The sequence below is a fragment of the Triturus cristatus genome, chromosome 10 (assembly GCF_964204655.1).
Source record: "Triturus cristatus chromosome 10, aTriCri1.1, whole genome shotgun sequence".
Lineage (NCBI taxonomy): Eukaryota > Metazoa > Chordata > Amphibia > Caudata > Salamandridae > Triturus > Triturus cristatus.
Genome location: NC_140593.1, coordinates 1,170,511,653 through 1,170,637,853, shown reverse-complemented (window position 1 = coordinate 1,170,637,853; position 126,201 = coordinate 1,170,511,653). Strand labels below are relative to the sequence as shown.

The following is a 126,201-nucleotide window of genomic DNA, read 5'->3' as shown; positions in this document are numbered from 1 at the left end:
GTCACTCCTTCACAAGGTAATGTAGGCTGGCGCTTTCTCCACGTGAACTATGCCTGTAGCATCATGTGTGGGGGTGGTGTCTAACAGGTTTGGGGACCTTGCCTGTGCCCTGTCCAGTTCAGTACATGTGGGTTCCATGTCAGTTGGCACTGATGCTGAGTCCAGACATGGGTGTTAGTCTTGCAAGTGTCAGGCTTTACAGCGCGCATGTCCTATGTTGTGGCCTGTGACATGATGTGCATGAGTGTGCGATACACATAGTGCAGGGATGGTGGCGTGTGTTGCAGTCATTCCCATTCAGGACCATGGAGTTGTGTGGCCACTGCTGTCCCCTGGGGCATATGTTCATAGGTGTCATGTGTGTCATCACAAAACGTGGACACTCTCAGTGTCTACAGCATAGGTTGTGCTCTGTGCCATTGTCCCCTGGCACCATGTATATTGACGTGAAATGTAGTACAAGTGTCCACTGTACAGCCTGACCTGATTTTCCTTGTTCATAGTCACAGTGGCCAGTGCCTGTGTGTCTTGTTACAATCATCTGATGATGACCATTTGTACATGATTATTTGGACAGGCGCACCTTGGGAATTTGGCGTCCAATCTTGCATTTATGCAGCCCCTGTGTATTTCAGCCAGACTAAGAGATGTAAGTGCCACCTGTGTCTCAACAAATTGTCTCATGTAGGGGGTGGTTGGTGCGGGCCAAGCCTACATGTCAAAAACAGAATTCTCCTCGCTAGGTCTGGCCAGTGTGTGATGTTTGTCTGGACATACACTCAAGGTGCAGTGAGCCAGTCATGGTGGGCATGTTTTCAGTATTACCTATGCAGCATGTGCCTCAAGTTCATGGATATGGTCCCTCCTCATCCCTATTTTCGCCAACGCTGTGTGGTGCAGATGCAGTGCTGGATTGTCCCCAGGGCCTGGCTCCTATGTCAAACTCCATTTCATGTCATTTGCTATTGTGTCATGCTCTCCATGGATTTTCATTGGCATGGTGGGTCAACCAACTGTGTGTTGCATGCCCTACATCTGTACCTTGTTTTGTAGATGTTACTGATCTTTCTTTTCAGGCTATGCACTGTAACCTATGTAGATTGGACTCATGTGACATATGTATACAGGTGTGTGATTAATTGCTGTCTCTTCACCTTGCCCACAGCATCGTCGGGGGACACGGAGGGATTCATGAGCACAGACGGAGCGGAGGGACCGAGCACCAGTGCCAGCGTTGACATCGTGGCTGGCACATTGAGTGGTACTGAGGCGGAGGAGAGTGAGGCCGAGGACCTGTCCACTGGCACGACAGAATATGAGGCTGACGGGTCCGAGGATGATCTCTCCGAGTGGGCGGAGGCTGCACCAGCAGCTGACAGCGGCACAACATCGCACCCTGCCCCCTCCATTGCCATCAGCCGCCTCCCACTTGCTCATGTCCCTTCCCAGCGTGCCCGGTCACCACATGTCTCCTTCCTGCCAGGCTCCGCACCCCCTGCCCCTGTCTCCACTGCTGCCGCCAATGCCGAGTCTGTGGACATCCAGCGGCAGTTGCAGGTTGGTCAGGCTGCGATCCTTAATGTCCTCCATGGCCACAGCCAAGTGCTGCACAACATGGAGGCATACTTGGAGGGCATTTTTTCATCGCAGGCTGACCAACGGCAGTTGCTGAGGTCCATCGACTTGACACTGACTGCAGCAGTGGGTCTCCTGCAGCGCTATGTCCCACCCCCTACCCCTGCCCCATCCACACTTCCCACTCCCATGCCTGTCCCACATACACCCAGACATCAGCATGCACCCACCACAACAGACACAGGCACCACACCAGCAGGAAAGGTCATACGCACTCCTCCTGGCACGCACACACAGGGTGAAGTAGGCACACCCACTGGGTCGGGGGGCAAACGTAAGTCATGCAGCCAGAGTGGGAGTCCGCATTCCACCCAATCCACTCCCTCCAAATCCCCTCCCCTCAGCTCTCCTGGCCACATATCCGGCAAGGACTCCTTCATGGCCGCTCTGTCCCTGAGCCCCACTGTGACACCACCCCGCAAGCGGTCAAGGGAGTCCCCGGTCAGGGTGGTTGAGTCCTCCCCCCTGTCTGCACCCTCCCCCAGTGGTGCTGCGACCCATCCCTCCACCCCCCCTCTCCTTGGGGCCTGTGGTTCCTTCGGGTGCAGGGGAGACACTGGAGGACCTTGCTAAGGTGTGCAGCGAAATCCTGGCCTCCGCCTTTGGCCCTGCCCCACCCCCTGTGGTGGAGTCCTCCATCCCTGCACCCACGACGCCTACCCTTCGCCCACATGTCCATGCGGTGCCTGGTCCTTCCCCCCCACATGATGCCCTCCCCGCTGTGGAAGACGAAGGAGTCTGATTGTGCAGGCAAGCTAGGGGACACGCGTCCCACTGTGTCCCCCATCCAGCTGTGACTCATGGACTGCCCTATGGGCTTTGTAAATATTGAACTTGATCCACACACACGTTATTTGGAAATGCTGAATAAGGCCTTTTTTTTCCCTTAGAACACTACTGCTTTTGTGGTGTTGCTGTTGGTGGGGCTGCTACGTGATTTTGGGTGATGATCATGTTTTGGGTGTGTGGGAAATGTAGTAGTGTGCTGGTCATAAGGGGGACCCTGGTATCTGTGTGCCATCAAAAGGTGTTAGCTAGGTTTCTCTGTTCATGTAAGCAGTTACTGCATGGTGAAATTGTCCCAAGGTGTATTCCTTCCTCTGTGTACCCTGACATCTTCCCTGCAGGGAGTTCCCAATTTTGAGTGCTGAGCTGTGTGTACATTAGCTGGGTGTGTGACGGACCCCTTCAACTTTGGCCATGCATGCAGAGCGATGTCTTCACCTGCAACATTCGTGGCATCCTTGGTGATCAGTGTACTTGTGTATGTAGTCTGTTGACATGACTTCATGTGGACATGTTCCCTTTTAGGCTGTATGCATGTGTGTACTCCCAGCCTCGCACACATGTGTTACATGTACTGCAGGGTCTTTGTGCACCTGACTGACAATTGTGGCAATTGGATCTGTGGGTACTCCACCCTTATTTTTTTCCATGGGCAATGCTGGTGGCCTCTGCACCCACCCCTCCTGTGTCTGGGCACTGCTGGGAGGACTCTGCACCCACCCCTCCTGTGTCTGGGCACTGCTGGGAGGACTCTGCACCCACCCCTCCTGTGTCTGGGCACTGCTGGGAGGACTCTGCACCCACCCCTCCTGTCTCTGGGCACTGCTGGGAGGACTCTGCACACACCCCTTCTGTCTCTGGGCACTGCTGGGAGGACTCTGCACCCACCCCTCCTGTCTCTGGGCACTGCTGGGAGGATCTGCACCCACCCCTCCTGTGTCTGGGCACTGCTGGGAGGACTCTGCACCCACCCCTCCTGTCTCTGGGCACTGCTGGGAGGACTCTGCACACACCCCTCCTGTGTCTGGGCACTGCTGGGAGTGATAGGCACACACCCCTCCTGTCTCTGGGCACTGCTGGGAGTGATAGGCACACACCCCTCCTGTCTCTGGGCACTGCTGGGAGGACTCTGCACCCACCCCTCCTGTGTCTGGGCACTGCTGGGAGGACTCTGCACCCACCCCTCCTGTCTCTTGGCACTGCTGGGAGTGATAGGCACACACCCCTCCTGTCTCTGGGCACTGCTGGGAGGACTCTGCACCCACCCCTCCTGTGTCTGGGCACTGCTGGGAGGACTCTGCACCCACCCCTCCTGTGTCTGGGCACTGCTGGGAGGACTCTGCACCCACCCCTTCTGTGTCTGGGCACTGCTGGGAGGACTCTGCACCCACCACTCCTGTCTCTGGGCACTGCTGGGAGGACTCTGCACACACCCCTCCTGTCTCTGGGCACTGCTGGGAGGACTCTGCACCCACCCCTCCTGTGTCTGGGCACTGCTTGGAGTGATAGGCACACACCCCTCCTGTCTCTGGGCACTGCTGGGAGTGATAGGCACACACCCCTCCTGTCTCTGGGCACTGCTGGGAGGACTCTGCACCCACCCCTCCTGTGTCTGGGCACTGCTGGGAGGACTCTGCACCCACCCCTCCTGTCTCTGGGCACTGCTGGGAGGACTCTGCACACACCCCTCCTGTCTCTGGGCACTGCTGGGAGTGATAGGCACACACCCCTCCTGTCTCTGGGCACTGCTGGGAGGACTCTGCACCCACCCCTCCTGTGTCTGGGCACTGCTGGGAGGACTCTGCACACACCCCTCCTTTGTCTGGGCACTGCTGGGAGTGATAGGCACCCACCCCTCCTGTCTCTGGGCACTGCTGGGAGGACTCTGCACCCACCCCTCCTGTGTCTGGGCACTGCTGGGAGGACTCTGCACCCACCCCTCCTATTTCACGATATGTACGCTTAGAACATACACGTGTGTGGGTTCGCTCCATGCATACGAGGTGGGGGTACGTGTCGTACATACACGGTTGGGGTGGGGGTACGCTCCATACGTACGCGGGTGAGGGTACGGGTCGTACTTACACTGTTGGGGTGGGGGTACGCTCCATACGTACGCGGGTGAGGGTACGTGTCGTACATACACGGTTGGGGTGGGGGTACGCTCCATACGTCCGCGGGTGAGGGTACAGGTCGTACTTACACTGTTGGGGTGGGGGTACGCTCCATACGTCCGCAGGTGAGGGTACGGGTCGTACTTACACTGTTTGGGTGGGGGTGCGCTCCATACGTACGCGGGTGAGGGTACATGTCGTACTTACACTGTTGGGGTGGGGGTACGCTCCATACGTCCGCGGGTGAGGGTACGGGTCGTACTTAGACTGTTGGGGTGGGGGTCCGCTCCATACGTACGTGGGTGAGGGTACGTGTCGTACATACACGGTTAGGGTGGGGGTACGCTCCATACGTATGCGGGTGAGGGTACGGGTCATACTTACACTGTTGGGGTGGGGGTATGCTCCATACGTACGCGGGTGAGGGTACGTGTCGTACATACACGGTTGGGGTGGGGGTACGCTCCATACTTACGCGGGTGAGGGTACGGGTCGTACTTACACTGTTGGGGTGGGGGTACGCTCCATATGTACGCGGGTGAGGGTACGGGTCGTACTTAGACTGTTGGGGTGGGGGTACGCTTCATACGTCCGCGGGTGTGGGTACGGGTCGTACTAACACTGTTGGGGTGGGGGTACGCTCCATACATACGCGGGTGAGGGTACGGGTCGTACTTACACTGTTGGGGTGGGGGTACACTCCATACGTCCGCGGGTGTGGGTACGGGTCGTACTTACACTGTTGGGGTGGGGGTACGCTCCATACGTCCGCGGGTGAGGGTACGGGTCGTACTTTCACTGTTGGGGTGGGGGTACGCTCCATACGTCCGCGGGTGAGGGTACGGGTCGTACTTACACTGTTGGGGTGGGGGTACGCTCCATACGTACGCGGGTGAGGGTACGGGTCGTACTTACACTGTTGGGGTGGGGGTACGCTCCATATGTCCGCGGGTGAGGGTACGGGTCATACTTACAATGTTGGGGTGTGGGTACGCTCCATACATACGCGGGTGAGGGTACGGGTCGTACTTACACTGTTGGGGTGGGGGTACGCTCCATGCAAACGGGGGGTGGGGGTGCGGTCCGTACATATGCGTCCCCACGCTATGTGATGCTTGTGCGGGCCATACCCAGGCCTTTGCCACGTGGGTACAGCCGTCCCGCCATAGTTGGGATGACGTAGGTGTGGGCGTGGTACGACTCGTACCCACGCTCTTAAGGCGTGGGTACGGGACGTACCTGTATTGTTGTGTTGCCGGTTCGCGTCGTCAAGCACTTCCGTTGTGGCGGTCGCTGGCTTTGCTGGACACGCCCCCACCCCCTCGTAGTGACCAGAGCCTGGGGGTCAGGTATGTCCAGGGCATGTGTGCTGTGTGACTTTGGTGGGGGTTTTGTGGCCTGCCCCTGGTCCTGCCCCCCCCCTTTCCCCCCTCCCTTTGTTGTTCTGACCTTCTGCGGCGTCTGCGTCCGGACCTGTAGAGGAGGTCGACTGCTATGAGGGCCGGGATGACACGTAGGTTCGGGTCCATGTCTGTCCGTCGCGTACAGGTACTCCTTGTTCGCGTCGTACTGATTTCCCGGCAGTTTTTGGCAGCCGGAAAATATTCACCGTGCGGGATGACGTCGGTGCGAATCGTGATTCCTGGTTCGTGAGTGGCAGGCTGCGTGTGTCCCGACGTCACGTTGGCGCTTTCCCGGATCGCATTTGTATGTTTATTTTCGTCGGTCGGGGTTTTGTACGATTCGTACGGAAATGGTGTTTCCGTGCGAATCGTAATTCCATGTTTGGATATTTTGACGGCCGGGTACGCGTCGGACGGAGAATATGCTCCGTCCGACGGTTCGTACCCGGTTTTTACCGGATCGTGATTGGCACCCAAATGGTTAGGACTTAAAAATTCCAACTTTCTAAAAGTGGAATTTTCTGAATTGTGACTTAAATCCTATTTTACCATTAAAGGGGGTTCTAATTAACAATTTCCTAGACACCAAACTTTACATTCCTTTCTGCTCCCAATTGAAAGATATCACTTATTAAAGGTAATAAGGGAACTCAATGTTATTCTTTGGGAGAGGTAGATCTCACAGTAGTGAAAAAAGAATTTAGGGGTTTTTCATAACCCGGACATGTAAAACTTAAAATAAATGTCCAACTTCTTAAATACACTGCACCACACCCCCTGGGTTTTGTAGGGTCTATCCTAAGGGTGACATATGCATTAACAAGGGAGGTTTGGACCTTGCAAGAGTATTATTTTGCCAGGTCGACATGGGAGTTTAAAACTGCACACATAAGCTGCAATATAGGCTTGTGACATGTTTAAAAGGCTTATTATATAGGTGAACAATTAGTGCTGTAGTCCTACTAGTAGCATTTGATTTACAGGCCCTATGTACACGTAGTACTTCTTCACTGGGGACAAACAATTAACCTAAATGTTCCATTTGGGTGTAAGCCAATTTTACCATGTTTAAAGATGAGAGAACAAGCACTTTTGCACTGGTTAGCAGTGGTAAGGTGCCCAGAGTCCACAAAATCAACAAAAACTGGTTCAGAAAACAGAGGGGTGAAGGCTGCAAGTTTCGGGATTACCCTGCAGACACCGCCAGGAGGCATATTTTTGTATGCAGATGATGTTCTATTGCTTGTTGAAGACAAACCCCCTGGTACCAGTGTCTTTCGGAGTTTTTTTTAAGCTTGGATTATACTCCATAGTTAGCATCAACTGGGCCACATCCTCCTGTTCCCAGTTCCCAATGGTCACTAGGGCCACTTACTGAATACCAGCTTAACAAACAAGAGGTGAACATTCATCATCCGAAACCTAGTAGTTACTGCAGTGCATATAATCTTAATATACTGTAAATTCAAGAATTATGTTGCTTTCCTGGGGAATCTGTTCCTCTCCTTCAAAAGCAGAAGCATGCTGCTTAAAAAGAAATAACTACTGTGTTTTTGTAGGTTTGGTAGAATATATCTGACTGAATAACGTAAACAGTTTAATAACACTATTTTGAAAATCTGCCTTTAAGACTCAAAGACCAGCACATTTCTATGACAACAATGCACTATCTGGTACTCAAGGGAAGCACCCCCTTCTATTTCTGCAAGATTCTTATTGGGTGTCTTATTCAGTAGTTGTAAATCAATGGGCATATTCCCCATTGGGCAAAAAAAGCCTTCTGTCAAACTACAAAGTTTGGCAATAGGTAATAAAACATGCTTGCTTTATGGAGGTAATAACACAGGTATTCTTCCTCAGGTGTCATGAACAGTTGTAGTCAAAGCACAGGACACAATGAGAACATTTGTACGGTGGAAACATAAGATGTGACGGAAACTTGACTATGGGTCTGGAATGCTCTTAGGGAAGTCATATGAAACCAAGAGGAGTTAGGACATGGAATCTGTTTGGTTCTTCACATCTGAAGGACATATGAGAGAGCCATGGGATGACAACCTTTACTGAATTACAGGTGAAATTAAATTTGCACAAAGCGAATAATTTCACTATCTACAGGTCTATGTAGCAGTGGACTAAATTGGCAATGTTGGACCCTAATGTTGTTAGAGGACCTAAGGAAAGGGGGTCTCCAGAACCTATAGGGCTCTCATGTGCTTTATGCCAAATAGTCCACAGAGATTTCTCATGCCATAGGATAGTAGCTATACAATCTAAATTTTAATTTATTCAGCTTAAAATACTACATAGAGTACATTTTTACAGAATCCAACTCTGTGATGGGTCAATTTGATAATGCTCTACGCATGCATTTTAAAGGTGGTGACCATCAAACACACGGCATAGGAATACACCACAATATGATGTTCCCTGGGAGAGTATATGCAGTCTTGGAAGTGGTCACGTCTAAACAAAACTACACAGATCCCACACATGTGTTTCATGGGGATGAAGGTAGGGTTTGTCTGGCTGAAATATAAATTAACCCGCTACATACTAGTCCTGCTGTTTGCCCATAGGACACAGCTTGCTGAGATGGATGGACCAGTTCATGTCAACAGAAAAATCATTGTATGAGGGACACTGCTTCCCTGTAAATTGGGACAAATGTAAAAAATCCACACAGCAGGTGGCTGAGTATTAATTGTGCCTGTAACGGAAACACGCGGTAATTGCTGTTCATGGAAGTGCCAATTTTCTCCTGGCAGAACCCAGTCATTAAAAGGAAGAGGGACGAACTGTTAAATGAAGAGTGGACCTTCAAGGGATGAGAACAGGTGGTCAATTAAAATCTATTTTTCAGATTTCAGAGGGTTCTGGGGAGTGAGCAATGGTATAAAAGAGGTCATCCTATGGATGTATTTTTTGCACTAGTGGATGTTACACAGTCTCCTTGGCAGAGACACATATTTCATGTATTAATAATATGGTAAGCCTTTCATTGACTCATTTTTATTACTCCCACCTATGAATCTTGATGAAAATAGATGTGTCCTGCAGCATCTGACAAATTATTTGACGGCTGAAAAATTCCTAAGGTGAGCAATGTTTGGTATTTTTAGGCATGATGTATAAACACTAGGCATGCCAGAGAACTGAACAGATATATATTGCCAAAGACAGCAGATGAGGAGCTAAGAGTAGTAAATCCATACTTCCCTATGTATACTAACCATGACAATATTATGGCATTTGACAGTCTGTAGTCAATATTTTTTGCAGGTCGATGCAGTTGAGCACCTCAGCGTTTTAAGACAACTAGGATCAGGACTCAGGTGTTACTGTGCTGGCCAATTGTAAACATGCCTGTGAACAGATCTCTGGTGTTTCTTTGACCACCATCATAGGCACATCACCACCATCAAACAGTCCATATTTTAGCACCTCAAAAGCATCTTATCTCGATGAAAGCCATACAAATGCATAAAAACATTACATTAGCGGATTTATAGTAACTTCATTTTGTGCTGCTGGAGTTCTTGTTCTATTTATATATTTATAATATATCTAAACAAGAGATGCTTCAAATCTAAGTCTGGATGGTGAACTCCGCTCCGCGACTTTGCAGAGTTTTACGCACTCCGCGTTATGTGGAGCTCGCGGTGATCCGAAAAACTCCGCTCTGCATAGTGGAGCAGAGTTTTTTTCCTCGCTTGCGTTCGTCAACGTTAAGTTGGCGAGCATGAGTGAGAAAAATCCACCTCCCAACAAGATTTTTCCACACTTGGGATTGTCAACATTGCGAGCGCGACAGAGAAAAATCAGCCTCCCGGCGAGATTTTCTCAACTCGGGGAGTCAGATTTTTCATTGCGAGTGGTCGCATATGCTCGCGACCGCTCGGGTTGAGAAACCGTCCATTCGCATTGAGAAAGCTGCAGCTCAAGTAAAAATCTACTCAAGTGGCAGAAAGGAAGCTGCGCCCACTTGCCCTGTGCATGGTGCCGTTCTCGATGATTACACAGTGTGGACAAGCACCTGACACTGAAATTCAACGCGAACAGCATTTATCTAAGGAACTCTGCCCAGGCTTATTCATATCACTCTGCCTAATTCTGAACTCTGCCAACCAAAAATTGCAGATTACGAAATAAATGTGAAGGCAGAACTTGGGCACCCCTCCCAAAGACTCCAGCATACAATTTGTAATGGAATATACTGTGAGTATCTTTAACTGTCGCTTACAGTTTTAGCTTTCAACAATTTGAGTATGGGCAGCGATGGGGCTTGTGTAGCTTTGCATGTGAGCACTTGTGCGCTAGATCATCGAAATGCAGGTGGGTGCAGCACAGATGCATTTTAATGAAATAGTAAATTGTCTGTGTGATTGACTTGAGGATGGCCATCCAATCATGAAGTGTATCTCCTAAATTCCTATGTAGTGCTGCTATCAGTAACACTGAACTAAGCCCTGGTGGAACAATAAGACATAGATCCCTCTAAAACCCTGTATTTCCTGTGTAGGATCCTCAAGATTGTCAAAAAATGTAAAGGTTATTTTGTTACTCTTTACCAATTTCCCATGGTGATGTACCATTTGGAAGAAGGTCAATCCTTCTCCACACACAATGTTGCCCTGCTCCCTGAAACATCAAGCTCAGGTTCTAGCAAGGGCCCTGTACAGTGTGTTTGATATGTCTGTAGATCCCTGCTGTGCCTTGTTACCAAAAATGACCCATTATGCTATGAATTTGATTTGAGGGATCTACTGTACTGATCTCTTTTTTGGCATTACTCATTTCTGTGGCGCCCTCAAATCCAACTGCACTTAGCAAACATGTGTGTGTTAGGAAACTACGCAGATTGCCTTTTCACTGTGATGTAGAGTCAGGATTCAACCCACCACTATTTTTAAGGTAAGCCCTTCTGTGGCATCAAGACTGTCCCCTCTATTCAGCCATGCCTGTCTGGAGTAATGGCAGCATCCTGCCAGCCATTGTCAGCTAATGGGGTAACCCAAGGTACGCCACAGGACCTGGGTAATGTATGGTACATGCAACTATGTGGTCCACTGGCAAATTATTTACAAATAAATATACGATATTGACTAATGTATTATTATCATGGCATGAGAGAAAAAGAAGAGAAAGGAGACACGTGAGATTTCAAATTCAAATTCAAATTTGCTTTATTCGATTTTCATATTAGATTAAAAACCATAAAAGCATAATACATAGTTATAAAATTTATAAATTTTTGCATTCCAATTAATTTCTCTCAGGATAATTCAGAACACCATAATTATATTAATAAAAATTTACCCAGTAGAAACATTTTTCCATAAAATACTCAATTTATTAAAGCAGTTTTCTAAGTAAATAACAATAACATTAAAATTTACTGTTTTTTCCTAAATTTAATTACTGCTTTTAAAAATAGCGCAATATTTCTAGCATAAGATTCATTTTCCAATAATTGCAGTGCCATATAAGCAGGGCGGCATTGCCTCAAACCCCAATTTTTTTAAATTGGAAGGATCCATCTTTTTCTATAATCCCTGTAGTATTTACAAAATAAAATAATGTGAAGTGTTGATTGAGGCACAACCCCGTCACATATGCAAGCTATTACGTTTTTTGACCAATTATTTATTATAGGGAATGATACTAAGTTATAAAAAATGCCTAATCTAAAGCGTGTGAGTACGAATCTTTCGTACCCAGTTCCGTGATAGGTCAAATAGGGTTGCATTTCAGTAGAAGGACAAATAATCTGATTTGACTGAACTGTTGGTTTATGGGCTTCACTAGCGTATCTGAGTTCTTCCAGATGTGACATACATTGTTTTTTAAAATCTTTTCTGGAGATATTAATCATCTTCGCTGGACTGTGGAAAAATTCGGGCCGTCCCAAGTCCCCCATAAAGTCTTTGATATATTTTAGCCATCTGATGGCTAGGGCCTGGTCCAGGTTTAAGGAATCTTTTATGACCCTTTGATTAAATGTTGTCTTTGTTGAGGTCCAGATTCGATGCCATAATAAAACTGTCTGGGCCCTTATTTTATCCGTAATGTATTGTATCCCCAGTTCAGTGTGACAAACAAAAGTTGTGGTCGAACGTGGGACAGCCAATAAATAGCGAATAAAGGCATTTTCCACTTTCTGTATGTCCGCTACGTTACTGTATCCCCAGATCCCAGCCCCATACAGTACTACACTGACACACTTTGCTTGATAGATTTTAATCAATTCTAATGTGGCCTTTTGCCTAATTTCTGTGCAGAATTTACGAGGGCTGTAGTTGTTTTCATAAATATCAGTCTTTTTGCTCTTATGGCCTGCTTCCAAGTGCCCTTATTGTCCATTAAAATACCTAAATAGGGATACGTTTTTGTGTATTCGAGTTTATTGTTCCCAATGAAAATTGATCTTTCTTTCTTACTGACTTTCCCACAGCTCATTATATAAGTTTTAGTGACATTAATTTTTAGATCAAGGCTTTCCATATACTCATTATATTTATTTAAAGCCCGCTGAAGCTCTAGTAGGGTTTGAGCCATTATCACAGCGTCATCGGCGTAGAGTAGGGTGGGTATAGGTCGATTTTGTACTTTTGGTAGGTCCTGGCACCCCTCGAGCATCACCCGTTCTAAACCATTAGTATACAGGGTGAACAGGAAGGGAGCCAGGACACAAACCCTGTCTAACCCCCCTCTCTACTGCAAATGAGGCTGTGTATTCCCCATTTGGTCCATACCGTACCCTAGCTTTCGCATCAGAATACAGCTCTCTTAATACTTGAATAAAGGGAAGTTCAACTCCCGTCGCTTCGAGGATCTTCCATAATTTGCTGTGAGATACAGAATCGAATGCGGTGGAAAGGTCCACGAAAGCTAGGTATAGTTTCCCTTTTTTTGCCTTAACATATTTTTCCATCAGAATTGTTAGATTTAGACCCTGTTCTATAGTTCCTAGACCTTCCCTAAATCCAAACTGCAAATCTGTTAAAATATTATTATCTTCAGCCCATTCCTGGAGACAGTTTAAAATGATGCAACCTAAGACCTTTCCCACCGAATCTAGTAGGGAAATTGGCCGGCAGCATATTGGGCTTTGTCTGTCACCTTTCTTAAAAATTGGAACCATTAGAGACTCAGACCAGGTTCTTAAGAGTCCTACTTTGCAAGCTGCTTCAAGGACTTGTTTTATTAATGGGCCCCATAACTCAGTGTTTTGTTTAAATATATCTACGGGTACCCCGTCTGGTCCCGGTGCCTTTCCACCCTTACTAGCTTTCAAAGCCAGTTGGACCTCGTCTAAGGTAAAATCTATGTTAATTGGAAAGGGCTCTTTTATAGGACTAGGAAATATAGGGCATACGGTTCCAGAACTAAGTTCCATTTTCTTTGCGTACATTTTGGAAAAGTGGTCTACCCACTGGCCTTCATCAATTGCTACTTCTAGTCTTGGAGTTAACTCTGGTCTCAGAAAAGGTAAGTTGAGCACGCGCCAAAATGTAACACTATCGCCCTCTATACAGGCCTTATGTAAATCGGTCCAGGCATTCATTTTTATTTCCCTCTTTCATGTTTTTAATGCTAGATAATATGCGTTTCTGCATCGCGCTATTTCTGCTCTGTCCAGTTCCTTTTTATGCAGAGCATGCTTTAAAGTGGGATATGCCCTTGTACAGTTATCGTCAAACCAACCAACTTTCTTTCCTTTCCCATTTTTCACTTCCCTTTTCAATGTGTTCCTTATAGTGTCTGTTATACAAATGTATTACTTTAATATATCTTCGTGCGATGTAGTCTCGTCTAAACAATTCAGAATATCTTTCAGACTATTTTCCACCTCTAGTTTCGTAATTGCCGATGGTTCTACCTGGGCCCATTTTAATGAGTATCCAGTTATTTTATTTATTTCCAAACCCTGTAGTTGTTGAATTCTTTCAGGGTGTGTTCTCATTATTTTTGATGTAATTGTTAACTTCAAACTTTGGGGAAAAGGAGCACTGAGAACGTTTTTATGGGTTTTAAAATTTAAGACCCTGGTAGCAAACCTATTCGGAATTATTTCCAAACTTAATTCAATTTATATTTTTTATACGTTTTTTAATTCATACGTACATATGTTCAAGAAATTCTCATCACGGTTGTTCCAAAAGGTGCATAGAAAAAGTGATCATAGGAGTGCTTTTAGTGCATTTTAGGCTTGTTACAGCTGTTCTAAGCAGGCCTGCCGAAGCTCTTGTGGCATTGAGTCAGACCCTTCATGCGACCACTCTCTAATTTACTGGCACCAGAAGCATTCAACAAGAAACAATTTAAGCTAAAATTTAGAGGCTGACTCTGCCCAATCCCCTGTCACCACCCAGTGGCCAGTGCGTGCCTCATCATAAAAATATCACAGGTAGGGTTGTCCTCACCTTTCCCAGAGAAACATACCGGCCATCTGTTCACATGATAAGATTCTGCAAAGGCTCAGACATGCTTCCTAAGTGCAATTGACATTTCATCGTCTGTGTTCATTTTTACCCTAGCCTTTGGGTCTTTGCTTACTGTAATTAGCAGTCGGAGTCATTAGGTGTTTTTCCTAAACATTTGCTGTTTAATACCGGTCTTGCAAGTTGTAGGGACCCTCATCACAAGAGCAGGCCAGCTTGTGTGGTATGTCAGTTCATTCTGCGGGTCCTTTGCAATTAAGGGCTGAAGGAAACCTCCATGTGCTAAGTCCGCTGACAGTAACGTGTCTCATACATGAAAAAAAAACATGCTAACTGGAAACACGGTAACGGAGCACTTGTGACAACGTAGGTGGTAACAGTGGTTCTGGAGCACGCAGCACACAGCCCTTCTTGGCGGCTGTGAGTACCAGTGGGAGTGCAGATGCACATGGGTAGCACTGGCCTGTGGCGTGTTGGGTTTGAAGTGTAGGAAAGAAGTAGAAGAGAGCGGGTGCAAAAGTTGGACTGCACAATGTGCACTCCCTGCGCCACTGGTACATGGGAGAACAGGAAAGGTGGAGGAGTTTCCCTGCCCGCTCAGGCGTCAGGCCCACTGACAGTGGCGCCGTACAGTAGAGTGAAATACAGACGGTGATATTTACAAGCCCCTTGCGCCACCGGAGCATCAATTTTTTTGATGTTACATTGGTGTTGTGTGCTGGCCCATATTTACAAGGCCTCGCAGAGCCACCCTGCATGGCTTTTCATGACTGTGTAAATATGGCCCCTTTCATGCATTGCTCTCCGTGAAAGTGGCATTTTACAGGTATTGCTGTGGGTGTTCACACGCAACACCCATGGATTCTGATGCAGTCCCAAATCTAAAAGATTTCATAAACCTGGGAATGCATCTGATTCTAATGCCTCCCCAGGGGAGGCATAAAAGTGTTCTACCAAGGAGAAACATCCTATTTCTATATGTGTAAAGTTCTGCAGCACACATAGCTAGAGGAAAACACCATCAATGACTGTTTTTGTGCAGGAAGGTGTCTCTTACTGCACATAAACAATCATCTCTGCAATGCAGGCACCCTTGCACCAGCGAGCAGGGTGCCTGCATTGGCACTAGGCTGCCTACTGTGCGCCAGGATTGTTTTATGTACTTTTAACGCCCCTGTGGTTTTAAATTGCGAGTTTTAATTAACTGTACAATAAATTACTTACTTACTTACTTGCTATTGTATGCCAGTGCAGTGGAAAGCACAGGGACGCATCGTATTGGTGTAAATACGGCGCATCCCTGCACTTTCTCAATGCCGTAGGTCGGCACAGCTAGATGGCTTGCAGTGCCGCGATGCATCATTATCTTATTATTATGCCCGAAAGTCTGAGGCAGGCTTTCCACATACCCGCGGCCGGGTCACTGGAGGATGGGGACAGAGAAGGGGCAGGATTCATGAGGTACAATGCTGAAGGTTGAGTGGACGGATTGTTTCTAAGCAGCGGTTGGCCGTATCTCTGAAGTCAATGTGCCACAGTGCTGGGGGACAACACAGCACACATGGCATTGGTCTTTCACTTGAAGATCACTTGAACCAGCTTTACCTCTTCCCAGCAGTCGATTTAGTATAACACCAACATGAATTTGACAATAATGGGCTGTTTGTTGTTGAGGTGAAAGCCAAAAGGAAGGTAAAATTAAACTGTTTGTAATATACTTCTACAAATTCTGCAACTATTTGACGTGTATATTACAAACGATATTTCCAGACGACTGCCACACCTATTTATCCGTCTACTGTAATGAAATTATAACCAACCATTTTCTATGTACCTGTTTTCAGTGATTGTCTGGAATATTGAATAGATTGCTCTTGCTCTTCATGCATGATTCGTTGTATTGTGTTTTATATATAAGGCTTGTGGGCCTGTTGTGCTATCCCTTTATAAAGAGCAGTCTCTAATTTCTTCATAATCTTTCAAAAGAAGGTGGAAGGTGCACTCGTAGCCAAGTTAGACACGTGAGCGATAGTTCTAAAAAGTGCTTCTTTTATTAAGTCAATCCATAAAAACCGGCACACAGCCAACGCGTTTCGTTCCCAGTAGTGCCAAGAAGGGAACTTCGTCAGGGCTCTTAAGTGTATAACCGATCGGTGTAGATAAATTAGATGCTTGAGCGGATAACGTCCTAAAGAGCACAGTACGCCTTTTGAAAATACAAGCAAACGGCAACAAAGAATAATATCCTTGGACAAACTTCTTCATAATCTGTAAAAAGAAAACATACCCGAATTCGACTATTATAAGTTTATTACAGTTGAGTTCTGACATCACAAAGCTTGCTGCCAGTAGCCAAGGTGAAAGACAGGTCAGGTCATGGAACATAATTAATTAAAGCAGCTTCTTAAAGGGGCAAACAGAACACTGCTTTTCTTTTTTCTAATCTCTTTAACTAGTTTACTATAACAAGCAGAGGAATTCATTTATTTTTTGCAATCCTTAGATACTGAAAAGTTAGAATCTTTCTGCATGTTTCCACACCTTCTGAGCTACTGCAGCTTTTTTTTTTATAACTGACTTGTATTGAACTGTGTCTAATATCTGCTTGCAACAGTGTTTTGATGTGTTTTTATTTTTAATGTTTGCAAACATGCTTGCTCTTTCATATAAAAGAACTACGCACCAAGGTTTTAAGTGATATGTGGGAAAGGTGATGGTGTGATGGTGTTTAATTAATAAATAAGATATATGCTCCTCTCAGGAGCATGCCTTGTCGCAAGTGAATGAGCGGCAAAGGCGCAGCATGACTGGACCCTCATGCTTCACTAGGCACAGGAACAGTAAACGCACGCTCAGTGAAAAGAAACAAAGCACATGATTGGATGACTGCATAGGAAGAAAACAGGAATTGACATTGACCTATTGAGGTCTTGGCGATGCAAGAGCTATTGGCTTTGTCAATATGTTTTAGCCATGTTGTACATCAGTGTGGCTGCTGTTAAGCATGGCTAAAAGTTAGTGGCGTAGGGGAGAGTGATGTGGAGTGAGGTAGAGTGAAATGGCGAAGAGTGGAGTAGAGTGTCATAGAGTGGAGTGCCACAGATTGTTGTGTATTGGAGTGGTATAAAATGCAGTCACGCAGCGTGTGTACAGAGGAGTAGAGTAGAGTGGACTGATGTAGAGGTGTACAATGCGGCATCAGAGAATGCAGTAGAGTGTTGCATAGTAGAGTGCTTTGGTGTAGAGTTGTACATTGGTAGAGTATAGTGACATAGAGAAGAGTGGCAGAGTGCAGTGGCGTAGAGTGGTGCAGAGTAGAGTGGAATGGAGTGTAGTGTCGTAAAGTTGTGCAGAGTATAGTGGAGTAGACTGCAGTGACGTAGCGTGGCGCAGCGTAGAGTATAGTAGAATAGAGTGGAGTTGCGTTGAGTACAATGACGTAGAATGGAGTGCTGCAGAGTGCAGCATTGTAGAGTGCAGTAGTGCAATGTAAAGTGGTGTAGAGTGCAGTGGCATAGAGTGCAGTTGTGCAGAGCAGATTAGAGTGGCATACAGTGGATTGGCATAGAGAGCAGGGGGTAGACAGGAGTGGTACAGAGTACAGTGCATTGGCTTAGAGTGAATTGGCATAGAGTACAGAGGCACAGAGTGAACTGTTGCAGAGTGGCATAGATTTGAGTGGCGTAGAGTGGAGCTGTGCATGGTTGAGTGGAGTGGCCTAGACTAGAGTGGTGTAGAGTGCAGTGGCGTAGAGTGCAGTGGCATAGAATAGAATGACATAGAGTGCATTGGCATAAAGTAGAGTGGTGCAGAGTAGAATAGAGAGGTGTACAGTGAAGTGGTGTAGTGTGCAGTGGCATAGAGTGGAGTAGTGCAGCATGGAGTAGAGTGCAGTGGTGCAGAGTGCAGTGGCATGGTGTAAAGTGTAGTGATGCAGAGTATAGTTCAGTGGTGTAGAGTGGAGTTGTGCAGAGTAGAGTGGAGTGGCAAAGAGTGGAGTATTTATGGTGTGGTTGCACAATTTCTTTACAGACAACACATCTTCAATTGAAATTACCATTACATTTGCAGACATCTAGATTCACTGGCAAAAGTATACAGTGCACAAATGATAATGTGTGGAAATGTCACCTTCTAGTGTATTGATTTGTTTTTAGCATTTTAAAATATGTGTTTCCTCCATACTTCAGAATTAACCAAAAACGTGCTTCACTCTATCTTTTATCATTCTGAAATATCTTCACAGTTCAATTCAATTCTTTCTTTATTCGGTTATTAAAACAGAGTAACCATAAAAGTACATACCAATATCACAATTAATTTCATCTGGTACACCAGAATTAAATCATCATAGTTCAGGATACAATTGGTTTACATGATTTAAAAACACTTTTTAAAAATGAAGGAATATATATATATACATATATATATATAAAATATTGTCCAATTTTTGTACAGCCCAAAAGGCAGGGCGACAGCGATTAAATTCCATGATCTTCAGTAAGGGAACAACCCACCGTCGTCTCGGCATTGTGTAAAATTTACAGAAAAATAGTATATGTATATCTGATTGATCTGATATATCATCACAGGGACACTTAATCAAACTTTTAGACCAATCATTCATAACAGGAAAACTGAATAACCTATACAATAGATTAAATCTAAATCGGGTTAATAAGAACTTCTCATGATCACTCATTTGTAATTTAACATATGGCTGCATTTTTCTAGAAATCACTATTTGTTCATGGGCCACCACCGTTGTTTTCTTCATTTCGATTGATGTTCTGCGAACATGTAGGTAAGTCATACACTTTTCCTTCATGAACTTTCTTGAAATGTTACAGAGAGAAGATGGTTCAGAGAAATAATTCCCCATACCCAGGTCCGTGAGGAATTTCCTCACGTAACACAACCATCTTATTTTTCCACTCTTTTCTAGCCCAATCACGTTATTCATAATCAAGCGATTTAACCCACATTCATCAGTCGTCCAGACTCTGTGCCATAGTAGTACTGGAGCAGTCTTTATAATATCTTCCAGATATGGTTCCCCAAGCTCTACATGGCAGACATATGTGGATACACGTTTTGGGATGGCTAGAAGATATTTCATAAAGAGGTTTTCCTCCACCTGCAAAGATGACACATTCGCATGGCCCCACAAACCCGAACCATATGTTACAATTGCTACACTAGTAGCTTTATACACAGTTAACATTTCCCCGATTGGTTTCCTGCCTACTTTATGGCTAAAATTTTTGAATGCCATAATTGATTTACAATACAATAATTTCCTAGTATTAATTGTGGTATTCCATAAACCTGTACGATCGAATAAAACCCCTAAATAGGAAAAGGTTGAAGTAAAATCAACTGGAGATGGACCAATCAAAACCATCTTTCCCTTTTTATGTACGCCCAAACCACAGTTCATGGTGAAAGTTTTTGAACAGTTAATACTCAGATCTGGCCCTGCCATAAAATTTGCAAAGGAGGACACTAACCTCTGCATAGCCTGGGGGGTTCTGGCCATCAGGACAGCGATATCGGCGTACAGCAAAGTTGGGATTGGTCTATCCCCCACCATTGGCATATCCCTGCACTCGTTCGATAAGATGTTCTCAACATCATTAATATATAGAGTAAAAAGAAACGGGGCAAGGACACAGCCTTGACGTACTCCCCTTGCAATTTTAAAAGTTTCTGTACATTCGCCATTTCTCCCATATCTGACTCTGGCTGATGCACCCAAATAGAGTTCCTGAAGGAAATTAATAATTGTAGGATCTACTCCCATTTTGTCCATAGCCAGCCAAAGTTTACTATGTGAAACACAGTCGAATGCAGAAGTTAAATCTATAAAAGTTAAAAACATTCGACCCTCCTTTGCTTTTGTGTATTTCTCTATTAGAAGGTGCAAATTCAAACATTGGCCAATCGTGCCAAGCCCTTTTCTAAAACCATACTGCAAGTCACTAAGTTTCATATTCTCCTCTGCCCAGGTTTGAAGTCTATTTAAGATTACCCGACCAAAAACCTTAATGGTTGAATCCAAAAGGGATATTGGGCGATAGCATTGACAGCTCGCTCTATCACCCTCTTTAAATATGGGAACTATCAATGATTCACACCAAGAAGGAAGAGGGCCATTTTGAAATGTAACATTAAAAAGTCTCTATTATTTTTATATAAGTCCACCGGAACCCCATCAGGGCCCGGTGCCTTGCCCCCCAGACTTGCATCAATACATGCATTTACTTCTGCTACAATAATGTCAGGGACTAAATTATTCTTCATTTAAAGACATTTACATTTTGTTGTGTGTTAGAAAAAAATAACATTGTTCAGCCTTCCTCAAGCACTTCTTCAGCACCAACATGATTATCAAATAATTCCTCTCACTTTGAAGTCAGAGAAAGATTGGTAAACATCAAGCTCACTGGAAGAGAGAGCCTGACAGTTGACCTTGTTTTTAAATGAAAAGCAAACAAGACAAGATAATAAGATTTAAAGGCCTGTTTACAGAAATGGAGCACTGGTGGATGCATACAGTAAATAGGATTTGGGCAATGGAAGGGAGGAACTCAACTTTGAGAGCATAAAACAAATAAAGCAAGCAAATTTGTTTTACAAAGCCAATGGTAAACAAACGGCGGAATGCATTCCCAGGGAAGCTTTCGGAATGTCTCCAAGATGTTGTTAGCTTTGACCTAAACATGCATAAAAAACTAAACTTGTGCTGTGGATTCCCATTGAGATGACCCTGTGTTGCAGCAGGGGCCCAATGTTAGAAAGCAGTTAGATCGGGGAAGTGATTAAATTCCAAACATGAAGTGTTTTCACTTGCCAGGAGATAGTGTTAGAATTGACAGCTTTAGGGTGTTCATCCCCCAACTATCTGCTTTCCTCCTCCACTCTGTTGACCTAATTTTGTTGGCATTAGGACTCTGTGCACTTTACCACTGCTAAACAGAGCTAACGTGCTGGTGCCCTCTCCCCTAAACATGGTAATATTGGTTGATCACCACTAGTCATATTTAATTTATTTTTAAGTCCCTTGTAAACTATTAATACATGTACCCAGGGCCTGTAAATTAAATGTTACAAGTGGGCCTGCTGCACTGACTGTACCAACTACTTAAGTAGCCCTTTAACCATGTCTCAGGTCTGCCATTGCAGAGCCTGTGTGTGCAGTATGCACTGCCATGTCGACCGAGCAAAAGCTAACTAATTGTTTTGCCAGGGATAACCTTCCCGTTTTTCACCTATAGGTCACCCTATGGTAGGCCCTGGACAACTAAGAGGGCAGGGATCAATGTATTTAAAAGGCAGGACATGTACTTTTAGGTTTTACATGTCCTTGTAGTGAAAAACTCACAAATTCATCTTTCACTACTGCAAGGCTTATCTTTCCCATAGGATAACATTTAGATTAATGTATTACATTTTATTGGTGCAATTTCGAAATGTGAAGAGACAAACCCATCAAGTCTGGTGTCTCTGGAATCAAAATTTAAAATCCAAACTTTCAGTGAAATCGGGATTTAAATTTCAATTCTGGAAATGCCACTTTTAGAGAGTTGGCATTTTCTTGTTTTGGCCATTTGGTGCCTGACTCTGATCACACGACTGGGTGTAGTTGGCAGTTGGGCTTTGTGTATTCCTCTTAGGTAGCCACATACAATTGGAGCTTATGTGTGTCTCAATGGGTCATCTCTGGCAAGATGGGAAGGAAGAGCTGGGCACAGACTCACTTACACCAGTCTTGTAGTAGTCTGGAGCCAAGACAGGAAGAGAGGACATCTGTGCACTTCAAAGGCATGTCTTTTAGTTATTCAGGAGTCTTGCGAGTTGCTTTGACTCTACTTTTATCACAAAAATTCCAATTTGACAGAAGCAATCCATTCAGCCCAGACAACGTGTTTCGTCCCAGTGGGACTTCATCAGGGCTTGATCAATATCCCAATGTTGGCATCCACCCAGCTCCTGTTGTTATCTCATAAATCCTCATAGATACAATTATGTACCACTAGATGGTGTGTTGCTCTTCCATTTTATCTTCATCCTTTCTATTTCCTGGTTCGAATGTCCTATGTGTTCATGCCTTTTTGAATAAAAGTGGATACAAAGCAACTTGCAAGATTCCTGAATAACTTTTATTCGTCACATCATGACTACTTGATCTATTGCTGGAGAACAGTTTAACCATCTGTTGATTTTGGAACAGATAATCCAGTATAGAATTAAATGCTGCTTTTCAGTTGTTACAAGTTACAAATAGCCATATTAAAAAATGGAGGAGAAAAAGATGTTACTGGCTCATGAACTGAATCTGAAAGAGCTAGACATCAAAGCCAGACAGGCAGAGTCCAGAAGTGATGGTGGCAGTACACTCACAATGCCTGAATGTGATAAAAGAGTTTGCATACCCAGGATCTGATGCCCAGTTATGTGGGGGGATATGGCATAGACAAATGATTTTCTGCCTGTGAGTTAGCACTAAGGATCCACATGGTCCTAGAAGAGCAATGGGTAGGGGGGTTGGCCTGTGGAAACACATGCCTACCGTGGGGTGGGGCACACTTATAACTTTAGAGGTTTGGGGCCAAACCAGGTACACTACCATGAAGACCATTTTACTTGCAAAGTTTAGGCAGACCCCTGAAAAATACAGCCAAAGGTTCAGAGACAACCAGAAGTTCCCAACCAGTTCTGGGTAGATTTTGTTGATTACTCTAGCAAGACACTGAATGGCTGGGTGCGGGGAAGCAAAGTCAGTGATTTAAATGGGTTATATCATTTGATCATGAGAGAGCACATGCTCAGTATCTGTTTTACAGAGTTATGCCAGCACCAAATAGACAGTAAGCAGACTGAACCTAGGAAGCTTCCTGAGCAGGCTGACCTCTGAGCCAGTACCAGAGTGGCCAAAAAGGTATCTTTGGGAGACTCACAATAAAGTGGGCAAGGTTCCTACCAGAAGGAAGAGGGGGAGAAAAGCTTAAAATGAAGTAAGTCTATAAAGGCCCCCAAAATAATTCCCACTGGAGTAGTGCCAGTCTGAACAGAAGAAGAAGTGGTTCCTTGAAATTAAGGCAGGGAGGTTTGTACTCCAATGCAGTGAATGCCACAAGTATGATCACTCCAAGGGCAACTCCAAATGTCCCAAAAGGGCACAGCCCCCCACCCTCCACTGGTGGTAAGACATCTGGGCTGGCGGGTGTAGCACGGGAGGAGATAGTCTCAGTTATCTTTTGGGAACAGATAGAGGTAACCCTAGAATCCTTGGGGAATAAAGAGATGGTACCAAATGTCCATATGCCTGCCAATACTCCCAAGTAAAGGCAGTGGGTCACCATCAATTGGCAACGGGTGAAGGCTCTGAGAGACATAGGAGCCAGAATGAATACTGTGAAGTGTCAGCTGGTGTCCTCAGAACAGATCCTTCTGAACACATTCCACCAACCCATAGATGCCAACAATCGTGAGCGCTATCTGTTGATGGCTGTGGCTCCCTTTGAAGGGGGTGTGTCTCAGGTTATCTGAAAGTAGTGTGAGCTGCCATGCCTGTAGATTGTGTGTTAGACAATGACATGGGAAACACTACCTGAAGGAAGGTAGAACTTAGGTCACACCTGGAATTGTTTGGATTGCTCAAATGGGTTTGTATGACCACACCGTCTATGGCTGTTTGAGGGGGGAGCAAAAGGTGTCTGGCACCTGGAACAATGACCAGAGAGCTGCCAAGAAAGAGAAGGGCAAAGGCATGGGAAACCAGCCCCTGAAGATTCCACAGTCGAGGTTGATGGGGCACCTGAGGAAGAGACCTCCGAGCCAACAGGAGAATATATTTCCACCATGGCTGACCTGCCTGAGCTTGCTGGTTGGCAAGTTGAGGGTGGGACCACTAGGGAGGAATTCTGCAAGATACAGAAAGAAATCCCCATTCCAGAGGGGCTGAGGTAGCAAGCTGAAGCCCAGGCTGCTGGTGAAACTTCTGATCACCTGATCTATTTGGAGAATTACCTCCTTTATAGTGAGCTTAAGTCTCCTGGTTATGGAGCAGCCCATGTGCAGGTAGCCCCCGCGTGTAACAGGACCTTCCTCCTGGGTTTGGTTAATGACATACCCCTGGCAGGACATCTAGGGCAAGACACAAACTGTGCCAGGTGTGTTGCCCACTTTTATTGGCCCTGTATAAAGACAGACTCAGATGCTTTCTGTAGATCCTGTCCCACCTGCCAGGTCAGTGGGAAGTCAGGAAAAAAGCACAAAGCTCCACTTACCCCATTACCTGTAATTGGTACTCCCTTTGAAAGGGTGGGCATCAACATCATTGGACCCTTGGATCCCAAGACAGCCTTAGATTTGCCCTGGTCTTGGTAGACAATGCCATCATCTTCCCAGAGGTCAACCCTCTGAAGTCAGTGACTGCACCTATGGTGACCAGAACTCTGATGGGGATTTTTACCTGTGTGGGGTTCCCCAAGGAAGCAGTGTCTGACCGAGGCACTAACATTACATCATCTTACATGAAGGCCATGTGTGATGAGTGTGAGGTAACCTATAAGTACACCACATTCTATGACTCTCAAACCAATAGTCTTGTGGAGAGATTGAACAAGGCCTTTCAAGGCTTGATAATGAGCCTACCTAAGCCCATGAGGCATAAATGGAACATCCTCCATCCATGCCTTCCCTTTGCCTAAAGAGAGGTGACACCAAAAGGAGAAGTGTTTAGGGCTCTTTGATCTCCTCTATGGCTACATTGTTGCCTGGACGTTTGAGCCGTGTGAGGGAGGGGTGGGAGCAAATTCACAGGGAACCTCCCTAGGATGGGTCAACTACATGCTGGCCCTCCACAGCCAGATGCAACACTTCTAGAAAAAGGCAAATAGCAATACTGAGGCCAGCCAAGAGGTTATGAAGCTCTGATAAGATCAGAAAGACACTCTGTTGAAGTTTCAACCTGGCCAAAAGTGTGGGTCATGGAGCCTGTTGAGCGTAGAGCTTTCCAGGATCGCTGGACGGGCCCATACAAGGTGAAAGAATGAAAGGGGGAGTCCACCTTCCTGGTGAATTTCCAGACCCCTAGCAACCGCTTAAGGATGCTCCACATGAATTGCCTCAAATCTCACTTCAAGAGGTCCCAAGTGGGCATGCTCCTGGTGACAGATGAGGGAGTAAAAGAGGAGAGAGTGCCTCTCCCGGACCTCCTATCTTCCCAGGGACACAATGGGTCAGTAGAATGTGTCAACCTCTCTTCTACCCTGACCTCATGGCAGCAGAGCAACTATTACCAGTTTCTAGGGCAGTTTGTCTCTCTGTTCCCCCACACCCCTAGACTCACACACCTGTGCATCCACGACGTGGACACTGGTAACAGCCTGCCTGTGAAGAGCAGAATTTACAGCATGTCGGATAATGTGAGGGTCAGTTTCAAGGAGGAGGTCTTCAAGATGCTGGTGGGAGGGGTGATTGAGCCCTCCAACAGTCCCTGGTTTAGCCCTGTTGTGGTGTACTGAAGGTTGTGCCACTCCAGTACTAAGGTTCAGTGTGGCCTGCCAGGGTCTCCATGCATTCTCTATTCAATTATCAGTACTGACGTACACCCCATCCACTGATCTGATAAGCTCATCAACATGCAAAGTTCCTCGGTACTTTTATTTTGACATCAGCATCAGCATACTGGCAGGTCACTACTGGCAGGTCACTCTGACTGAGGGGGCAAAAGTGAGGTCAGCATTCTCAACTGCAGAGGGCCACTTCCAATTTTGGATGCTGCCCTTTGGCTGGAAGGAGGCCCCTGCCACCATGGCTAACAGGGTCCTTGCTGGAATGGAGGTGTTCTGTGTAGCCTTTGTCTACAGCTCCAGCTGGCAGGAACACCTGCACCAATTCCAGGAAGGGAAGGGTTCCGTGGTGTATCTGGGCTTCTTTGTGGGTGGGGACAAGGTGCAACTCCTCCAGTCCAAGAGTGAGACTATTATGGCCTGGCAATCACCTAAAACTCAGACTGATGTGAGAGCTTTCCTGGGCCTCCCAGGATACTCCGAGAGGTTTTTTAAGGGATGTGACACTATTGTTTCCCCATTAACAGAGCTGACTTCCAAGAATCAGCCTAGATTGGAGATCTGGACAGAGGCCTGTCAGAAAGCATTTGATTACCTCAAGGGGGTCATGTGTACAGCACTGGTTTACAAGGCTCCTGACTTCTCCAAAGTATTCATAGTGCAGACAGATACTTCAGAGCACGGCATCGGGCTGTTTTAGCACAGTTGAATGAAGAGGGCCTGGACTAACCGGTAGCCTTCATTAGCAGCAGGTTAATTTCATGGGAACAGAAGTGGGGTGCAAATTGAAAGAGAAGCTTTTGGGGTGGTCTGGGCGCTGAAGATGTGAGACCATACCTGTTTGGGGCTCACTTCCTGCCTCTCACAGACAACAGGCTCCTCAGATGGCTCATGCAGATGAGGGATGAGCATCCCAAACTGTTGGGGTGGTCAACCTCTCTAGAGGTAATGGACTTATGGTAGAATACCATCCGGGGTTCAACCAACCCAGTGCTGATGGTCTCTCTGGGTTCTTCAGCGTTAGTGAAGAGAACTCCCAAGGGGTTGGGTAGCTCTCCCCACTTTCAGCCGGGGGGACATATGTTAGACCTGACAGCCTTATGGTGGCCTTCGCTCAAGTTTTGTGCCTTATTCCTCTACTAATCTAACCTCATTTTTGCTGGTATTAGGACTCCACACACTTTAACACAACTAACCAGTGCTAAAGTGCTTGTTCGCTCTCATGGTACTATGGATTAATTCTCAATTGGCACGTTTAATGTACTTATAAGTCCCTAGTTAAGTGGTAATACATGTACTCAGGGAAACGACCTTTACATCGCAGTCATTACACCGCGATGCCATTACGACCGCGTTACCACGCAATTCCATTACTATGCAAGTCATTACATCGACTTGCAGTAGATGGCGTGCTATCAATAGGAATAGTATAGTTTACTATTCCAACACCTTCCATACTGTTGCGTAGGCTGGAGTTGGAATAGTAAATGATATATTTCTAATTTCAGCGTGCCATCTACTGCAAGTCGATGTAATAACTTGCGTAGTAATGGCATTGCGTGGTAACAACGCGGTCGTTGTAATGCCACGCAATTTTTTGACTTGCATAGTAACGAGTCATATTCATGTACTTAGGGCCTGTAAATTAAGTTATACTACTGGCCCTGCAGCACTGATTGTGCCACCTCCTTAAGTAGCCCTTTAACCATGTCTCAGTCCTGCTGTTGCTGACACTGTTGGTGCAGTTTACACTGCCTGGTTGACCTGGCAAAATAAACCTTTTGCCAGGCCCAAGCCTTCCCATTTTATACATATCAGTCACTCCTAAAGTAGTCCTGGACAACCCAGAAGGCAGGGTGACATGTATTTAAAATGCAGGAAATGTATTTTTACATTTTACATGCCGTGGTGGTGAATAACTCAAAGTCATTTTTCACTACTGCAAGGCCTATCTCTCCAAAACAAAAACATTTGGATTACCTTATTAGATTTTATAAGTGTAATTTCCAATTTGGAGGGGATGAACCCTTCAAGTCTAGTGTCTCTGGAATCACAATTTAAAATCGAAACTTATGGTGATGTCCGATTTAAAATTCAATTCTGAAAATGTAACTTTTAGAGAGTTGCCATTTTCTTGCTTTAGTATTTGGTGCTTGGAGACTTCCTCTGATCACATGACTGAGTGTAGTTGGCAGTTAGGTGTTGTGTATTCCTCCTAGGCAGCCAAACACAATGGGAACGTAGGTGTGTCTTAATGGGCCGTATCTGGCAGGATGAGAGGGAGTAGCTGGGCACAGCCTCACTTACACCTGAATAAGCTGTATCATGTCCAGACTCCACACACAAAGGGCTACATACCCCACTACAGTGAGTCTAGAGCCATGGCAGGAATACCCAACATCTGTGAACTTCAAAGGCATGTCTTTGAAGTGAAGTCTCCCCCACTTCAAAGGCACCACTTGGTATAAGTACTGGACCTCAGACACCACCACTTCAGTACAGTTCTGGACCTGTGATTACTCTGCCAGTAATATGGACAGTTGTGCTGCTGAAGGACTGCCACTCTCCTGGGCTGCACTCTGTTGGACTACTGCTTTGCTGCACTGATCTGCTGCCTGCTGCCCTCTTGCCTGGTTGAGAAGGAGTGGACTTGCATCTCATGACCCCAGAACCCAGAGTGACTCCAAGGGCTAGTTGGCTGGCCTCCTGATCTGTAGTCTCAGGAACATAACAGGCTTCCAACAACCTTGCATCTGCACCTAAATTCTGCCATCTGTCAGTCTACCCTGCAAAGTTGTTGCATCCCAGTCTTGCACCCTTGAAATTGGGCCCGAAGTGCTCTGCCAGCCTTTGTGGATTCAGTGGAACTGATGCATTTACTCTGCTACACGATGCAACCTTTTGCAGAACTGACACATCTACTAGCAGTTAATTCTTTTTTTGTTTCTCCAGAAACCATCAACATATACAAGAAAACAATTGAAATACATAGGTAACATATGGATACAATTCCTGTTCATGAAAACAGTTTCTGTTGTAGTTACAAAATTAAACCACTCATATTAAACAAGCTCCCCAGGAATAAAATCATCGTAGTATATCAATATTAATTCAAAATGCAGTATATAAAAGATACTCTAGTGGAGGGGGTGCAATTCTGCATAGGATGATGAGCAATATTCTAAAGTGCAAAATTCCTATCTCATTCAGAGCTCCTTAGAATTTTAAATAAAAAAAATGCTTTACATGTGTATCCATGGTATTTGTGCATGCTAAGACTCAAGTAGAAATTTGCAAAAGAATCTTACTATGTTTATACCAAACATTAGCTAAGAAGGGCTAACTGCAAACACAATTAGATGAGAGGTGTCACTTTTCAATATTCTCTAGGTAACAAGATATGTGGTTACCCACAGTTTCAGCCAAATCTGGTGCATCCATTTTCTACAGAAGCCTAGATAACCTGAGCAAAAAACAAAACATACACCTCAGTATCTGGATTGAGACCACAGGTTGGGCACAGGCTTAAGGCCAGTTCTTTTCTCTTTTTCCTAGTAAAAGATCTCAGTGGGAGAATACCCAGCTGAAAGTGCATATACAAGCTCTTGGTTAAAGGCGAGTTGATTTTGTCCAGAAATGGCTCTAACTAAGGGGTAATCTTGAATTCCAGGTATGTATTTACCAGGAGGCCCTTGTCCCCATTGACTACATAGTGATTCTGGATATAAGCCCAAAAGCAGGTCTTCACAATGCCCAAGTCATCTTTGCGTATACATTCCGGATCATCCCACAATCTTGCCAAACCCAGTTTATAGAACCAATCATGAACAGATTATAACCAGGGTACCTGCATACCAGTGTCTTGTAGTTCCTATAACCCTATATAGGATCTGAGCGTTTAGACAACATAGACTGTGGGATTGGTGTCCAGACTGATTCCAGACACTCCCACCAGTTATGTTTGCCTGTATATCAGCTAGCTCACAGTGCCACTAGAATAGTTCTTGGTAACTGTCGAACATGACAACTCTGACCGATTACGATGTTTCTGAACACCGTTCGGTCAGACTCCCATTGACTTCAATAGGAGCCTGTGTTCCGACCGACAACACAGGCTCCCATTGAAAAATGGGTGGTTGCGGAAAACCTTGCACCCTGTCGCAGGCACACATGGTCTATGCCACACTGTGCATGGTTGGAAAGAGGGGTCCCGTGGGTACACCCACAGGCCCCAACCAGAGGCCTCCGGGCGAATAAAGGCCTGCTACGGGCCCCCAAAGTCAGCTTTCGACAGTCGTTTCATGTCGGACAGAATGATTCGGATAGGCTGTCTGAATCTGACATCAGAAACACGGTCCATAGACCTGTACGATTTGGCAACGTCGGACTCGGAGTCTCTGAATGCCGGTCGGAAAGCCCGAACGGTTACCTTCTATCGTAATCGGTCAGTCGGAAATGTTTCCGAGTCGGTCGGAAGCATGGGTTCTGACATGGGTTAGGAAAATCCCAATGCTGTTCGGAGCCTTTGTGAAAGACATCGCAATCAGCCCCAAAGTTGGATTTTAAGTCACCATTCTGAAAATGCCACTTTTAGAAAGTTGTAATTTTCTTGCAATAACCATTTGGTGCCTGCAGCATGTTCCTGGGTCACATGACTAGGTATAGTTCGCAGCTGGCCTTTGTGTATTCCTCACAGTCAGCATCAAAATAGAGGAAGTGGGTGTTGGCAGGATAGGTCATCCTGGCTTAATGAGTGGGTAGAGCTCTCACCTACCAAACTTGCACTTCAAAGGCACTGGCCCAACTCACACACATATGACTTCACACTAGCTTCTTGTGCCCCCAAGAAGACTGGGACCAGGGTAGGTGAAGGCAAAAAACTCCAGACCCCTCTTTAGGGGAAACTTTAGAAGCTTTTCCAACTTCAAAGTGGGCATCAGGTATAAAAAGGGGACCCTAAGACCCACTTTTCACCAGTATACTCCTGTGTATACTGAAGAAGGATGCACTGCTGCTTGAGGTCTGCCCTGTCTGCTGAGAAGGAAGACTGGAGCTTTCACCCTTAATCCTAGGCTGAACTAACTCCAAGGGTCATCTGACTGACCTCCTGTTCTGCGCTACAGTTGACACACCAAGCTCCAGAGGGCTCCCTGCAACTGCCCAGCTGACCTGCTGCAATGGACCTGCCTGGACCGGCAACTGGGCCTATTTGAGCCCTGTGTGATCTACTGGAGTGAGTTCCATATCCTCAAGAGGTGCCCCTCAGGCAGGGGAACATCTAGACCCGAACTTCAGGGGGAAGCTATCACTCCCAGCTGGGGCTCATAGTACACTCACACTCATTTCTGTGATCTGCATGGTACACAATCTTTGTAGCAGGCACATTAATACTCTGCACTGTGTGGGTGGCAGGAGTGCCCATGTGAGTGCACGGTGAGCGATGTAACAGTTTGAGAGTCGGGTAAGAGAAGTGATTGCAGGTTGAATGAGGTGACCATGCGGTGTGGATGTAAGTTCAGAGTGGGATGAATGAACGCATGGTTAGTGATGGGCTTGTTTGTGTGAGATTGCAGATTGATCAGTGACGGGAACAGGTGTGTTCATGTGACTACAAGGTGAGGTACAGGGTGAATAGCGTAAGTGCATTGTGAGTGCAGAGTGATCGTTGTGAGTGCCGGGTGAGCGGGTGAATGGTGTGAATGCATGGTGATCAGTGTAAGTGCATTGTGATTGCTGTCTGTGCAGGGTGAGCATGAAAGTGAAGGGTGAGAATGAGGAGTGAGTTTTATGAATTCAGGGTGCATTCCCAGACAATTGAACTAACTCAGCATGCTATTGATGGCAGCATAGAGTTTCAGATATAAGTTAAACGATTGCTATTATGCAGGGCTTTAAGTGGGATGAAGAAACTGGGGAGTGAAGGAAGATGGGTTTCTGTTGCAGTAACCACCCCACTTTTTGCTAGATTTCTAATGCACTTTGACTTGATGTGCCCTTGGTCCCTGCCAATCAGCTTCCCAGGGCCTGTGTTCTTTCTCAAAACTGTACATTTGTACCCCCAATTGGCACCTCTCTGGCCATATGTAAGTCCCTTGTAAAAGGTACCATGGGAACCAAGTGCACTGTGACAAGGGAAGGCCTCTAAGGGCTGCAGCAGATATTGTGTCACCCTTAGAGGTCCTGTACCTTAACTAAGGGTGGGCGACAATTTCTGTTCCGCTCGCGGAAATTGCGAAATTTTGACATTTTCGCGTTCCACGATCCGCGGCGGAACGGAAATATGCAGGGCAGGATTCATTCTAGCACGATGCTCCTGTCATTTTAAACCTCAACAGGAAGCACTTACAGATTTAAATAAAGCAGGTGCCCGAGTTGAAGGTCAAATTCAGTAACGCATTAATCAGCACAAAAGATTCGTGAGACCGGTGGAGGCTAGGCAGGTGTGCTTTCTCCCCATATCTACTGTCAACAATTTGCTGTAATCCTTGATGGAGGTCTGTGCATCCATGAGTTTCTCGAATGCAATCATTGTGTATTTCCTGACACCAGGAGGTTCTGTCTCCTCATCTTCTGCTCTGGTCGGTCTCTGACCCTTTATAAACAAGAGGCATGTGAACTGCATAGAAACCCCGCCGTTTGGCACCAGCCCACACACCAGTAGTGTGCAACGTCTTCCCGCCCTTTCCCCACTATGATGGACAGCTCACTCAAGGGACCCCGGCGCACATCGGCATGGTGGCAAAAGTTACAGACACACATGGTCGCTGGAGACAACTCTTCTGGCCCTTTACGCAGCTGTACTGTAGGAAAAGCACTATACATTTACCCACCGAGGTAGCACTTACTGATTAGCCAGTAGAACGTACTCCAGTTGAGTAGAGGCATTGCACAAAACTGTGGTATCTTCTTGGATAAATATGCAGGGCAGGATTCCTTCTGGCACGATGCTCCTGTCACAAAAATTAAACCTCAACAGAAAGCATTTACAGATATAAATAAAGCAGGTGCCCGAGTAGAAGGTCAAATTCAGTAACGCATTAATCAGCCCAAAATCTCTGCGAGCATGCAAAATTTCACATGTTTGCGGAGATTTTTTGCCGTTTCGCGGAATGCACTTTCGCAAATTCCGCCCACCCTTAACCTTAACACACACACACTGCCATTGGAGGCTGCATGTTTTGGTGCAGAGAAAAGTGAAGAGTTGAAATGGCACACATTTTTCATTCCTGTGTGCCATGCCTGCAACCCACTGCCTATGGTATTGGTAAGACACCCCTCTAGCTGGGTGCACAATACCACTGGTGAGGGTACAGTTGCATGAGCACTGACCCGCTACAATGTCTAAGTCAATTGTTAGACATTGTTATGTTATGTTAATGAAATTTGTAGCGCACACAGCTACTCAAAAGAGTGTCTTGGTGCGAACCTGGTGGGGAAAAAGTGGAAAGGACTACTAGATAAAAAGAAACGTCTTTGGTCACTTCCTGAAGAGCTTGGGGTCCTGAATGCTGCGGAGAGCCAAGGGAAGCAGATTCCATGCTGAATCCGCCTTAAAGCAAGAGAGTTCCCTCCAACTCTCTTAAGGCAAAATCTCGGGATTTGGGCAAGAAGCTGCGTGGCTGAACGCAGCGTCTGGAAGGAGCATTAAACCTGAAGCGCTTTCTTAGGTAGGCAGGACCGTGTCAGTATAGAGCTGAGTGTGCCAGGACAAGGGATTTAAACGTAATACTTTCTGTCACAGGTAGCCAGTGGAGATCTCGCAAGTGTTACATGAGGTACGTGGACTTTATAGGGATATTAAGAAGAGTCCTGGCAGCGGCATTCTGGACTACCTGATAGCCTGGCAGGCACACGTACATGGCATTAGCATAATCAATGTGTGATGAAAGCAGAGCACCGGTAACCGTTTCCCTTGCTGACCTAGGGAGAAAAGGTAGGAACTTTCTAAGGGATTTTAGCGTACCGAAGCACTGATCTGTAAGTTTCTTGATCTGAGTGGAGAAGTTCAACTTCTCGTCAAACCATATCCCTAGGTTTTTGGTGGGATGACCTTCGGACGTAGGCATGGGATACTCATCAAGCCAAAATGATTTCTTCATTGCACTTTAAGTGTGCCAAGGAGAACAATTGAAAGACAGCCGTCAGACAGGATTTAACTAGATGAATCATTTTTCTTCCATGTGAAGAGGAGATGGGTGTCATCTGCATAGGCTCCATCTGTATCAGGGGAGTAACATATATATTAAAAAGAAGGGGGGCTCAGAGTAGACCCCTGAGGCACTCCCATGGTCACAGTCCAGGGGAAGGAAGAGAGAGGGGGATCCCGACTTGTTGCGTTCTCCCCTACAGGAAGGACTTTAACCATCTCCAGGCACACCCAGAAATTCAAATTTCCAGGAGACGGTCCAGAAGCAAGGAATGTGGCACAGTGTTGAATTCCGCTGAGAGGTCCAACAGAATCAAGGCAGCATTATCGACCGAGTCCAGAGTTTCCTGATTGGCTTCAGCAACTTCGACAAGAGCTGTCTCAATGCTGTACGTGGCTCTGAAGCCCGATTGAGCTGGGTTGAGCAGGCTGTGAAGTTCGACATAGTTGGACAGTTGTTTGTGTACCACTTTTTCACATACATTTGTCACACCAGGAAGAAGAGAAAAAGCGCGATATCTGGAAGGGATAGAGGGGTCCAGAGTAGGTTTTTTCAATAGTTGCATGATTTTGGCCTGTTTCCAAGCTATAGGCACAGTGACTTCCAAGAGAGACAGGTTGTTTAGTCTATTTACCACGGTGTTGACCATCTCTGCGACCAAGGACAACAATCTTGCCAGACACGGGTCTGTTGGTGATCCCAATTTAAGAGGCTTGTAAGTGCAGTAAAGCCATAAACAGTATATAGTCTGGGAGTTTGTCATTACGGACTCCATAGCACCATAATGCCATTACTGAATTCTGGGAAGGTTGGTAGCGAACGTCTCAGCATAATAAACCCACACGAATGCCAGTGTGGGATTTATTATATAATGCACTCAGAGGGCATTTTAGAGATGCCCCCTGAAAAACGACCAGCCTCTGGTGGGTTCCCAGACTGGTACACACCAGCCTGCCACCACAAAATATGTTTCTGGACCCTTGGGTGGGAGCCTTCGCTCCCTGAGCCCAGAAACAAAGCTTTTCCAGGGTGGAGGTGGTCACAGCCAGGAAGAGCCATCTGTGGCAGGGGAGTTTCAAAGGCCTTGCGACCTTGGCAATGCAACCCCTTACCTCTCCTGTTATCAGGAGCAGGCCCCCTTCCTGTCTCCCCTCCTTTTCAGTGTGAAGACAATCAGGTAACATTAGCAAAGCCCAGAAGCGGTGCCCACCTCTGCCAATCCCACCCCTCCGGTGGAGGAGGCGAGGTGAAGCCCACTCTTCAGTGCTCACCATCTTGCAGATGGCAGGCACTCTCCAAGCAAGATTAGGGATTGTGCCCACTCCCACAAGTGGGGTGAACACACCAAGGGTGTAGTCACCCTAAGATTAGTAGCTCATTGGGTACTGACCTCGAGACCCCTGAATCGTACCCTAAATTCATTATTTAGGGGGCAGCACTGAACCAAGAAGACAGATTTGTGCAACCTAAGAAGAAGCAGGACGAAAGAAGATGCCCAGCGGAGGAGACTGCAGAGAAGAGCTGACTTGTCTCCAGCCCTGTCCTGCGTCAAAAGTCACCTTGTCCTGCAGCCAGTTACCTCCAGAACCCTTGGGAGGACTGACTGCCTTCAGCAAAGACCGGATCTCCTGTGAACAGCAGCTCTGTTCAAATGAAACTCCCTAGACAGACTCTGAGCCTGCTGAGGACAAAGAAACCTGACGCCTGGAACCACCACTGCACCCAACTCTTACGGCCCGAATCTGGGTGGCCCACTGGTCCTAGCGAGGTCCCCCTGTGCTCCAGAGTCTGAGTCCACTGTGGTTGGACCCCTCCAGGACTCCCTGTCTTCGCCTGCAGCCTCTGCACGGAGACCTCCCCAACCGTGAGTGGCCCAGTAAGGAGAAATCTGACCTCAAAGACACCCCTGCATCCAGCTGCCCTGCGCCCTGGAGAAGAGAACAGGAGGTGCACCTACATCCCCGAGCCCTCCAACTTAGCTGTCCAGCTGTTGGTTCCCCCCAAAAGTCTTCCTGGACCGAGCCTGCAGCCAAAAAACAAAACCGGTAGTCCCAATTGAAAAAAACAGGGCACCTGATGCCAAAACAACACCCTGCACACGGCCGCCCCTGTGCTGCTGTGGGTGCACCTTGTATGTTAACTTGGACCCCCCTTTGCCTTGAGCGTAACACCAGGAGCTTTGCTCCCACAACCTTGTGGCCTGCTTGTTAGCAGCCACCTACCGGAGCCCCTATCCCCCATTGGATAATATTGGGCTTCAGCACTCTTCACCCAGCCGCCCTAGGTGCCGCTGAGGGTGTTCTGAGAGTGCATCCTCGACCCTGGGGGAACCCTGGGGGAACCCTGGGGGAACCCTGGTTCTAACTCCAGAATACCAACTCCCACAAACCAGTACTTAACTGCAAACCGATAACTTCATTTCCTTCTATAGGATTGCATTGACTGCTTTTCCTTGAAAATTCTTCAAAGTGTGGAGTTGTTTTGTATGAAGCATTGCATAACTGCATATGTATAAAAACTGAGGGGCATATTATCAAGCACGGCGTTAAAATTATCGCTGCTTTAGCGGCAGAAAGCTGCCGCTAAAGCGGCGATAATAGGCTTGATAATATGCCCTTGAGAATTACCATAGAAGCCCATGTTCTGGTGTCAACATGGGCTTCTATTGGAATTCTCTGCGGCATATTATCAAGCCCATTATCGCCGCTTTAGCGGCAGTTTTCTGCCGCTAAAGCGGCGATAATTTTAACGCCGTGCTTGATAATATGCCCCTGAAATACTTACCTTTTGTCTAGGAAGTGTGATATCCAGCATATCACACTGATTAGCAAAAGTAACTTAAAAAGTAATCTAAAAAGTAACATGCACAGTAATCTGTAAAGTACGTGAAAAGTAATTTCAAACTGTTTACTTACCTGTAAAACAACCAACGGCATTTGAACCTGCATTCAACTGTAAATCACTGGGGAACAACCTTTACAACGCAACTTTTACAACGCACTACACTTACAACGCAATTTTTACAACGCAACATCCACTACAACGCATTCCATTACATCGCATGACACTACAACGCATTTTTAAAAACTACCTTTACAACGCATTCCATTACATCCCATACTAACTTTACAACGCATACCATTAAAACGCATAATATTACACTACACTATCCAACACTTACCCTACTGTTGCACCCCCTGGAGTTATAATAGTAATTTTTATCCCTATACTATCCAACACTTACCCTACTGTTGCACCCCCTGGAGTTAGAATAGTAATTTTTACCCCTATACTATCCAACACTTACCCTACTGTTGCACCCCCTGGAGTAAGAATAGTAATTTTTACCCCTATACTATCCAACATTTACCCTACTGTTGCACCCCCTGCAGTTAGAATAGTAATTTTTACCCCTATACTATCCAACACTTACCCTACTGTTGCACCCCCTGGAGTTAGAATAGTAATTTTTACCCCTATACTATCCAACACTTACCCTACTGTTGCACCCCCTGGAGTTAGAATAGTAATTTTTACCCCTATACTATCCAACACTTACCCTACTGTTGCACCCCCTGGAGTAAGAATAGTAATTTTTACCCCTATACTATCCAACATTTACCCTACTGTTGCACCCCCTGCAGTTAGAATAGTAATTTTTACCCCTATACTATCCAACACTTACCCTACTGTTGCACCCCCTGGAGTTAGAATAGTAATTTTTACCCCTATACTATCCAACACTTACCCTACTGTTGCACCCCCTGGAGTTAGAATAGTAATTTTTACCCCTATACTATCCAATACTTACCTTAAATGCAATGTAATATTATGCGTTGTAATGGTATGCGTTGTAAAGGTAGTATGCAATGTAATGGAATGCGTTGTAAAGGTAGTTTTTAAAAATGCGTTGTAGTGTCATGCGATGTAATGGAATGCGTTGTAGTGGATGTTGCGTTGTAAAAATTGCGTTGTAAGGGCATGCGTTGTAAAAGTATGCGTTGTAACGTCATACATCCTAAATAACTGCATAAGATTTTGCAAAGTATTATTTCACTTATCTGCACCAGGTCTGGCTTGGTTTTAGAAATAAAATAACTAAATAATATTTTTGTACAAACAAATTGGTCTGAGTTCAGTCTTTGAGTGTGTGACATCATTTCTTGCCTGAGCGTGTACAATAAATACCCTCTGATAAAACCTTCCTGCTCGCCCACACTACCACAAATAGAGAGTAAGGTGCTATCTACTTTTACCTCTGCCCACCTTTGGGGTACCTCATTTTGGTACAGTATATACAGAGCCAGCTTCCTAAAGGGGGTCTCTCAAAGGGGCGATATAATTAAGGCATGGCTTAAAATATTTATGCTAAAAATCTGTGCTCGGCATAATGTGACGCCCGACTGGTATATCTCTACTTCTGTTCTTGCCTCCAAATAATTAACATTACACTTACAACACGCCAGGACTATCACCTTTTTCAAAGGTTGTTAATTGCATAAGATAAATATAGTACATGCATACATACAACTATGGCTTTGTTGTATATAATATTAAAAATGCTTTAGTTCTTGTGCAAGAGGTTGTGTTGCAATGGCTATAGCTGCCAACTTTGGAGCTGAGGAAGCAGGTTTGAGTTTTAGCATCGGCTCAGTATCCTGTGTTTCGGGGCAAATCGCTTAAACGTCCGTGTCTACCAAAAAATAAATGAAGATGTCCTTGTTGGTGCTCCTGTAAAGCACTTAAATTTTAGGTATACAGAACAGTAAAAACATTTAAGTTACATCAAGACAGTGAACTGCTGCAGAGTTTAGATTTTTTTCCAGTCTGAGGGTGAGGGTGAAAATGGAGAGACCCTATAGAGACCCTTCTCGGCACCTGCTTTTACGAACTGCTGGTGCTGAGCAACGCGATACCAAAGGGGATGATGGATGGAGCGTTTGAGCAAATCAAAAACACACCCTCAGTCAACTGATCTGGGTTTAATCCATCATCATTCTTTAGCTCACTCCACCACCCCAGTTCAGACATGGCCATATGCAAAACAGTCTGACCCTGTGCCTCATGGGAACAGTCCAACCCGAACTGCCAAGCCATGTCTTCCCTGGACCGGAAACAAGCATCCTGGGACCGGTTTCGGGTTCATAACCCTCATCAGCCAGGCTATCTTGAATCCAGTCGCATAGTGAGCAAGGGACCCCCGTCTGGGCATACCCTGCCAACTTACGGCGAACAAAGCGATACCAAAGGGGATGATGGACAGAGCGTTTGAGCAAATCAAACACTCACCCCCAGTCAACTGACCTGGGTTTAATCCATCATCATTCTTTAGCTCACCCCACCACCCCAGTTTAGACATGGCCATATGCAAATCAGTCTGACCCTGTGCCTCATGGGAACAGTCCATCATCCCCTTTGGTGCTGAGCAACGCAGGACACGGCCCACTTAAAGCCCTGCTATTATGGAATTAATCAGGGATCGAGGGTGGAGGAAATAAATAATGTTCTGATCCTGCAACAAACTTCCAGTTTTATGATTAAGGTTGCCAGATTATAATTTTGATGTCCCAGACGTTACAAAAATAAGCAGTCACCTAAAGTCATATGTTCAGGACTTATCTGTGCATGCTTCGAACAGCAAAAATAAATAGAAAGCACTTTTAATTGTGTTGTAGGGCTGCTTGAATGATCCATTACTTATAATTAAAGGGAACAAAGACAGAGAAGTCACATTACAAATGAATACATTCTTTTTTATTTATAACCCTATTTAGTGTCAAGACGAGGTCTTTGCAGGCTCTTTAAACAACACATGGCTGGCATTTTTCTTTTGTCAACCCTACTTTGTATCCCTTTTTCATGAAATGCATTCTCACACTACGGCAGTAAATGTAAAATACAATGTAAGGAATGGGCAGAGTGGGGGCCCAGAGGGTACTGGAACCTGAAAAAAACAAAGCCTTGGTGTAGGAGAGTAGGATCTGCCTCTTATGTTGCCACCACTTGTTTTCTGATGTTTACACTGGTTTCTGGCTATAGTCTGGCTGGGACCCTGCTAATCAGGATCCAAGCCTCTCTGTTCTGTCTAAACAACCTGGAATGCATATTAGGTGCACTAGTGATTGGCTACTATGGTGCCTTATGAGTTCCTAGTATATGGTACATTAGGTACCAAGGGCACAGGTACTTCACAGGCCTACCAGGGGCTGAAGCATGTATTATGCCACCCCTGGAAAGCAGACTAAATCTGACACCACAGGCCTGCTACTGCAGCCTGGGTGAGGTGGTGCTAGCACTCCTCATTGAGATATAGGTTCACTTTATCTCTCCTGCACACACATTTAAACCTATCAGTCACCCCTAAGGCAGGCCCTATCAATCTTGAGGGCAGGGTGCTTGGTTTCCATGTGAGGGGGTGCCTCTGCCTGAGCAAGGCCCCTCTGCAGCTCTCAGAGTCCATTCTCTGGGGCTGTTTGTGAATGCGGTCAAACTATATACTCTTAAGTGCATTATAACCTCGCGGTAAATGCTAACTTTGGAATGGCTGCATCAAAACATGTCGTGTTTGGTGTCAAACGCTTTGGAATCATACCCCCACACCAGTAACTGGTGTGGGAGTATGATCCCACCCTTCTAGAGGGATAGACATGTACCTACTGTGGAAACACGGTAGAAACATGAAGAGCCCTGGCATCACAAAATGGATGCCACCAGTCACAAACACTGGGCTGCTCTCCTGCTGATGACCGAAACTCGCAGTGGAGGAAGCCCAACAATACGTATCCTGTCCCAGGGAGGTGTGACAACCTCCCAGACAGGGTTTAGTGTATTGGGACTGGGTGGGTGCACTCCTAGAGTGCTTTGAAATCCTGCACTGGAAGAGCAGTAGGCTCCTCTGTGCATACACCAGTTCAAACCGGCTCAGGGGCTACCTGCCCCTGCTCTGGCACGAAACTGGGAAAAGGGAAGTGGGTGTAGCCACCCACTCCCCTGACCCTCCCACAGGTGGGGTCATAGAGCTAGTTCCTCCCTTCCTTTCAGTATAAGTTAGGGAACCCTTGCCATTGCAAACTATATACCCCTGGACAATGCCCTGAAGACGAATCCCGGACCTTCGACGTTCCACTACCTCTGGAAGACGGAAGAATCTCCCTTGGAGTCAAGGAGTGACTCTCCTGCTTGGCAGGCACCAAAAACTACAAACTGCGATCACAAACTCCATTGCTCCCGCCGGAGCCTGAAGTCCCTGCAGCCCAGGAAGAGGATTTCCTGACTTCTCCAAGGCCATCGTGTGTCCCCAGTGACGCTGAGGCAAGTGAACCCCACGAGTGAAGAGGAACCACAATCCCTGGGTACCGTGCACTATTTTCGAGTGCACCCCCTTCACGATGTTCTATGAACCTGTGCATTGGGCCACGTGTGGTCCAAGCCTCTAGCAGGGATCCCTCCAAAGATCAGAGGCCTACCCCATCCCGAGTGACCGTGGGCCCCTGTTGAGTGGATCCTCCTGAGGCATCTTTGCGATCCCTTGCCGGTTGGCTTGTGGGACCCCTGAAGACTTTTCTACAGTTCCAAAGGGCTCCCCTGGTTGCTCCAGGCCTGTCATGACTTATCCTTGCTGGGTGAGTCTCCCAGATCTTGCTGGTCTGCACCGCTGACTTTTTGTCCTTTCCACGAGACTTGCTGTTACCAAGGCTTGTTGGCTCCAATCTGGTCACCAACACCACAGTAAGCTGCAGACTTTGTGGCACACACCAAATCCAGCTCCTGGTCATCGTTGACGCCTCCTGGACCTCGTGGCTGAAGAGTCAAGACACCTGTGAATCACCTGAAATCACCTGACGACTGTGGGCATCCGTCTTCCTTGCCCCGGGTCACTGCCAAGTGACTTTGAAAACTGTCCCCTCTGCTTTCAGGTCTTCCTTCTTCTGAATCCAGGCTTGGATTCCACCGGACACTTCTTCTGTCTTCACAAGCAGCAAGTCTTCATGTGCTCCCATTGAAAACGACGCCGCGACCCGACACCAAAAGACACCTATGCACCCGGCTTCCCTGGTTGAGTTAACTCCAGCACTCCAGCACTCCGGTGCTTCTGTGGGTGTTGGCTCTAGAACTACTTATCCTGTAAGTGGCTTGCTTGTAGACTCTCCCGAAGTATCCTTAAACTCTTAATTTCCAATCGCGACTTGCTCCATTGAAGTCAATAGGGATTCGCGGCTGTGTTAACACACTGCACGCGTCCATCATGGGTCCTTTACTTACCTGCCTTGGGTGGTTTCGTGAGGACCCAACGCTTCTAAAGGCCCTAGGCCTTGTCCCTTTGCAAGTCGTTATCTCTAAGTCTCTTTTTTAGTATATGGTCTGGTACGCCCCTAGGGCCCCAGCCATATTTGTGCTTAATTTATTGTGAAACGTTGATTTGTGCATATGTTCCTGCCTTCTAATCTCATAAAGAGATTAGTAGAGAGTTGTTTAGTAATAAATACATATATATTTGATATATATACTGTGTGGTGTCTTTTCATTTGGTAATTCAAGAGATTATAAGGTAAAACAAGCTGCTTTACACTCCTCTAAAGACTTAGCCTGAAGGCTGCTCTCCACAGCTACCACTAGGATAGCTTTCTTTAAAGGTTGTCTTAAACCTACTACCATAAGAGTCGAATTGTACTGGTGCAAGGTGTCCACTTTAACTAGTGAACAGCATATACCAGGCCAACTTCAAACACTTGGTAACCAGTTTGCAAAATATGCAAATGGTCTTTAAAGACCTGTGAAAAACTTGGGCGTGCCGGAGATAAGACTCCACACACTGCCCAGCCAAGCCCACAGATGCAGCAACCCGGGCTGAGACACAAGGGGTGGCTGAAGCCCATCCAGCCCAATGGGCGTTCGGCGCCTGCCCTCAGGTCATGGACCCTTGGTATGGCATAAGTTGGACTCTTCTCTGAACAAAATGAAGAGAGTCTGAAGTTTTGGGTTCTTTGAAATAACGAGCACGCAAATTTGTGCCAAGGTGTTGCATTCTGTTCCAACTACCAATGCGAAGCTCCGGTGCAGCTAACTCTTTGCGCTACAACGACCACCGGCCACAACCAGCAATGTGAGATCTGCACTTCCCACTACAGCATTGACAACCCATGGTGACCGTCAACTCAAATCTCCAGCAACAACTATCCGCAACACCTGACAGAATGTTTGCACTACAGCGAAGCCTGCCTGCAATGCCCGGCCTGCATTACACACCACAGTGATGACCATCTGCAACCCTTTCCAACTTTAAAACTGTTCAATCTGAAGTATAAAACAATTTCGATTAATGAAAAAAGTGACTGTGGTCTGTGTGCTGTGTTGTTAATATTACACAAAGGAACCAAGAGACTCATCTTCTGCATCAAAAACTTTAAGATGAGTGGAAAAACATTTTTCAGTCATTTAGAAATAGACATTGGCTTGTTGTTGAGCATAGAGCCTTTTAGAACATATTTGTAGAAAATAATGTTCAAATTGAGAATTTTGAGGTTTTTACCTAAGGTGAAGGTAACGCTATGTCTCATATGTCTAGGTAAAGATTCAGGCTCCAAGAGTATTCTTTTGAAATGACATACGTGCCAGCATTAAAAAATGTCAAGGCTGACTGTGTTTCACATTTGCCATTAATGCCTACAGCAGATTGTGAGAAGATGACAGGGCTGTGGCCAATGTACAATTGTCTTTGGAAGAAACTATTGTGGAGGGGGAGTAGAAGACAAGCCTGAATGTTGGTGAGGAGTTAAAGAAGAAAAACAGAGCAGAAGGCTGGGAAAAGAGATGGCAAGTGATGTTTTGCTTGGAAAATATAAAGTAGTTTGGGCAAAGTTTTCTGTGGTGAATGATGTGATTTATAGAGGTGTGTTAGAAATTGGGTTTCTAGTTGGCAGAGGAATGTACCCTCTCCAAACAGGGACCACAATCCTAATCAGGATAAATCCGAATCACACAATACATTAACCTTTGCTCTCCCCTGGTAGCCGGGAAAGAGAAGTCAGGCTTAACTTAAGAGGCAATGTGTAAAGTTCTTGTGCAACACTTCAAACAGTAAAACATGGAAAACACCACACAAAAAGATACCACGTCTGGTTATAAAAATAGAACTTACTTTAATAAATAAACCAAGACCAAAATAAGAAGTAGAAGTCGAGATATGAATTGTTAAAGATTAAATGCAAAAGTAGCGTTTAGAACTTGTACAAAGTCAAGAGTTCCGACTGATCATGATGGAGTGCTGGCCAGAGACAGTGGATGTTCTCTTGATACAGTCCAGGTCTCCCTGTTTATGCTCCATCTGAGAGCAATCCAATCACTCGGGCTGGGAATAGGGTCCTCTGGGTCTATGCCTATCATAACCTTCCCTCCTATTCTTAGAAGGGACATGGGACCCCTTTCTCCTACTACTATCCTGGGACCTGTTTGGGTCACTGAGTACCTCTCGCTCACTCTGATGGGGAAAGCCTGAGCCACCCTCCTTAGGATCACTCCCCAATGCCTTTTCAGACGCTCTGGTACTCACCGAGGGGTCGTCCTCCTTTGCTAGCTCCCTGAGGTCAGTAAACCTGCAATTAACCAGGTGTTGGATTAGCTCTGGAAAACAGTGATTAAACATGTGCTCTCCAGTAATCAAATTGTATAGCTCCTCAAAAGTGTTTACCTTCACCCAACCATCTAGTGCCTTGCCAAAGTAAGCCACAAAATCCCCCCCGGACTGGTGAGACAGTTTCTAACTAGTCCTGAATCTCAACACTCACTCTTCTGGGGCAAATCCATAACTCCTGACATGGGTCTCCTTAATGATGGAATATGTCGGCCTGTCCCACTTCTCTAGAGCCAGTAGGGCATCCCTACCATCACCAGGTATATGCCATCTTTTCCCAATTGGAAATTACACTTTTAAGATGTAATAAGGTAATCTCAATGTTAACATTTGGGAGAGATAAGCCTTGCAGTAGTGAAAAACGAATTTAAGATTTTTTCACTACCAGGGCATGTAAAAGTTAAAAATACATGTCCTATTTTTGAAACACATTGCACCCTGTCTTTTGGCTGCCCAGGGCCTACCTTGGGGTGACTTATATGCATTGGAAAGAAGGGTTGAGTCTAGAAAAAGGGTTAACTTGTCAGGTCGACATGGCAGTTTAAAACTGTATGCACAGGCTCTGCAGTGGCAGACCTAATACATGTTTAAAGGTCTACTGAAGCGGGTGGCACAATCAGTGCTGCAGGCCCACTAGTAGCATTTAATTTACAGGCCCTGGGCACATGTAGTGCACTTTAATAGGGACTTAAAAATAAATTAAATATGCACTTTAGCACTGGTTTGCAGTGTTAAAGTGCCCAGAGTCCTAAATCCAACAAAAACAAGTTCAGCTAAAAGGGGAGGAGGAAGGCAAAAGGTTTGGGGGTGACCCTACAGAAAGGACCTTTTCCAACAAGGTGAATCCCCTCAAATGAGAATCACAGAATGACTACATGAGGGGCAAGATGGAATAACCACCATTACCTGCAGGATGCCCTTCAATGTCTGTCAGCCAGTTATGGATAGAGATATGGAGAGGACTGTGATGAGCTGCAATAACTGCATGCTTGTTGATAACATATGTGCAGTCAGGGGTGACACAAACATAAATTCCAGAAAATTATGTGACATAAATATCATGTCAAAAATATCAGCACTATAAAAATATTGTGGCATAGTATATCGAGGGAAGAATGTCTTTCTTAATATAAATAATTGTAGGAAATTGGGCAATTAGCTGCCCGGGTAGAAAATCCTACTCAAGGAATGACCACAATCATTTACAGGGTGGACCACAAAATCCATTAAATTAATCTGTGCCTAACCCTCTGGGAGCTTGGCACAAAAGTAGTCAGGCTTAACTTAGAGGTACTCTGCAAAATATTTCAGCAGCACACAAACCTTAATGAAGTAACAACACAACGCAAGAAAAATCCTAAAATAGAGAACATTGTACAAAATAAAATGACGGCAAAATGAATTTAAATCTAATCAGTAGAACCGGTGGTTTGATTTGTTAGTGAAATTCCACAGGTCCAGAATGTACTGGTCTGTTGTTCTTAGGTCCAGTACTTATACCTGGTGCTAGCATTAAGTGGGGAGACCAATGGCTAGTATCAGGTTTTTTGTCTGTACTGGTGGCAAGCCCTTTGAAGTGTAAGTAGGGCAGGTAGCTTCACTCCCAGCCATCCCAGCAGGATGACTCATACTGCCAACACCTAGTCCCCTTTTGTCTCACTGACTGGGAGGAATACACCAAGCCCAACAGCAGAGCCATTCTCAGTCATGTGACCCAGGACACTAGCAGAATGCACAGATGCTTAGGACAAGAAAAGGACAACTTTCTGAAAGTGGCATTTTCAGAATTGTGAGTTACAGGACCAGTTACTTACCTTCGTTAATGCCTTATCTTGTTGAGATATGATCCTTATCTTTGAATTTCCCAGGCACCAGACTGGATCAAGAAGATTTTTCTTCGAGCAAGACACCTGCACGCCAGTAGATGGTGTTGGCCTGCTCCGCGTGACATCATCGGTGTCGTCTGTGCCGTAGTGACATCTGAGCCACCTATATAGGAACCACATCAGTACGCTGACGTCTGCTACTTTTCATTACTTTCCACACCAGAAGCATGGAGCCATGAAGTGCAATGCCATTGGGTTGTTTTGAACAACTAGAGCCCTGAAAGGGATCAGCCCTGACTCTAAAAACCTGTCTGCAGTGCTGGAAGGATGGATGGGTTGGTAAGGAATCTGCAGCTAGATTATGTCTCTACCAGATATGGCGTTGCCAAAGGTAAGTAACTTGACCAACTCATAGAGACATTTAGTCACAGATTAATTAACTTTGAATAAATACCCAAGCAAGACCATCCCCAGGGAAGGGACTGCATACAAGTTTAGACCAGGAAGTCCTACAGGACAGAGCTGCAAAAAAGGCCATCCCTGCAGACTGGATTTAGGAGTTCTGCAAGTCCAGGGCTCAGGAAATTACTTACAACCTGGAGGTTCTATCAGCGTTGGTATCGGCGTTGGTCGACACAGTACCAGGCAGGTCAACGCCATTGAATCCAGCTGTTTCAACACCCTCCGCATCCTATGAAAGACCTTCAAATGGATCCCCCCGAGTCAAGAAAGACAGTCTCCCACGCACTCATAACCAGCAGACTGGACTACAGAAATGCCCTCTATGCCGGCATCAAAAAGTCTCTACTCCGCAAGCTCCAGACGATACAGAACACTGCAGCCAGACTTGTGCTTGGCACCCCAACACATGCACATCAGCCAACACCTATGGAAACTCCACTGGCTCCCCGTCGAGAAGAGAGTCACATTGAAGATACTCACCCACCCCTACAAATGCCTCCATAACACAGGACCTCAATGCCTCAACAAGAGAATCGCCTTCCACGTACCCAAACGAAACCTCTAATCCACCAACCTCTCCCTCACCGAAACCCCATGCATCCACAGAGCCAGAACAGGGGGAAGAGCCTTCTACATCGCGGACAAGACCTGGAACGAGCTCACTATCAACATCAGACGAATCCCCTCCCTGAACACCTTCAGTAAGGTGCTCAGGACCTAGCTTTTCGACTGAACGGAACAGCTGTTTCCACCCCCCAGCACCTTGAGACCCTCAGGGGTGAGTAGTGCGCTTATAATTCCGTGATTGATTGATTGATTGAGTACCGGTTTCGAGTTGCCGGGAATCAGAATAGGGCTGGAACCACTGGGATGCAGCAGAGGAGCCAGGAGCATTGGAGTCAGTGCCAGCACCGGACCGGATCCATTTCTGGAACCATTGGGGAAATCGATGCCAGGGACCAAGCCGAATGCACGGAACCAGATCGAGCCTCCAGTGAGGGACACAAAGGTAAGCCATTAGGGTCAGGCTGACTAAATATGGGGCACATGGCATCATAAAATTCTTTAAGCTGGGCAGGGATTGCGCCAGCTCCTGGAAAGGCAGAGAAGAGTAGAGCTGACCCAGGCACAGGTTCAGCAGAATGAGGAATAGAACACAGAGAATCCTCTTTCGCATCAGCTGATGGACAGGGAGAGGTCGAAGCACGCTTTGTCTTCTTATGTGTCTATGTTTCTTCCCTGACCTACTCGGCGACTTCGACTAGGCGGATGAAGACTTAGGACTCCTGGAGCGGTACCCAGACATTCCCCTTGATAGGGACCATGAACGAGACCTTCGAGTAGAGCAAAACAGTGCTAAGCACCGGGCCGCAAGCAACTTTAGGGACACCTCCCTCAAAGGATTTGGAGCCATGGCCGGGCTGTTGGAGCACGACTTTGAGTTGTGGTCATGCTCAGGGCACCAGAGGCAAACCAGGTGTGGGTCCGTCACTGACATGATAAGGTGACAGGCGCCGCATGGTTTGAAACCAGAAGTCTTCTTAGACACAGTGGAAATAAGCCTACACCCCAAAAAGGGGTTGAGAAAAAAGCCTGTCAAAAAGTAATAGAGGGTAACTCTATTCACGGATCTGCGCTGGCTGAAAGAAAAGAACTGACGTCAAAACGCCGAGGTGGTGCCTACATAGGTGACGTGGATGTCACTACAGCGCAGATGTTGACAACAACGTCATGATGAGCTAACGCCACCAATCAACGCTCCGGAGTATTGCTCGAAGTAAAATATTCTGGGTTCAGCTTGACACCTTGGACATTCAAAGGTAAGGAAACTGTGGCTGGATGTCTCTATCAGATATCCAGCTTTACTACTAAAGTGTATTTTACATTACAACTCATTTGAGCCTGAACAAGAACCGGCTCCGAATTCAATGTTAGCACTTATATGGCAACCCATTATTAGCCAATGGGGGAGATTGGTCTTACAAAAGTAAAATCTGACATTGGAGTTTTTCACGACGAGGACATGTAAAATTTAAACCCATATGTACTATGTTTTAAATACAATGCACCCTGCACTATGGGCTTTCAGGGCCTACTTTAGGGGTGACATATATGTACTAAAAAGGAAGGCTTAGGCATGGCAAAAGGTTTTTCTTGCCAGGTTAACAACAGGCTGAATGATTTATATCTCAAATATCGACTTCACATATATTTTTCAAATTCAACTATTTTTCCCTAAACATGAGCTTATGAGTTTTGAAAATAGACACATATTAACTTGAATAAAAACTTTCCAGTTTTGGTATACATATTTTAACTTAAACAAGCACACACTTGAGACACTGATGCTTTTTATTAGGCCTATGGATGCATCCACTCTTTTTTTTTTTTTTAATATTTTTTATTTGAACAAGAAGGTAGTAAAACAACAATTGTGCATTCAAAACACATGACATCATCAACATTACGCATAATTAATCAGTAATAGCTTTTATCTAATTAATATACTATACTATAACCAAAAATAAAAGCAGAAAAAATAGATATCGAGACTAGAGTGCAATTTTCAGACCAAAAGGATATAGACTAGCATGGCGTGAGTTAATTAGATACAAACAAAGGCTACTTTAAAGCAACAATTCATAATAAAAATATCATATCGAGCTAGCATTAATACCATAAAAGACCTTCAGATAATTAATGGAAGTTCTTAAATAATGTACAAGTACGTGAAGCTTTTTTTAAAAAAAAAATTTAAGATTATTATTGAGTTTTCAAATCAGTGCACCAAAAAAAAAAAAACAATACTACATCCAATATCATCTTATAGAAGACCCAACCATCGATGTACATGTCAGGAGAAATCGGTTCTTCCATGCTTCCTCCCTAGTTCCCCCACCCACCACCCTCTCTACCCCCACCCCCCCCTGTCAGTGTACCCGCGTCAACCTCTCTTCCACTTCTGCATGTAGGGCCCCGTGATCCGAGAAATCCTAACTCAAAACAATCAAAAGAGCACTTTCATTGTTCTCAAGAAACAGGAGGCCCCGCATTGACACCCATCTACGCCCCATGCTCCCACCATGACTACTCGACAGTTCTCAATATAGAGTGCAAACGCTGAGTCCTCCATGAGTGTACCTAAGTGGCCCCGTCCTGTGCGGTCTCCCCAGTAGCCCCAGAGGGCCCCACCCCAGACTCCACACTCCGGTCCATGTTTACAGGGTCCCTATCCCCCTCACTCAACTCCTCCAAAGAACAAAGCCCTTCCACCAGAGCCCCCCACGCCCATGCCGCGTCCAGCGCCTTGTCATTAGATGCTCGCCTGGCCAGCTGTAGACGAAGCGTCCCTTTTTTCCCCGCCCAGGACAAGAAACCCGCTTTCCATCTCCGAAAGCTCGGACTGGCCCTAGCCTTCCAATGCATAGTGAGCTCCCTCTTCGCCATTATCAGACCCAAATCGTAAAACTTGCTCGTAATTTTGGTACTGGGGGTGTGCGGAAACCATAACAAAAGGCAAGTCCCCATCTCCACTTCCAGCTCAGTCACTTGATTCAGACACGCCACCACATCCGCCCAATAAGAACCCAGTCCCAGACAGGACCAAAACATATGACCAAAATCAGCACCTTCCACTCTGCACCGGGGGCACGGCGATTGGGAGCCTCCGAAGTACCGCAAGATTTTGACCGGAGTTAAGTAAGCCCTGTGGAGAGTATAAAATTTGACCAATTGAAATCTAGCGTTGCGCGTGCCCTTTCAGGCCCGCCGTAACAGCTGCGCCCACGTCGTCTCAGGAATAGGCCTACCAAGATCCCCCTCCCATTTACCCCGCAAGGCATCCATAGGTGACAACCGCTCCGTGGACAACCGCCTATATAGACAAGTGATGGCCCTGAATGTACCCGCCGACATAGTGACGTATTGACACCCCAAAGAAGTTGGGGGTTCCGACAGCCCCATCTTCCACTGTTTCTGAATCCCTGACACCAAGGCGGCGTGCAAAAGATAATCCCCCCTCGATAGATCATACGCCCCCTGCAATTCCTGGAATGACAACAAGACGCCATCCCTGTATAAGTCCCCAATCACGTGGACCCCGCACTCTTCCCAGCCAGCCAACGCCGACCAATCCCCGCCATGGGGGAGGGCCGTGCACATGCCCAAAGGAATCTCCGGGGCATACGGGACCACGAAGCCTGCTCGCTTCTGACTACGAATCCAGCACAGCCGGAGTGTGCGCTCCTCGAGGGTAAGCTGGTCCAGCCTGAGCCTCTTCCGAAGCACAATAAATGACAACACATGTCGCAGGATAACCCTACCGTGCGGGCCCTCAGGGCCTCGAAACTCACGCACCATGGCCTGCGTCAGCTACTGCAGCTGTGCCGCCAAGTAGTACCATTCAAAATCTGGGGCCACCAGCCCCCCCTCCTCCCTCGGCCTCATCAGAGTGGACAGCGCCACCCGCAGTCTCCCAGCTCCCCAAATAAACCCTGTCATCAATGTCCGAAGCGTCTTAAAAAAGGTGACCGGGATCCATATCGGCAAAGTACGGAAAAAGTAGAGCAGTCGCGGCAGCGCTATCATCTTCAGCAGTGCTACCCGCCCAGCTACCGACAGAGGAAGAGTGCGCCAGAACGCCATACTACCTTTGAGCCCCCTCAGCGCACCACCCACATTCCCCTCAAAAAGATCAGTGGGGGTGTGAAATATACGGACGCCCAGATACGGCAAGCAGGTAGGCTCCCACCTCAAGTCTGCGAACTCCGAAGGCTGCTGAGCTCCAGGGGACAAAGGAAACAGGCAGGTCTTAGTCCAATTCACCTGTAACCCCGACAATCGACCAAACTCCCTGAGCAGGGTTCTGGCGCCCCGTAGGGAACCCCCCGCATCGGCCAGATACAACAGGTGGTCATCCGCATACAGCGATATGTGATGGAGCTCCCCTCGCAGCCGAACGCCCTCGTAGTACCGCCCTTGCCGGGCATGAGTCGCAAGGGGTTCAATTGCCAGCGCGAACAACAGCGGGGACAGAGAACAACCCTGACGAGTGCCCCTCTCCACCTGGCAAGCCGCTGATATGGTACGTCCCGTACAAACCGTAGCTGTGGCGGAGCTATATAAAGGACTGGTCCAACGCACAAAATTATCACCCAGGCCAAACTCCTTCAGCACCCGGAACAGATACGGCCACTCCACACTATCGAATGCCTTTTCGATGTCCACCGACAGCACCACGGCCTCCGACGTACCTTCCCCTCCCTCCCCCAGTATCCGCACCAACCGCCGAATGCACGTCGCAGTATTCCTAGGTGTACCAGGGAGCGCATGTGACCCAAAAGGAGCGTGGCCAAGATCTTGCTAAGGATCTTATAGTCAACCGAGAGCATGGAGAGCGGCCGGTATGCCGTCCTAGAGGTGGGGACCCCGCCCTTCTTCAGCAACGGCACTATGACTGCCTCTCTCATAGTCCTGCCCAGATCCCACGCCTCTCTATATACTGACTGTAGCTGCGGTGCCAGAACATCCAAATACGCTGCATAGAACTCCACCAGGAGGCCATCAGCCCCCGGAGTCTTTCTCCGGGCCATATGTTTAACCGCTGCCCTGATTTCACCCAGAGAGATAACTGCCCCCAACGCAGAGCCCTGCTCCGGATCCAAGCGGGGTAACCCCGCAGCCTCTAAATAAGCGTCCAGACCGTCGGGCAGGTCCCTCATCCTACTCTGGTACAGCAACGAGTAATAACCCAGGAACTGGTCATTATTCTCCTTTTGCGAGTGAACCGGGCTCCCCGTTGGCGCAGCCAGTGACACCACCGGGATCCCCGAACAGCCGGATTAGCCAGCCAGGCCAAAAGCGACCCCACTTTGTCCCGTTCAGCATGCTCCCGCACCATGTATTCTTTATAGTCATAGCAGCGAAGCCGCTCAACCTGAGAGGCCACCTCCTCTCGCGCCGCCAACAACTCCTCCCGAGCACCCCCAGCCGCGTGGTCGTCTAACTCTGCCTGGCGCAGCCGCGCCTCAGCCCGGTCAATATCCCGTAGCAGCACCTTGCGCGTCCTAGCTTCGGACGAGATGCAAATCCCTCTCACCACCGCTTTAAGCGCGTCCCACTCCAGAGCTCTACTCGTCGCCGTCCCCGAGTTGCCTAGAAAGTAGCGCTCCACGCACTCCCCCAACTCCGCATTAAACACGGGATCCTACAGCGTCACCGGATTCAAACGCCACGTCGGGATCGCTTGCCGTTGCTGCGACCAGAGTATCGTTATCAAGCATGGGTCATGGTCCGTGAGTGTCCTTGCCAGATACTCACTATGGCGCGTAACCTCTAGGGCACCCGGGGTACACAAAAAGCCGTCAAGCCGGACATGTAAGTCATGCGGCACTGAATAAAAGGAGTAGTCCTTGTCTAACGGATGTTGTACCCGCCAGGCATCCATAAGGCCCCAAGCTTCCTGCCAGTCCCGTCTCACCTTGGCCACTCTACGTACCGCTGATTGAGCCAGCGGGGGTGAGAACGGTCCAGCTCCACATCAGTAACAGAATTAAAGTCCCCCCCGCGAGTACTTGAAGCTTAAGTAAAACAGCCAAGAAGTGTCATGGCTCTTATATTTGAAAAATAAAGGGGCATACAATAATCCACAGTGCAAAAATGCTAATAAGAGCAGCTCTTAAACAAGGTATCATAAAAAAGCTAATAAATAGAAGATTTTTAAAGTGCAGGATGGAACATAGCAGCAGTTATCAAATAAAGTGCATAATATTAAAACTAGATTTTAGTCACCTTGCCCCTCTACTATCACCAGCATGATACTAATATAGTTAATCTGACCTGGCGTATTTGGTTGTGGGAAGGTTAGAGACTCTAAAGTACCTTATTTTCTAAAATCTTTCTCCTTCCCTCTCAACCTGTACAGAGTATTCATGCCAGATAGCTCTAAATCTTTTGGTTGCTCCTACCCTTCTCGCATAGGCCTCCTCAAACCTAAAAGTTCTGTTCATTTTATTAAGCCAATGGTCGATCTTGGGTTGTTTATCTGTTTTCCAATGTTGTAGGACTAATGATCTTGCCAGAGCTATGGCAATGAATATAAAATACTGCTGATATTTAGTAAGTCCTTTCACCTCCCCCGAAGTACCAAATAAGACCAGCATAAACGATGGTTGATTGGTCAAAGACAAAGATGATGAGATCTTATCAAAGATCTCATCCCCAAAAAATCATAGCTTAGTACATTCATAAAAAATATGTACCCATCCACCCTCATCCTGAATATTACATCTAAAACATTGGTTTGGGTTTGTTGAGAACATCTTATGCAATTTCAGAGGTGTATAATAGGCGTGCCATCTAGATAAAAAATGTATCCTTTTATAATTAGCCCCTCTAAGTGCTTTTATTGCTAACTCATTAAGTTGTTGCCATTCCCTTATATTAAACTTACAGCCGGTCTCTGAATAAATTTTTTGAAGTTTTGTTATCAGAATCACTTCTGAATGGGCTTTTTGATGCAGTAGCCGATACCAGCCTCCTATCCCCAACATTTTATTCGCCATTTGCCTAACAATTTGCCCTGACATTTTATTCAATGCTGGGAAACAACAAAGTCAGTGTAATGTAAACAGAGCACTGTATATCAAAAGAGCATGGGTCCACAGGTTCAAAACAAACACTTATATTGTTGAGAAAGACGTAGACCTCTACAGGCTAAACCCATTATGTACACAGCCTATTATGTATAAGTAAATAAAGCCCTCACTCACCAACCTGGTTGGTGACATGCTTCATCATCGGGCTCCACTGGGTATGACCGAATGTCATCCCAGTGTGCTACGACGCCAGGTTACTGCGGAGCGGGGTTCAGGTGAGGTGACAGTGAATTTAAAATTGCCAATTAAGTCAAAAAGTAAATTTTATTCGTTTTGCTAATTGGGAAAGTTAAAAAAGGGGAGTGAAGGTCAAAAAATAAAAGACCTGTTTCACACCTTGGCGGTCAACATGTTTCTGCCTCAATGTGTGTTCAACAGGCTTTCATCAGGACCAGAGTGGGAGTGCGGAGTCACGGAGGTATGCACGCGCTAAGGTTCACCCTTCCGATGACTACTGTGTGAAAAATATTTACAGTGAGAAAAATCCGCCAAAAAAAGGTACAATGGTGGAGAGAAACAAGTTTATTCTGTTGTTGGGTAGACAAACAAACAAAAGACAAAACATGGAAGAGTTGTAAGTGTTTGGTAGTCAACTCGTAATTGCATTTCAGTGCTCAAATGAGAAAGTGCCATTAACGTCTACCTCAGGTGCAGAAATAGTGAGAGTAGTGCACCTAGGTTTTATCCTTCTGTCGGTGTAGGATAAGTTCGGATGCTACCTATCCTTGATAACGTGTCTAGAATATAGCGGGACACACGTGGAACTCAGAACTCTGTGTGAGACTCATAGGATGCATATGGGCTGAGGCACGACGAAACTGCCCCTGTGTAAGTCACCTAGGACTTAACATGCAGGAGTAGGTAAGGGAAATCTTACTTAGAGGCAATCCGTTTGAGGCCTCAGGGATCCCGGGAAGGGGGTGGGAGCAATATGGCACACCCTACAGATATTCAATGCTACATAATTAAGTTTGTAACCGAACTGTTTCCCAAGTTATTAATGTCTCATGATTAAAGAAATTTCCAAGCCGATTAAAACCCAATTCTTGCCACTGTTGAAAAAGGCCTCTAGATAGTATGAGACCACCTGCTGCACAGTCCTCCATAGAAGTAAAAGCATGAAATGCTGGGATATCTTGTAATTTGAGAAAGAGCTGCATCCTTTCTACTAATGATGAAATCACTTTATATCTGGTCCTTTTGGGCAATTTTGCCAGTCGTAAAAAATTCGGCAACCTTATAGCACTCTCTTTCAACATCTGTACCAATATAAAATGATCAAATACTGAATTTTCCACAGCCAATTGAGAAAACAAATCTAGTAATGATGCCTGATCATATGTGGAGGAATGTGGTAAAGCTAGACCTCCTGAGGCTACATCCAGTTGTAATGTAGCCAATTTCGCTCGAGGATGTTTGTTATTCCAATCATATTTCCGAATCTTTTGATCTAATTCCTTAAAATAGGAACTCGGAATTTTCAGCGGAAGATTGCTAAAAAGAAACATAACCAATGGAAGTATCGACATCTTAATCATCAAAATTCGTCCTTTTAATGATAAATGAGTCCATTTGTCCAATACATTTTTCACTTTCATAAGCATTCTATTATAATTCAGAGGCAACAACTGACTAAAATCCTGTGTAACGTATATCCCCAAATATCTAATTGGATGCAGTGGTCTTATGACAATAGAAGCGGGAATATCCGCTAGAGTGGAGTTAAAAAGAAGTATTTCAGTTTTTGCATGGTTTACTTTGTAACCCCCCACCTGCGTGAATTTCTGTATTTTATCCAGTGCGTTTTGAACATTAGATCCCCCGGCCTTCAGATATAAAATAATATCATCTGCATAGAGTTTGACTTTTGCCATCCCCTCAATTGGAGGCAAAATCAACAAACTCTTCCGCAGCCTAACAGCCAAAGGTTCAATAAACAAGAAAAACAAAAGGGGGGATAAAGGACAGCCTTGACGTGTGCCTCGCTTAATTTGTACCCTACCGGCCTCTTCTCCATTTATAACAACCTTGGCTTCCGCACAGCTATAGAGTTCCTTTAACGTTCTTTAAAAAAATAACGGAAACCCAAATTTATCCAAAATAAAAAATAAAACACTCCAATCTACCAAATCAAAAGCCTTTTCGGCATCCATCATCATGACCACCGCCTCCAACTTATTGGTGGAAAAGTGATCAATGGCTTGTGTTAAGAAATATGATATTAGCTGCCATCAATCGGCCCGGAATAAAACCATTTTGGTCCTCATGTACCACCTGTTGTACAGATGGGGCAATTCTTTTTGCCCCAATTTTCATAAATATTTTATAATCCGTATTTAATAGGCTTATTGGGCGATAAGAATTGGGATCGCTGGGATCTTTATCTTTTTTAAGAAAAATTACTAGGACAGATTCCTTAAAGCTTTTTGGGATATCCAAACCCTCCTTTATCTGGTTAAAAAATTTTGCCACGAAAGGAAGGATTTCTTCCTGAAATACCTTAAAAACCTCAACAGGGATTCCATCTGCACCGCTCGCCTTAGCATTGGGCATACTTTTTAATACTGCTATAATTTCCGTAATCCCGATTACGCTATTCAATATCTCAGAGCCATGTGAGGGTATCTGAGGTAAATCCCAAAATTCAAAATAACCCGACAAATCTGCTACATCTACCCCCTGCGTTTCCGCATAAATTTGATTAAAATGTGATGGAAACACCTCTGAAATAGCTGTTTTATCGTCAGTTAGTATCCCAGTTGAGGGATTCTTTACCTGGGGAAATATTTGGGTTGCTTTCTGACTTTTTGTGGACCAAGCTAAGAATCTCCCAATCTGTTTAGTTTCTTCATAAAGTTTCTGTTGATAAGCCTTACTCCCAGATATCTCTTCCAATAAAAAAAAATCCTTCAGCTGTTCCTTTACTTTAGGTAATTCATGCTGATGAACTCTAAAAGTGGACTCCGTAGTATTTAAATCGAGATTTTGTCTTGCTTTTTCTACTTCTTTCTGTAATGCTTGAATCTTTTCTTTTCTTTGTTTATTTATTCTAGCCTTATATGATATTGTGTGACCTCTAAAGGTCCCCTTAAATGCTTCCCATATCATGAACATAGATGCAGAATTTTCATTAAACTGAAAAAACTCATTTATAAATACTTTAGTTTCTGTTATCCAGGTAGAATCTTGCGATAAAGATTTATCGAACTGCCACCTGGGCCTGTTTTTCGGAGTAATTTTTAGCCTTAATATAAATGAAACTAAAGAGTGGTCTGAGAAAGAGTTAGAAAGTATTTCTGTAAGCCCATTAGCGACCAATCGATCTACTAAAAAGAAATCCAAACGGGATGCTGATCTAAATCTAGCTGAATAGCAGGTACACTGCTGAAGTCCGGGATGCCCCAGCCTCCAGGGGTCTAATAAAGAAAAATCTTCTGTTAGTCTATTTATTAACTTTGTGGTTTTGGGCTTTAACTGACGTTTCGCCTTATTGGATGTATCCAGTCCCAAATTCTGAATAAGATTAAAATCCCCGCAGATAATTAATATACCTTCCATTTGTGCTATCAACAGATACATTTGCTATAGGGCCGCCGTATCGTCATCTATTGGGCCATAATAATTAATCAAATTCAGGACTATTTCATCCAACTTTAGTTTTACCCAAATCCATCTTCCTTTACCATCCTGCCAATCCTGTGAATTAGAGAACAAAATCCCTACTCCTTACTGCTAAATTGGCAGATGAAAAATAAGCTTGTGTGTATTTCTTAGGTAGGAGTGTCAGACCTGAAATGGGTTTCCTAAAGAAATACAATTTCCGGTGAAAGAGAATTAACCCAATTTACACAGGCTGAGCTTTTGCGTGGATTCAATAATCCATTAACATTACATGTGACAATTTTTATATTCTGCAATTTTGATTCCATTTTTGATTCCCTCCTAGATATCTTCGTAACCCACTAGTGATTTTTACCAGCACAGAATCCATCCTACCAATTATTACATCCTTTATACGGATATCTCCTAAATAATTCTGGTATGACGACAGCCTAGTCCTAATGACTATACTGATTTCTTGTTCATTTTTACCCACCCCACCCTGAACTCCCACCCCAAGACTCGCAGCAAAGGGGGAAATGCTCACCATACCCCCTGCCTGCTCCCAGGAACTAGCATCCAATCTGGGTGCCATGTTGTTGCACTCTGCGTGATCCCAGGCCCAACACCACTCATACTACAGACGTGCCTTGAAAAAAAAAAGGAAAAGAGAAAAATATATATATATCTATATATATAAGAGATATATATAAGAGAGGAACTTATCTAACAGTCTCCTATAATCACAATTTTGCTCACTATTTGTTCACAGTAATTTTTTGTAGAAGTTCCTGAGCTTCATCTAAATTTGCGAACATATGAAATTTGCCTTGCACAAGTACAAGTAATTTAGACTGTTGAGCTATAGACGCCTGAGCTCCTTGTGCTTTAAACAAATAAAGAAGTTTCACAAATTCCTTTAGTCGGCGAGCTGCAGTGGCGGACATATCGGAAAAAATACGGCAGCTAGGAACTTCTGAAGTTGAAATCTGTCGCATTTGTATAGCCTGAGACAGTACCCTCTCCTTAATGCTAAAATCTGCTAAATTGACAAGAATAGTTCTGGGTAATGTCGAGTTCGGGAATGGCTGAGCTGGAACTCTGTGTGCTCTTGAAATAGTTAAGTCACCGGAGAGGCCTGAAAGAACACTGTTTTTAATGAATGACTCCACCCACTTAAGCATTTGTGTCCCCTCGCTGCCTTCTGGCACCCCCACTAGGCGCAGGTTGGAGCGCCGGGAGTGATTCTCCAATTCCTCTATTTTGGTCTCTGGACTAAGTTTTTGCTTTTTTGCCACGTCCGCTTGTTGCTGAATCATCATCATCTGATCCTCAAGCTGGGATATTCTAGACTCAGCCTCCTGCAACCTGCCCGGAAGACTAGCTACAGCTTCTTTAATTTTTGTCAGCCGATGGTGCAGGGCTGCAATCTCATTTGCTTGGGTCGTTTTCATATCGCAAATCTCATCTAAGATGAGATTTAGCATAGATTTTATGTCACATTGGAAACTACCCCCCTTGTCCAAATGCAAGGTCTCAGAAGGTCCCGTACCGGCTGCCTCTGTAGGATCTTGATCTTCTACAATGATGATTTTTTCCAGCAATAGAGTCGAGGGAGGAGACTGACCACTCCTTGGATTCTTTTTTTTGACTGATTTCGCTGGTTAGGTGGTGAGACGGATAATGGGCTTATCACTATTTGAGTATCCAATGTGCTTTCAATTTGTAATCCTGCCGCTGGCTGGGGCTGTGGTGCTTGCTGATGTATTCGCTCTGTTACTGGTTCTTGAAATAATTCATCATGAAGAGTCAGTGCGGGCGCGAGAGTTATGAGAGATATTTTAGTTTTTGAAAAAAGGGGATATTCTTTTGTTGTCATTAAATTGATATTGGTCATTTCATCCCTTGCAGAATCTTGATTTTGACCTAACTCTACCTCGGCCACCTGATTGTCTGCCTGATTAGTAGCCCCTGTTAAGGAGGGAGGGCTTCCCTGTACCAGGTCCACTCCAACAACTGTGGCATTTTCTTTTATTTTGCATGTACTCGTAGTTTCATCTGATTCCAGAGGTATATCCTTATTGATGCCACTCTCAGGCTCGCCCATCTCATCCTCAGAGCTCGATCTTCTGCCTGAGCCCTGACGTGCTCTCAGTAGACGTTCCGCCCTTAATGTTGTAAGAGTTGTTTTACTTTGTGTGGATCGGGTCTTTGCTTTTTGTCCACCAGTTATTTCTGCATGATTTGACCCAATGGGGAACTTCCAATGTTTCCCCATATTGAGGCCCCTTCCTTGGAAAAAACAGGGATTAAACAGGCTTGGCAGCTTCCTCTGTTTGTTAACTTAGTCTGATCAATAAAGAGGTTTGCCAAATAGTGGCCATTTCTGGATGTAATATACTAATCCCCGGTTATATTATAAATCAGTGCACTGGACCTGCTAATTTTGTTCCACTGCCAAAGAAAGAGAAAAAAAAAAAAAGGACCCGAAATGCAGAGTCACCCCTCTCCTTATTCAAATTTCACTCTCCGTTCTTATCCCAGAGCTTTTCTTACATCTCTCAGTACCCTCTCAGTGCCCACGAGTACCTTTATCCCTTGGGAAGCCTCACAGCCTCACAGCCCAGCCACCTCACCACCTCGCGCTTCACTCCTCCGGTTTCAGCCACGTATTCTCACAGAATTCGCGGTTGAAAATGCTCCTGCAGGATCGCGCGTTAATCGCGCTATAATCTCTCCATATCAGGGCTCAGAAAAGAATCACGGAGCTGAACGAAGCTCTGCACACTGCCGCCATTCCTCCCAGCACGCCAACGCCGGCACTGAGTCGTTCCTGAGGGCGGGGCCTGGGTCACTACGGCTACGGAGGTGTGGGAGTCTCCATAGTCCGCCGGTCCGGATGCATCCACTCTGTTGGGTCATTCACTCGTGTACCTCGGCACATTGATGCAAGTAATATTTGGCCACTGATGCCTGCCACAAAGTCTATGATGCATGTACAGTGGGACAATTGATGCTGATTAGTAGGGCAATTATTGTAGTTACTGTGTAGGGAGGGTCAATGGCAATCTTGAGATTCACTTATGCCTCACATAGGGCCACTGTCGGTGCTAGGGGCCACTTACGCATGTACAGTGCGGGGCCACTGACTCTTGTTACTAGCCCATTACCATGCCTATTTATGCATTCATAGTATGGGACTAATGATGCTCATTACTGGGCCCATTGATGCATACGCTTTTGGAGACTATTGGTGCTTGTTACTACACCAATTAGTAGGTGCACTGTGTGGGGCTATTTACTGTGTGGCCATGAACACAGTACTTGCACAGACACATTGTTCTTCCATACCCTATATGACTATTTATTTAATTTAGTTAGTATTTATATAATTCTGACCTAGCCACAGGGCACTTTTCCTAAACTACATCAGGCTAATATAGAAATGTAATAGCATGCTACACACAACAGTATTAGAAAAAGAACATAATGTATGAGTCCATATCTGTCTTGTGTAGAAGCAGATAGTAGTCCTAGTCCGCGAAGTGTAGTTTGAAAACTGTTGTTTTTAGGTCTCGCTGAGCCAGTGCATGCGCTGCCCTGCGAGACATTTAGTGTGTGGGCTTTTAAAAGTCCTACCAAAAGCTGGCTGGCCTAGAGCGTGCGGTTACACGCACAATGACAAGCAGAGGGCCATCTGGCTTTCCTCTCTCATCAAGGTCCGCGAACAGCGCACACCACTCACCAGCCTGCTTTCACTTTTATCATGGCGTGCGTGCGCACCTCTCGCGTCCTTTTTTACGTTTCGCCTTGCTGTGCTTGCTTTTTTCTTTTTGCTTAAGCTTTCCGCGAGATTGAAAGTGTTTTTAGATCTCTCTCATGTGCTTCTCTCCATTCTCTGTGTTGCTCTCTATCGTCCTTCTGCTTTTCTCCACCTGCGTTGCTCTCTTGATTCCTTTTTCTTAAGAATTCCATGAGTGCATGTGGTTCCAGCTTCTCCCTCAATGTTCTTCCGCTCTGTGTTGCTCTCTCTTGACTTTTCACCACCCTATTTTGTGATTGTGTCTGTTGTACCTAGCTTCTGTGAGCCGTCCTCCTCCCTCACTTCAGTGCGCTGCCCCTACTTCACTTGTCAGCTGACTCACCGCCTCACTTCTGTCTGCCGCTTCCCTGCCTTGCTTGTCAGCTGCCCCACTTCTGCGTTTCTGTCAGTTGCCCCCCTATAGCCTCTCTATCTGCTGCTGCTGATGTACTGACTAGTGCTGGCTTCCCTGGTTATTGCTGCTTTTTATATTTGTTTTTTTTATGGGGATGCACTTCGACCCCCACTCCTGTTCCCATCCGGGCCATGGTCCTTTCACGGTGTCCGCATACCCAATAACACAAAGAGAACTACCTATGTAGTGTAATATGCACAGTAATCTGCCATGAACCGTGGCGTATTTCCATCCCCGTTTAGGTATGGGTAGCCATAGTAAAGATTCTACAAATACTGTGGAAACAAAGGGGTCTTTCTAACATGTTTATCAATGCATCCTCTCTATGTGTACCACATAGTTCGAATACAGTCTTTCTTCAGTGTTTGTTGACAAAGGTGCAAGCTGATACAGAAGAATGTAATACTTTTTTGTAGCCATCTCACATGAAGCTGGTGTCTACTGTAAAACTCACCCACCTGTGTGGTAACAAAAGTACAAATAAGCTTTTACAAATGTAATACTTCTTGTATTTTTTTTGCTGTGTCTGGATGGCTCTTTGTGAATATGCCCCTAGTTCTTCCTATCTTTCATCCTTCTCTCCCCGTACCTAACTGCATCTTCACCCCTGCGCTTTGTTTCTTTGTTTTTTCACCATCGCCTTTTTAATTCCCTCATCCTTTTCTTTTTCATTCTTTCTCTTGTCCCATTATTTTCTCATTCCTTTTATTCCTTCCTTCTTTGCCCTCTTTCTCTGTCCCTCCCTAGGTTCTTTCCCTGTCCGTCCATCTTCCTTCTCCCACCCCCTCGGTCTGCTCTGCCCTACCTTCCCTCTTCCGTCCATCCTTCCTACATTCCATGTTTCCTTCTGTCCTACCTTTTTTACATCCCTCCCTTTCCTTCTCACATTCCCTGTCGTTCCTTCCCTCATTCTATTTGTACCTCCATAGTATCCCCCGTCCGCTCCATCCTTTGCCCCACGATCCCGGACTTTCCATTCTTTCTCCTTTCCCTGCTCCCTTGCTTCCCACCTTTCTCTCCTGCCTCTCTTCCATTATTCCATCCTTCACTCTTTCCTTCCTTCTGTCTGTCCTTTCTTCCCTCTGTCTTTTCTATATTCCCGCTTCCTTCTTCCCTCACCTTCTTACCTCACCTGCAATCCTTCCCTTATTCCTTCTTCTTTTCCTCCTGTCACCCGTTCCTTCTTCCGTCCCATCTTTTTTCATGTGCCTTTCCTTACACTTGCGAGATTTTGTCCTGCCTTCCGGTTTCACAGTTTTGTTTTGTTCGCACCAAGGCCGTCCTTCACCTCAAAGGCCTCGAACGCCAGCGTCTGTTGTACTGGACACAGTATTTTAACTCTGTAGGTAGAGCGCTGACGCCGGGTGTGTTTGCTGCCGTTCAGGCTGTAAGCATGGATTGGTTCTTTGTTTCCTCTCTAGGACTCAGCCTTGCTTGTTGTGTGTAGATGTGTACATGAAGCAATGCTTAATTTGTAAAAATAAACAAGCATTGGCATAGCCAATAGGTCTCGCCTTTGGGACCTTATCAGTGTTTCGCCATGCAACAGTTGATGTTGTTGTACCAAGGATATTGTGCTACATAACTAAATACTTATAAGGTCCCAAAAGCGAGACCTATTGGCTGTGCCAATGCTTGTTTTTAAATCTTTGCTGAAGTTTTTTTTTCTGGGTTGCATCTGATGTGGTAGGGAATGGAGTTTTGTAGTTGGGGTAAGGCATGAGAAAGCCTATTTGGAAGTTTTGGTATTTTTTTTATTAGGGAATTCAGGAATCATTTTGCCTCTGTTCCTTGGGTTTTGTAACTCACGCATGAGTTGCAGTTACTCTGGTATGGATTGTTTTGTGGGTTATGCAGGCAAACTTGAAGTCAATTCTTGCCTCAAGGGAAAGTCAGTGGAGTTGTTTTAAGAGGGGTGTGATATGGTCAAATTGTTTGACATCTGTATCAAGCTTGGCGGCTGCAAAGATTATGGGGCAGATTTATGTTGCACTTGCGCCACTTTTGCGCCGCCGTTGCGTCACTTTTGTGACGCAGCAGCGGCGCAAATCCTGCGCCATGGTGCGGGGTATTTACAACGTGACGCATCTGGGAGATGCGTCATGTTGTAAAGCCCTGCGCCACATGTAGGCGTTCCAGGGCAGGTGGGGGCGTTCCGGCGCAGGAACGCCTTCTAAAAGTGGCTGAGTGAAATCTACAAGATTTCACTCAGTCACTTTTAGGCCCATGCTGCGTCAAAACCCTGCGCCTGCTTGGAGCAGGCGTAAGGATTGACGTAGCATTGTACAGATAGGGCCCCCCAGAACATTGCTGGAGCTGCGTCGCGCTTGCGACGCAACTCCAGCAATGCGCCACTTTTACAGCACAGATGCGTCACGCATCTGTGCCGATTTTGCCCCATGGTGCGCCGCATTATAAATGCGGCGCATCCATGGTGGCGCAGCTGTGGCGCATAATAATTGGCGCATCCCTGCTGATATGCAGGGATGCGCCAGTTAACATAAATCTGCCCCTATATCTCTGAGAGGAGCATCAGAGGAGTTGGGATAATCCTCCAGGTGAGTGAGAATGAGAGAGAGACCAAAGTTTTAAAAATCTGTGTGGACGCTCATAGGCTTCATGTCCCGAGCAGGTTTTGTTGATAGGAGGCAGATTTGGTTAACATAGGAATGTGATCATTTAGATTTAGGTTTTAGTCAATGATGATGCCAAGAGATTTAAGATGAGAGACATGAAGCAGAAAAAGGGCAAGTGGATGTAATACGCTAAGACTTTTGTAGAGGAGGTGGAAAGTCATTACAGTTCGAATGTATTCATTTTTAGAGAGAGAGAATAAATCCGCTAAATTAGTTTATCTAGGAATATTTTCGAGTTATTTAGGTAAGTGAGATCTGAAAGACAAACGAAAATCTGGGTATCATAAGTATATTGGTGGACGTGGATAAGTCCATCTTGCAGAAATTATGTGAGGGCTTCCTTATGTAAGTTGCATAAGTTAGGAGCAAGGAAGGAACCTTGTGGGATTCTGAGTCTTTCTGGTTGAGTATTTGATTCAAACGTTCTTGAGGAAAGAAATGGCTATGCAATATCTATTCAATGACTATGCAATGTCTAAATCAATTGCTCAAGTCCAGGCTTATACATAAGTCCTTTTTAGCTCGATAGACATTATTGTTTCTAATTGAACGTCTACCAGGAACATTCATTTGGTGACAAGATTTCATCCCTCTCAACCACTGGTGTGTAGTTCACATTTTTATGAGTACCCATTGAAACCATTGTTCTTTTTGTAACTGGAATTCATGGTACATGCATTATCTCCTCTTCACATCCCAGATGCATGCGACCACCATGGTAGTGCTTACGTTAAAATACATAGATGGTGAAGCGCTGGCTCATTGTCATGGATAACTTGTTGACATTGTCACACCTTCCATGAATTCGCTTGGCAGCAATGGGAAGGCGAATGGTTTAATGTTAAAACCCTTCAGTAGGCTGGATGATTGCAGCATTTGCAACTGTAGCTCATCCTTAAAATGGCTGGACTTGTTCCCTTTACTAATGCTTGTTTCAACATGTAATTGCACACTTTGTACAGGTGATTGTGCTTTTCTGCAAGATCCTTTCCCCATGTTGAATTTTGAGCATGTGAATAATGGTTTGATGTTTCTTGACTATCAATCTGTTGTCCGCGAGGTCCAGTAATGCCCCTCGAGTCAAGGACATGGCCCTGTGATTAAACTTAGGAACCTAACCCACACTCTAGCGTTGACCCTTGTTGTGACTTTCTAAATGCAGGTCCATGTCCATGATGGGAAACAGCTCATTGGAGGGATAAGGAGCCCCTAACTTCGCAATGGCAATGGCAGTACTGATTATGCTGATGCACCTGTGGTCTGTAATACCCACTGCTGCAGCTGACAACCAGCCACAATGTCATCGACTATCTGCACCAAAGATGGAGGCCTACTCCAAAGATGGGGATGTGGTGCTGGGGATTCTGGCAGCAATTCACGAGGAGAGTATATTTCCTTCAACCAACCTCTTGTTCACGAATCCTCCTACTCCCAGGCACTGTCAAAAGTAAGTAATTGTTCCTTCAATAGCTGTGCTATACGTTTATGAATGTTTCTGGTTTCAATCTACAACCAGAGATTACCTTATTGCTCATTTTTCGAATTTCTTGTGTTTTTTACTATTGTTTTTTTATGGGATAGGTTACCAGATAAATCCATGCCACCAATGTAATAGTGCTCCTATTCTGGGTGTTCTGTTAACCTCATGCATTCTGGGAGTTGTAGTCACTGAATCCAAATGATTATTAATACAAAAGTCAAGGACTACAAGCACAGCCTTAACTGATTAGTTAAAGCGACCAGGTGATGCCACATCATTAAAAAGCGGTGCTCCTAATTTGGTTCTCCTGTTAGCAACCTTAGATATTCTGCCACTTGTATGTACTTCTGATTCACTTCAGGTGCTCTAATTGAACTAACAAACCTGACTCAGTGATTTGGAAACAAGCCCAGTGCTGATGCATTGCAACATTGGTGAAGGGATCATCTGGTAAATGTTTACTGTAACTTAGTAGTTCCCATTTTATTTTGATAGCTGAGTAGATGTATTTTTACTAGCAAGCGTTCATCCATTCCACTTTTGGAATAAATAAGCATTTAATTTCCCAGGTGTTGTAGCATTGAGTGCCTCGTTCTCTTTGTGACAGACACTAGTTTCAGCATCCCTTCACAGATAGAAGGGTTGCCACATATGACAAGTGTTAGTGGGGCATGGACTGGCCATGGATGAAGATGAAAGAGATCCGCACAATGGAGAGTACCTAGGGATGGCGGCAGAGCTCTAACAGCTCTGGGACCCTGCCTGAAGCAGCTCCTGTTGCCCTACTATCCCTGCAGCCCCATTGGTGTGTCTTGGCTGCCTCGATGGGACATTAGCTGTCCGTCAATGACCGTATGTTGTGCTGCCATATGGGAGAGCCTGCTGTGATGGAACACACAGCGCCCTCGTTTTAGGCTGGGCCACAGAGCTTCACCATGGAGTGCACTGCTTGCTTGTCCATACAACATCTGCACATGGTTGCTGGCCCCCTTCTGCAATCGAGGGCCTGCCTCTTCATCTGGGCTTGAGAATTTACTGTGCGTGGCCTGCTGCACCCTCGATTCCGGCTGGGACTTGAGCCTTCACCACAGCCGCATCACTTGGCTGCACTATGGTGCCGGCCCCCACTGCAATTGGGGCCCGCTTCACCTTTTGGACTCCCCCCTGGTTGCTGCAAGACCACCGCGTCATCAATCCCATCTTTGAAGGCTTGCGATGACTCCACACTCACAGCACGTGCTGCGGCACAAAAATCTGGTGTTGTAAAGTGCCCTTTTTGGATGGTTATCCCCTCACCGTTTGATCTGGATGTGGTTTCTTTATATAAAAGTGCACTTGAGCCTGCTAACCATGCCCCAGTGGCAGTGCTCATTCCCTCACATTGCAAATGTAAATTGGTACACACAAATGGCAAGAAGCTTAACACCCCCTGTAAGGCCCTATGTACATAGTATCAGTGGTGCCCAGGACAGGGATGTTAAAGGGGTCACCAGGGCAGCAGCACTATTTGTGCCACACTGAGTGCCTCAAGTAAATGTAAATTCTGCAGGTCTGCCATGTCATACTTGCACAAGCAGCTTGCCTGCTGGAGTTTGACTTTTCCCACACCATGTGCGGCAAAGTCCCCTCACTGCATAAGATATAAATCAGTCACCCCTAAGGTAGGTCTTCTATAGCCCAGGAGGCAGGATGCATTATGGTATAAGTGTGGACATATATGTGCAAGCATATATGGCCCTGCAGTAGTCTTTTAAATGAAACTTGACTGCAAGTGAAAGGTGGCCTATAGAATAACATGGGCTGGCATCCGGGCAACTCCCAGATAGTCAGCTCCATTACGGTACCACAAAATTCTGTCATGTTTGGTATAAAACATCATGCGTTTTCACCCTTGACATGATTCTTGGGTCGAGGGTGAACCAGCATATACCCAGGTGGCACCCTTAGAGAATGCCCATTGAGATGGCCAGTTTTCTCATGCTTTGGCTGGCTTTTCGAGTTGTTTGCCGCCAAGTAAGGGTTCAGACCTCAAGCTGTGATGTGAGTGCCGCTCCCAGAAGCCAGAGACAAAGGCCTGTTCAGGAAGGAGGTAACGCCTCCGCCCTCATAGGATGGCTAGTGAACAGACCTATCACGGAGGTGAGCTTCAAAGGATGCACCACCACTGATATGCAAAGGAACTTGTACCCCACTAACCTTCACACCCCTAGCACCCCCTAAATCTAGGATTTAAGGGGCACCCCTGACACCAGAACCTCAGATACGCTGTGATGACAAGAAGAGACCCATGTTCACGAAAACGCAGGACTTGGTAAAGATAAGGCGTGAAGCTCTGCACCTGTAGTAGTCACTCTGCATCTGCCGAATTGTGACTCAACCTGGAGTAGAGACTGGTTTTAAAAGGAAGGTGCAGTCCTCTGCAACCAAAGTAATTCACCAGGACTTCCAAGTCCCCTGCAGTCGGAAGGACCAAGCTGCACATACAAGACCAAAGGACTATCCACTAGGCTCTGACGTGGAATCTCCTGAAAGTACCTGGTCAGGTGTCTTTTGGGAATCGAAGTCCCACCCCTCAGCGAGGCTCAGCTTTCTACAGTGTTCCCTGGCCCTCTGTGAGAAGATTTACTCAGATGCTGTGCTTACCAAGTCAAGGCTTGTTGGTGGTCAATCTGACTTCTGACTGTTTTACTCGCCACTTCAGCCGCAGGGAATCATCATGCAAGTTCAAACATCCACCACTGTGGCTCCATTGTCTGGCTTTTACATCACCTTTTGCTCTGCATTGTCCCACCTGGTGAAGCCAGCACCTGCATTCTCATTCAGCACCACAGATAGCCAGGTGCACCTATGCACTCGAAACACCCAAACTAAGTACAGCTTTTCTACCTGGTGTTCCTTGGTCCAAGGCCCCCTTCTAGTTTAACCTAAAAGGGGCTCATCTGAACTCAACCTGCAAGTGACCGATTGTCAAAAGTGCAAATTTAAATGCCTGTGAGTCCTGTTTTTCAGCACCAGTGCCAGACAGCACACCTCTGCATCCCATCCCCCGAGCCAGGTAAAATTGTACTGACTGGTCTGTGGACCCGCAAGACCATAACTACAAGTGGGTTCCGTAGAACTTAACTCACAAGTGACCGTTTGTCACACATGTTTTCACCATTGACCTTAATGGTAAAGTTTTCCACTGCAAAAGTACTGATTTATTTAATGCATGAAAATTGATAACTCTGGTTATGCATTTTGTATTGACTTTTGGTGTCTAAAGTCATATACAAATCAGCTATATTGTTATAAATTGGTGTTTGATTTCTCTCAAGTTGTGTCACTTACATATCGTCCATGTTTGTGATGTGAATTACTTAAACACCTGTTCCTCTAACTAGCCTGACTGCTCTTTTCCACTCTACCAGGACTCAGCTAAGGTGTACGAGAGTGTATCCAAGGTCTACTTTTAAGCATTTGTGGTAGTATTACATAGTAAGCCCCCCCAGTCATATAACATAATGCTTCCAGCTTGCTATATTTTCTGTTGTTGACTTTAACTAGGCTGCTCGGCTCCATTGCAGCCTGCATCACCTGGTCCCTCTTACCCTGCCAAGAGCCGCTGACTCTCCACACCTGCAACATTTTCGGGGCCCCTTTAAGGCCTCAACCCTGAACCGGTATCCCACAGAGACCTTGGGACTACACCCATGAGCTTGTTGCAGCCTCATCAGGCTAACAGAACGAATTATCTCTGGTGCTGCCTCGGGCAGTGGTGGTACGTCTCAACACACTTACAGTTCCAGCGGGGCTGGAGAAGTTCCCTGTTTTCCCTCTCCAACATCATCTCCTGGGGTCACCTGAGGGGATTCTACCCACCCACCACCACTCTCAAGACCCTGCTGGACCCGCCCCCACTACAAGTCCCCTTTCTCCCTGGCCCATGCTGCTGACACTGTTGCCCCCCTGGCCAATTGAGCTTGCATTTGGGCCATGAGAAGTCATGGGAACCAAAGTATAGTGCATCTACGTAGCTTCATCAATAATTTGAGACTCAGAGAAGCAGAACTAGACCAGTAGGGACCAGCTCCTTCAGGGCATTTGTCGTTGCACCCCTCATCATCCCCTACTCTCTATTACTTGGACGCAGCGCTGGCAATCTAGGCTTCCCCCTCACATGGACCCGGACAGTGGGGCCATCTAGCGGTGAGTGCAGCATACGGCCTATCACCTCACACTCCCTCCTTGACCTCACCTCCCACTGCCCGAGCATGGAGCCCTTGCGCCTTTCGGACATTCTGTGTCATATGGCCTATGCTGACTCATAGGCCCTGAGGCTCGCTCTGATGGCACACAAGGCCTTCAGCACTTCACCCCCCTTAACTCTGAGGCTGATGTGCAGTCCACAGAGGGCAGAACCATCTCCTTTGGAGTGGACCTGGATGGCCTGGCTGGATCTGAGGCATGTGCATTTGTTGGACAGTCTACCTGGACGCATCACCCAACAGGAATTGCTTGCCTCCGCAAGTGGGCTCTCCTCTCTGAGCATCGACCTTCCCATGACTCATCTATGCTGAGATGGACCTACCTCTCCCTCCATCAAATTTGTACTGTTCGAACCTGCCCGCATGTATATCATGAAGGATGGCAGGTCAAAGGGCTTTTTTGACCCCTCCTTACTTCATAGCCTCTCTGAACAAGAGATGGACTTTGCACCTTTGGACTAATATGCCGGATTCCACCCCTCAGGCAAATCCCTCCTACTACATCTGGCAGCCACTCTAGCTGTATTGGGGGCCAGCACTCAAGGGCGATGCAACAGAAGGCCATATGAGATTGCATCCCTCACACGCATCTATACTGACAACCCTGTGCCTCCTCTTCACCGCTGCTTGGAGAAAGGCCTCCATGGACCTCAATGCCCTGTTCACCTCTAAAGAAGAGTAAGCGATTCAACAGCTGAAAGATCACCATTATGAACAAGGCAAGAAGGCAGGAAGGCTGCTGGTGGGCAAGCAGCACCAACAGGAGGCGGCGCTGACCATCCCGAACATTAAATCCACAGATGGCACTATCCTGACTTGCCCGCAAGACATTGTCAATTAGCTTGTGGTCGTCTAATGGGTCTTATACACCCCGGAAGTGGCAGACGATCTGGAGGTCTTTTTTGATAGCATGCGCCTACCTAAACTGTAGCTGGACCGCATAGTGGCGTTTAACCTTGATCCCCTGTTGGTGATCATGAATTGGGCTTTGAGAAGTGGGCCCACCTCGGCCTCTTGTTGTGGGGTAGAGTACAGGAGTTCAGGATGGTGACACTGCCACAATACATCTATGTCCTCAAGCATGCTACCCCTATTGGTACATCTCTCATTGCTACAATTCATTGACTGGACCATATGCTCTTTCATCCTGGGGTCCTCCCATTCCCAATTAGCCAGTAGCAAACTCTTGGTCACTGATTTTGTGGAGGTCTTGTTCTCCCATCATTTGAGCACTACACCCTGCCCCTGCACTTGGCACAAACTTAGTTGTATGCTTCCTAGGGCTCCTGACCCGCTACTGTGGGTGCAGAAAGAACAAATCCTGCTGGACACAGGGCCTGCCTCCCTCTACAAGAGTGGTGTAATCATGCTGGGTCCCACAAACCCAATGCTACAAGCAATAGTCAAATCATGGCGGCAGGCCTACCGCCTCTTTGGGATGGATCCTCTTCTTCATGAACACGCACCATGATGGGGTTACTCTAGCCTCTGCATAGGTGGCGAGATGTTGAGCTGGGTGGTATGGAGTTCTGTGGGCCTCCACAGCCTCCAACAAGTTCTTGAGCAGGGCGCCCCTAAATCTTTTGTGGCGCTCAGAGACAAAACATGAAACAGAGGATTGGACAAACCCTTGGAAACACTAGACCACAGAGCCCGAGAGGCACGGTTGAAGTTTTTTCTCTTTAAGTCACTACATGACTGGCACTGAACTCCTCTAAAACTACGAGCAGCTAATTGCTAGCACTGTGCCCACTACCATTGCAACCTGATTCGTATCTGCTGTGATTGCCCCACAGTACGAGCTTTTTGGGAGGAGGTTGGAGCCACACTGAGCAAGACCATACCAGTTACGACCACCTTGTCACATCCCCTGATCCTCCTACATGACCACACGGCCTCCCCGGATGGTACCCTGTAGCTTTTAGTTGAGGTCTCCCTTGACTCCCTATGGAGAGGCCAAATGTTCCACTATGCTGCCACTGCCCTTGGGATCCTCCTCTGGCCATGATCCTTGACGTTGCTCACGCATTTACCACTCTCCACTTTTGCTTTAAACACCTCTACCCTCCCAACCCCTCTGCCTCTCATTTCTCTATTCACTTCCCTCTTCTTCCATTTTATCCCACCAGTTCCCCTCCCCAAACATGTGTGTGAGAGTGGGCCCCCTGCTTGCTTTCCTCTCTCCGTATTTATCCAGTTTTTCTCAAAGCTCACCTCACCCCACCGACCATCATGTGCACAGATGTGGACCCCACGCGTCATCCTTGGTACTGCCTATCCTTGACCGCCGAGGACCCCAGCTTTGAGGAACCACCACATGCTATGTATCCATTGCTATGTTTCATTTTGCTCTCTGTACTTTGCATTGTGTGATTGCTTCATGTATCAAGTCTTATGTTCCCCTCCCCATTCCTTTCTCCCTTATTTTGATCTTTCAATAAAGAATTGTGAAACAAAAAAAAGAAGTTTGATGTTAAATTTTAAGTAGAGAAAGGGGATGGAGACAAAGAGGACCCAAGAAAAAACACTCCTTCATTATGTAAAAATACTAAAGTTGAAACAAAGAAAACAATAATCAAATGAAACCATCCCTCTGAGTGTTGATTCTTTAAGGAATAAATAGCAAGAAGCATCTAAATGGCTCCAAGCATCAATTGTAAGTATTCAGGTCTCTAGTTTACAAAGTTCTACTCCTTCATGCACATCTCTGTGTGTCTTATATGTAATATTCAGAGGGATTAATGTGAGTGTATAGATACATAGGACTCACATACAATGGTGACTTAGCAGGTCACTTAGGGATTGGCTGATTTTGGGGCATTTACCACAAATTGTGAGATGTCAACCAGTCCTCGGTGCACGTACCTCATTTAAAGGTGTGGAACTGCTGACTGGGCACAAACATCAGCCAGCAAAGCCAGCAGTCAAACAATGAGAGGGCCAATCTGCTGCAGGACCACCACCTCTAATACATGATGAGGTATCTAGGGTGGTCCTCTCAGTGCATATTCTGGCTTCTACATGTCTGCCGTGAGGGGCAAGAAAAATAAAATGGCCCCACTCTCAAGGAGAACTCTCCACTGTATTTTTTTCTTTTCAGAAACAAACCTGCCCTGCAATAATTTCTGACAAAAGAGCTTCCACTCTTACTGTGAAAGCACTTTCACCAGTAATGAAACGGATGCTACACTGATATTCCTTGGGTAGGACAGGCTGTCTGGTAAGGGTTGGGTGGAGGCTAATCCTCTACCCCGCCCCCCAGATGGACCTCCAGTTGCCTCTTAATTACACCTTTAGAGTACCCGAAACTACCTAACTCTATGTGTGAAACATCTACATATAGCCACAAATTGATTCTGCACTTACATTTCAGAAAGCGAAATCAGTGCAAATTGCATCTGGACTTTCAGGTCTCGATGTGTATACATACCATGGAGGAATATAGGGGCATATTTACAACGAGGCGATAAAAAAGTTATCGCCGCTTTAGCGGCCGTTTTCGGACGAAAAGCGGCGATAATTTTATCGCTATATTAGCAAGGTCACGCTAACGCGTGAAACCTTGCTTTAACGTGGGGATTTCTAACGCCCAGCTTTGCATCTCTAATGAGATGCAAAATGGGCGTTCCTGACCTGACATGATAGGAGAAATGTCGCTAAGCGACATTTCTCCTATCATCAAGCCCCACGCTATGAAGCATAGCGGCAGGAAAAGTAGCGATAACACCTGTTATCGTTACTTTCCTAACACCTGCTTCAGGACTGACTTAGCCATGATATCCTATGTAAGGTGGATATCGTGGCTAAGTTTGTGAGTCCCTATCAACAAGCAAACGGGAGATTATCGCTGGGTTTCCAGCGATAATCTCACGTTAGCCAGTTAGTGCTAGGATTTTTATCGCTGATGAGATAAGCGTTGCTAATAGCACGCTATCTCAGCGATAAAAATCGGCGCTAGCCGGCGATAATTATCCGAGCGCTAAGTGCGCTCAGTGATAATTATCGCCGGTTGTTGTTGATATGCCCCTTATTAAGGGGAAATGTGTCGAAAAGCGGTAATCATGCAGGGGCATATTATCAAGGACGGCGTTAAAATTATCGCCGCTTTATGGGCAGGAAACTGCCGCTAAAGTGGCGATAATGGGCTTGATAATATGCCCTTGAGAATTCCAATAGAAGCCCAGGTTCACACCAGAACATGGGCTTCTATTGGAATTCTTTGTGGCATATTATCAAGCCCATTATCGCCACTTTAGCGGCGTTAATTTTAACGCCGTTTCTTGATAATATGCCCCGCAGTTCTGCCAACTACTAAAACAAAATTCACTCGCTATAGCCCGTGTCCCCACTTTTAAAAGGTGATCACTTGGTAAATGCGTTGGGGTGAAAATGCAATTCGCTCTCATGGTATTTTCCACGTGTGGTAATATTGGGAACTTAATCAACATGACTCAGGAACGAAGAAGGGACAACGTCTGCAAAATGACTACAAACATGAAAAGGCGAACAATATTTTTTAAAAAGCGCTGGTCCTTAAAAATACAAGTGTTTGCACCTTTAAATTCGGGACACATGTATTTTACACTGCTGTCAATTTAAGGCATGTTCATGGAAATCCTCGATTTCTGTAGGTTTCCATCTTTTTCTCTGGGATGTTGAATTATTCAAATTGTAAAGTGTCATAAAAATTGTAGACATTAGTCTAGAAATCAAGTCACGGTTTTAAATTGCTGCTTTTTATTTAATGGTTTCTGTTAGATATTTATGAATAGTCAGACCTACTTAGAAATGGATCATTCCGAATCATAAACGTTTCTTCCCCACAGCACGCACATCTGTTATCTGGATTGAGCTCTACATGATGCTGCATAGATTGTGATATGGAATATCGAGGACGGGACTATTGTGACACACTGATGTCTTGGACACAACATCTAGGGACAAATATCGAAAGATAAGTGCATATATAGAAAGTATAGGTTTACTATCCCTAACTCCACATCTATGCACCTTCAAGGTACATATACCATTGAGGTACATATATGTGGGGTTAGGTATAGAAAATCTGTACTTACCTTTCAAACACTTTGTCCATCGACATTGTGTCTGTGACAATGGGCGCCATCTATGTACCATTGGCACACCTGCCTCACATGCTTTGAAATGTCAATCATGTCCTAATCATTTTAAAAACCTGTTTTGCTTGCCACATTCCATTGCTGTAAATGTACATTCTCTAATGGGTATGTCTGCATTTTTATGGTACCTGCAGAATTCATATACCGTTCTACCAAAGCCTGCTTGCCATGGTCTTCACCATTAATGACATCAATAGAAGTCACAAGATCTTACCCAACACCACCTTGGGATTTCGGATTTATGACTCTTGTCACTCTGAGGTTTCAGCAGTTGGGGGAACCTTGCAGCAGCTGTCAGGAGGGACAGAGACAATCCCAAACTACCTGTGCCAGTCACACCCCAAGCTGTCCGGCTTCATCGGAGATGGACCGTCCGCAGGGGTCCTCCCTATGGCACACGTACTGGGCAATTACAGGTTTCCTCAGGTAAGGGATGAGTTAAAACTTGGGTTAAAACCATTGCAAATCAGAAAGTGAAAAAAATGTATTGTTCAGTTAATAAAAACTTACAATAAAACACCTTTATACAATTTTCATACATTTCGTACATAACCAATCATGAACAATTATTTAAAAACCAATATAAAAATATATTCATCAAAAGAAAAGCGATAAAATCTCTTTACTGAACACAGTCAATTTCCTCTCTGCTAGATCTACGAACTTCAAGAATCTGCCTGTAAATTGTTAAAATTCTCCCTGCAAGCAGGCTATAACTGCTTGTCAACATGTTCGTATAGTTTAACTATTAAAATCCTGCCTCAACATGCTTCTGCATTAAGCTGTTAAAGCAGGACAGCTACAAATGATATAACTAATGTCTTCTCTCTTATAGTTACAAAGGCGGTGTGTCACCACGAAATTGGCTACTGCCAAGCCAGAATCTCAAAAACCTCAATTTAGCCCTTAGACCATTCAGATCCCCTAAATAATTCTGCGGTTTTAGCTTGCCATATTATGCAATTACTGTCCACGCATTGGATCTCTTTGCCAGCACCGCTCTGTCCATTAGAGAAGACATTTTTTTACTGCACCCGTTGATAACTTTATTAAATGCCGCCTGAGAGAGGGGTAAAGCCCATAATTGTTCTGCCTTAAACGTAGCTAAAGCCAATTTAAAGTATTTGTGGGCCTGCATGTGTTTGCAGTTGCTTATTGCTTCCCAGACCACTGTCATAAGTGTGGAATTATTATCCCTTCTAAGTTTGTGGCAGAATTTCAAGAACGCCCCTAGGCTGTTTAAATTCTGTTGTTTGAGCCCGAAATCTAATCGAATTTGTGATGGTGATGCATGCTGAGGGAGGTTAAACAGACGACGGTAGGTTCCTGTCACAAGCTTATCTATGATGTTATCAGCCTTCCCTCTTAAGATCTCTACTCCATATGTCAGAGATAAAACATGTTTAACTGACACAACTTGTAATAGCGGCTTGAGGGAAAGCCCTTTTAAGCTATTCTGGAGGGTAGCAAATGCTGCAGTTAACGAATCGTTCCTTCTCTGTAGTGCCGCACACTGGTTCCTAAATTAACCCCTTGCATCTAGTATGACACCCAGGTATTTGTACTCTAAAACTGATTCCAACACGGTCCCTTCTATGATCTATGTTGGCTGTGCTGCTTTACCCCTAGACACCAACATGGTTTTTGCCTTCTTTAAGTTGACCTTTAACCCATGGGATGAGGCATAGACAGCAGTTTCACTAATTAACCGCTGCAGCCCCACCTTTGCATAACTCAGTAGCACAATATCATCGGTGTACAATAAGTGGGAGACCTTGAAGCCAGCCACCAACAGAGAGTGTGAGTTAATGCTAATCAAACCTAAAGAGATTTCAGCAAGATAGAGATTGAACAAGATTGGAGTCAAGACACAACCTAGTTTAAAACCATTTGTTGTTAATATTTTTTTTAAAACTGTTGTTCCCTGGTTCAACCTTACTCTCGTCCAGGTATTTGTATACAGCAGTTGGATCGCTCTCAGGAGTTTAGGTGCTATTCCCAATTTCGATAACTTATTCCAAAGAATGTGCCTTTGTCAAAGGCATCGCAAAAATCAATAAAACACAAATGAAGATTCAATGAGCGGCGTCTTGCCAGTTCAATTGAAGATGCTAACATTTGAATGTTAATAGTAGTACCCATGCCTTTAATAAACCCAGTCTGATTTCTTGGCAACATATTTTTGGAAGCCAACCACTTCGTTAGCTCTGCCACAAGGCATTTATCAAAAAACTTTGCCTCACATTCCATTAAGGCTATTAGCCTATAATTGGCAGGGTCCGTGGCTTGACCGGCATTTTAGATCGGGACCAGAATTGAGCTCCTTCACTCACCAGAATATGATTAAATAATATTGTCAGTTTCTTTGTCCAACATTGCGGATTTTCCTTGTAAAGTGCTTGGGGGGGGCATTTGGCCCCGGGGCACCGTCCCGGTGACTGGTACTTATAATTTTCTCAACAGTTTTATGTTGGATCTCTATCGGCAAAATTTCCCTTGTGGTATCACCCATTCCTTCTTCAGATAGTCTTGTTACGGTATATGTGCCACCTGACGTAGCACCCAAGTACTTTTCCCAAGCCTCTTCAGATATGTTTGACATTGCTTGTTGACATTTCCTACCGATAGATTGATTTACCAGTCTCCAAAACTCTCTTGCATCTTTACGTTTAGCTGCATAATTAACTTTACGCCAGTACTGATCTAAGTCGGCTTTTGTTTGAACCCATACAGCTTTTTTGTAAAGTGACTTTAATTTTGGTAAGGACTCACACCCAACACTAATGGATGCGTTGTTTCTTAGGACTCTCAGGGCGTGCTTTTAGTTTCCTTTTGGCTGTTTTGAGTTGCACTGAAATCTTCTTAGGAAATGAAGTGGCTGTTGATACCATGACTCTTGACTGAACATAGCGAATTGGTCCCAGTGGTTCAAGAGATTCTGGTCTGTGTCATATGAATCTTCCCACAGTTCTCTTGCTTGGTGTTTGATTTGTGCTATGCTACCTTCAGTCCATTGTAACCTTTTATCATTTTGTCCAGCGAGCTGACTTTTTTCTGGGGACGATTGATCGTGTAAAGAGATGTTTAAGTTAAGACTGATCATTTGTGGCTGGTGAACACTTTCCAGCCTGTTGCCCAACTTGTAGCTTGAAACCATCTGATATAATGGAAGTGATACTAAGGAGTAGTCTATAACTGCGTTAGATTTTGCCGAGTGGTGAGACTCTTGGGCCGGAATATACGGAGCCATCCGGCCGTTCAATACTCGCAACCCGTGATGCTCCAGATTACTCACCGCAGCCTTGCTCATTCAGATCATTGTTTAAATGCTTCAGTCGCCGGGATATGCCAGATATTTGCTCCCTAGGCAACACCTCTAAAGAGATACATATTAAAGTCTCCCGACAAGAAAATCCGAAGAACTGGATTAATTGTACATTGAGATATTAGGAGACTCAATATCCTTTCGATAGTTTCTTTTTTATATTCGGGTGTTCAATTTCAACTTCTTCGATTTTAATATTAAGATACACTGTTTCATATAATGCCAGTCCTCCTGCTACGCGCCGCTTTGGAATAGGACTATGTGGTGTCTTCTGATGAAGATTAGGAAATCCTGGTCATCTACCTTTGCTGACAGTCCCTCTAAGTTACATGAGCAGATGTCAACCTTGTTCTCTTTATAGCCGGCAAGTAGGACTTTGTTCTGTCAGGTACTTGGATCTTTGTCTGTACTGAAACACAGAGAACCCGGTAGCCAAGACCAATCAGTTTTTTGATGTAGGGCTTAATTCGCTATAGCGTCCTTTTAGCAGTTGACTACCTGGGGGGCTGTACTGTCCCTTGATGATGCGATTGAACAACTCCTTGCCCCCTATAAAATCGAAGTTGATCCCAAGTGCCACTTATTCTTACAAATGATTGGACTTTTCATTGGCTTTTGACGTCCCATAGCACACTCCTCTCCTTCCACCTTAAGGCAAGTTCCATTGTCATCCGGGTATAGAAACTGTGGATAAGCTTCTTCCTTTTCCCATGTCATTTCAATAGCCCATTTTTTAACCGCTTGTATGCTCAGGACGAGCCCAGCTCGTCATAACAGCCGCGGCCCGCCCACACACGATTGATTCCCTGCCTGTGCGGGAGAATCAATCAGTGGGCGGGGTCGTGACAAGCTCAGCTTGTCATGAGCACAGCTCTACTGTGCCTCATGACGAACTGGGCTCGTCACGAGCACCGCGGTGCTGCGCACCCCCCCGCGCCGTGGGAGAATTACCCCCACGGCGAAGGGGTTAAATATCTCCTTTTCTGCCCATACTTGGTCAGCTACAGCTGGTGTAGCCCACATGAGCATTGTCAGTTCTTCACCTCCAGGTCGTGATGTTTACGAATGTGACTGAATATATATCCGTAGACTCAATATGGTTTAACGCCGGTATTTCTTTGGTCATGCGTATCATAGTCCCTCTATTTATTCTGTCAAAATGTGATTTTTAATAACATGAACAGAGTTTTGTTTCTTATGGCCAGTTGCAATACATGCTGATGGCATTATCATTTTTTTCATTCGCATCCATGCCATGATATTGTTATCTAATTCTACCAGTTGTCACATCTTAACTTTGTTCACCTTTCTAATGAGCGTTTTCGACACTCAACACTCATTATGTAGCACATGGTTCGTGATAATTTCTCAACACATAAAAAGGCTTTATCACTGTTTCTGTCATGCACAGCCTTTTTAAAACAATTGGAGAACGTTGAAAAGCATACATATTTCATTTGATTGACCCGAAATTAAAGTAATAAGGAAAAGAGATTTAAAGAGAAAAAAATAGCTACGTCAAACTTTTAATGTCCGTACAATTATTAAATGCCCTGTAATACTACACTATACATAGTATATGTTAGACCTGGTACCATTGGCATGAGTCTCCCTTCTTTTTTTTCTGATTGCTTGCTCTGTTTTTGATGTTTTGCTGGTTTAGATGCTTTGGGCACTTTGCCACTGCTATTCAGTGCACAGTGCAAGTGCTCCCTATGTTAAATTGATGTACTGATTAGTGGCTCCATGATTGGGTTATTTGATTTACTTGTCAGACCCTAGTACAGTGCACCATGTGTGCCCAGGGCTTGCAAATCAAATGCTGCTGGAGGGCTTGCAGCACTGGTTGTGCCACCCACAGAAGCAGCTTGTAAAGTGTGTCTCAGGCCTGCCATTGCAGAGCCTATGTGCAGTCTGTTACTGCCATACTGACTGACCAAATGCACCCCCTTGCCAGTCTCTAAACCTTCCCTTATCTTCATATCAGACACCCCTGTGGTAGGGCTAGGGCAGGGTGCATTGTAAGTATAAGGTAGGACATGCCCTGGTGTGTGTTACATGTCCTAGTAGTGAATTACAGCCATTTTCATTTTTCACTATTGAAAGGCTACCTGTTCCCCATAGGCTCGAATGGGCAGTTTGATTATTACACTTTATAATCTTAACTGACTCAGGGAACATGGTAGAAATTCAAATTTAGTATGCCTGAACTCAGAATGATAAAAGACATTGTTTGGTAAAGTTGGTTTTAACATTCTGTGTTTGAAAATACCACTTTTAGAACATAGGTATTTTCTTGCTTAACTGTCCAAGCCTGCCTCTGCTAGGTTGTGTATTGTGTGTCTGGTTCTGTGAGTGACAGGGGCTGGGGATTCCAGGGGAGAGGGTGAGTCAGCACAGGGCTTAATAGAGAGATCTGCATGAAGATGGGTGGGAGGAGTTGCACCTGGGACCTGAATAGGGCTGTGCCTTCCCTCCACAATGCTGGCTCCACCTCCTGTCGTGTGTCTGATGTCTCTGCCCTGCACTCTGAAAGGAAATAAGGAGTCAGGTGAACAAAGTGCTCCAGGACTGACCAGAACTGGTTTGGACTAGGCAAAGGCCTCTCTGCCTTCAGAGAACAAAGAGAAAAGTAGCATAAATATGGGGACCCAAACCCCAAGACTTTAGATCACTTCTGGAACAACAAGAAGAAACCTCTGCCAAGGAGAAGAACCAAAGGAAGCTGTAGGAGTTGGACTGCCCCTCTGCCAGTTTGCTGTGTTGTTGGGTTGGCCTGCAGTGGTGTCTTCATTGCCAAGAAGAGGGGAAGGAACTTTTTACAGAACTTTCATCATCTTGCAGAATATTTCTCCAAGGGCTTGAACTTGTGCTTTCCTCCTGCTGAAGTCCAGGGGCCAACAGACTTTACCACCAGCTCCCCTCTGAATTTTCTTGCTGGGAATTCTATCTGCAGAAGCCTGTTTGTGGCTGGGAGCTGGAAGCGTGACGCACCGAGAAGAAGCGTGTCACCACCGCAGCTGTAGTCATCGCATCGCCGGAGAAGCGTGCAGCCGCCGCATCTCCCAGAAGCGTGCCTTTGTCGCAGCTGTCTGCTGTCGCATCACCGGAGAAGTGTGTCGCAATCGCAAGGGTCGCTGTCGCATCATCGGAGAAGTGTGTCGCAGGGCCTGTCACAGCTCCAAAGCACAGAGTCATCGCAAGGCTGCCAGGGCGTGTCGCATCGTCTCAACGTCACCGCATCAAGGGCGCCATATTATCGCATCGCACCGGATTGTCGCATCGAGGCGCTATCTTGCCGCATCGCAACCGGGCTGCAGCACAAGAATCTACGCATCACCTCCTCTCCGGTAAGGATCAAGACGCATCCCCTACTCTGCGCAAGCATTGAGGCACGACGCATCGTCTCCCCGAAGCAAAGAACCGACGCATCTCCAACGCTGCGAGCCTTTTGTTTATTTTGCGTTACGCATCCAGGTACTTTTGTGAGAACTGTGTTGCATTTACCAACAACTTGATCTAAGCTAATTCTACCATCGTTAAGTCAATTATGAGTACAGTTTATGGTCTTGTGTTAAGTCTATATAAAGAATACTTAAAACCTGTGTGGTGTCCATCTGTAGTGTTTTCACTGTATTACTGTATATTTTCACAAATGCTTAACACACTGCCTCTGAGATAAGCCTGTCTGCTCGTGCCAAGCTACCAAGGGGGTGAGCAGGGGTTATCCAGTAGTGTAATCCCCTTTCCCTGACTTAGAAGCAAGGGTCCCTATTTGGTCAACTAGAGACCGCCAGTTCTAACACTGGTGGTCAGTGGTGAGGATTTGAACCTGCATTTTGTGACTCATATACAGTGATTTGTGTACACTATTAGTGAGTGCAGACCAAACGCGACCACATACTAAGTATAATTATTTTTATTGGACTGTTATTTTTTTCCTGAGAACTGCCAATTCTTACTGCCATGAGTAGGCCAGCATCTGTTGAATCTATGGATCTTGATTTTGAGGAAGATAGATTGGAAACCTATACTTTGAAACAGCTCAAGCATCTCTGCAAGAAATTGAAAAGTTGCTACACCAGGTATTTCTAAAAAGGATGACTACCAAAAGGCGCTGAGGGTCTGGGTAGAAGCAAGAAATGCCCCTGAGTCAGTGGTGGAGCCAGCTGGGGATGCAGATGGGCAACTAGATAGGCCAGAGTTTCCAGCCAGGGGACGGGTGCCATCCCCACCTGGCAGTAGTATCTCTTCAAAAGACCTGTCACCCAGAGAGTTGGAAGACAGGGAGAGAAATAGGGCACACAAGCTGGAGATGGCTAAACTTAAGATAGAAGGGTCAGAGGGAAATGGAGAATAACAAGTTGGCCTTGGAGAGAGAGAGAATGCAAATGGAGCATGAGACGATGTTGAGGGAGTTAGAGATCAAGGCAAAGGGCTTAGAGATCAATCCCTCTGGTGGCAGCGCACCATCTGCGCCTTTAGAAAGCAGAGTGTATATTCCCAAGGATTTCATCAAAGATTTCCACAAGCATGAAGATATTGGGCAGTGGTTTGCAGCCTATGAGATAGCAATGTTGGCCCACCGGGTCCCTGAAAAGGATTGGGGAGCTGTGTTGTGGGGCCGCTTTGTGAGTGAGGGGAGGGATACTTTGTTAGACCTACCCAGTGAACATAGGATGCCTTTGCCCACATGAAGGAAGCCCTGAGGAAAAGGTATGGTTTGACCCCAGAACTCTATAGACTGAGATTCAGGAATTGTAAGAAACTGGAGAGAACCACTTGGGTAGAATATGTGTCTTTCTTTTGCAGAGCTATGGATGGTTGGGTGAAGTGTAGCAAAGCGGATACTTTTGAAACGCTCTATGATTTGTTTGCCTGGGAGCAATTGTCTGCTAATTGTTTTCCAGAGCTATGCCAGCACCTTATTGATAGCAAGTTAACTAACCCTAGGAAGCTTACTGAGGAGGCAGACCACTGGGTCAGTACCAGGGTCCACAAGGGTCATGTGGGAGATTCTGCCAAAGGTGGGTAGGGTCCCCAGCAGAAGAGTGGGAGGGACAAGGGTAAACAGAGGGAGTTCCAGAAAGGGCCCCAAAGTAATTCCCAAGGGAACCAAGGGAAAGGTTCCTAGCCTCCCCCTGAGAAGAAGTCAGAGCCCCCGACAGGTAAACCTGTTCAAAGGGGACCAGTTATCTGCTTTCAGTGTAAACAGGTGGGACACCGTTGGTATGATCCCCAGTGTTCCCAAAAGGGTCAGTATGTGCCACCCAGTGCACCCCCGTCAGATGGCCAGTGTAGCCCTGGGAGTGGAGGAGAAGGGTGCCCAAGGTGGTTGGGGTCCCGCAGAAATGTCCCTTGTCTCATTAGGAGACTTTGAGATGGTCCCTCAAGCTCAGCTGCCTGATAACACTAAGAAATACAGGCAGTGGGTGACCATCAATGGCCATAGAGTGGAGGCTCTTAGAGACACAGGAGCCAGTGTGACAGCTGTCAAGTGTCACCTGGTGTCTCAAGAGCAGGTTGTCCCCTATACCTTTTACCCAGTTGTTGCTGCTAACAACACAGAGAGCCACTGCAAGGTGACTCAGGTTCCCTTTAAGTGGGGTGGGGTCTCTGGTACTCTTCAGGTAGCTGTGAGGCCAGCCATGCCTGCGGATTGTCTGTTGGGCAATGATTTGGAAAGCTCCCTTTGGGCTAAGGTGGAGAAGAAGACTCATTTGGAGATGTTGGGTCTGCCTGAGTGGGCGTGTGTTACCACTCGGTCTATGGCAGCCAGTAAGGGTGTTGAAGAGGTCCTGGAGCCTGAAAGTATGGCCCAGGAGCCTGCCTTAAAGAGAAGAGGTAGGGGATGCGGGAAACCTGCCCCCATTGTTCCCACGGTCCAGGAGGAGGCAGACCTTGAGGGGAATGCCCTGGAACCTTCAGGGGAACAGGTTGCTGAACTGGGGGGCCTGCCTGAGCTGACCCTTTGGCAGCAAGAAGGAGGACCCTCCAGGGAGGAATTTTGTGCAGAGCAGAAGAAGTGCCCTTCTCTTGTGGGTTTGCAGCAACAGGCCACAGACCAGGCAGCAGGTGATCAGTCTGGATCACATTGGATCTACTTGGAGAACGACCTCCTGTATAGAGAGCCTAAGGTTGCTGAGCCTGGGTCAGCCCGTGTGCTGGTGGTACCCCAGTGCTTCAGAGCCTTCCTACTGGGGTTGGCTCATGATGTACCTTTAGCTGGACATCTGGGGCAGGACAAGACCTTTGAGAGGCTTGTCACCCACTTTTATTGGCCCCAGATGCGGAAGAGTTCAGATACTCATTGTAGGACCTGTCAAACTTGCCAGGCAAGTGGGAAAAGTGGAAGGAAGAAAAAGGCTCCTCTCCAACCTTTCCCTGTAATCAGTACCCCTTTTGAACGGGTGGGAATTGACATTGTGGGGCCACTGGACCCCAAGACAGCCATGGGCAACAGGTTTATCCTGGTCTTGGTGGACCATGCTACCCGGTACCCGGAAGCCCTCCTGCACAGGACAGTCACGGCCCCCGTGGAGGGACGTGTACTGATGGGAAATTTTCTCCCATGTTGGGTTCCCCAGAGAGGTGGTGTCAGACCGTGATACCAATTCAATATCTAATTATATGAAGTACCTGTGGCAGGAGTGTGGTGTGACCTATAAGTTCACCACTCCTTACCACCTCCAAGGTAATGGGCTGGTTGAGAGATTCAACCGGACCCTTAAAGGCATGATTATGGGTCTTGAGGAACCAATGAGGTGCAAGTGGGACGTCCTCTTGCCATGCCTTCTTTTTGCTTACCGTGAGGCGCCACAAAAGTCCCTAGAGTTCAGTCCCTTTGAACTGTTGTATGGACACCCGGTAAGAGGACCTTTGAGTCTGGTCAAGGAAGGCTGGGAGTAATCTCCCAGGAAACCTCCCCAGGATGTGTACAGTTACATGCTGTCCTTCAGAAACCAGACTCTGCGATTCAGACAGCTCAATCAGGCGAATCTGGAAGCCAGCCAGGAGGAAATGAAGCGGTGGTACGATCAGAATGCCTCTCTGATTGAGCTTCAACCTGGACAAAAAGTTTGGGTCATGGCCCCTGTAGAGCCTTGTGCGCTCCAGGACAGGTGGACCGGACCATTTGAGGTGGTAGAGCGCAAATGTAATGTCACCTACCTGGTGAACTTGCAGTCTCCAAGGAACCCTTTGCGGGTCCTGCATGTTAACTGCCTGAAACCCCACTTAGAAAGGTCCGAAGTGGGCATGCTCCTAGCAACAGATGATGAAATGGAGGAGGAGACCGAGCCTCTTCCTGACCTCCAGTCTGCAACAGAGCAATATGGGTCAGTGGATGGTGTCAGCCTCACTGCCACACTGACTCCTGATCAGCAGCAAGTTTGTCACCAACTGTTGGGGCAATTCTCTGATTTCTTTCCCTGGTTCTTGGTGTCACTGAGTGGTGCGTCCATGATGTGGACACTGGGGATAGTCCGCCTGTGAAGCACAAGGCTTACAGAGTGACTGACAAGTTCAGAGCTTACATCAAGGAGGAAGTCTCCAAGATGTTTTCCTTAGGGATGATTGAGTCCTCTAACAGTCCTTGGGCCAGCCCAGTGGTCTTGGTCCCAAAGGCTGCCGCGCCTGGTGCCACACCTGAACTCTGGTTCTGTGTGGACTACCGAGGGCTCAATTCAGTCACCAGGACTGGCGTGCACCCCATCCCCAGAGCTGATGAGTTCATTAATCGGTTAGGGGCTGCACGGTACCTCAGCACATTTGATTTGACGTCTGGCTACTGGCAGATCGCCTTAACCGATGGGACCAAAGAGAGGTCAACATTCTCCACACCAGATGGGCACTACTAATTCCGGGTTATGCCCTTTGGGATGAAGAATGCCCCTGCCACCTTCCAGAGGTTGGTCAACCAGGTGTTGGCTGGACTGGAGGATTTGAATGCCGCCTACCTGGATGACATTGCAGTGTTCAGCACCAGTTGGGAAGAACATCTGTGCCACCCCTGGGGAGTATTGCTGGCACTGCGAAGGGCATGCCTCACGATCAAGGCAAGTAAGTGCCAGATCGGGCAGGGTTCCATGGTGTACATGGGGCACCAGGTAGGGAGCGGCCAGGTGGCGCCCCTGCAACCCAAGATTGATACCATCCTGGAATGGGAACTCCCAAAGACTCAGACACAGGTGAGAGCCTTTTTAGGACTCACGGCGTACTACAGGAGGTTTGTCAAGGGGTATTGCACATTGTTGCACCCTTGACTGAGTTGACTTCCAGGAAGCAGCCTGAGAAAGTGAACTGGACTGACACCTGTCAGAAGGTTTTTGACACCCTGAAGACTGCCATGTGCACAGCACCCGTACTTCAGGCGCCCAACTTCTCAAAGGAATTCATTGTTCAAACAGACGCTTCAGAGCATGGTATGGGGGCTGTTCTTTCACAGATTAATGAGGAGGGCCTAGACCAACCTGTAGCCTTCATCAGTAGGAGGTTACTTCCACAGGAACAGAGGTAGAGTGCAATTGAGCGTGAGGCATTTGCTGTGGTCTGGGCACTGAAGAAGTTGAGACCATACCTGTTTGGGACTCACTTCCGGGTTCAGACAGACCACAGGCCCCTCAGATGGTTGATGCAGATGAGGGGTGAGAACCCAAACTTGTTGAGGTCGTCCATTTCCCTACAAGGAATGGACTTTACAGTGGAACACTGCCCTGGTACAGAACACGCCAATGCTGATGGTCTGTCCAGATTTTTCCGCCTTAGTGAAGAGAACTCCCACGGGGAAGGGTAGTTCTCCCCACATTTCAGCTGAAGGGGACACGTGTTAGACCTGGTACCATTGGCGTGAGTCTCCCTTCCATTTTTTCTGATTGCCTCCTCTGCTTTGATATGTTTTGCTGGTTTAGATGCTTTGGGCACTGTGCCACTGCTATTCAGTGCCACAGTGCAAGTGCTCCCCATGATAAAGTGATGTATTGATTAGTGACTCCATGATTGGGTTATTTGATTTACCTGTCAGACCCTAGTACAGTGCACCATGGGTGCCCAGGGCTTGTAAATCAAATGCTGCTGGAGGGCTTCCAGCACAGGTTGTGCCACCCACCGAAGCAGCTTTTAAAGTGTGTCTCAGGCCTGCCACTGTAGAGCCTGTGTGCAGTCTTTGACTGCCATGTTGACTGGCCAACTGCACCCACTTGCCAGTCCCTAAACCTTCCCTTTTCTTCATATCAGACACCCCTATGGTAGGCCCAAGGGCAGTGTGCATTGTAAGTATAAGGTAGGACATGCCCTGGTGTGTGTGGCATGTCCTAATAGTGAATTACAGCCATTTTCGTTTTTCACCATTGCAAGGCTACCTGTTTCCCATAGGCCAGAATGGGCAGTTTGAATATTACATTTCATAATCCTAACTGACTCAGGGAACTAGGTAGAAATTCGAGTTTAGTATGCCTGAGCTCTGAATGATAAAATACATCTTTTAGTGAAGTTAGTTTTTACATTCTGTGTTTGAAAATACCGCTTTTAGAAAGTAGGTATTTTCTTGCTTAACTGTCCAAGCCTGACTCTGCTAGGTTGTGTATTGTGTGTCTGGTTTTGTGAGTGACAGGGGCTGGGAAATTCCAGGAGAGAGGGTGAGTCAGCACAGGGCTGAATAGAGAGATCTGCATGTAGATGGGTGGGAGGAGCTGCACCTGGGCCCTGAATAGGGCTGTTCCTTCCCTCCACAATGCTGGCTCCACCTCCTGTGGTGTGTCTGATGTCCCTGGCCTACACTGTAAAAGGAAAGAAGGAGTCTTGTCAACAAAGTGCTCCAGGATTGACCAGAACTGGTTTGGACTTGGTAAAGGTCTCTCTGCCTTCAGAGAACAAAGAGAAAAGTAGTATAAATATGGGGACCCAGAGAATTTAGATCACTTCTGGAACAACAATACGAACCTCTGCCAAGGAGAAGAACCAAGGAAGCTGTAGGAGTTGGACCGCCCACCTGCCAGTGTGCTGTGTTGCTGGGTTGGCCTGCAGTGGTGTCTTCATTGCTAAGGAGAGGAGAAGGAACTTTTAAAGAACTTTCATCATCTTGCAGAATATTACTCCAAGGGCTTGATTTGAGCTTGCCTCCTGCCCGAAGTCTCAGGGATACCAGACTTCACTCTGTCTGTTTGCCTGCATCTGGAACTTGCTAATCCAGTGCCAGAGGAGGAAATCTGTAACACCGATGCTGGCGAGCACCGACGCAATCTGCAATTAAGTTCTGAGTGCTGCTCCGACATGTAACGTAGAGCCGCCACCGGCCGCCGTGCCCCATCGACGCCAGCGAATGACATTGTAAGCCTGCCATAGCCGTGAGCGCTGCTGCGACTTGTGACGCCAGCCCGACGCCTGCTGCTGTGCTGCATCGACTCCGAAGCCGACAACATCGCGAAGCCGATCGTTGACGTGGGTGGTCAAGAATCCATCGACATCGTGACATCGTACGGAACCATGGTTTCGGCGCCATCTTGAAGTCACCTCCTCAACGGTCAGGAATCGACGCATCCCCTGCCTGCGCAAGCATCCAGGTCCCGACGCATTATGTCCCCTGAAGCTAGGAACTGACACCGCAACACGCCAACGATGCCGTGAGCTGTCTTTGTTTTCGCTTTTCCGGGGTACTGTTCTTTGTGGGTCTGTTTTGACTCCGGGCCCGACGCCGCGCACCTCGCGGTCGGTGCCGTACTTGAGGATTTCTTTGACCTTGACGTCGTGATAACTCCCATTGGGGTTATCTGTTGCTAAAGACTGCTTTTAAGTGAACAACCTATTTTTGAACTAGCGCTACCATTTTTAAGTCTAGTTTGAGTACAGTATTGTGGATTTTTGTCGTTAGTGGTCTTGTGTTAAGTCTATATAAAGAATACTTATTTTTATAGAACCTGTGTGGTGTCCATCTGTAGTGTTTTCACTGTATTACTGTATGTGTTCACAAATGCTTAACACACTGCCTCTGAGATAAGCCTGTATACTCGTGCCAAGCTACCAAGGGATGAGCAGCGGTTATCCAGTAGTGTAGTCCCCGTTCCCTGACTTAGAAGCAAGGGTCCCTATTTGGTCAAAGGTACCTTCCTCTGCCAACTAGAGACCCCCAGTTCTAACAATACTTGTGTGCACTATAGAATGACGTGGGGATGAAGTGTGGTGTGCACCGAGCTTTTACAAATTGCTTCATTTCAATTCTATTAGCTACTTGTACAACACTCTGGTACAGATGCATAGATACAACATGACTGTAAGTCCCATGTGCTGTAGATGTCCATGTTGAATGCAGATTTTATTCATTTAGCGTACTACTGTCTAGATATCAATAATTACTGATGGAGAAGTAGTTGATGCCATCTTTACAATTCTCAACAGACCTATTGTTTTTCATTTACTGATAATAATGAGGCGCTGCACTTGCTACTTGTTCAATGCTGGAGATCAATGACTTGAATAAAAGACCCCTCTTCAGGCATTGAAAAAGTTCAAAGTTGCAGTGTTCTGCAATGACTCTGCAGAATTGTGTCCCCAATGTGACCGCCAAACATGAGGCCTTTGCCTAATGCCTAATTACATACTGATTAAAAATTTGGATTGACTTGTAAATAAGACTCATGGTAACAGACATGTACCTGAGCATGTGCATGCACATACTTTGTATGGTGTCATTGTGTCGGGACCTTGTGATAAATAAGATCATCATTAACAAATTCATTGACTGGTTTGATTCCTTGAGGGTCAGTGTGCACTCTCTATAAAACACCTAGATAAATGTGATATGGGCAAGTATTTCATTATGCATTATGATGCTGGCTGACCTTTCATTGAGATCTGACGAACAAGTATAGGATTGACCACTGTCTAGTTTAGACTGATGTTTCAATTACAAAAAAGTAATAAATGAAGAGCAAACAATGCCAAAGCAAATTGATCTGGCATTGATCTCCAGACTTGACTTTTGCAAAGGCTGTTTTTTATCATAGTCATTGCAAAAAAATCAATTGGGAAAGCTGCAGAGCCCTCAAAAAAACAAATTGGTTTAAAGATAACATATTTTTACTTTCCCAGTATGAAGGGCCTACTAAAAGTCCCTACATGTAAATATATCTTTTCAGGTGCGGGGGAGCGTCAACCCACTGCTCTTAGAGCAGTGAAAAAGGGAAACATGAACGACATCTATGGTTTCACTTCCGAATGCCTAATTACACAGTAGGTGGTTGAAAGTGAAACTGGCCAGTCATTCCGGCTGGGTACCAACGGTCTCCTTGAGCCCGTCGGCAAGTCGGAACCAGCACATAATCCCTATAGGAAGGCATTCCCACCATCGGGATTACGATATCGGTTTCCCACAGGCTTTCCATTCCGGGCTTTCCGACATGGAAAGCCTTTCAGAAAGCGACTTTGGGGGACCTTAGCAGGGCTACCTTCTCCCTGCGGCCTCCGGTTGGGTTCCAACGGGGCACCTATGGTGCCCCCCGTTAATCCCTGCATGGTGTGGCAGGAACCTTGAGGTGCCTGGCACGTGGTGCAGGGATTAACAGAATCTCCCATTTCTCTATGGGAGCTTGTGCTACAGCCGGTTTACAGCCCTAGCACATGCTCCCATAGAGAAATGGGAGTATGCGACTTCACTATGTGCAGTCGCATTGTAATTGTGGTGTTGGGACCGCCGGCCGGTGGTCGGTCGCTCCCGATACTGCAACAGTGGTAACTTTGATCGAAATCGCAATGAGGCTCTAAGTTTTGCATGACGTCAGCCATCTTGGGTAAGCCAAACAGTCATGCACACTTTGCATGTTTACCACCTCGGCTTAAATGCACAGCCTGGTGGGGAGCATGCACAGGCACCCCGTCCCATCTGAGCACCAATCCACAGAGCTCAGACCAATCACAACCTTATATTGCAGCGTTGTGATTGGCTTAGGGGGAGCCTGTGTGCTTCCTGCATCTTCCGGACATGAGTCAGGAAGAGAAAGAATGATAGGCCATCATACCTAAAACAGTTAACCATTTTGTTGGCATGTCTCTGAAAGCTGTAACAGTTGATACCAGAAAACCTCCTGATGTTGATCCACTCCGATTTGAAAACCATTTTCAATCTGGCACTTGTTGATGGGCTACATTCTACCACTCTATAGACAGATAAAAGAACATAGGAAAGCAGATCTGCAGTTTCTCCCCATATGAACAATCTGGCACAGTCATCAAACATCTACCTACAATCTCTAAGTAAAGTAAAACATATTATATCATTAGGACAACTCCAAACAGCAGCAGACACACTTATCATGGGTTCTTCTTGACTTCAGAAATGTCATTCTGATCATCATACCCATATTCTTGCTAGCCTTTAATAAACACAGTTTTTCACTCCATAGCCAAATTAGTCTCACCTCCACCACAACCCCAAAAAATTAATTACCACATCTCTGATCCTAAATAAACTTAATCGGCTATACTTTGAAGCAAGATTTACATTTCAAATGAACTCTATTGCCTCAAATATCTTGTTCCAGAACAGCCCTCCATATTTTAACTCTATTGCCTCAAAGGTCTTGTACCAGCACAGTCCTCCATATTTCAATAAGCTACTTACCACATAGAATTATTGGGGACTGAGGAGCAAAGACTCATGCAACTTGAGACCCATAAATTCAGGACTTCTGAAACTGTGAAACAATCCTTCACCAGAGAAACAGCCAACATCTAAAATCACTAGCCATACAGCAGAGAACACAGCCTAAACTTGATTATTACATCCACTCAAAGACACTTGTCATGTGCCTAAATGTATTCAGGATGACTGCTATAGAAGAAGGGTGTCAAAATAAGCGCACTTTGAATTACAAATGTATTATATGATGAGTAAGACAGGGAAGCTTTCAGAAAACATAACACTGCTGTAACCATCGACTTAAAAAACAGCATAATTAAACATGAAGTTGATTCAGCTGGCTGTTTGTACCTTCCCTAAAGCCGGACTTCCTTTGCTTTCTATAAATGGCATTCAAAGACTCTACTTTCCCTTTGCGTAAGGTTAGTAAATAGAATTTACACATTACAGTGTGTTTCATCTTACCACACACTGACAATACCTAAAAATTCCTTTTTAAATGATTATGACTCTGTCATACAACCACCATGGCCTAAATCCAGACACACTCTGAGAACGCCTCAGAGAAATGGCTTAGGAGCTGATTTGGGGCTTGGCTGACAGCCCAAAATTGTATCGCAGAAACATTTCTACACAAGTGGTTTGGCTTGTCCACCTTATGGAGAGAATAATACTACTAAGTAGGACATAAGCAAACATTCTGATCTTCTTTTGTAATCTAGTAGGCCAGCTTCAGAATGTACTTCATCTTGTAAATGGATTGTCATTTGCACAGCCTGCCCTGGATTATTCTCTAAAAGTGGCAATTTTCTCAGGCCAACAGATAATTTAATCAGAAATATATTATACTTTGTTAGTGTACATCACACACATATAGGTCACTCTTACACAAATATTGTGTTTCTTTAAGGGTAAACAATGTCTCTTTGCACTGTTTCCTCAAGTATAATGTATCTCAAAGTGTGAATATTTTTGTAAGTCTGTTTTTATGAATCACACTCATTAGTTCAAAGTCTTTAAATATATACTGTGAAGTGCTCTTTGTTCTCAACAGATTAGCTATGTTGCATCACTTCCAGTCCTGAGTGACAAAGTGCAATTCCCATCTTTGCTGCGGACAGTCACAAGTGCCTCTTTCCAGGCGGATGCTCTGGTGCAGATACTGCTCCACTTTGGTTGGACCTGGATAGGAATTGTGACTGCCAACAATGACCTGGGTCTCCAAGGCAGTCAGACACTTAGGAGAGCTGCAGAACAACACGAGATCTGCATAGAATTCTTTGAGACTCTTCCCACGCAAATCAGCAGGGACTCCTTTGCCCGCGTAGTTGGCATTATGCAAAGGTCCACTGCTAAGGTGATTGTATGTTACACCTATGGAGTCCATATCACTGCACTCCTGAAGGAGATATCAATGCAAGGCGCATCTTCAAAAATTTGGATTGGAGTTACAACCTGGATCCCATCAACAGTGTTTTCCAGACGGGACCTGTGGGAAACTTTAAATGGTACACTTGGGCTGGCAGTATACAGTGGAGAAATACCTGGATTCAAGGAATTCCTGTACAACATCCAGCCATTGACAGACACTGAGGACATTTTCATGAAATCATTCTGGGAGCAGGTCTTCAACTGCAAATGGCTGGAAGCATTGAAAGAGGTAACAATGGAGAACATAACAGATGGGACACGACTCTGCACTGGGAGAGAAAGTCCAGAGTCTCTTGATGCTTCTGTGTATGAGGTGAATGACTTCAGATTTCCCTATGCTGCATACAATGCCATCTATGCTTTGGCTCAGGGACTGGGTAATCTTCGTCATTGTAAACCTGAAGAAGGTCCTTTCAGTAACAGATCATGTGCAGATCCTGTGGATTTTCAACCTTGGCAGGTTAGTACTGTTTTTGTTATGATTGAGCAAAAACATTCTAAACAAAAGTATAACATATAAAAAAGAATTTCATTCATCCAAATATTTTTTAAATGGAGCTGAAATTGATCAAACAGTTAGAAATGCAAATCAATACATGTCTTTTCAAGCTTATTGCCTATCCGTTCAAGGTCATGATTGATGTTTTTTGGGCAGATGCTGCACTATGTGAAAAACGTTCACATTACGAGTTCTGATGGGAGTGAGTTCTTTTTCGATGCATTTGGAGACTCTCCGCCATTGCTGGATTTGGTATATTGGCACATGACATCCAATGACACAACCAAATATGTGAAAGTTGGGATCTACAATGCCAGTGCTCCTCCAGATCATAAACTGGTCATTAATGAGAGTGTCATCTTTTGGGGTGGAAAATATACCCAGGTGAGAAATACCTTTAATAATTTCACCTAAGACTAGTGCTAAAGTTACGGCACTGTGATACTGATATGGAAATATAGCAGCTCTTTTGGGACAGAGGGACTGCCCATCATATTACCTGAAATGCAACTTGATGTTTCATTTTACAGTGGTGGTAATAGACATTTGGAAGTTATTTCATTGTTTCAGGGAGTGGCTTTCTCCATGTGCCAGGCACCTTATCATCAATAGTTTGTCTGAAATGTATATATTTTTACCTTGTCAGGACACCCTTATCATCAATAATTTGTCTGAAATGTATATATTTTTACCTTGTCAGGACACAAGTTTACTCAAAATACTGAATCCACTGCATTTGAACAGTGTGTCTTATTTTGCTAAATGACACATATTTCACTGGCAGAAAGACACACAGAGAGCGAACTAATGTTATGGAAAGATTTGTATGGTCTTCCTAACATGAATTAAAACACTATAGGTCATGTTATGGAGACCAGATATGTAGGTACGAACAATTTGCCTTCCAAATACCACTTTCTGTGTTGAAAACCATCTGATAAAGGCACCCTACTTCAACAGGTGTCCCTAAATAGTTGCAGCTCCAACAACATGGCAGACTTTCCACGACTGGTGTAGCACAACACGGCAATAATCCTCAGCGGTGGGTTGAAATCTACCATCAGAACCCTAAATCATGCCCTAACATTTACATTAGATTTTTTTTCTCAAGAATATTAAGACAAAAAAATAAAAAATGTTGGTAAATTGGTCACCATACAAAAATCTATAAGCAATACAAAAAATCACACATGCTAGAGTACATGTATTGAAGAAGTAAGGATAACATACTTGACAAGATTCAAAATGAGAGAAACTAACACAAGTCTGAAACTAAACAAGTACAACATTTCAGTTACTACAGTCATGCACATTATACGTGCATCCAAAATTACGCCACAAGCTCATGAACAAGTCCTGTTTGCCCTTAGTGGAAAACAATTCTTTCAAGAGGGCTGAGAATTTTAAAACTGTTTTACAAATCAGTAAGGCTGAATTTGAATATTAATACTGTTCCTGCTTTCTATAATCTTCTTCTAAGAATAGTGAAATAAGATTGGAAACATCTTTTCTAACACCTTTGGGTACTGAAAACAGGAGAAAGACAAGTACTCACTGTGTTACATCTCAAGCAGATTGAGCTGTGTAAATGATAGAACTTGTACATTTTCATGGGAAACCAATACATCCAGAAAACATTTGGTTGTTGTTTAAAGCCAGTTTCAAGAGAGAGAATTATCTCAGGAACACTTTTGATTTATCTTGATGAAGCTTTTCCAGGAATTATTGGTTACATTTCCTTTCCCTAATCTTTTTTTTTTTTGAAACCGTTTATTACAAGTCTCAAGAATATACAGGTATGGGCCTACAACCTTCCGGCCGGCCGCTAGCAATGACAGGAACATACGACATACATTTATGGAACACGTGGTGTTGCGGAGGAGCATGCTCAGGAGGTAACAACGTCAAAAGCCACATCATCCAGACCCCACTATACGGTTTCATTTTAAATTAAGAACAACAAGAAAACCACACCCACAAGGCAACCCACAATCGAAAATAGCAGCACGTGCTCCCCTAGAGGGGGGATCCCAACTATCCACAGGAGTCTAAAGAGGGGGAAGAGAGCAGAGCGAGGACTGGGGGAACCCAATGCCCGGCAGCGGGGGAATGAGTCGGCTAAGGGGATGGGGCTGGCGAGGTGTCAGGCAGCAACGGTGGTACACAGATACCCCCACGGTAGGCGTTCCAGGGGCCCCATACTTTCACCCATGTCCCAGGCTTACCCCTCGCCACATACACCACTTTTTCTCGAAACTTGCACCAGTCCATGTGTTCTTTCCAGGCCGAGACCGTCGGGGGCCTCTGGGATCCCCACAGTTGAGCAATATCACGCTTGGCTATCATATATCCCAGAGTCACCCACCACGTCTGCGGCGCCGAGTAATCAGTCGGTTCCCACACATTCAACAGGCATCTCCTCGCTTCGGGCAACAGCGCCACATGCGTGACCAGTCGCAGCACCTCATGTACACCACGCCAGAACCCCTCCACCTCCGGGCACTCCCACAAAATATGCAGAAAGGTCCCCAAAGCACCACACCCACGCTTACACAACCCATCTCCAGCATAGCCCATACGCAGAAGCTTTGGCCCCGTCATGTAGACCCGGTGGAGTATCTTGAGCTGGACGAAGCGAAGGCGAGCCGGTATGGCCACCTCCTTTGGGGAGGCCACCGCGGAGGTCCAGTCCTCGTCGTCCAACTCCAGCCCGTCGGCAACCCAAGCAGCACGAAGGGCAGTCAACAGGCCCGAGCGGTCGTTTATCAGCTTTTTGTATATCAGTGAGATCGTGCTGTCCGGGACGTGCCCATCCAGCAATCTATCCTCCAGGGGGGAATATTCCGGGATGGAGGCAACGTCCGAAAAGACGGAGCCCAGCGCATGACGGACCTGCAAATACCGAAAGTATTCACTGCCCTGCAACTGAAATTCCGTCTGCAGCATATCGAACGTTTTAAATCCTCCCCTCGTCCAGAGATCCCCCACTTTACTGATGCCTATTATGTCCCACTTCTCAAAGCCCTTAGAGGTCCACAGGGAGCCCAACCGCTCAGACGCGTATAGTGGTGACGCCCGGGTCAAACGGTCCTTCCACCCCATAGCTGCATTGGCCGCGTGCCACACTTGCACCATGACACGCGTGGGGCCCGTCAGACGAGCGTCGGGCGCGCTAGAATAGAGCGCTCGATTGTAGTCGCCACCTGGCAGGAGCATCTTGTCCATTTCGAATGCCGGGTTTAAGGCGGGCCCGTATAGGCCATGATTAATTGCAGCTAGCTGGGAGGCCCAATAGTACCGTTTAATATCCGGGAGGGCAATCCCCCCGTCATACCATGGGAGCGTCAATTTCGCCAGGGCAATACGCGGCCTCCCGTCCCAGAACAGGCGGCGTTGCAGACTCTCCACCTCACGGAAGTAGCGCGCCGGGACTAAGTCCATAGTGTTCTGCAAAGCGTACAGGAAACGCGGCAGAGACATCATCTTGAACAATGCCGCCCGGCCGAGCGGCGAAAGCGGCAGGCGCCGCCAGCGTGCGACATCTACCTGCAGGCGCTGGAGGGGGTGAAGCAGGTTCCGTTCATACCGGGCCTCCGGGTCCAGAGTAATGAAGACACCCAGGTACCGAAATCCCTGCGGGGCGATCTGGATCGGACAGCCCCGCGGGAGAATAGGAGCCTCCCCAGAGAGAACATACACGCACGATTTAGCCCAGTTGATGACGAGACTGGAGTTACGACCAAATGAATGTAAAACATCAACCAGCACTATAAGTGATATACGTGGGGAGGCTAGGTACAGAAGGATGTCATCAGCGTATAGGGATACGCGGTCCTCATACTCGGGGGTCCAACGGAGACCACGGATGGAAGGCTCCCACCGCAGCCACTCCGCCAGGGGCTCCAAGGCAAGCGCAAAAAGAAGCGGCGATAAGGGACAGCCCTGTCGCGTGCACCGGCCCAGCTCGAACGGGGCCGATACTCTTCCGTTCACCACCACCTGCGCCAATGGGCCCGAATACAACAATTTGACCCAACTGATGAATCCTGGGCCAAATCCAAACTTCGCAAGCATCGCCCAGATGTATGGCCACTCAAGCGTATCAAACGCCATGGTGGCGTCCAAGGACGCCAAAATGGCCGGTTCCCGTATAAATGGGACGCGTGCGAGCACCCCATGCAAACGCCGCAGGTTAAGGGCTGTGTTGCGATGGGGAATAAAGCCGGACTGGTCCTGATGAACCAGATCGCCCACCACACCAACCAGCCGATTGGCCAGTACCTTGGCGAGAATTTTGGGCTCCGCATTCAGTAGTGAGATAGGCCGATAGGAAGTTACCCGGTCCCGAGGTCTCCCTTCCTTGTGGATCACCACGATTGTAGCCAGACGCTGGTCAAGCGGGAGGGAGCCCAGCGAGTGGGCCGCCAGGAACATTGCGCGGAGGTGGGGCGCCAGTGTATCCGGTCGCAACTTATACAACTCGATAGGGATACCATTCGGGCCCATGGCCTTGCCAGAAGCGACCGAGCGTATGGCAAGGGCGATTTCGTCGGAGGTGGGAGCGGCGTCCAGCGACACCCTGTCCTCCCCGGAAAGGGACGGCAGCGCGATATCCCTGAGTAGGGCACGGGAATCCTCTTCAGAGCAAGAAGAGACCGGGGAATACACCTCGCGGAAATAATCCGCGAAACAGGAAACAATTTCTTCTGGCTCAGTTACACACACACCATTCGTTTTCTCAATCAGCGGGACCACACGATTCGCTCTCTCCTTTTTATCCAACCACGCTATCAATTTACCAGCCTTATCACCCACATCATACAGTCGCCCCTGTTGCTCTCTACTAAGGCCCCTGGCCGCCTCCGTGACGAGGGCCCTATAGGCCGCTTGTTTGAGTTGGAGGACATGTAGTGCAGCATCCGTCACCCCATCTTCTAGATTACCCTCCAACTCGACTATTTCAGCCTCCACCCGGGTGACCTCCTCCCGCTCGCGCCTCCGGGCGTGGGAAATAAGGGATAGGGCCTCCCCTCTGAGTACTGTCTTGAAGGCCTCCCACAGGGAGATAGCCGAAGGCACTGACCCCACATTCTCATCAAAATATCGCTGGAGGGATTTAATCAAGTCAGCGCGAATGGTGGGGTCGCGCAGGTAGCAGGAATTGATTGGGACCACCCTGCCCTCACCCCTCGGAAAGACATCGAAATGTAACAGGAGCGGGGAGTGGTCCGAGATACCCCGTGCCAAATGGCGCACCTCCCCCACCCTCCCGACATATGTCGCTGGGACAAGGACATAATCAAGCCGTGAGAGACTACCATGGGCCCCCGAGTGGAAAGTGTACTGCAGCTGCGTGGGATGTTTTAAGCGCCAGCAGTCCACCAATCCCAGTGTATCCAAGAGGCCGGATAGCCACGCCTGTGCCCGGGGGAGGTCCCTAGGGGGGTGACGATCCACAGTCCCAGAAACCACCGCATTGAAATCCCCCCCCACCACCAGAAGCCCCCCCGGAAGGCCAAGGAGGAGGCGCCCCAGGTCTGCAAAGGTGGTCGACTGCAGCCCTGGTGGGACGTATACTGACACGAAGACAACCACTTTGCCCTCCATTCTCCCCACCAAGACAATGTAACGTCCCCTATCATCGTGGAGCACCTCATCAATTTCTAACGGGAGCGAGTTCTTTACCATGATACCCACACCCCTTGAGCCTGACGTGAAGCCCGAGTGGGCCACGAGGCGGTAGCCACGCCGATTCATGGCACAGAAGGAATTGCCAATAAGGTGTGTCTCCTGCAGAAAGACTACATCGGGCGAGAGTCGCTTCAAAAACTGCAGGACCACACCTCGTTTGATCCTGTCCCCCAGTCCATTAACGTTCCAAGACAACAAAGTTAATTCCCTACCCCCATCATACACAGAAACCATCATTCGTCCCCCCGAGAGCACCTTAGAACCAACACAAAAATAAGTTTGCCTTGTGATAAAAACGAACAACACCCCATCCCTGCCCACCCACCCCAACAGAACTCCCCCCTCCCTGCACCCCTGCATGAGCCCAAACAGCCCCCCCAACGTGCAGTGTGCCTGTCGCCCCATAGATAGTTAAACTAACTAGACCCCCAGAGGAGGAGGGAGAACCCCCAAGAGATCCCACACAACCTCCATAGGAGGGGAACTTAAGCGCATCATTTTTGTCCCGAGCGAGGCCTAATATTGGTCCCTCAGTCCTGATCCGGCGAGCCCTCTCCCCCCACCGCTCCCCCCCTGCCCCCCCGATCCCGATCCCCAGACAGAGTATCCAGCCAGTCCCCGGCCGCTTCGGGACGATCAAAAAAGTGCGTGCGACCATCCACCTCCACTCGCAGCTTAGCTGGGAAAAGCATGGCGTATTTGAGGTTTAGGTCCCGAAGACGGCGTTTGACACCGAAGAAGCTCAGTCTCTGCTTCTGGACCGCTGGGGTGAAATCAGGATAAAAATTAACGTCCATATTGTCAAGTCTAATCGGTCCCTGTAGTCTGGAGGATTGCAGGATAGCGTCTCTGTCCCGAAAATTAAAAATCCGGGCAATGAGAGGTCTCGGAGGGGCTCCGACCTTAGGCCTTCCCCCGGGAACCCTGTGGGCCCTCTCCACAGCAAAGAATTTACTCAGCCCCCGTGGCTGGAGATGGGTAACAATCAGGTCTTCCACGAAGAGGTCCGCCGCCGCCTCCTCACGTCCCTCAGGCACCCCGATGATACGGATGTTGTTCCTCCGGGCCCGACTCTCGGAGTCCTCCAGGCGGCGATCCATCAGCGCACTCGCCCGAGTAAGCCGGCGCACCTCCGTTTGTAGGGCCGCCACATCTGTCGTAAGGCCCGATGCGGTGTGGGCCAAAGAATCGACTCGGTCGTTGGTCTTGGAGAGATCGGCCCTTACCAGGCCAACATCCACGAGGACCGAGTCGATCTTCTGCGCCAGTGTATCGAAACGCTGGCCCACCGAGGCCTTCATCTCGGCGATGGCGCCCATGACATCCCGTAGAGTCAGATCCGTGGGCAGATCGGGGGCATCAGTAGGGCCCTCAGGGGACCTGCGTGGCACCTCGGGAGATCCCTTCTGGAGGATATAGCGGTCCATGCTGTTGGACTGATGGACTGCGCCACGCCGGGTCGATTTTATCTTTGCACGGTCACCATCTTGTTTCGTGGCCATGGTCCCAGTCTCCCGGTCGCACCAGCCACGTCGTGAAGGGCAGGCAAGCTGGTCCACGGGCTCTGGGGGTGGGCCACCTCAGATCTGCGGGGTGGATCACAGCCGGCGGGCAGGCAGGGTCCCCCAGCGAGGCCACACCAACACACAAAGCCCCGCGACCCAACCTCGCAGAGACAGCAAGGGGGGTGCGAAAGCGAAAGTGAAAGTGCGGGGTACGCGAGTCACCAAGCCCTGCCCGCCGCTGTTGTTCACTTTGTCACTGGATCGCCCCACAGCGCAAATCCGGGGTTCGGCTAGGAGAAGGCCGCAAATCTCGATCGGTGCTCAAGCCGGTGTCCGAGGTCCGATTTGGAAGCGGAAAACGGGTGCCACCTCAGCTCAGGCTCACCAACACAGTCCCCTCATCTGGGACAGGATAAGTTCTGGATAGTCGTAGGAGGTCGCGGAGGTCCTCGGGAGCCTCGCACCTACGCGGCCATCTTGGTTGCGCGCTAGGCTCCTCCTCCCCTTTCCCTAATCTTGTTGTAATTTGTTTTAGACATTTTTTCTATAGTATTGTTTCAAATACATTTGTAAATTGTGGGTGCTCAGGCCTTATCCAATTTGGAAGAAATCAAAGTTGGTTCAGCTCAACATTGCTTAATGCAATGAAAGTAGCAGTGGTCTGTTACAGTGGGCCTACACATGCCCTCTATGGGAACATATTATCATGCCAGTCACCTATTGAAACAAATGCACTGACAACAACTCATTCACGACCAAGGATCACAATAGAATGTAAAACCATGAAATGCAGAGTCTATCTATCTATCTATCTATCTATCTATCTATCTATCTATCTATCTATCTATCTATCTATCTATCTATCTATCTATCTATCTATCTATCTATCTATCTATCTATCTATCTATCTATCTATCTATCTATCTATCTATCTATCTATCTATCTATCTATCTATCTATCTATCTATCTATCTATCTATCTATCTATCTATCTATCTATCTATATATCTATCTATCTATCTATTTATCTATCTAAAAATAAACTGTGGTTGTCTCCACATGGTAATTATGGTTAGGTCAGCCATTCCATAGGAAAAGCGTTATTTTGTGTTGCTAATCACTTTGTCATATCTGAAGAATTCCCCCAAAACTTTCCAAAAAGGTGCTACTTTTTGTGTAGTTTGTGCATAGCAAATCTCGAGGTGATCCATCAAGCAGGGACCGAGGAAAACGTATTAGGAGATAATTTGCGAGGGGGGGCCCAACATTTTGACTGCCTAGGGGTCTCCACAGGGTTGAATCCAGCACTGAGAGCGAAGCCGGCATTCACAATCATTGTCGGTGAGAGGTGGTTGCACAGTCTCATCGCAGAGGCAGGATCTTCATGCAAGATGAATATACAACTGGATTTAACTGCCTCTGGTGGTGGGTGCGCAGGAATCTCTTGACAGCCCCGGTTCACTCAGGTTTGTGTGAATCGTCGTGCTTTTCAGATTTTAACACCAATATATTGATTATGAGGTGCTAAGCATTGGTACCAGCACAAGGAGTTTATCTGTGCATTGCTGCTCTACAGATTGCACAGAGAAACACATTTCTCTCGTCTGTCTCAATCCCATAGTAGAAAAGTTACAACCACAGCGCCGTCTATTGACCACTGCCAAACATCAGTTTCCTATCAAAGATTGCTGAAATGTAAATAAACCTATATCAGTAGAGAGATCTTAATGGAAATATTATTTTCACTTCTTTTCGATTGTTTTTGAACCAGAAAACAATAGCTAGTACACAGAGACGGGGGTGACTAGACACTTAGAGCCACTGTGGTGCATTGGAAGTGTTACTAAAATGAAGTGAAGTGTGAACTCGCAAGTAGCAGCACTGTGGCATGCCGGACCCTAAGGCAGTCGCCCACTCAGCTATTAAAGATAATTTTTAGGTCGAGCCTAGGCAGCGTGCAAGCCCTGTCTGCAAGACCTGTAGTATTCAGTAAAGGACTTGACTCCCGCCTTTTACTTACCATTGGTTCAATGCAGTGTTGCTCTTCTTTGCTGCCTCCTAATTGGCTTATACAAAAACAACAATTGATGGAGAGAATGCAGAACAATGTCATACATTCACCCCAGTGCAGAAATCTGGGACTAAATCCATCTTTGTTTTGCTCACCATGCAATTCCAGTTTTGGCCCAGCCATATGCAAATCAGTCTTGACCCTGAGCCCAATGGGAACAGACCAGCCCGAACTGCAAGGCCAGGTCCTCCCTGGACTGGAAACAAGCATCCTAGGACAGGTTTAGGGCTTTCAGCCCTCATCAGCCAGGATAGCTTGACTCCAGTGGCATGCAGAGCACGGCACCCACGTCTGGGCATACCCCTCCCACTCGGGGTGAAAAATAAAAAAATAATTGATGGACAGAATGCAGAACCATGTCATACATTCACCCCAGTACAGAGATCTGGGCCTAAATCCATCGTTTTTTTGCTCACCATGCCATTCCAGTTTGGACCCAACCATATGCATATCAGTCTTGACCCTGCGCCCAATAGGAACAGTCCAGCCCAAACTGCCAGGCCAGGTCCTTCCTGGACTCGGAACAAGCATCCTAGGACCGGTTTCAGGGTTTCACCCCTCTTCAGCCAGGATAGCTTGATTCCAGTGGTATGGAGAGCACGGGACCCACGTATGGGCATACCCGTCCCACTCGGGGTGACAAATGCCAAAACAACAGTTGATGGACAGAATGCAGAACCATGTCATACATTCACCCCAGTACAGAGATCTGGGCCTAAATCCATCGTTTTTTTGCTCACCATGCCATTCCAGTTTGGACCCAACCATATGCATATCAGTCTTGACCCTGCGCCCAATAGGAACAGTCCAGCCCAAACTGCCAGGCCAGGTCCTCCCTGGACTCGGAACAAGCATTCTAGGACCGGTTTCGGGGTTTCACCCCTCTTCAGCCAGGATAGCTTGATTCCAGTGGTATGGAGAGCACGGGACCCACGTATGGGCATACCCGTCCCACTCGGGGTGACAAATGCCAAAACAACAGTTGATGGACAGAATGCAGAACCATGTCATACATTCACCCCAGTACAGAGATCTGGGCCTAAATCCATCGTTTTTTTGCTCACCATGCCATTCCAGTTTGAACCCAGCCATATGCAAATCAGTCTTGACCCTGTGCCTCATGGGAACAGTCCAGCCCGAACTGCCAAGCCAGGTCCTCTGTGGACTGGAAACAAGCATCCTAGGACCGGTTTCGGGGTTTCACCCCTCTTCAGCCAGGATAGCTTGATTCCAGTGGTATGGAGAGCACGGGACCCACGTATGGGCACACCCGTCCCACTCAGGGTGACAAATGCCAAAACAACAGTTGATGGACAGAATGCAGAACAATGTCATACATTCACCCCAGTACAGAGATCTGGGCCTAAATCCATCGTTTTTTGCTCACCATGCCATTCCAGTTTGAACCCAGCCATATTCAAATCAGTCTTGACCCTGCGCCCAATGGGAACAGTCCAGCCCGAAGGGTCCAGGGAGGACCTGGCTTGGCAGTTTGGGCTGGACTGCTCCCATGAGGCACATGGTCAAGACTGATTTGCATATGGCCAGGTCTAAACTGGGGTGGCATGGTGAGCAAAAGAATGATGGATTTAACCCAGATCTCTAGACTGGAGGTGAATGTTTTGATTTGTTCTGCATTCCGTCCATCAATTGTGTGTCTTTTGCTTTCTTGCCCTAAGTGCGCCAGATATGCCCAGACGTGGGCCCTGGGGTCACTGTGCCACTGGAATCAAGCTATTCTGGCTGAAGAGGGGTGAAACCCGGAAACCGGTCCTAGGATGCTTGTTTCCGGTCCAGGGAGGACCTGGCTTGGCAGTTTGGGCTGGACTGTTCCCATGAGGCAGAGGGTCAAGACTGATTTGCATATGGCCAGGTCTAAACTAGGGTGGCATGGTGAGCAAAGGAATGATGGATTTAACCCAGATCTCTTGACTGGGGGTGAATGTTTTGATTTGTTCTGCACTCCGTACATCAATTGTGTTTCTTTTCCTAACTAGTTTAGGCAGCGATACATCATTTCAGTTTTTTTGCTGAGGGGCACCGGCCAAATACAGTTGCACTAGGCTTTGATTCTTTATCTGTTGTTTGGGGAACTCTTTTTTAATTACTTTGCTTTATGCTGGTGTCGGTGCCCGCCCAGCTTCAGTGCCTGTCCTCAATATCCCCCCACCACCACCCCCGGCTGCCCACCTGATCCCTCGTCCCCTCCATAGCACCGTCCCACCCACCTAACACTACCTCCAATATCCTTCAACGTGGTATATGTGCCTTCCACAAACGTCAGCTGAGGTCCAGTTTTCTCCAACACAAGGCCGTTAACTCGCGTCCTGTTGCTGGACCCGTCCACTCTCTGGTGAGTTTGGGCCACACAACCACCGTCCCCACCCCATCGAAGCCTCCGGCAATATATGAGAGCTGCTTAACATGGTGACTTCACCCCTGCAGCACTCTTTGTCAGCCTTTGATCCAGCAGGCCAGGCACTCCAACACCAACATTTTACAGGGCTCATCACCAACCACTAAAACATATTGGACTGTCACCACCTGCATTTTCAGTCAACTTCAGCCACATCAACAAGGTTGACTGACACACCACTGCCTAGCCGGTGCGTCCGCCATTCACCTCTAAGGCTCCGATCTCCAACTGCACTCCTCTGCATGTCGAGACCACAAACACAGCTTGGGCATTCCCCAACCTTCAATGTTTCTACCACCACTCCATGTGCACACCCCACTCCCTCTGTCTTCAGTCCCACATCGCGTCCCCAGAATGTTCACCCCTGCTCCTACCCAACTCGAAATCTGTGTGCACATCTGAAAAGCCGCTGCCCCCAACCACCGTCCACCCACTCCCCCCAGTCATTAACTAACTTGCAACTTTTGTGTTAAGTCATCCTCCCACCACGCACCCATCCTTAACCCCTTCCTCCCTTTCATTTTCCTGAGCAGCCCATAAGCGCATGGAAAGTGTGTTCTGTTGATTGCACAGAATTGTAGATATGGGGGCATATCAGCAAGGGCCGGCGATAATTATCGCTCAGCCCTCTTAGCGGGAGGATAACTATCGCCAGCCATCTTGGAATTTTATCGCGGAGATAGCGTGCTATTAGCAACGCTTATCTCCAAAGCGATAAAATTCAGAGCGCAAGCTGCCAATTGTGAGATTATCGCTGGAAATACAGCTAAAATCCCACAAGGTTTGACGATAGCTTGCTGATAGGGATAGACATGATATCCACCTCACATAGGATATCATGGCTAAGTCAGAAAAATACCAGACGTAAAAAGCAGCGTTAACCGCGGTTAGCGCTGCTTTTTTTTTTTATCTCTAACAGGGTTAGCGATATCCTTGATAATAGGAGAAATGTCGCTTAGCAGAGATAAAGCCCTTGTTGATATGGCCGAAAGAGCTTTCACTTTAAATTTAAAGAGCCTCAGATCCTGAGTCTTTCTTCCGGGGCCCCTCCATGCCAGTCCTCCCAACATCCACACATGATATTTTGCCTATGTCTGCAAGGAAAACTCAAGTTCAGCGAGTAAACAAAATATTGACTATAATCTTCCCAGTGTGCGGAAGATTTAGAGAATTGGGTGGCACAGCTGCTCTCCTGCCCAGGATTGCCTCACCATGCCCTCGCCTCCTGATGTAGGTGTAGAGCTGTGTCATTCCTTCAATCTACAGTAATGTCACCCACCCCCTGAGATTTAGTCGATATGGGCCTTTCTGTGCCTTTACACTCTAATCTAGAACCTGAAGCTGATTTTTTAGCTTGGTGCAGCAATTTGAACAGCACTAACCAAAAATAAATGTTGATGTTTGTGTGCTCCCATTAGCCGGGAAATAGAATAAGGCCATTTTTTTTATACCATTTGTAAAGACTAGCACCCTCTTGTGACCTAATATGGTGGTGCCCATACTCAGCTGCCTCAATGTAGGACTAGCATGGTCATCATTTCCAGATGTTTTTACTGTCATTTGTAGCTGTCTATTCATTATGGTGGTGTCTACTGTTGACCTTTTATAAAAGAGACAACACATATGTGTGAACTTCAATCGATTTTTCAAACCTAGCACAAGTTGTTTTTCTATTTTTTTCGTTGTTATAACCCAATTATGGGGCATATCATCAAGCTGGCGATAAAAAATTATCGCCGCTTTTGCGTTTTCTCTAATTAGATGCAAAGTGGGCGTTCCTGACTTGACATAACAGGGGAAATGTCGCTAAGCGACATTTCTCCTGTCATCAAGCCCCACGCTATGAAGCATAGCGGCAGGAAAAGTAGCGATAACCCCTGTTATCGCTACTTTCCTTACGCCTGCTTCAGGACTGACTTAGCCATGATATCCTATGGAAGGTGGAGATCATGGCTAAGTTTGTGAGTCCCTATCAACTAGCTAACGTGAGATTATCGCTGGGTTTCCAGCGATAATCTCACGTTAGGCAGTTAGCGCCAGGATTTTTACTGCTTTTGAGATAAGCGTTGCTAATAGCACGCTATCTGAGCGATAAAAATCCACGCTAGCCGGCGATAATTATCCTAGCGCTAAGTGCGCTTAGCGATAATTATCGCCGGTTGTTGCTGATATGCCCCCAAGTTGTTAATGCTGTTTATTTAGTTTGTTAAAATGACATTCACTTCCACCCGTATTGTTCACCACTGTCTTATATTTGCAGTTAAAATGGAAAAATAATAAATCCAGATGCCTCCATTTTAATATTTTTCAACGTTGTTTCTCGTTTGTGGATGGGCGCAGCGGTACTGTGGTTAATATTTCACATTTACTGGAGGTGGTATGTTTTCAATCAGGCACATACATGCATACATTGCCTAAATTAATTAGCAAGCCCCGCAAACATGGTACATTGTATTGATACCGAGAACCTCTGACTTCTGTTATATTTGCAGGTGCCCATATCCGTCTGCAGTGAGAGTTGTTCTACAGGGTTCAGGAAGTCTGCCATCACAGGACGTCCAAGCTGCTGCTTCTCCTGTGTGCCCTGCCCTGATGGGAGCATCGCCAACCACACAGGTGGGTTGTTTGCTTTCTTCGAGGAAGCCATTGGATTAGGGGACACTGTGGACTCAACTATAACCGAATTCCAACCTAAACATGAACACAGATGCTTTAGTTTGAAACTAGGGATTTGTAGTTGTTAAAGTATATGAAAAACAAGGATATATTTTGGACCGAAACAGTTAAACATATGGTGGAAAAGAAGCAAAATAAAAAAGATCATCAGAAATAGTAACTGGCATGGTAGGGTCAAGAACTACAGGGCCAGACATTGGGGAAAGGCACAAAATGACTACCTACCATGTTGCAGGCCATATTCTATCATCAATGCCATGTGGAGCTCTTCAGGGGAGTCAAAACAGCCCTCAGCTTGGAGTTGGAGTCTACCCATGCTACCCATGCAGCAGTGAAGCTACCTATGCAACTGTGGGGATGGACTTTAAACCCAAGTTTTTTTTAAAATCTAGTCCATTAAAGACCAAATGTCAAGAATTTCAAGACTTATTCTTCAATAAATTTACACAACTCAGATATCTCATAACGCCAATTGATGATATTTCCACAGTGTATGTTCATTCCTCTCTTGGGCGCTAGGTTATTTTCCCTGGTATCAGAAGATAACAATGTAAAAATAGCAAACATTGAGAAACACTTTTCACCATGATGACTTAACTCTGCTGTCATAAATTGAAAAGAAGTTTCAATAACTCCACCAAGTCTGATTCCCTGACAAGCTAAAAATCAGCATAATATTACCCCTTCTAAAAAAATGCATGCGCATCTCTAATCTCCAACTACAGAACAGCCACAAACCCTCTTGGCTTGCAAAGCATTGCAAGAATGGGGTTTGGACCAAACTACTGCTATCAAGGGCACAAAATGTACTAGGAACCTAAGGATCCAGCTCAGACCACCAGAGCCTAATTCAATATACTGAATAATTGTATGTTCTTAACTGGTTTAGTTAATTCCTAGCTAAATGAAAACGGTAGCAAATGTTGCTTTAGACCCAGAGACCATTAATTTCGGGGTGTCCACAAGCTCAATCCTCCAACTTTATCTTAAATATACATCGCACAACTGAGATACATGTACGAAAATGTTGGTGTTGCTTACCAAAAATACGTTGATGACACCTACATTTATTTTAAATCCTGCTTTCCCGACGCTCATTAACTTCATCATGGAATGCGCATGCATGGCCCTCACGGAAAATTACATTCAATATGGGACTCAACTATACCAATAGACACAAGGTACTTCCAAGGGAAGTACTTTTACCCCAAGCTTAGCATGTCTCTACATGTCACATTTTGAAGAACAATTCATTCTCTGTCCAGAGAACCTATACAAACCTAACATCCTTCTTTGGCGGTGCTATATCGATGACATACTCATTGTCTGGAAAGGCGACCAAGCTACATGCAAGACATTTTGCTCCCAGGTCAACAACTTAAACCCCGACCTGGAATTTTCGTAAACAATCACTGAGAAGGAACTACTATTCCTGGATCTTTTGATCAAGAAGAAAGATATTGACCTAGTAGTAAGCTCATATATAAAAACCTATAGACAGGAATAGCAATAGCTACCACCCAAAATCCCTGTGCGACAACCTACCATGCGGACAGTTTCTGCACCTGCGACTCAATTGCAGCAGATTAAAGGATTTTGATACACAGGCACAAAAGCTGGCCGTAGATTTGGAATCAAAACAATTCCCTAGTCAATGTGTAAAAACCATGCATAAAAGGGCTGGGAATAGTATGAGAGAGACACTACTAGAGCCATGCACAAGATGAGACTCTAACATGTGTCACTACTTACAGACCCCAGTCAAATAAGATACGCAAAATAATTAACAGACACTGGACAATCTCACAAACTGGGCAATTATCCTTCCCACCACCTAAATTTGCATTTAAACAAACTGCTAATCTGAAGGACATGCTAATACACACACGCCCACAAGACCATAAGGGGTCAGACCAGAGATTACTATGGGATCTACCCCCAGTAAAAGGACATTTCCCATGTGGATCATGTATCTCCTGTACTTTCACAGAGAACTCTAGGGAGATATCTTTGAAGACTAATTTGGATATGGACACAAAAACCACACACCAATTGCAACACATAGAACTGTGTCTACTTGATCACTTGCCCCTTTGGTAAACAATACGTAGGGATGACCACACACCCTGTAAAATCGAGAATAAACTAACATCGCAGCACTATATGCTGCAAGAAATCCAAAACAAAAATGAGCTCACATTTCCTCACTGAGGGACACACTGCAGAGGATATACGATGGACCATGAACCAGCATGCCCTCTTTAGAAGGGAACAACAGAGGACATTCCGCCTTTCATAGAACATCATTGATCTCAATGACGAAATTCCTTGGCGCAAATATAAATGAGATCACAGTTAGTGAGTGACACACATATGTATACATTACCATCCTCATTCACAGAATAAACAATTGTTCAAAGGAAAACAATTATTTGAATCACTACAAAAAACTAAACGTCATGTTATCAAAATAGGAGTGTTCTTATGTCAATCCGACTATTAAAACTAAGATTGACTGGACCGACGATGTTAGCCCACATTGACTTCACAGATTCGTCCCCTCTTGTTAAAATGTCCGCCACGTTTACACATATATGGGAGAGAAGATTCCTCCCCCATTAGAAATAAAAAACAGACCTGAACATCCGACCCGAGTGTTTCCGCTCCAGTGGTTGAAAATGCACTTCAACTGCATGAGACACACGTGCTTTCAATTGACGCTGATGGAAGACAGGTTAAATACTGGAGACCCACCACACTCAGCACTTCCAAGGTTGCCAGCATGAGTAGGTCTTCCAGAAGAGGGGAGAGGTGTGATGCAGCAGCCAGGGTGGCTGACTCGTAGCACAGGATTCATGGTTCGATCCCCGCCGCCGGCAGCAGCTCAGCACAGCACCATCTGATTCTGGGCAATAGCTCGCTTAATCTTCCCGATGGCCCCCAGCACCTTGAGACCCTTAGGGGTGATTAATTTGCGCTTTACAAATACCAGGGTATTATTATTATAGTGTGCTGATATACAGGAGACCGTAAACGTGGCATAGCCACTCTATTTTTCCAAAAGAGAGTGTCTGTTCAATTTAACATGCTTATAAAAATATCTCTGGTAAAGAGCCCCCATTGAGGGGGCCCGTCGGGCATTGCAGCGCTGGTCTGAAGTGCAGCAAAAGCCCATTGTTGAAGCATGACACCTATCTAGGAGTGTGAGGGCATTTGTTCCTGCAGAGTAATGCTTCCTGCAGACTCTGTGGAACTCATCTGACCTAGGCAGACAAATCCATACTTACAAGGAACTGCATACCCCTGTGACCTTGAGTATCATATTAATCCTCACTTTGCTAAAAGTTTTAGTCAGTAAAACCTGAGTCTAAACATGGATCCTCTGCTAACACTTGAGTATTCTCCTGCCTTTGTTTTAGATGCCTTCCAGTCTGTAAATCATTCATTAAGAACCATCATGCTTGAACTATCTGGGCCCTGTAGAACTCCTAAAACTGGTTGGTTTGACAAAGGGTGCGGGGTGGCCAGTAAGTGGCTGTGCGAAGCCCTTAATGTCGGGCCAAGAAGCCAGGTAAATATTACAACCACTAGAGCAGCTTAAAAGAAAGCCATTAGGAGAAGGAAGCTATACCTAGAAGAGGAAATGTGGGAGCGTCTAGTCACCATCTGCAATTCAGGGGATGCCACGGGGTTTTGGGAGGTAGTCAATGGGAAGCAGTCTTACTCTGCCAGGCCTGATGACATAGGCTCGAACACTACTCCCATACAATCGGTGGCACACTTTAAAGAGGTCTGTCTATTAGGTGTGGATGGGTACCTGGCTGTCACCGAAGGGACCTTACTGTTCCCACTGGGTATTATCTTTGTACTTGACGATGTCCGCTCCGTGATTTTAGCTAGTCTCATGAATAAAGCACCCAGCCCAGATGGGGTACCCATGGACCTTTATGAAGCAAATATCTTCCTTTGGGCTACTTTACTAACTAACGCCCTAAATGCTACCACCACCACTAACATTTCTAACTCATGGAAAACTGTGGTCATTGTACCCATCTTTAAAAAGGGTAGTAGGCAGGACCCTGGTTGCTACAGACCCATTTCTATATTAGGTTCTGCCGTCAAAATAGTGGGTTGCATAATTCTACAATGTATTGAAGACTGGGCCCAACTTAACAACATTTGTTCCCCAGCCCAATATGGCTTTAAAGAAGGCATGGGATCAATGGAACAATGCTTGAACCTAAATGTGTTAATCTGGAAAAATGAGGTGGCTAAGAAGGAGGACATCTGTCCAGCATTCATGGGTCTGAGTAGTGCTTTTGATCGGGTCAACAGATCAAAGCTATGGAGTTTATTAGCCGACCTTGGATTGCCTCAGCCGTTGGTTGACTTCTTACTTGTCCTTCATACAGAGGTCAATGCATCGGTCAGATATGGTATGGGAGGGAAGTGCACGGATTCTTTCAGCCTGCCTTGGGGAGGGATCAGGCAAGGCTATGTTTTGGCGCCTATCCTATTTTTAATGTACATGAATGGCCGAATTGCTTTTTTGGTAGCCATTGGGAACGACACGCCCAAAGCTAAATCTACATTTGGGAAGCCATTGGGAACGACACGCCCAAGGCTAAATCTACCTTAGTCCCTTCCCTCTTATATGCGCACAATTCAGTGCTACTCTCCTACACCTTGAATGGCCTCAAGGGCCCTGTCGACTCATTTGTCAAGTTCATGGATGAACTGGTGCTGGAGACCAGTATTGGCAAAATGGACCATATGGCCTGAAGGAGTCAGACCTCTAAAGTTAGACCCATCACAATCAGGGGAAAGGTTATTTCAAGGGTGGCTGCGTTTACTTATTTAGGGGTTACCTTTGACCTGCGGAACAACTGGATACCTGCCTCCCAGGTTCCAATCGGCTTCCCAGGCCATACATAAGCTATATTGGCTGCCTATTGAGCCGTGTGTCGCCTTTAAGGCTCTCTGCATAGCATTGAAGCACTTCACAGCATACGCCCTGACTACTTGAAGAACGACCTTAAGTGGAATTCTCCAGGCAGATCCCTACGCCCTACCGACTCCAGAAATCTGGTTGTCCCCCCTATAAGCGTGTGTCCTGGGGAGGCACGAGCTTCATCAGATGCACTGCTCAAAAATGGAACAATCTTCCAAAAAATCTGAAGTATGCCATTACTCTCTTGGCCTTCAGAACGTTGTTAAAACCCTGGCTTTTCTCTAAGTAAGTGGGCCACTTCCACTGATCACAGACAGCGCCAAGACGCCTCTGGGGTTACTTGCGCTCTACAAATCCTACCAATGAGCAAAGCTCTATTCAAATGTCCCCCTGTGGTGCCAGCTTGCCCCAGACTTTGGAACACTTGGTAGTATTCTGTAGGTATGATGATCCCCCTCGACAAAGGTGTCTGGTGCCCATTCTTAACTCAAGGGGTTTCCACCAATATAGGCCGGCCTTCCTCGACTTGCAAATGTCAGCTCTGCTGTGGCTTTTGCAGTTTGTTCTTTTTTGAAAAGTGCCCTTTATTGGAACAAAGTGATGAATTCTTAAAATTCCATTTGGCTTTTTAACTCTAGGGTTAATGTGATCTTCCTATGAAATATGATGATTTTTTTACCTCTTTCAATCCTGCTGATTTTATTCATATGTTTTTATATTCAGCTTTATAACATACTTCGGATTTATATTGAATATGGTATCTCTGTGTTGTTGTAGTCTTTCATGATTATATATTTTATAATTGAATAAAGGTCTTTCAAGACAGGAAGGCTGGGAGGGAGAGAAAGTCAACACTGGTGATTGCAGAAAGTTAGAAAAGGAAGAAAAGCTGTAGACCAGGCAAAGGGAGCAAAGAGGGAGGAGAGGGTCTGGGATAACAAAGTATGGGAGAGAATCAGGGAGGCAGGGAACCCAAGAGGAGACATAATAGTGAGAAGGAGAGCAAGAGACAGGAAAGAGACCAGACATCGGACTTAGTAATCCAATAATATCACATTCCTGAAGTGATAGGGGAGATGTCTGCTCTTTTCCAAGTCTTGTCTTGTCGAGCAAGAAACACGCCTGCATTCCCTTCTTTTCACAATGCGTGTGTGCTGTGGGCTGGAGACGATACATGAGAACAGAACTGGCATTTCATCTGTCGATCCACCTGTATTGTTCAGTGGTCCCCTGGGATTGGCTTAAAGCGAAAGATTTTACCTTTTTTGCGTTTGGCAGCTTGTCTTTCTGGAAACTTCCAAATAAGGTAAACCAGGACCTCTGATGCAGACTGAGCTGCTTTGCTGACTCAGGGGCACTTATGTTTGGATAACTGTCTGCACCACTGCTTTTTCAGTCCCAGAACTGTAGACATAGCTGCAGGAGCCAGACCACCCAACCAAGGCAGGCCTGGGGAAGGCATAGGAGGGAGCAGCATGTCACAGCCCCATCCATTATGAGTCTACCCTGTGATAACCCAGACAGGGTCGGATTCCCGTAAGATGGACGTGACACACAGCTTTGGACTGGGCTGTACATGAAAATGCCCAGGGGTTGCATTATATCCATCAGGAAGAAGCTGATGGCCTTCCAGCTCCAATTAGATTGCACCAAGGGTTCTGAAGAGATAAGCCCTGATTCATGGCATGATTCTTAAAGCGCCATATGGGCACATTTTTGTTTTGCATTTACACAGTGCCTGGCTGCATAACCTGCTCTCAGAGTGAGAGAATCCTAGCACTGATAATAATGATTATAAAACTAGGGGCCTCATTTATGAAAGGTGACGCATCGCTGCATGAAAACAGCGATGCGTCACTTTTCTTTGCGCCCTCCTTGCGACATACTGGATGCATCATATTTACAGTATGATGCATCATGTTGCAAGGAGTTACACATGGGTCAGTATTTCTGACGTATCTGTAGGCACAAAAATGACGCATTGCTGGAGTGTGTGACGCAACTCCATCAATGGGTCATTTCACATGGGCAAGTCCCATTTCAAATGTGCCTGCACCAGTCTTACACCTGCTCTGATGCAGGCGTAAGATATTGACACATTTGCGTCCTAGAAGTGGCGCAGTGAAATCTCATAGATTTCACTGCGCCACTTCTATGAGGCTTCCTTGCATCAGAACGTGCACCCTGCATGCATTATACCTGGCGCAGGTATACTGTGGTGCAGGGGTTTACAAATTGATGCATCTACCTAGATGTGTCACTTTGTAAATATGACGCCACATGGTGCATTTTTTACCCTGCTGGTGCGTCACAAAAAGTGACGCACCTACGGCGCAAATGTGATGCACGGGTTCATAAATAGACCCCTTGATTTTTTATCTGCATGGTGACAGATCATACATTTTTACTTAGGGATTTGAATTGACAAGTTATTGTGCGTCACGGCTCCGCCACCGGCGCACCATGGGGCAAAAACGGACAGATGCGTGACCCATCTGTGCCGTAAAGGCGGCGCATTGCTGGAGTTGCGTTGCAAGCGCGACGCAGCTCCAGCAAGGCTCTGGGATGCCCAATCTTTACAATGCTGCATCAATCCTTACGCCTGCTTCAAGCAGGCGCAGGGTTTTGACGCAGCATGGGCTCAAAAGTGACTGAGTGAAATCTTGTAGATTTCACTCAGCCACTTTTAGGAGGCGTTCCTGCGCCAGAACGCCCCCCCCCCCGTGCAGGAACGCCTACTTCTGGCACAGGGCTTTACAACGTGACGCATCTCCCAGATGCGTCACGTTGTAAATACCCCGCAGCATGGCGCTGGTTTTGCGCCGCCGCTGCGTCACAAAAGTGACGCAACGGTGGCGTAAAAGAGGCGCAAGGGGCTTGTAAATCTGCCCCATGATACGTTGCGACCCGCGCTCTTTGACTTAGGAAGCCAACCCTTCACACAGACCACTTATAAGCCTGAGGATTTCTGGGCATCGAAGACAATGTCTTAACCATCCTCCACTTCTAAGGGGAGGATTTTCAATAAGAGTGCCATCGCCCTGCAAAGTGCCATGCATCTGGCTTTAGAAAAAAAGCATTTCTAGTAATTTCCCCGGATTACCTCAATGTCTGAGATTGCCACACAAAATAACTGTGTCCTGATGTGCGATCAAACCGTGTAGTTCTAGTTTCTTGCTTTGCTGGGACGGACGCATAAAAGCTGAGCTCGTTTTTCAAAAGGCCGCAAGATGGCGCTAGTGTGCAACGGAAGGTATAGGAGTCTGGAAATATCCTGCTATCACAGAAACTCGTATGCAAGCCAAACAAACTTCAGACATTTGAAGACCAAAGCACTAAACCACACACCTGCTTAATGAATGTTAAAAAGCAACCCCTGCTCAAATCAAACAGATGTGGATGTCCAGCCCCAAAATGAAGCTTCTCAATACTTGCTAAAAACTGGGTCATTCTAAACTGCAGTAAAAGAAGGACCTAATTGAGGAACTGTACTGTGGTAAATAATTTAATTACCGGGACTTAATTTGATGCGGAAAATCTATAATAATAGCTCAGTAAAATAAGAGGCAGAATCCGTGGTATTAGAGGTTCGGAACGGGCTTTATTCCAGAATCAATTTAAATTGAGGAGCTCCATATTCCATCACCACGAAGGTTCAGGAAGTGAAGAACGCCACTTTATTGACAGGTAATCATTTTTATACAATTTGCATTTCATTGAAACAAATGCAGGAGGCGTAACAGTTGATAATAAAGATAAGAACATACATGCGTCACTAAAGTAGGTGTAACTGGGCGTAGCTTAAAGAACGTCATTGGATATGACGTCATAAATGGGTGGTTCCATGAAAGAATTTCGCAATGTCAGCAGAAATACTTGGCAGAGATGCGCGCGCAGCAGTATGACGTGTGATTGACGTGTAACTAGGGGTTGAAGAAGACTTGACATTTAGCTCTACATGTGGAGACAGAAGTCTGGGGTTATGTCAACCTAATCCCAAATCATATCTAATATCCTATGTTTAAAGAACTGTGTTATCCAAAAAGAAAGGTCTTCTTAGGATAGAATCTTATTCTATACTGACTATACTGTCCGTTAGTGCGTGTACAAGCGTCTAAGTGTCTACACTAGATGCGAGGGCAGAAATCGTCCATAGTAACAGAGCTATTAATTACTTGTATGAAGACAGAGAAGCCGGGCCTTTTGCTCGGTAGCTGAAAGAATGTTTACTTAAACTACTAGACAGGAATGCATTGGATAGGGAGCGGAGCAAAGCAGATAATCTTGAAGGTGAAATACAGTTTTTGGCAGGCAACAGGCTGGAGTCAGGCACCGTTAGCCGCGCAGGGAGTAGGACAAAGTTCATGGATACAGATGCGAGCTCAGACTGGAGCTTTCAGAGGCAGAAGGCAGAAAAGACTTGATGGCAGAATCAGGGCCTACTCGTCTGAACTGTAAAATGGGATAAGTGAACCATATAAAGCCGGTGGCCTTTCATACTTAGGAATAGAATATCCGGCCCATTCATGGCGGATCTGAAAGAGGACATGTTGACGGTGGACGCACATATGTTTGCGTCTTCATAACTGGAACTGGAGGGAACATACATGTACTTATGATTTATACATGAAACCGTTGGGGTCCAAGATAGGGGACATAACTGACTATAAAAATCCATATTTCCACAGTACAGGGAGGAGATCCCCGCTGGGGACTCACTCACATCCTGTAGTCGGCCTCAGGGCCCATGTAGCAGAGAGCCTGGACAGACTCTGTCATTTGATCATGATCTGATCATGCCATTAATTTGTGTTGTGTTGTGGGTCGGGTATCTCACATCCAGGTCAACGCGCGTTTCGGCAGATAGTAGTCCAACCATGTTAATTCTTATTGTTTTTTATTCAATTACATTCCTGTGTCTGAAGCAATGTTTGTATACAGAATTTGGTGCAATTGTCCATAATTATTGCATCACTTACAACTGAACATTTCAGTTAAGAGTTTGTGCTATTAGTCTTTCCTTATTCCTTCCTTGAAACTCATGTGTGGGACTTGGCACACTCTGCAGGGTCACCACCAAATGTTTTGTCTTTACCCCTCCTATTTTTCTGAATTTGTTTTTGTTGGCACTAGGATTCTGTTCACCTTACCACTGGAGACCAGTGCTATAGTGCTTGTGCTTGCTCCCTAAAACAAGGTAAAACGGGTTTACACCTGATTGGCATGTCTAATTTACTTGCATGTCCCTAGTGAAGAGGTATACCATATACTCAGGGCCTGTAAATTAAATGCTGCTTGTGGGCCTGAAGTACTTATTGTGCCACCGCTTAAGTAGCCCCTTAAAACATGTCTCAGGCCGGCCATTGCAGCCTGTGTGCAGTTTTAAACTGTCAATTCAACTTGGCAATATAACTCCCTTTCAAATGCTTAAACCCCAATTATGCATTTAACTATGGGTGGGTGGAGCTCACAGAGTTTCGCTCCGTGGAATTCTTCGAAGTTACCAAAACACTGTGTGGAATTCTGCAGAGTTCCACATGCAGGCGGAATAGGCACCTCAGCTTCCACCAGCCACATAGGTGGCTCTGTATGCAGCAGACACAGGCTGCAGTGTTTCTTACAGATTGCATTTTATCATTACAGAGCCGTAAATGAGAGGCAAGGCTGAACTGAAGCTGAACCAACAACTGACTGGGCCACGACTTGCCTCAGTGTAATTTAGAGAAGTATTGCCTGACTTGCCTCTCGTGCAGCAAGCCTGTGTCTACGACAAGCCACCGCTCCCATTGGCGGGAGATCCTGCCCAATTAGCAGCATATGACAGAGGGTGAAGATTCTAGTCCCCACTCCTGATCACCCACCACCCTCCTCTAAATGAAGCCAGGAATGATGAGCTCAGGCTTTCCCCTTCTCTGCCCTTACCTGGTCCTGCAGTATCTCTGATGCCGGTGGCTACCACATCGCAGCAGGCTCTCTCTGACTCCAGTTTGGGCTGATGGATGGGCTGATGGATGGTGCTGCATGCAAGGGGTTCTGACTCACATCTGCCAGTGCCCTTGAGGATGCGTTCTGTCTCTGAGCTGCACTCGGAAAGAGGGATAAGAGAGGAGGCTGTTAGAGTAACTGCCCAGACTCCTGCACGCAGAGCACAGCTTTTCTCATCTGCATGGAAGGCAAAGAGGTGCCTGCTTCCTACAAGAACCCCCTACCGCAGCCTCCGACCATTGATCATGCCAGGTAAAAGCACGCATAGCCGCTTCAAACTCAAAACAAGACCAAACTGGCGAAGTTAAGTCAACAGTGTTTGTCGTCTTTTGTTTTGTCAAGCGGTTGTGCTTGCTTTCACCTGGCAGTGATGGCGGGTGGCTGCAGTACGGGGTTCTTGTAGAAGACAAGCACCTTTTTGCCTTCCCTGAAATGGAAAAAACAGCTGAAAGGAGGAAAGAATTAACCTACAAAGAGGTGTGTGCTGGTAAACTCTGGTTCCTGGGCAGAGCAGAGTTTGTGTCAAACTCCGCGTTCGGCTTGGAGCGCAAAGTGGCTAAACTCTGTGAACTCCACCCACAGAGCGGAGTTTACTGCCCAGCCTTATATATAACTCACATCTTGGTAGCCTATAGGGCAGGGTGCATTGTAATTAGAAGGTTGGACATGTACTTTTAAGTTTTACATGTCCTGGTAGTGAAAAAACCTAAATTAGTTTTCACTACTTTGAGGCCTACCTCTCCGATAGGGTAACATTGGGTTGCTTTAATAAGTCCAAACCTTTATTGGGAACAGGTAAATGTTTCATATACGAACAATTGTAATTAAAAATCCTCTTTAATAGTAAAGGCAGATTTTCAATTACAATTTTGAAAATGCCACTTTAAGTTGCCATTTTCCTGATCTGCTTGATGCCTGCGGCATGCTGCTGGGCCATATCACTGGGTGTAGCTGACAGTCAGACTTTATTCATTTCTCTAACACAACCACGCACTAGAGGGATTAGGTGTGCCTGAATAGGTCATCAATGGCAGGATGGGGCGGAGCTGGGCATAGCCACACTTTCAACATGAATAGGCTATGCTCTGCCTTGACACAGAGGACTTGCCATCCCTTCATTGTTCATTCAGCCATCTTGGCGCCAGAGCAGGGGGGGCAGGAAAATTCAAGTACTTCAAAGGGAGTTCCCTAGAAACTTCTTCTCCAACGGAAGCCACAGGTATGAAAAAAGGGATCCAGAGACTCACTCTTCAGTTCACTTACTGGACCTGTGGAAGGACTCTCAGAGGACTGTCTACTGCTGTGACCTGCCAGGAACTTCAGAAGACTGCTTTGATGCACGTAGAAGGCCTGTTTTGCTGCTTGAAGCCTTCCTTGAACCCTGAGGGGCCTCCCCTGCCAATTGAGACCTGTTTTATCACTTCAATACGGGACTACCCGGGTGACTACAAGTGCTAGTTGGCTGACCTCCTGCTCAGAGCATCAGGGAGAGAAAAGGCTAACAATCTTGAACTTGCACCTGAACCAACCTGAGTGAGTCCTAACCTCCCCCTACCCCAAGTGGGCCATTTCCTGGGCTCTTGGTGGTGGTGCTAAACGTGCCCAAATAGCCAAAAGCCAAAACTTGGGACTTAGACATTTTTTGGCCAAAAACTGCTCTGAGAACCAAGAGGAGACTGGGACCAACCAAAGGTGCATCGCTGGTCAGCCTGATTTTATGTCAGATCCTGCTATGTTCTTCTCCGCAGCAGCAAATCCTGTTCAGTGGTTCTTTGCCCATGAGGCATCCAACTTCATGGATTTCTTGTCAACTATGGCCTGCAGCCTCTTCCCACTGGTGATTTTCAGCTTCCAAAAAGTGACTGATTCAGAACGAAGAAATATTCACAATGGCTTTATCCAGCACCTCCCTGGTTTCTTTTTTGTTTAAATCTGTTTAAATCTGTTTTTATTGATTTTCAAGTTTACATATTCATAAAAGGCAACTTGTTTTTTCCAAAGCCAACTATACACTGGATCACCTACTAACATTTGAGACATCCTACTGTTATATGGATTTAAGCAGTTCAAGTATCCGTACAGCGGCTGCAGTTCAGAAACGAGTCTGACTCTAAGGCTCCATTCAGTTCACAAACGATAGAGGTTACAGTTCAACAGTAGCATGGTTTCACTAGTCCACTATAGAAAGACCTTTCAGATCAATCAGTTTGGGCTTCGGAACAGATGTCGAGTTTTATAAACAAACATAACCACCAACCACAACTTTGACCGGCCCAAAGATAAAGATCCCCATCTCGTTAGCTGCGTCCACCCGCAGTATCTGTTAGTGCATGTATGCACATGGAACATTACGGTTGCCCACAGTCAGGCCCCACTGCGCCTGCCACGAGTTCACCTCCCCCTCCCTCAGGCTGTCCCCTGGGGTCTTCCTCCTCAGTCTGCTGTAGTGACTGAAACAGTGCCTCCCACTGGGTTGCTATTGGTTCCCTACGCAAACCCAGCGTTTCTTCCCTCCTGATGGCAATTCCCTCCGCCCTCGCCCACACGGAGAGCGAGTGTCTCCACGCTCGCATGTGAGGCGGTTCCTGCGCCTTCCACCGCTTGGTTAGCAGACGCTTGGCAACGATTAGTCCTAGGTCAAGGAATCAGGACATCACTTTCATGGCTGGGGTTCTACGAAAGTGGTGCAGTAAGTAAACTGCCCATTCAAAGGGGATGTCGTGGCCTGTGCATTTGCGCAATAACTCACTAATTGTGTGCCAGTATGTGTGCAGTCTGTGGCAGCTCCACAGCATATGTACGAGCCCGGCCCCTGGTTCAGTACATCTAGGGCATACCGCGTCTGTGCGGTGGAAGTATCTATTAATCGTATCAGGTGTGAGGTATGCCCTGTGTACAATGAACAATTGTATTTGTCGAAATCTCATGTTTCTGGGTATGCGTACGGGACTCTTCAATACCCTTTCCCATTCTTTGTCTTCCATCTGCCTCCCCAGATCTGGTTCCCATTTGTGGCGTAGGGGATCCAGACGGACCACTACATGTGTTCGGAGTGACGCCGCAAACCAGCGGACCAGATGTCTACCCTGCCCCATAACGTGTAGGTACTGTATGGTGAGGTGATGTAGCGGCTCCGTAGTCAGGTCCCCCCATTTATCGGTCAGTGTCGCGATCAATGAGCGATGCATTAGGAATTGTCCTGGTGGCAAACCCTCGTCTTCAACCAGAGACTCATATGTTATAAGCGTGCCATCCCGGTATAAATCTCTCATGGTCCGTATGTCCGCATCTCACCAGTTCCTTAGGGCAAGGGATGTGAGCACCCCGGTCCCGATAGGGGAGCCCTCTAATGGACCAGCATCTCTCTGATAGCGACGCTCCCTCCTCAGACACTCCCTGCAGCCTTGCCACACTGAACTTTACCATCTCTGAACATTTTCCTAAAAATGTCTTCAAAGTCTGAAGGTAAAGGCCAACCGAGCCCAATCCACTTCTTTTATCTGACCTGTTCTCCATTTTTTTTACTTTGGCTCTGTCTTGAGCAACTATAGGTCCACGGTTGTGGTTTGATCTTTTAGGCGCTAATCTTTACCTTGAAGTTTAAAAATTCATAACTCTGGTTCTACCTTTCGATTTTAGTTATTTTGGTGTCAAGTAATTTATCAATACAATTTTCTCTATGTTTCTAAAATTGGTGTAGGATTTGTAGCTTTATGAATTAGTTCACTGTTGATATATACTTTGAGCGCATGATACTTGGGATCACTCAGTTTCATTCTTTAGATAGGACATTTAAGGTTATAAAATATGTATTCTTTAAAGAAGTGCATTTATTGCTTTTGAAATTTCTTTGCATAGTGAGAATACTTTTCTGCAGCTATAACTGATATATGTTTATTCAACTGTTTGAAACAAACCGGAAATGCAATGCTGCTTTGTATAATTAATTGTTTGCTTTTTTCATCAGATTCACTTGACTGCATCAAATGCCCAGGTGACCACTGGTCCAACAGCAAAAGAAACCAATGCATTCCAAAGGAAATTGAATTCTTGCCCTATGAGGAACCGCTGGGTTTCATATTGGCATTGGTTGCTATCTTCCTCTTCTTCAATGCCTCTGGCACTTTGTGTCTTTTTATAAAGTATCGTCACACCCCACTAGTGCGCGCCAACAACATTCAGATGAGTTATATCCTTCTTGTTGCCCTCATGATGTGCTTTCTTTGTTCCCTAATTTTCATTGGTCGGCCCAAAAGAGTGACCTGCATGCTCCGTCAGGTGATCTTTGGCATTTCCTTTTCATTTTGTGTTTCCTGTGTAATGGCTAAAACAGCCACTGTACTCATTGCCTTCAAGGCCACTAGGCCAAACAGTAACTTAAGAAATTGGGTTGGCTCTAGAACTTCCTACCTCATCGTGCTCACTTTCTCCTTAATAGAGTTCACCATTGGTGTTATTTGGCTAGCAACATCTCCACCATTCCCAGAACTTAACAATAATGCCGGCAATTGGAAAATTACAGCTGAATGCAATGAGGGTTCCATCCTGATGTTCTACTGCATTTTGGCCTTTATGGGATTTTTGGCTTGTGTAACTTTTGGGATCGCATTTATGGCTCGGAATTTGCCAGATACCTTTAATGAAGCCAAGTTTATTACCTTCAGCATGCTGGTGTTTGTCAGTGTCTGGATCACTTTTATCCCAGCTTATATAAGCACAAAGGGAAAATACCTGGTAGCTGTAGAGATTTTTGCAATTTTGTCCTCTGGTGCAGGCCTTCTGTATTGCATATTTGCCCCAAAGGTTTACATCCTTTTTCTGAGACCAGAGATGAATACAAGAGAATATTTAGTCCAAAAAAATGTCCAACATAACTAGAACTACTGTTTGAATGAAGAAGAATTGTTTTTTAACCGAAGGTCTAAAACTGAATGAAAGCCTTTGAGCGCATAAAGTTTGATGATCCACTATTCTTGAAAAGCTCTTGAAAAATGTAAATGTTATCTCATGTTGATTTAGGCCTTCATTAGAAGCTTATGTAATATCACCTCAAACCAATGTTGATAACTTTTATTAACTTTGTTTGTTAAACCCGTATATGTTCTTTACATTATTGCTAACTCATTACCAGGTCTTAACATTGTTAATACTTCACAAGATCTGCATTTTCCATGCTTTTAATGTGAGAGATCTATGAAATTATTTATATATCGATAAGCAGTTTTATGGGGCTACATCGTGTGACATGAGGTCGTTAATAAGGCTTGTTCAATATGCTGTAGAACAGGCACTTTGGGGATGATTTGATCCTGGCGATGACAAAGTTTATTTCTGAGTGGATCACTAGTCTGAGGAATGACCAAGTTAGCTTGGGTTTATAGACATTGTCATGTTCTTTAGGACCTGTCTCATCTGCATTAGGTAGAGATATATATTTTAATCTTTTGCAATTTGTCCAAAATAAAGCAGGATAAATTATTATATTTTTCTATGGCGTAATCATGTTTCTCCTCTAAAGACAACTATTTGCATTTGTTTACCATATTGAAATCAACACCACTTTTTTTTGTCATTCTTCATTCTGATAAAGGATCCTAGATTCCTAGATTCAAAAAATGTTTGCTTCAATTTAGAATTTTCATTCCTAAATGTTTCAGGAGTACTGAGGGAGGATATTTTACATCATTTCATCTTCATTCCACTTTTCTGGATATTATTGTGCAGATTTTAAAGATTTTATTCTTTTCATTTTTTGCAGTGATGTTATGTCTATGGTTATCATCAAGTTCTCAGATTACTGATTCCAAAGCGTATTAACTTCTTGTTCTATTGGGATGAAATCAGAGATGAGGTGATATTATCATCTAGAACTATCGATATTAAGTTCTCTGACCCACTATTTGAGTTTCTTTTATTGACTTGAGATCAGGACCTTGGAGGAAAGAAGACTGAAGGGGGTAGTGAGGTAATCTGTCCAATCAACTGCATTGGTTTTTTGGGTAAAATAATTTATCAATTCAAT

The 126,201-nt window shown here is 46.1% G+C and overlaps 1 protein-coding gene across 1 annotated transcript; it reads left to right on the top strand.

Annotated features, from left to right (window-relative positions):
* The first annotated feature begins 66,359 nt into the window (after positions 1-66,359).
* LOC146796883 (extracellular calcium-sensing receptor-like) lies at positions 66,360-125,083 on the top strand. The gene is made up of 6 exons (XM_085630251.1): positions 66,360-66,581; positions 76,134-76,425; positions 94,009-94,845; positions 95,041-95,268; positions 109,060-109,183; positions 124,147-125,083. The coding sequence occupies exons 1-6, from the start codon at positions 66,361-66,363 to the stop codon at positions 125,055-125,057; spliced, it is 2,613 nt and encodes an 870-aa protein (XP_085486377.1). The 5' UTR covers position 66,360; the 3' UTR covers positions 125,058-125,083.
* Positions 125,084-126,201: the final 1,118 nt, after the last annotated feature.

Coding starts and splice junctions, on each gene's coding strand:
- LOC146796883 (XM_085630251.1), top strand. CDS start 66,361: ATGGCAGTACTGATTATGCTGATGCACCTGTGGTCTGTAATACCCACT. Junction 94,846..95,040: donor TGGATTTTCAACCTTGGCAG/GTTAGTACTGTT, acceptor TTTTTTGGGCAG/ATGCTGCACTATGTGAAAAA. Junction 95,269..109,059: donor GGGGTGGAAAATATACCCAG/GTGAGAAATACC, acceptor TTATATTTGCAG/GTGCCCATATCCGTCTGCAG.